Raw genomic sequence first — 144,179 nt, 5'->3', positions numbered from 1 at the left:
AGCAACTGCTGTAGTGGAAAGGATTTGTAATTCAGAAGATGGTATTTCAGGCTTTAAGAAGGATAAAGAATAACATAAGAAGGAATATATTTTATCTCTTTGAGAATCACCACAGAAGATCAAATACAAAAATAATTGGCCTTCCGGAGTGTGCTGAAAGGTCTGACTTTATAAAATGCATTCCCTTTTTTTTAAAGATCTGTCTGCAAGACACAATTCATATTTTTCTAGTTACAAAGAAAGCTCACCAACCCTGAAAATGGTAAGAAAGTGAGATGCCTTCATGAAAAATGCTTCAGTTATTGAGATGGGATATATGGATTAAAACCAGCATATCAGTGAAGAGAAATTCTACAAGGAAAAATAGGGAGACAAGCCTAAAAATCATCTGTTGAATTATCTAGAGGGTAAAGAAATTTCAGGTCCATAAAAGCTGAGTGCTTTGATATATCTGGTAACTCTTGCCTACATTGCAAATGGACTATGAAGGTCTGGTCTGAAAAAAGGGCTTTTTTCATTTACCAGAAATACAAAAGAACTCAAGGCTAACTAAGGAACTCTTACTCAAGACTGATTTGGACCCCTTTTAAAATCTGGAAAGACTGTGAATATGAAAACATGATCCCCTGGGGGAGTTCGTGCTAGAGTTTCTTTATACTTATTTTTCAGAACAGGTAATACAATTTTCTCTTGTATTAAGACAATAATACCTTTTCCCTAACTTTATCTAACCTTTATAGAGATGAGTAGTCACTGAACTGTTTGACCAGTGTCGTAGGAAACAAAGGTAGTAGGTTTTTTGTATTGCAAAGGTCATGAAGGGAGGAGTCTTGAATTTTCAAATTAATGAAAAATAAACTCCATTCTTATCCTGCACAGCAGGTAGTGCAGGGGGTCCATGTAACAAAGAGCACAGCCAGAGTTCTCATAAGTGAGTATGAAATTTTGCATGAGCATAATGTCCTCATTAGCATTTGGACCATCTAGCATACAGATGCTAATCCTAAAATATCTTTCACAGTGTTTGCCATTTGTGAGTTCTGGTAAACAGCAAATCCAGTGAAATCATTGTGTTTATACAGTAGAGGTTTTTAGATTCAGTGTATCCAATTACCAAAGAGAATGTTGGGAAAACATTTTACCAAGAAAATAAAAGGCTATTTATTATGTTATTTCATATTTTGCCACCATCTGTAATATCACAGGATTCCATGCAAAGAAACCCTTCTCCAATCACATCAGTATTTTGGCTTATCCATGTCTCAGTGCTCAGAAAGCCAAGAACCAAGAATGTCTCTGATGAATCTGCCTTATGTCTAATTAATTGTGGATAAAAAAAATTAGTTTCTAATATTGACATTTCTACACAAGCTTGAGGGAAAATTAGCAAGAGTGTTCAGATTATCTCAACAGAAAAAAAATAAATAATAGGCAGAACAAGATGCTCACTTAGCCAGCAAGTAGCCAAACTGGAAGGCTGTGTGATAAATGACATTTTGAAATACATCCAGAAAGAAAAAATGGAAGAGGATTGTGTGGGTAAGAGATATATGATCTTTGCAAAAGATGCGATTTGGAAAACATATGTCTACATTGCCTTTTCAGCTGAAAAACTTCACTTTTTTTTTCCTAGGGGTTAATTTTAGGTAGCAGGATGCAGCTAACTGGGAGAGATTTTTAGTCAGATCTGATAATGTTCTTGCAATAAGACCGTTCTCCAACAACAACAATTCTCATCATCTATCTCAAAGGGAAAAATTATTTTTGCTATAATTGTCACTTGGAATAAAAGAGCAGAGGCCAAATATGGAAGCAGACATACACAGGAATTGAAGACTCCTCCTCTAGTTGTTTGTACTAGAACATTTGTAGTGTTTCTTCTTTTAGGTAAGAGTTTTACAGCTAATTACAAAGGTATGAGAAATATTGTGTTCTTAAGGAAACATTGTGTGATGGGGGGACTCTTGTACCTGGAGGACTCAGGGCTTATCAGAGGATGTTGTACCAATTGAAATAAAAAATTAGCTATTTTTTAAATAAAGATTAAGCAGCTGCAGCCAGTGAATGACAGCAGCATGGTTTTGCAGCCATGCTCAGCTATGTGACTGGATGGACACAGGCCATCAACCTGTTACTACCTCAACTCTGTTACTCCCTTTCCTGGAAGCAGGAGAGAGCAGGGGATGGCAAACAGGGAGTTCTCACCTCTGCAGTCTGGGTAGGAAGAGAAAGAGCTCAGCATCTGGATCTCCTTGGACCCTTTCCATAAATCTATCTCTGAATGTTGATTATTTATATCTCTAAATATCTACCTGGGAAAAGAAGAAAGTACTTATTGCTGGTGTGCAGTCTGGTTTTATTCAGGCAGGAGAGCCTGGCTTCTACTTTTTGGTGAATTAGGGGTACTTCAGGCAAAGGAAAAACTACCTTTTTTTTTTTTTTCTTCAACTTGCCGTATAAATGCTCAGCACTTTAGACTCAAGACAAAACTTTGGTAGTGCTAAAACAATGAAATTCTGACTGTCATAAGACTCATTATCTCATGCAGATTCTGCATTAGATGTTTATTATTTCTATGGGCCGAACAAATTAAATATAACTGGGAAGTGTATAAGATATCTCTACCTTGCAATTTCTGGAAGATACATAAAATGGTTTATTTGGGGTTTAGCAAAAAAAGGACAGAAGGTCATGTTGGAAATAGAGATAATTTATGATGTAGGCTTTTCTTGCATAATCATCATGTAATCAGGTGATTGCTGCAAAAAAAAAAAGACAGCTTTCAACTTTATCTGTGAGATTAAAAAGTTCTTTCTCTTTTTATCATTTATAGTTTTATTTTGTTTTATGTAGAATGCAGTGACTTTCAAATCACAGTACCTTTCTGTGGTGCTTTTATGAAACTGGAATGCTGCATTGTTCTTTGTTGTGGCAGGTAATATTTCAAGTAATAAATTGTTGTTCTCTTTCAGCTGAGGTGCCATTCTCTCATGTGATCTCACACAATGACTAATTTAGTAAGGGAGTATTTAAAGGGTTTCTTATCTGGAAACTGATAGTCAGAAAATAAATTTCTTGTTTGTTTTCTCCCCTGTTGATAATTCTGTAGGATACTTCCATTCTGTAGCAACTGTTATTCCACTTTGATTATTTTAAAATTATACAAATAATTTCGGCTTGAATTGAATTAAACAGGTTGCAAATGCAGTTTATATTTCACTCACTTATTTATATTCACAAAGTAATCTTCTACTCCTTGCATAATTCTGCACAGTCAGTAAGATAACAATCCAGATCAGGAAGTTTATTGGATTGTAGTTTAAATGTATCAAATAGATTAATTAAATTTGAAATTTTAGAAAAATTGTTCTCTTACAGTATGTAAATAGTGTATTATAATTTCTAAGCATAAATAAATACAATTTTTCTTCTTTTTTTTTTTCCCATTGTAAAACTATTGGCAGGCTTTGGTTGGAGTAAAGGTAATTATTTCTGCAGGAACTGGTGTGTGGCTGTGGTTTAGATTAGTGCTGGAAACAATGTTAAAAGCACAGGGATGTTTTTCTTGTTTCTGAGCAGTTTTCACCCAGAGCCAAGGCCTTCCCTGCTCCTCACCCACCCCAGCAGCAAGAGGCTCCACGAGGAGCTGGGAGGGGACACAGCCAGCACAGAGACCCCAGCTGACCCAGGGCATGTCCCATAATGTGGCACCATGCCCAGCACAGAAATCTGGGGAGCAGGAGGAAGGGGGGACCTTTGGAGTGCTGGTGTTTGCCTTCCCAAGTCACTGTCACAGGGGATGGAGCCCTGCTGCCCTGGGCATGGCTGAGCACCTGCCTGCCATGGAAAGAGGCAATGAGTCCCTTGGTTTGCCTCACCTATTAAACTGCCTTTATCCAACCCACTCAGTTTTCTCACTTTTCCCCCAGTGCAGGGGAACTAACAGGTGGCTGTGTGGGGCTGAGCTGCTAGCTGGGGTTAAACTGCCACAGATCCACATTCATTTCCAAATACTAATATTTTGTCATTTATGAGGCAATATTTTTGATGCATTCTGTTTTTTCAGGTATTATGCGACAGCTACTGTTCCGATGTTAAAAATTTCTGCAGGGTTATTTTTCTTTATCATAGAAAAAATTCAAGAAATAGTAAACCTGCAGTGGAGAAAGACCTTGGAACAGCTCAGGGAGACCACTTCCAGGTGAAGAATTGGGAAGAAAGTAGGGAAAGACAGGTGGGCAGTCCTGATAACATGTGGAAGAGTCACCAGAGGGGGAAGGGAAGAAGAGATACTGTTTCACTACAAAGATAACATATCTAGGAGATCAAACCTCTAGGACAGCTCCTTTATTATGAAAACCAGGCTTATAATTACAAAGAAAAAAAAAAATGTAGGAGGGGAAAGTGCTGAAAGAAGACCCATTACAGCTCATTAGAAAATGTTGTCTGGGCATTTCCAGTCTTTTTAGTGCCTTTACTGAACACAACGTTTCCTGAATTATAAAAATCTGAATAATTAGATAAAAGCATTAATGCATTCATGTGGAAGTCTTGAATTTTAAAGATGAAAATGAGGCTCAGGAAAATCTGTTTCTAAAACTTTACTCATGAAAGTACGCCTACTTCTGTGAAGGAATTCCATCAGGCTTTACACACTGTCAGGTCTGGAGGAATGACCTCAGTCCTTCCCGTATAAACTCCTTACAACAGATTTTTCAGTGAAGTGCATTCTGTCATGAAAGCAAGGAAGGGTTTGGAGGGCATTAAAAAAGTGTTCTGCAGTGTGTACATGATTGCTGAGGCAGGTACAAAACTGTCTCCTATCCCACCTATCATCACTTGGCAGCATGGGAGAGATTGTGGTGTTTATTGGGGCATTTTTCAGCAGTATTTGCCACATTTCTAGGATAGTAAGTCCATGGCTGTGATTCTTGTGTGTGTTCATGTTCACAGAAGAAATCAATCCCTAAGAACTGTAAGAACCAGGAAATCTGTTTGTGCCTTGGGAAGCTGAGTGTTTGTGGTAGGGGTGAACACTGGGGACAGTATTCCTCTTTTGCTTCCCTCTGGCAAGCTGAAGCATGAGCATGGTTAGCTGTGATGGACTAGAGACTGGGCCAGAGGCAAAAATCAGAGCACTAACTTTGCTAAATAAGCCATAGGAGGGCTGGAATAAGGAGCCACAATTCAGGAGGTGACTAATGTGTTTTTCTTCTGAATGTGACAGGATTGACTGTTCTGCCCTCTTGCTGTTTTGGTCTTTTTAAAAATTAACAACTATGAATAGAAATGGATGAAATACTGTAGCAAGCAGTATTCTGGTCTTAAACTGGCAGATTCATGGGTACATTTTTATTTCTCAGAAGCTGAGGAAATACTGTAGATTCCCTTTAGACATAAAGTTCTTTAAGTTGTATTTATGGGCCAAAAGGGGGCTTTTATTTATATTTAGTTTCCCAGATAATGTTTACTCTGTGTATGGGTCTGAAAATAAATTTTGTGAAAAATCAAGGCCGTGGGGATCAGTACCTGGTTTTATTTGATCACTGAATGACAGATGACCTGGCAAACATGGAGAAGAAGGGTCTAGAGGAGCTCATGGAGACATAAAAATGCTGTGCAAATAAGATATTCTGGAGATTTGTTGTAATATCAGGACCATGTTTTCTGCCTTCTCTACAACTGGTACAGTGGTCAAGGCCAGATAAGTATTTGGCCATGGAAATAGGGATAGTAAAGAGAAAGTCTTGTCAGATCAGAGATGATGCCTCCTCTCCTCATTCCAGAAATGTTCTGAAAGGGACAGCAGCTGTAGAATTTCACAGCTTCTTAGTGAGATGGGACACAAGAATACAAAAATACACCTAAAGATCAGATGAACACACTGGTGCAGTTCTTCTGCTTTGCCAGATGTTTCTCAGTTTTGCCGTTTAAAAGACTTTAAATGCTTTATGAAGATCCTGGAGGTCTTTCATTACATTCTTTTATATAGTAATAATCAATAACTTAGATCCAAATTGGATCCTGAGAAAGCTATTTCACTTCTTTTATGTCCTATAAAGGCTGTGAGGAGAAAGATAGTTATCTAAATCTTTACTGTTTCATGCACTTTCAGGCTTTTCCCTGTCAAAACATGTTGCTTTTTAAGTGTTTGTTCCCCCACAAAGGAAATTTTTCAGATCCTGGAGGTCTTTCATTACATTCTTTTATATAGTAATAATCAATAACTTAGATCCAAATTGGATCCTGAGAAAGCTATTTCACTTCTTTTATGTCCTTTAAAGGCTGTGAGGAGAAAGTTATCTAAATCTTTACTGGTTTATGCACTATCTTTCAGGTTTTTCCTGTCAAAACACACTGCTTTTTAAGTGCTTGTTGCCCCACAAAGGACATTATTCTTTGTATTATGATATGAACATAGTTAAAATACCCATGCCATTTGATAGTATTTCTAACACACAAATCAGGGTTCCTTTGGAGAATGAAGACAGAAGTGTTTGTTTCCTCTTTATGTTTGCATATAAAGGCTTTATTGACAGAGTTTGATTTTTTTCTTTAATTCAAATGTTTGTATTCAGCAGCTTGCTTTCTGGGTCTCTGTAATGATGCAGTGGGAATTGTAATGAAGGAATTGCTAAACTGAATAAATCTTTGGGTCACAAGTACAAAAGTAATGACCTTTTGAGGTCACTACATCCACTGTTTGAGCCGGGGAATAAGAGTTAATTTGAGTGAGAAAGCAAATATTCCTGTCTTTTGAGCCCTCACCTTGGGTTCCTCAGCCAACTGGGCTGGTAGAGACCCAGACCATGACCATGGCATTATTTAAATCTGACCCAAATTCAGTCCTGTCTTCCAATTGCCATGGCTACAGCATCTCCCTGGCTCTGTTGTGCTCACAGCAGCACTTGTGCAGCCACTGGGTGAGAGGAACCAGTCCTCTCATGGAACAGGAGGCTGCTCTGCATGTCTGGATGGATGCTCCTCTCCAGCAGCATCCTGGGCTAATGCCAGATTAAAGTGGATATGTAACCATGGCTTCATGTTCTTAGGGCCAAGAATCTGTAAGTCAATTACCAAATAAGACATTTCACAGTTAATTTTACTGTGTTCATTTGCAAACAGAGGAAAAAATCTTCAGCCAAGGGGAATTTCCTGTTTTAGTCAGCTTTCCATGCAGCTGTACTCTTGAATGAATCTCTGTAGTAAGTAGATTGGAACACCAAAACCAGCTATAGTGACCATGGTAAAGCTGTGAAAAATGCCATTTACTGTTGGAATATATTTTTTTCCAGATATTTGTAAATATTACTTAAATTTAGTTGGTGGGCAAGAGGATAAAAAAAAATAAATTTGACAGCTCAGCTGTTCTACTCCAGTTCCTCTCTTTGTCCTGGAAAGTTATTTAAATTATTCATACCTTGATATATCTGAAAATCAGAAGGGATCCTTGTAACCTCATAGTCTGACCCTTTGCATAACACAGGCCAGCAGTTCCAATATTGACCCTATAACTCATACTGTGTAGGAAGATACTTTGATTTCGTTTGCTCCTGTATTTTCAGTATTTGAAGGGCATGTCTAAAGTCAAACTGTGCTGGATAAATTATTTCCTTCCTCATCCTTTTGAACTGCAGGCACAACATGTCTGTAACTGTATTAATTGTGTTTGGTTTTCATTTGTTGTTATTGTCATACACCTTATCTTTAAATGTTAAGGACAGATGAACATGATTTTAGGTTTCTTGTTTCTATCAAATTTGAAGATTGGTGTCTACATTATACATTTGTAGGTCTGACCCTACTTATATCATCTCTCAGAAACATAGAGTTGCTAAATTATTTCTTAGTGTTTAGTCTATGCTCAGTCTTACCTCTGACTTTGAGTGCCAGGTTGACACCACAGATTTCTATTCCAAGGGTGACTCAAGGGAAGAAACTACAGTCTCAGCTATTATCTCAGGAGTCAATAACTGCCCTGTAACTTAATTTCCTCAGTGGTTACAAAGAAACATGGACTTTTAGATAATGTAGTTGCATCTGAGTGTCTTGGTTTGCAAGGGCTGTAGGAAACACACATTGCTTTTACTGGTGATTTAAATAATTTAAATCTGATTTTTAGAAAAAAAAATAAAGCTGTTTTTTATGGAACTAAAATAATTTAGATAGATGTGGTTTGGTCTTTTTTAAATGAAAAATCATAACTTGCGCTGTTAACACTTCTTGGTGTATATATGTGCTAGAAATGGGGCAGGGATTTAGTGGGAGAATAGAAAACACAATTTTATTTATGTAGATCATGTCATAGCCTGGAAGCCTTCAAAGCCATTCAGTGGCATTGAAACTGGCATAGAAATTAAATGTCTTATCCTCAAACTGGATTATAATTCATTGGAGACAAAAATTCAGAGTCTTGCCATCAGCCAGGCACGGGGCAGAGCAGCCATCAGTAACTCTGGGAGGGCTGCCTGGCCCAGGCCGAGCAGAGGCGCTGCAGTGGGGTAACTTCTGTGCTGAGCCTGAAAGGAACCGCGAGGACACAGCACAAGAGGGAATAAATCCACACATGAAATGTTTTAGAGGGTGACAATTAAGATAAAAACTGCAACTGGAATAAATCTTTGGTATATTGTGACCTTGGGACTGTAACAGGAAGTCATGAAGAAGAATTTAAAACTGATGTAGTTTTCTGCTAGGTGTATCTTCCTTGCAAGGATATGTGGTGATTATAGTTTTGTGATTGTTTATGTTCAAATCTCATTTAATTGTTTTCCTTTTATTATTTCCCCCACTCCCACCCCCGCCTTTCATATACATCAGATCTTTAAATATGGGGTATTTTATTTTATCTTATTTTAATTTTTTAAATGTTTTATTTTATTTTTAAATTATTTCTATTTTTTATTTTTTAATTTTTATTTTTTTCTTTTTCTTTATTATTTAGTTTTATTTTTTATTTTATTTATTTTATGTTTTGTTTTATTTTTCATTTTATTTTTAATATTTTATTTTATCTAAATATTTCATTATTTTTAGTTTCTAATTTTTTATTATTTTCTAATTTTTAATTTTAACTTATTTATTTTATTATTTTTTATTTTATTTTTCTATTTTAAACTTTTAATTTTTAAATTTTTTAGTTATTGACTTTTAATTTTTAAATTTTTGAGTTATTGTTTTATTTTACTTTTTTGAAATGTATTTTATAATTTTTATTTTATTTTTTATTTTAAAAATTTATTTTATTTTATATTTTTTCTGGTTTTAAGATTTTAAATTTTTAAAATTTTATTTTTAGTTTTTAAATATTTTTTATTTTTAATTTTTTAAAATTTATTTATTTTTATTTATTGTAAATTTTATTTTAATTTCTGAATGTGAGTCCAGCCTCTTTGTTGCTGAAGTAGAAAATGGATTCAGTAGTGCAGAACACAAGTATTGGTGCCAGTGATGAATCAGGCAATTAAAATTCTAAGTAGTATGAAACATAATTTCAACCTATTAACCTGGATTAGTGTGTGAGAGGGAATTTAAATCTCATTTACTAGAAAGGTTATAGGTAATGGAATTACTAGTGAAACTTTTGAAGGATTTTTCATGAGGTGAAAACTGTCCAGTATTTTCTTTGGGGAACTGTAGCACAAAGTATGGAGTATTAAAGGTGCAGTGAGCACAAAGTTGGAAGTCATGTGTAGAGGAAGAATTCTTGTTTTGTAAACTCCTGAACAACTTTGAAGGATGGAGTGATGAATGATACTAAAATTCAGTAATGTATCAGCATCATATTACATGGAAAGTCATGCTATTTCTTCTGGAGGTTATCAGTGGTTGAGAAGAGCAAAGAGCAAATTTTGATGACAGAATGGCCACAGTTGTCAGTATGGTTTAGCTGTTGGAACACTACATGCAATTTTGTCATAGGCTAAGGAAGGTGTTTCCAGGTGAAATGGGAAAGGATCAATGTTGGATCTTAAAGGAACTGCTCATGTTTTAATATTCAGCCTTCAAAAAAGAACTTGGGAGTGGGCTCAGAGTAGAGATAGAAGAGAAGGGAGGTGGAGACTGAAAGAGAACTTCCAGAGGGCTCATCTGTTCTGCATGAGATGATTGAAGTTCTGTATAGGGGCTTCTTGGTTTTGGGATTAGATAGATGTCCAGAAAAACCAGGGACACGTGGCGTCAACATGTCTAGGTAAAATTTGTCACTCATTCAATAGAAATCTGCTGTGTTTTGATCCACCTGTGTGAAATGAGGGTCTGCTGATTTGGACTGTTCAGCAAATTTACATACACTGAGTGAAATTCTAGACAGAAATGTGACAATCTTGCTTTTCCCCAAAGCAACCTCAGCTGATCTTACCAGTGGAGTTGCTTCTGGCTTTGGGTTTTTTTTTCCTCCCCCTTTCTATCTATTTGCCTACAAACTGTGTGCAAGAATAAATTATACCTTGGTATTACTTCCAATAAAAAAATATGAAAAAATGTAACAAAAAAAGGAAATCTGATATGAAAGAAAAGGAAACTTTTCAAGAGAACCTTAGAATTTCAGGGTTATCTTTCTGTATCATCAAAGTGAAAAACAGTCTTTCTTGTTCTATTTTCTTTAACAGTAGAATACCAAATTATAGATCTCTTTGAAAATATATAATATCAGAGCATCTGATTTCAACAAGCTTTAAAACTTATACTCTTCTTTTTTCTGATAGAGGTTAATGCCTCAGCATTTCCTTAGTAAATATGTCCTTTTGTTATAAATTACTGTGCAGTCCCTGACACATTTGGTCTGCTGACAATAATTACATTTTTTTGTGATACTGTATGTTCACTGTATAACCCATACCTCCAGTAGCCTGTATCTCAGAAATTGGTTTGTGTGCAGATTTGTAGGTACTTATTCATGAGGATCATTGTTCTTTCATAGGTGAAAGTTATGTCTCATATCTTTGAAGCTGTTCTCTTACAGGAACTCAGTTAAGAGGAAAGAGTTCTGGCTTGTATTTTAATTAATATTGTGCAAAACATTTTACTGAAAACATCTGTATAATGTGCAGAAAACAAGATGTGTCTTAAGAATAACACTGCTCAAATTTACACTTCTACATAATCTGTTATTTATAAGCATTTAAAACAGTAATTTTAGTAAGCAAATATTAAATTTAATAGTAATTCTGAAGCAGTTTGGATATGATATTTATCTCACTTTAATGCAATTTTCATTGGTGATTCACTTGCTAAACTTAGAAATATTTCCATTAATATGATTTTGCATAATCTGGTGATTAATAGTAGATTTTCTATTTTAATATGGGAAAATTCTTTACAGTCTACGTTAGTGTCAGAATTTATAGAGGCTAAACCAAATGCTTTTTACAACAGTGACTTGAGTTAATGCAATAAGCCCACAGAGGCAGTGCAGCATTAGGGCACAAGACGCTCCTGAGAAGGCTTTTCATGAAAAAAAAAAAAATTATGACAGCCTTTCATGACTAAGTTTCATGAATATTTTTTACTTCAGATACATCTAAAATATTTGACTGTGTAATGAAGTAACATTTATAGGATATCTGTTACATTCTTACTTCTCTGTAAAATGCACCACTACAACAGGCTGCTGAAATTTATCTCCTCTTGTAAAGGATGAAACATTAAATTTGGTACATAATCTGAAAAGTTGATGAATTGATGTACTATATGTAGTATAGTGTGTATATATCTATATATATATATAGTATGTTTTATTTGTCCTATTTATGTGTTTCTTCCCAGTTGAAGATGACTATTGCAGATTTCTTTAGGTGTTGTTTTTTAACATCCAGCTGAGTAGATTTCTGTGCTATGGTAGATCTCACTTAGGAATTAACCATGATTTAGGCTTTGATAGCTCTTATCTTAATTAATTTGGTTTTGAGGGCTAAAAGTAAAATTTTACTTGTTCCGTTTTCAATTGTAATGCCAAAGTCAGTGCCTTTATATGTCCTCCCACGATGTATTTCATGTGAAACTTGCTTGTTGAGAATTGTGTATCTTCATTTACCCAGTCATTTTTCTTGATGGTAACTGTACTGCTCCTTCTCACTGTGCCTGTACTGAAGACTGTAATTTACTTGTTAAGTGCTGTTCCTACTGCTTCCTTCCCTCCCTAGTGAAACTGGGATGGCAACACTACCCTACAGAGCCTGCACATGATTTCTCATTATGTCTCCTGTGACCTTTATTCTTCCTGCCTCCACCAGTGGACCTGCATCTGTCAGAGCAAAACAGAATCTTCTATTTTAAATGAAGCCTTGTTTTTTTGGTTAAAGGAGTAAGAGATGCTAGTGTCGAAAACCAATATCATTAAGCAAGTAAAGCTAGTGACAGAGAACATAAGGAAGTTATTTTTTTAACAAGCTAATGGGTGAGTGTTTATCCCCAATTCAATTCCTATTTATGTCCCACTGTCCTTGACTTTGGGCATTTTGCCTAACCTGCCTTTGCTGCAGTTTCTGGTGTGTGACAAGGGTACCACACTGTACTGCCAGACCTGATGTTTCTGTCTGCTCTTCCTGGGCATGCACAAGCCTTCTACCCAATTAGGTCACAACTGGAGTTAGGACTGGGAGAGCCACTGAATTCAGGCTATTCAGATATTTCCAGAAACAGCTTTACACTATCCCAGTACCTCCAAACAGATCAAACCCAGCTGGTTTTTGTTTTCAACTACCTTAAGAGCTTCCTCACTGCTAAGTTAACAAGCTATTATTTGGTATATGCTCACATGTACTGAGGTCAGTGGTGTTTTTACACATTCACACACACACTCACACTCACTCATGCACTCCCCAGCCAAGGAAAGCACAGATGTTCTGTCAGAGCATTGACACAGAGTGAAAGCAGCTTTGTGTCTCACACATCTTACATCCTGAGTGGCAGAAACTCTAAGTCCATAGCCTAGATGCTCTGGATCATTCCTCCAGTGAGCATTTAGGAATTCTGTCTCCCAGGCACCAAAATTAACAGCCAGAATTAACCCTTCCCTTCCCATGTCTTGATTTGTAATTGTGCTGAGCTTTACAGAACTATTTTTTAAAAAATCATATTTGGAATGTAAATGCATTACTGGATACCTAAATTAAGAGGAAATTGCCCATATTTAAATTCATTCATCAAGCAGAGACTGAATCATTACATCTCCAGAGATTCCCATGAAAAGACTCTTTTGGGTCAGGAATATAACTGAGAATTAAATGTTTTTGATGGGCATTAGTCATTATATACCTGCTTCTGTTAGTGCCTGGTGTCTCTCTTTGCTTTCTGCTGTACTCCTGCTGTCCTGCCTTGGGGATACTCTTTAACATAATCTGGCAGTTCCAGTTTTCTTCCTGTTCTGTGAGCAATTTCTTTTAATTCTTCAACAGTCTCAATATACTCAGTATTTTTAGTTCAAGAGGATGAGCAATTTCTAGGGCATTAGTAAATGCCTCTTTTTTTTCTTTTCTTTTTTATTAGTCATCTTCCAGATGCATTGAATAATCTTCAAAACAAGGCTTGTCTCCACTTAACAAAGTTAAATTCATTGAAGCACTTCCTGTTACTAGGAGAAATAGAATTACTGAAACTGAGCTAAATGCCTGACATCATTGTTTCCAGGGGTAAAATCCTTGTTGTAAATACTTTTTACCCAGGATATAACATTTTTTTTTTGTCCTTCAAAAGTTACTGTTTTTTTTTCTAAATATCACCATATCTGTTTTTATTATTATTGATAATAATAATAACTACTACAGTTGCAGACCTGAAGTGCCTTTTTTTTAATAAAAGTAAAGGCAAAGTTCAAGGAAGGTGCTATTTATTGCAAAAAAAGATTATAACAATTGAGCAAAAATGTTGCTGACTGAATTTCCCTGTATGGGTTCTTTATCTCACAGACTTGGTATGTTGTAAGGCTAATATTTCTATTATTTTTAAAAATGTGTCTTCTACCCATAGCCCAGTACTATTTTCTCTCTCTTAGGGATCTTTTGAAAGTTTCAACAGCTTGATGATGCTTTTCCTGGACTATTTAACTACTGTCACAAAATTTTAACTTTTACTTGGAACCTTTTTTGGGAAGAAAAACTTAAATAACAAAGTAAAAATGTTATTTGTTCCAAAAATCTGTCTCTCAAAGGGAGAAAAATGCAATTAGACTGGTTTTGGCTCTGGAGTTAGTTGGAGGTCTCTATAGTGTACCCCAGCATCTGGGGAGCTCTGCCCTTTTAAGGAGGGCTATGTTTGGGTTTATATCTACACTGTCTTTTCCAGCCTGTGCCATTTACAACTGGACTCAATAATCTCAAGTTTTTTTCCAACCTAAATAAATCTCTGGTTTTATGGCCTAGTGAGGCTAATTAAAATTGCTGGGTCTCGTTTTAATAAGTGTGGTGTATCTATGGCAAAAGGAAATATGTGTGTTTCCCCAAAGAAAAGGAGGGAGACAGACTGAACTGCCCTTCTCTGTGTGCAGTTTCAGGAGCAGAGGAGGGCGGTGGAGGAATTGATGTGTAAATCCTTGGTTCTGCCCTGTCAGTTCAGTGCATAAGCCACAACTGCCAAAGAAGAGAGGCACATGTGGAGATCAGACCATGGAAGTGCTGTCATAGAATGACAATTCATCAGAGAGCTTTAGTTAGTTATCTTAGCCCATCAAAATGGGGATTCTTCCACTCTTGGATAGCATTGACATAGGGAAATTATGTGGTTAATGCCAGAATGCTGAGCAAGTTTTTGTGGTTTAGTCCCTTTTTAAAAATCACAATTATTTCTAAATGGAACGTGTCAGTTGGACATCTGAATGGGTGTAGTCAGAAACTCAAAGTTGTTACACAGTTAAAGGATACAAAACTGCACTCGTCATCACTTTTGACCTGCAAATTACATCTACTAGGAGGGCAAATTACTTCTACTAGCTCTCTGAGTGAGAGCTAGAGATCAAATCCAATCTGATCATTGGAACAATCGTTTCCGTTTGTTGGGTTAAGATGGTGGGAATAATAATATGTCTTCATAAGGCAATTGTCCACAACTCTCATTGTTGAAAACCGAGGATCTAACTAGAGGAAGGAAGGAGTAATGGATGGCTGTCTCATCTTCTGTGTGTGCTCTGCAGCGATACAAGACTGACTGTGTCTCTGACATGACAGCAGAGTTACTGAAGCTAATGTACAGTATTTTCAAACCAGTAAAGTTTCAAATATATGTTGGGAATTTACACTATTCTCCTTCTGTAAAGGGCTGCATTTACAGCAATTAGGATACAAATTTGTATACAAATGTTCAGATATTCTGGATTGAATGATTGATGGTTTTGAATGACTCCTGGCTGCTTCCTTCATTTGGCTTTCAGCCTCTCAGGTTATGTTTCAAGGCTGCTTTGTCAGTGAACACTTATGCCAGGCATTGTTTCAAGAATAGGAAGGTGAAAGATCTGAGAGCGTTTCGTGGGCCCTATGTTGCCAGTGATGGATCATTTTGTGAAAAATAACAAACAGTACAATGTCTGTGGAGAAGTTGTACATAGCACAGGCTTGTATAGCAGAGTTTGGTGCTGGGTGAAGAGTCAAACCTTACATCTGGAGGGCTGGTACTTCTACCTGGCACAGAGGGGTGTCCAACAGGGGACCAGCAGCTGCAGGCAGATTTCCTATGCTGGCTGTGCTAATTAGCACCCCACTCCTGCCTTTACCCTGCAGCAAACAGGGCTTGAGTGTTCATAGCTGGCTCAGACCTCTCTGTGCCAGCCTGTACTGCATTGTAGATGTGTGAGGATAACTGCAGGTCCTAAGTTAAAAGTAGAGACAAAGCAAATATCTTTTCTGAGAGTAGCACATATGCCTTCAGGATCTGGTTGTCACTGGACTCGGTACGTGGAAAGTCAGTTTGGTACAATTTGTTTCTTCCCACTTCTGTTTTCATCCCCTTCGTGTTCATGATGTAATTTTATGCTCTCTGTAGACTTACATTTTGAAAACTAACTTCTCTGCAATATTGCTAAGCCACGCAGTTTTCCTTGGTGCATTTTCTTAAAGATTGCTGGTAATATTCCAGGCTTCGTGCATCTGATTCACTAGAAATGCCTAGAAAGAGTAGGTGTATTCTGCTATTGCTAACTACATGTGGCTTGACTCAATTAGTCTGGAGTTAAAATTATGTTAATAGATGGGCTTGCACAAACAGAAAAACCTGTGGGTGAAGACTCGGGGTTTTGAATAGGCTAGAGGCTTAATTTGATTTTTGTTCTCTGAAAAATGACTTGAGATTTGTCCACATATTCTGTAACAATATGAAAATGTTTTCAGAGATATGGAGGGACTATTGAAATGTAAATATCTAGTTTATGATGAAAAATTATATAGAGAGTGTAAATTTCTATAAAAACCAAATGAACATTGTATGTTATTGCTACCTTTGTTCTCTATTTAAAAGTGTGCTGTGGCTCCATGTTCTGTCCCTTTCATCTTGCTGTAAACGCAATCTTTCAGCAATATAAATACTATTTTTCCCTCTTCAGATGTGCCAGTAAAGGACTGAAAATGAATTTCATGCTAGACTCACTTAATCTTCAATTTCTTTGTTATCTTTAACTCTTTCCTCCTACTCTCCGCTAATCCTTGACTTCATTTATTTTTTTATTTATTTGGGGGAGGATGGGGAGGTAGATTTGCCCTGCTTTACACAGCTGTGGTTGTCACATAATGTTTCCTTTCATCTGTAAGTTTCAAGGTATTCTGCTTCTTTCTGAGGTCTGGTGAAAGCTTTACAATGTGGCCAAATATTACTTGTCTATGTAAATGCTGACTCTGCCAAACAGAGGATAAACCCACACAGATTTCATAACTCAGCAGTCAGCTCCCTTTTGAGTGTGACATCCTTGTTGAGAAGGTGAATCTGTACAAGCAGCCAAGGCAGGCTGTGAGAACCAGCACTGGGAGAAAAGAAGAGATCAGTGTGACACTTCTGCAGAAATGAAATTCAGTTGGTGTAAGAATAATAATGAGGAAGTATAAACAGAGAAGTTGCCACCTCAGTCCTGCTGAATTGCCTCTTGTGGAGTGTGCTTTTTGCTCCCCTCTGCTGAAGTGCCATGTGTTCAGAGGAGGACATGAGGATGGGGACAAAAAGGTTAAGAGCTGAACACAGAGAAGTATCTGCATTTTGCTTAAACTCCCTGCCTTGATCTCCCCAGAAACATAAGAGTGCTTACCTACACAGATGAAAAGCAGAAAATTTCTTGAAAAGGTTAACAGTTGTTTTGTAGTAATCTAGGCAGTATCAGATGTGATGGTTAAAGAGGTATGAAATGGTCTTTACTGTGGTAAAGTTTTGTGTTATCTGTTACTCTTGACATGGGAGGAAAAATTCTTTTGTAAAATTACCTTTGATATGAGAGGGGAATTAGCAGTTACTGGAAACAGGATTGGGTGAAATGTAATTTTTCTATGTTGTATCTTTCTTGCATTACTAATAGTTGCCAAGGAAACCAGCAGAACTCTAAAGTCTTCTGCTAGAAAGGCAGCTATGGTTATAAACAAGGTCATTTCCAACTGTGCCTGCAGATTATAAATGTGCTAGTGGGGACCTGCCATGGGTTCTGTTCTGCATACTGGTGCCTGTTACATGTTAAATTTCAATTAGATAAAAAATATTTATCCTGTATTATGTTTATAATAGTAAGTGGGTTTTGTTTGGGTTTTTTGGTTGGTTGGTTATGGGGTGTGGTGGTTTTGTTTGTTTGGATTCTTTTACAGTAAGCAAAACCTCCAAATTATTCTTATTTACCTCAAGAGAAATTATTGTACACTGACTGTGAAGGTTGTCTGTCTAGATTGTCACATTGCTCCACAGGTTTTTGTTAGAATACAGGATTGCTCAATCTGCAGTGCTTTCTTTTCCTGGGGAAAGTGGATACCATTCAGTAGTTTTACCAACCTTTTAATATGATAATAAAACAAATTGTAGCTGTCTTTGTACATGAGCTGTAATTATTTTCCGAGAGTTTAAGCCTGGCTCTTTGCCTTTCATCTAAAAGGGCACTGTTCCTTATGTTTTATGTTGTCCACTCCTGCAAACATAGCTACAAACCTTGGCACATCCATCATCAGGCTTTCAGGGAAAAAAACATTTGTAATAAATCTTTTTAAGGAACAAATACTTATGAACTTTCTCTCCAGCTGAATTTACAGGTCTGACGTTTATAAACTCACTGATTTCAGCTAAAGCTTAAGGAGGAAATTGATTTAGGATGAAAACAGGTAATAATGGCTTGATTAGAATAATTTTCATCTTCATAGGACCCTCATGTCCTTCTGCATAAAATAATGATCATAAAATCAATTTGTGTATCTCTGATTCCTTTTTTGCCTTTTCTGAAGGTGATGTTCTTTGCAAAAGACACATTAGTCATGGTGTTTTACTGCTTTGAATAGCACTTCCATTTTTGATTTGCTTAAATGTTTTCGTTTCCAAGCTCTAATACATTCGGGTTGTTAAGACAATCAGAAGTGATTGACAACTATGAACGCTTCTTCCTGCAAGTGCTACAAACAATACACTAATTTTTGGTCCTTAAACAAGCTGTTTCTGGCTGTCACCAATCCCACACACTTTACAATTTACTCCTGGGTTTACTTTTTTGTGTTTTTTGTGATAGAGAGGACAAATCTGATGCTTAGAGGGGTAGGAGTTGCAAGCTCTCTGTGACTGCTCGTGTTGTTCAGTGTGGCCAAAGTGAGTGCAGAGGTCTTGCTACCTCACTGTGGGTTCTCCCAAGTATTGTTGACAGCATCTCCTGGCATTTAGGAAACTCTGTTGAACTCACAGTCCTTCAAGCCTCTGATACAATTTGCTTAAAAAGCTTGCTGTCTAGAAAAAAAGGTGATGTTGACACAGTCTGTGTGTCACTTTTGTAATTCTCAGCAGAGAGAAGAACTTCATGCAGGCAGTCATAGGTTCTATATTTTGAATGAAATTATTTGATTTGATATTTGCATATTTATTAGTACAATAAAAATAATTTTGAACTGTATTTGTTGATGACACTCATCAGTGTTATATTTCAATGTTTTCCACTTGGGAAATATCTTCAAAAGGCAGGTAGTGCTGTTACTTATTACAGGATGGTGAAAAGAAGACTCTGGCATGACAAAAAACTTTGGGGAAAAGGTAGAAGGGACAAGCTACAGTTCTCTGGTTCCCCAGTGTGAGTATTTTACTTTCTCCACCAGTGAAACATTAGAAATTATTTCAGAGGAGAATAGTTGCTGGAAGAGGAAAAACTTTTCACACATCCGAAAGCAAACCACTCTGTCACAACAAGTTCAAATGTTCAAAAGTTCAGTTCTTGTGGAGCATAATATGACTTTCTCTGGACTTCTGATACTTTAATTTTGATCTATTTAATATTTAAAGTAATGCACTCTTACGCTTTTGCCATTGTGTTTTGATTCTCAGGTGCATGTTCCTGTGAATGAACTAGTGCAATTTTTTTCATATGCATTTGGCAGTGCAGGCAGATTACAGACTACAAGTTACTGATTGTGATTACGTGATTTTACGTCTCAATATTGTTCTTATCAATCAGTTTTCTTTTCAGCATCAGATATTCACATATGTAGTAATTTTCTTTGGCATTGTTATTCTTTGATTATAAGTGCCCCATGACTAAGGCATTATATTAAGGAAGTACAGTTTATTTTGAGGACTGAATTTTTTTTTTCTCAACTTAGATTTTTTGTAATGTCTGAGTTTTCTTTATCAATAGTTATGGCTAGAAGAGGACTACTGTAATAGCCCAGTAGCTAAGACCTATCTTAATTTGCATGTTAATTTATTATTAAAGTTTACAAATCTAAGCATAGACTCTCCTGGGAAACATAGTAACTAATAATATACAAAAAATATACTCCTAGTTTTGGACCTCAGTGTCTCAACAGAACTATACAAATAACAGATATTTGTCTACCAAGGATGTCTAAATGTCATGTAATTTGATGAGGAACCAAGACCAAAGGGTTTCACCTAAAATCTAATTTTCCTTGCTATTTGAAAAGCAAAACCATGAGGGGACAACTTAACTGAAAAGGAAGGCTATTTTCAAAATGAAAAGACATTTTGACATTTTGGATTAAGAAATCAATATATTTAATTCTAGTAGAATCTCAATTTTCTTTCTGAGTGCAGAAAACAGTCACAAAACACAGAGTGGTTCTTGCACTCTTTCCTAGCACTGAGAAGTGGTTTGTGATAAATCTTGATAGATCCAAAAGATCTTTAAAAAAATACATATATTGCTTTTTTGGTCAAAACAACCATGTTTTTCCACCTTGCCTATGATATAGGATTTTGTTAGGAGGAGAAGCCGGTGTCTTGGGCTGTCACTATAACAGAACATAGGTGATTTCTGCTATCTGCCCTTTTGAGTACCAAATATCTACATTGTTAACTTTTTTTTTTCTTTTTTGTCTGTTGGTGTTGCAAATTTGTGGAATTGTAATTCAAAATGCTTTTCCCAGTTGTCAAGGCTGCCAGATTTTAAAGGGTATATTTATACCCAGCTCTGATATGCTGTGTTCCACTGGACACAATAAAACAAAGTAAAAGAAATAGAAAAACATAAACGGGAGTCCTCAAATTGAAAAATAATCATGAATCCCTTTAAAGACAAAACTTTGATCTCAACCTTTTTGTAGGTTTATCTGATCCATATTCTAGCACTTTGTCATCAAAAAGGGCTTGTTTCCAGCCATTGCCCCTGGAGACACGGTGACCAAGCAGTACCTGAGGTCACCTGAGGACCACCAATGCTCCTTCCCATCAGGGCTCTGTAATATCCAGATTTTTGTGGTGTCCTCACTACAGGTGCCATATTGTAGTGCAGGATGTCACAACCACAGTGTGACAGATCTGCAGGTTGTATTTTAGTTAGATCTGTATTTAAGAAGCATGAGAGAGAGGAAGGAAGCAGAGGGCTTGGGGGATGCTACTCATCTGTTTTAAAGGTGTAATTCTATCTCCAATATTTTTTTTTTTTAGCTCCACATGCAATCAGCTGCTCAGACATACAATGATCATGCCTACACATTGTCACTGCCATGCTCTTCTCTAGACAGGCCTTACTGTCAGCTCTCACAGCTGTTTGGCCCTTTGGCCTGACACTGCACAGCAGTTCTTATTATAACACCAAGATTACTTTAATCTCATGTATAATTCAACTTCATGTCTGATTTAATTGTGTTGTTTGTCCTGTGACCTTTTGTGACTACCACATGTGCCAGGCTTGATTCTTTTCAAGGGTCCAGTTCCATCTCTTTTTGCATGTATGGAAGCATCCCCAGCTGGCTAAGTCTTTCTGTGAAGGGTTGCTCAGTGTGCGCTGTCAGGAATTGATCAGGGATAATTTGTTGAGACTGTTTTGCCTGGATCTTGATTCTTTCCAGTACAGATAAGTTTCAAGATTTAGTATGTACCTAGTGTTATTTTTAAAACTGCTGAGAACTGAAGAGGAACAGGATTAAATCCTTTACATTCTGGAGTGAGTGGGGTTTTTTGTTTGTTTGTTTGTTGGTTTTTTTTGTTTTTTTGTTTTTTTTTTTGGTTGCTAGCTTGATTTCTTTCTTTCTTGAGGAAAAATGGGAGAATTTAAGTACTTTGGATATCAGGATCATTCTAGCTGGAACACTCCTTATCATTTTATTTGTTCCACTATTTTCTTACAAAGCAACCATTAACTGATTTACTAGAAGCTTTTGGAGGTTAAAAATGATGATGCTGTATTTAGGCATAATGAGAGAAATGTTTCCCTTTTCTCAATCAGATGTGTCTTAACACATTGTATTCTTTCTTACAAACTAGAAAGCCAGACTCTCTAAGGAGAACACTATGCTTTTATCATGATGTCAATTCTGTCACTAACAGCTCTCAAAATGCAGTGTACTCATATGTCAAAAAGCATTATAATTATATAGTCTGCATCACAGTCCTTATTTTTCCTTCTTGCAAGTATACACCAACATTTTTCTTAACTTAATGTCCAGAAATGTAAGAAAAATTGTCCTTTGCATAAGCAGATAAATCTGTACCTTCTTTATTCACAGCCTGGCAGTACTTGCATTTCTGGTTTTTTTTTTTTTTTTTTTAGCTTATAATAATTAGTCTTCATAATGGTCAGATTTTGTCATTAAAAGTAGACCCTTGATCAGTCCCTAGGCACATGGTTTTACCCAAATATTTGATCCTTGGAAGTCTGCCAGTACTTTCAGACTAAAAGATTACTTGAAGTTTCTTTTACATAATGCATGCCAAATTGTTCTTCTCCTGGAATACTTACAGAACTATTTCTGCTATTCCCAGAGCACCACTGAGTAATTCCTTACTGAATTTCTTATTGTACTGAATATTCATGAAAACTTATGAAATATGATGATGTTTCTTCTAGTGGTGTTTTTTACAGTGTCTTATCCATAGAATTTTACTTTCTTATGGCTGGTTTGTTCCAACTGCTACTTTTTCTTTCTTATGGTTGGATGATTCTTCCAAAGGATAAAATAAGACTGAAGAGCCACAATCATTGTAAAGTCTAGTCTTTTCCTAGCACAGATGAGAATATCTAATCCTTTTCCTAGTTTAGCAGACCTTAGCTTAAGCTATTTAGATGCCTTTATTTGATATTCTTTTTAAAATATTGTCTCTGGACAGCATCATTATGACATAAGAATTTTCAAACTAATTTTGCCAATGCCCAGTTCACACCTGGCTCTCTTGGTACACTAGGGCAAAGAATTGAATGCCAGAGTATCATCAGACATGGAGTGACCACTTCCATTTCAGTATCCCAAATTAGCTCCAAACTTATTCTACATTTTATTGAGAAGTATCTAAACTAAGGGTTTTTTCTTTTCAATGATTTGCTTTATATTTTTTAATCACAGTTTTATAATTTTAGTATCTTGATCAGTCTCATGAACTAGTCTTGTGACCCAGGCTCCTCTAAGAACTCCCCTGGTGAGGTGGAAATCAGGTGAGAAGGAATGAGCAATCAAATGCTGTTCCGTACTTATTTCTGTTTTTACCAATAGTGCTTAATTAGAAAATTTCAAGTAAGTGTGGAGCATATACCTCAAACACTCATTTTAGTGATAATGCATGAGAGAGACTCCTGCAGAAGAAGCCAGAATCACAGAGGACAATGCTTGCTCTTTGATTTATATCTGTTTCATTTTCTCCAAGCTTCAGAATGGCTCAGTATCAATCTGTTTCTCTTATCTCTTTGACTAGCTAGAGTTAGATCAAAGAACTTTGTATTTTCAGAGAATCTATCTAATAGTTATAAATGCACTGAGAAATTCCTATCTTGGTGATAGCTTCTGCCTTCCTGGAAAAATACTAAAATGATTTTGAAAATAAGCAATATTGAAAATAAATGGAAGAAAAAATAACAAAAAGAGTAGCAAGTGGCCCAAACACCATACTCTTACAGAGGATACCTGTACAGGTGTCTTGACCTCCACACTACCAGGTCAAACATCTGACCAAGAGTCTAAAATAGCACTGAAGGAGTATCAGAGTTAAGGAGCTCCTCTGGAGAGCACCCTATAAAAGGCTCTCATTTTGTAAAATGCTTGGAATAGTTTTTGAGATTCTGTCCTCTTTAAAGCTCAAGCCAGAACTCAGGCTGCTTATGGGTTTAAGAGGAAAGTAGGACATGTACATGTCCAAAAATGACAGGAATATATTTTGGTGTGATTCTGCAGGCATCTGACAGAGCAATGCTGTTTTGTGCTTAAAATTGCTCAGTCATTTGCTTTTCTCAACCAGTAGCATTTTTCCAGTTCCTGTGTGCTTCCTGTAAGTAATCAGACAGACTCTGGTGTGCCATGAAAATTAGCTCAGTGCAGAGATGTTCAGGCCAGGTGAGATCCAGCCTTATAAAATCACATAAAACAGTGCTGCATGGTGTTTTCTGACCAGCACCAGATAAAATAAAGCCAAATGAACTTGGTAGCCAGCCTAAATTAAGAAGCTTTGATTCTTGTCAAATGATTATTACCTTTGGGACCATTCCAAATATTTGTGACTGGACTCTCTCTGGATCTAAGATTAGATGCATGTAGCCAGCATTTCTATCGCAACTTGTCCCTTTCCAATTTCAGGACTAACATGAGTAAAATGAGGTGCTTCAGCATCTGTCAGTATAAAACTTCTAGTGGCTTCCTCGTGAAATTCATAAGCATGTGTTCTGTTTGCTGCCACAGATCTACAAAACAGAAGTGATTCAGCATTTCCAACCTCATGATAAAAAATAACTAAAATATCCGAGAGTTGTTCTGGTTTCCTCAATTTCCCTTTTCTCGACAGAAAATAATTTTTTGGTGATGGAGGAGGAAGAGTTAATTTCAACTACAGTTTTTGGATAATCACAGGAATTTAAAAACTCCATCTAACGTGCTATTTGACAGCAGTGAAAACAGATCAAGGTTATTTATCCCTCTAACCATTGACCTCTAGATTCGATAAACATATAGCTGAAAAATCACCACATCAAGGAATTTGTCCAACTTGGCCAGAGAGCATGAATTTTAAGAAATAACTTGTAAAAATTTCTGAAAAATTACTTTGTAAAAATGGCATTTCTTTACTGAAAAGCAATCTGCTTTTATGTATTCAGACATGTTTCTTAGAAATGAAGTATTGTTTTAGGATTTGTTTTTGTTTAACCAATGAGGAAAAAAAGCTGTTGGCTTGGTTTTGGGCTTTTTAATTTTTTTGACTTTTGTGTATTGAACAAGAGTAGTTTATATGAGACACATCTGCCAGTGATGGGGCTTCCATAGGTAGCAGAGGGATATAGCTTGTAGATATATAGATCCTAGCCTGATGAAAATTCAGCGATGCCTTAAGCAATGAAGGTAGGAAAACAAAAGAGAAGGGATGATAATTGTCCTCTCACCTGAAATCAAATGGCTTGTTCAGGCCCTGTTTTTCCACATCTCTAGTGTGTTTCATGCATATCTGAGGAAGACTTTCTTGCCAATCCTTCAGATTCATTGAGCTTTTGGCCTCTTAGAACATGAAAGTCAAACATGTTCTATTACTGGTTTTGTAGATATGGGTCTATTAGCATGCGTATAAGAAAGTGTGTCTATTTTGTTCTTTTTTTAATTTAGTTTTTACATGAATCAGCAAACAATCACTGGTTTGCAGGTCACTGTTTATAGGCGCCCATGACAGCAGGCTTCAGTCACAGTAATTTTCCATCTTGCGCTCAGTTTGGGTTGACAACTTTCCTTGGAAGTTCAATCACAAAAATGTTGGTCACTGTGGGTTGCTCCTTGGGGAAGGAAGATCAGCCTCCAAGGCTGCTGATTAAAGGCCAGGGGCTCGTTAGGCGGCAGGAGCTGCTGGGAGCAGCAGCGTTTGTGAGGGTGTCCAGCCCGGCCGCTGCCCCTCAAGGCCGGGGCCTAATGAGGCCTGTGGGGGCCTAATGAGGCCTGTGGGGGCCTAACGAGGCCTAACAAGACCTTCTGAGGTGTTCAGGGGGCTGCTGCCTGTGGGGGCCTAATGAGGCCTAACGAGGCCTGTGGGGGCCTAATGAGGCCTAACAAGACCTTCCGAGGTGTTCAGGGGGCTGCTGCTACCCCCTCACTTTAGAGTTGGCTGGATAAAATTGTATTTATCGCCAAGTTTGAAAGCAAAGATACTTTGTTTCCCTGACTGGGTTTGGAAAAGACAAAAGTCCAAAATGAGAGCTTTTGTGGTCAAAATGGAGACATCTGGAGCTTCTGTCTAATTAAAAACTTTTCCTGAGGTGTTTGTATGAAATTTGTTTCTGTCCACTCGTTATCTTTCATTGAGTCCCTTCTTAAGAATGGTTATGGCAGATGGTAGAAAAAGAAGGAAATAAGCAGTATACCCAAAGAAAACTGAGTTAAAGCACAGCAAAAAATAGTTAACTCAAATTACTATGATGTGTTATTTTTTTCAAAATTTGGGAAATATTTGCAAATGCACAAATACATTTGATTAAAATATAACAGTACTAAATTATGAAAAATTTAATAATAAAGGAACTGAACAAAAAAATATTATTTTTAATTAATAGTTCTGTACTGATGTATCTCTTTAATGGCTCCCTATGCTAACTCGTCCCTTCCCTAATTGATTTTTAATACATTTTCTTCTCTAGAAAGAAATTGAACCAACTTTGCATATATATCATGCCTTTTTTATGCATCTTTAATAAATCAAATCACATTTATTAAGGTCTGCAATTATGTATGTCAGAAATGTTGACTAGATGTAAATAAAATCTCTTGTTTGAATGTTGCTCTTAATTATGTGCTTTTGATTTTCATGACATGCATTTTCGAAAACTAAAAAAATGTAATTGCTAATGAATGTCTGTGCTAGAGTTTGATTATAGTTCAGTGTCTCTTATACAACCATTTGAATCTGAATATAAACATTTTCCTGTTGCTCTTGCTTGAGCACTGGTACTAAAATTCCTAAGTGATGCTAATGTGGAGTTTTAGTTTGTGTCTGAAGTGTGTTGGCACTGAAATGAATTACACCCGGAGAAAGACTTGACATAGTGCTATAAAGGTTGAAAGGCAGAACTCCTTGTTTGGAGGTAGTTTTAATTTTCCTTTCAAGCCCATCAAATCTGATCAAATCCTACTGACACTGAATGTTTGGCAACGGTGAGGTCTTAGGCACAGTGTTGTTAATCTTGTCCTGTGCATTCACTTCTGCAGAGAGCACATGGAACTAAAATGTATGAGAGCAAACACCGAAAGGTGCATTTTCAGTTTCCAGTGCCTGGGCCACAGACACACACACATCACTGTGGTGAAACCAGAGTGAGTTATACTGCTGGCTGGCTGTCCACAGAGAGCTGAAGTCAAAGAAATTCTCCAGTACATCATTAGCCAGAAGAGGCAGACTCCATATTAATCCTGCTTGCTCTTTAATTTTGGGAAGTCAGTTCTGAGCCTTATGGATATGTTCAGACAGGAGCTCTGTGTGATCTCAGAGTAGCTGAAGGGCATCAGATGCCCTATTTCTGCCACTGAGATGTGCCTCAGCATCCAAGTAATAGATTATAAATCTCTGAAAGCATTTTTCAGTCATGCATTTTTACCATGTCCCTTAACCAACCACAAGATTTCAAAGAGCATAAAAATCACTTGCACCAGAGGATTTTGCAGCATAGGTAATATTGTAGAAACTCACTGTACTGTCATTTTGACACAAATAATTGGGCATGGAGCTGCACATACACAGAAAAGAAGGAAAAAAAACTTTATCTCATGCAACCACACAGGATGTGTACTGTAGGCTTACAATTGTAATAATCCATCACTGTCTGTCTGTATTGAAATGGAAAACAAAAAATATGGTGTTTGGACTGAAAAAGAAAATAAAATTGAATACCTGTGGTACAGTTACATTATTTGGTCATATTGTAGCTGATATGTCTACAAAATTGGACTCTTCTATTGCACTTCAAATTTATGGCTGAGTAAATTAAAAGTCACTTTATGAAGATGAAGACCTACCATTTTGTGGATAAAATGTTGTTTTATCTGGAACAAATTTGGTGGATATTTATAATTCCCTACAATGTTACTTCTTACAAAACATAGGTGTCTTCTTTGCCTTGTTTAGTTTGCTTTTCACAAAGGGATAGCTGCATTGCTGATAGCTAGCAAAGAAATTGTCTTTAGTATTTGTACACTGGGGTTTGCCCATTTATGCAATGGAGGCTGAGTTTTGGAGGCCAGTGTGCGGATTAGGGATATGTGTGTGTTCCCACAGTTCCAGACCATTCCTAAATGGGCTGCAGCCAGAGGAGAGCAGGGTGAGACTGTCAGCTGTGACTTGTTGAAAGGGCACCTCAGTGGAGAAGAGTTTGCTGTAGGCACAGGCAGTGGTACCTCACAGGGGAAGCAGCTCCTCTTTGAGGGACAGAAAGGAAGTTTTGCTGCTGCTGACATCAAGACCTGATGGAGTTTCAGCTTTACCCCCAGTGATCAGTGTTACACTCTTGTCATAGCCTGATGAGGGCACTGGGTCATAAAGAGTCAATAAAAGGTCATAAAGGCAAATTGTCCCAAGATATTAACAAACAATGTATGGCCACTTTCTCTATATTGGCACTTTTTGCTTCAGCAACTGAAAGTTGGAAAACTTGACTTGCTTTCTGATGAAGAGCAGTGATCATGTGCTTTGCATAGGTTTGTTAAAAAATTAAATGAATGGGGAAAAAAAGAAGTGACTGATTACTGCAATAACTTTCCCAAGAAAAGAGAGTTATCTAAACCAGTAACCACACATTAATCAGATATATAACAGTTCCCATTATTCTCTTCTATAACTTTGTTTAGCTTTTCAGTGCTTCCTAGGAAACTTGCTGCAGTGTTGGCAGTTTTTTGCTGTTGAAAGAGTAGTGCAGTATTAGTTCAATAGATTACTAAATGTTCTTAATTTATTTCTTCTGCTGCTTCATCCTGAGTCCCTGGCATTGCTAAGAGCATAACATTAGCGAAATCTTTGTGTTAGTGATGCATCTTTTCCTCTTTGCTGCCTGATGTGGCTGCAAAATGATGAGCTGAAGAAGCAACATGCTTTAGTGCTTTTGGGAAGTCCTTTAAGTCTTTCACAAACACCATTTATTTTCCTCAGAATTTAAAATCTTGAACACCATTAGTCTGTTGAACCACTTGACAGATTCTACTCCATCTACTTTTGAGTGTAGAGTGCCCATTACCCTGGTAGGTACCTGTTTGCAAAATTCCTGTTGTAGTAGCATATTTTACTAATCTGATGGGACAGACTACTTTAGAATATTTCAGATACCCTTGGGCACAGATTTTGGCTTGGTAAGGAATTTAGTTATGTATCTCAAGAGTTCAGAGATGTGGGTCTCAGAAACAAAACAGTAATAATTTTTGTTGATGTTTGGATGTTTGTTAGTGGTTTGGGATGACATTGAGCTAAGATTTTGGTGTGACTTTTTGTGGTTTTTTTGTTGGTTGGTTAGGGGGTGTACCCTTTTTTTCACTTGCTTATTTTCTCATTGCAATATAAATTTTCTTATATTATTTTTTGTCATGTCCCATTTTACTAGGCACTTTATAGTGGACTTTTTGTTGGAAGGAAATACAACCACAGAACCTGTTTTATCTATTGTAGTTTTACTTCCCAAATCCCAGCCACAACAAAACACACAGTGTGGGCCCTGCCTAAAATGCTGTCTTGTTTCATCTGGAGGTAGCTGCAGTCTGCAGTCTCTGCCAGAGGAGCAGGAATGTGGCAGATGTGGAAGGAAAGTCAGGAATGTTCTGTCTGTACTGAAAATATTACAGCATGTTGCCTTGATCTGCTGTCAACTCAGACCTTGCCTGGCCCAGAGGAGCCAAAATATTAAGGGTTTTGAGCTATCTAAAGTTTCAAACAGAAGAGGCAGAAGTCAATAAGCAAACCAGACACTTTTAAAGAAAAATGCAAATTTCACAAAGATTTTACTTGAAGTAAGAAATTGGGAAGTAAATCCTTATACACACTCCACTTTCCCCAAACCATTTATTGAAAATTTCTGTTCCATGTCTGTGGCAAGGGACCAGATTCCATTAAAATATGACTTTGAACATCCAGTGTCCACTGGAGATCTGGGAGGAAATTTTGAATGTTCATCAAACGGCAGTTGTAGGTGTTCATTGAAATGCCTGAGTCATGCCACAGAGCAATACATCTCTTCCTCTACCCTTGTAAAACCTCAAATTATGTTTGGGTAAACAGGCACATAAATATGATATGTTTATTTTTTGATCTTTTAAAAGATAAATAGTGTTCCTCCCAGAAAATGTCAAATGCATTTGTGTCATTAAAAATATTTTCTTCCAAGCAAATAAGTCACTCTTTAACACCTAACCAGATACTTTTATTTTCAGATTGATTCTGCTGCAGACCTGGAGGAGTACTTCAGATCACTAATGCAGGTATGTTGTTAATTCTCACTGAAAGCTCTTCAAAACTTGGCTAAGTGTGAAGATTTTGTTTTCTTTTTGCATGAACCAGCATCCCAGTAACAGTACCTTTGCCGTGTTAGGACCAAAGTATGTGTTTTCTTGAGACTTTACATACTATAATAGGTGAAATCAGTTTGAAATGCATGTTTTGACCCGAGGTTGGCCACTTGTTGGTGCTGTAGCTTTCCCTCTCACAGATGACAAGACCATGCAGAAAAAACTCCCTATATTGAATCATTATTGAGATGGTTCTCAATAACATTGTGAAAACTTGTAGCTGGAATATATTACATTACCATGTTAAAAGCTTTGGGATATTAAACAGCACAGCCTCCACAAGGATATCCTTGGGCTGATCAGGATGACAGCAGCAGCAGAGCAGAACAGACCAATTCAGCCACTATCACGATGCAAACTCTGCAGCCCATCTCTGAGTTCTCAGGGCTGATTTGCAAATCAGGCAGCAGCTCTTTTAGGAAACATCATGCTGGCATGTGCTGGAGCTCTGCTGCTTTTAATCAAAACAGCTAAAGGTTGCTCATATAAACATATTTTCCTGAAGGAGTGATAAGAAAAAGAAACAGGTCTGATCCTGTACTGGTTGACAGAGTGTATCAAAAGTAAGGTTTTCCTAGTACTGAAACTCACCCTGGTAATGAAGCAAAAGTGCTGCATTAGAGATATGACCATAGGGCTGCACTGAACCTTCTGCAGCTTGATGCACTGAAAGATGCAAGAAAAATAGCATGGACATTTGTGGTGTATAGGTGGTGAAAGATGCAAGAAAAATAGCATGGACATTTATGGTGTATAGGTGGTGAAAGATGCAAGAAAAATAGCATGGGCATTTATGGTGTATAGGAGGCTGCTGGGAAATTATTAGGATGTTTCTGTTGGTTTTCTGGATTGTAAGGAAACCACTCAAAAGAGAACTGTAGAATATATGTGAAGGTGAAGTAGCTACAGGTGGAGGTTCTAAGGATAAGCAGCTGAGTAGGCAGGTCTGAAAGCCCAAAGCAACAGAGGGAGATGGACGAATCTGGAGATCTGTGAAGAGGTGAGGAAGAACTTGAAATTGTCCTGAAGTGATTCCAGTTTCTTCTCTAAATTTCAGTGTTATTCTTTTAATCATTTTGCTGTTTCTTCACTATCCATTCTGTTCTCTTGCTTGGAATGAACAGGCTCTGGTTAAACAAGGTTTTTCTTCTGGTATTTGATGTAATTATCAGAGGAATGGAGTTCTGGCTCTCTGGGTTGGCTTACTCTTATGATTTATGTTTCATATGTTCATTGTACTCTCTCCAACAAGTTCTTGGAAAGTATGGGAAATTGTTTTCTTGTGGGGAGGAGTTTTATAACTTTTATAAAGCTAGCTTCAAGGAGGTGGTCTACTGAAACACCAGCTCCCTATCTCTGATGATTTGTTTTTTTTTGCACAATGCTGTGCCAATAATACAAAGAACGAATCCTTACTGATTCATAGAGGAATCAGAAATGTGCTTTCTCTTTGCCTTTTCTCCCCACAAAAATTCAGCAGGCCTTGAAGTGTCTTTCCATAAAAAGCCCAGAGAACCAGCCAATTAATTGTTAAAAACATAATGCCGTATTTGCCAAGTATTGTACCTGATGGAAGAGAAGGATATATTTAATTCTAATAACACAGTTAAAACAGTTTATTTTTTAACAAAATTTCTTCCCTTGATTGTGTCAGAGATCACAGTGCTTATGCTTGGTAGTGTCTCACAGCAACATAAAATTTTGTTAGATTTAATTATTAAATATACAGCAAAGCTGGCAGAAATGTTGAAGAGTGAACTGAGCTGGGGTATTTTTTTGCCTTGTTTTGATTTGCTTTCATTCCAGTGTTGTGCTGGTGCTCACCACACCTGTAGCTGTCGAGCACAGCAGCAGAGGTTTATCATCCCTATGCGTGGGCTCCTCTCATGCCTGCTGTTAATGAGCAAACAAGATGCAGGATGAACCTTGTGGAAAAATGCCCCAGGGTAAACAGACATGTCTGAAGACAGAAAAATTTGAAAAATGCAACTAAAACAAAAAAAATCCCTCCCAACAAGATATTTCTGCAGTTATAGGGAAATGTATTAGCTAGGCTCGTTCACATGGAGAACTGAATATAATTTCATTTTACTTTTTTTCCCCACTCTCTCTCTTAGTGGGATATTTATAATCAACACAATTTATGCTTGGAGATAAGGATTTTTGTAAGATAAATGAAATTAATTTTTATTTCACTATTTAGAGAGAGCTGCATCAGGGAGTGATTATTATAGGAAAATATATCGGAAAGATGTTATAGAAATTATCATTATAGGAAAGCTTAAAAATTGGTTTATTTAGATCAAAGTTCTTAACAGGTTTTATGAAATAATGGATTTTATTAAGGCTAGTCACCATTTTGTCCAGCATTCCTCGATGCAGTGAAAATGCCTTTTCGGCAGTTATTGGAAACTCAAACTGGACACACAGAGAAGAAATTTTTATGTTATTCTGAAGCCTTACAGAAAGGTGTTCTGCAGGTGCAGCAGTGCCATGGAGCTGTGCCACATTCTCACTGCACATTGCAGAAAGGCTGTCAGGATGCTGCTGCTGGGGCATCCTGTGAGATAAATCTCAAAGGTCTCACAAGTGCCTTCAGTTTGCACTTATCACCCTGAGCTGTTTTTCATCACGTAACGTATGATGTGCATAGTAAGATTCCATTTGTGAAGAATAAACGTAGCAATTTATGACTAAAATGTAAATTTTATTTACAGTCATGTATATGCCTCCGTAAGTGCTAAAAAGAAATGTTCCAAATTGTCAAGTGCTAAATGTTTATTTCCATATTTTCAATAACTATGGTTGAGTTAATTCAGATGTGTGATTTGTATTTATCAGAAAAACAGGGTTCTTACTTAAGTGTTAAGGGATGCTGGGATCAGAGATGAGCAAAATAATCAGCTTTAGACAGCAGTAAGAAACAAAATGAGGATAGAAAGACTAAACAGTACACAATCAGCAAAGAGTAATTTCAGCTTCAATGTCAGAACTTCAAAATTCATATGAAAAAACTTTTAAGTTTTATGACTAAATGTTTGGGTTGTTTTTTTTGACACTGGAAACCTGACAGTGCATGACAGAAGGCAAATTTCTTAGAAATATCCTTGACTGGAGTATTTCATTTTATTAGTTGAACACCTGTTGTTATATCTGTAAGAAGCTGAAAAATAATTGTCACTTTCTCCCAGTCTCACAAAAGTAACCGGGACACCTGTAATGACATAACACCATACAATAAATTTTAATAGCTATCACAGGTGGTTATCTTTTAAAAGGTCTGCCTGTGCCCATTCTGTAATGCCATTTTGTGTGTGTGCATTCTCTGTGCCGATTAATGAGAATATGCAACCTATATGTGAGCCCTTAGTAATTACCTTGCCAAGAAATGTTCAAAGGCCACAAGTTTGTGCTGCTGCTTTTTCTTTAGAAATAAGAAGCCAACTGGGTTAGCTGGAACTAGCCCTGGGCTTTTTGATGTCATCATGGTTTAGGTCTTCAGAAGCAATTTGTGATTGCATCGCTCTTTGTTTGTTGGTAGTTTAGAGGATGCACATTGGTATTGCTGGTGCAGGCACTTGCTAACACCCACTCCTGTGTTTGAGCCCTTAGAATAAAATGAGTTGAATGTAGAGAAAGTTCAAAGTAAATAAAACCCCACATTTTTACCTTAAAGATAGTAAACATATTAAGGAAAGAGTTTTCAATGGTCAGTATATAGTCTGATGAATCAGACTGTATGAAGTTGAGAGATGAGCTATTTAGGAAAACAAGACTATAATCACCATGAGATTCTGTCATCCAGCACCTCAGGCATCTTCCAGAAGATGTTAAATACAGGAAAAGAAAATTCCATCTATGACTTCTCCCTCGCTACTTTTAGCATACTTTAGGATCTTTACTAAATTGAGAGGACATTTTTTAAGTACACTTAGTTAAGAGGAAGCAGTGAGGGCTTTGAGATGCTGCAATCAAGAAAAAATAATTTCAGTCTTGTTAAGGATTTTTTTGTTGCTGTGTGGCAGTCAGCAGTTTGAGTTTGACAACTTCTCAAGAGAAAAATGATCTGTGTCAAGAAAAACAAGAAATAAGAGATGCTTGATATTTCTATATGTCAAAAGTGTCTATTATAGAAACCTAAATTTTCAAAAACTGGTGCTGGTGAAGAAGCTTGGCTTTTCACCTAGGGCAAATCATTATCTCTCAAGAGTTTAGCAGCGTCTTTTACACTGATTATGCTTTAAAAAACAGCTTTGAAAATAAGTGATACAGACTGCCTTTCAAAACTTGATTTTTATGTTGAAGCTAGATTAGCAACGATGGAGTGGAATTATTACATGTAAAGCCTTTATTTTGTGCCTGATTTTTGAGATGTCTGAAGGTCTCACCTTATCTCTTTGTTACCTCATGCAGAAGCTCCCAGAACACACAAATTACCAGTAGCACCCCATGCTCTAAGATAGAGCTCTGGTAATGATTAGAGATATTCTGGTCAAGAGCAGAGTTCAGAGCTTCCCTTCCCCTCTTGGGTGCTGGGTAGTTTGCACTCCCCTTGTCTCAGCCTGACTGCTCCCTTGGTTGCCTGAGGCTTTAAAAGTTGCCTGCAGGCCCTTCTTCCTAAAGTAGCTCTCAGCTCCTTCATTCCTGTTTAGACAGTAAACTCCTAGGACATGGGATTTCTCTTTCCTTGTGTATGTACAGCCAGAGATAACTTTGTGGAACAGAAATCAGTAGCAAGGCCAGAGGCCTCGAGCCAAGGGAAAGAGACCTGCTGGACCATTAGGCAGGGAATGCATAATTCATACTGTGTTTGGGAGGGAGGAACAGCAGCCCAGGTTCTACCAGCAGCCCTCTGTAGCTGAACTGTTGTCAAAATAAAAACTAAAGTCAACCAAATTGCCTTATGCTGACTTGCTTTACATGGTGCTGCAATGATTAATGAAGGTGCAAATGGAATGATTGTATCAACTACAAAATTGGTTTGAGAGATCAGGAGAGTCCCTGAAACTGCTCCTCTAGCCTGTGTTCAAGGTAAATAAAATCAACTAAATCTAGGGAGAGAAGGGAATTATGCATTAAAAGAACAAAATAAAGATAAAAGAAAGGCAGCTTTAGGAGAGGTCGGACATAGTGATTTTTAATTGAGAAGTGGGGTGTGGACACTCTTCCTTTCAGAGGCAGTAATTTAATGTCACATGCCAACTTCCCTGTGCATGCTACCATAAAAAATACAAACCCACAGCATCTATTCTCTTTGTCTGGGTTTGGAAAAATCCCACCACCAGAAAAACTGCTCTTCAGTCCCCTAAACGAAGTCCAAGGTGTCACACTCCTAACTGGATTTTTTAGACATGTCTTAGGTTGGAGCAGTCATTACCCATCAAAACCTTGTAAAGTGCATAAGCACCATTATTGATATTTCACACACTCCTATAATTATCATTTTTCCTCTCTCGGGACCATTCCCAGACCTGATTCATGTATTTGTTTAACTTCTGTTGTAGATGGCTTTACTTTTTTAAATGAAAACACAAGAATGACTGCTGTAGACCAATTAAAGCTCAAGAGGATAACACACATTTTAAAATCACATGTTTCAAGTCACCTGCAATACCTCTGTGATGCATTTTTAGTAATGTAAGAAGCAACTCCAATCACTAAAATAAACTCATCAATGTCCTCGCTTCTGCTGGAACCAGGAATTTGGGCCACCATTCCCAGCATGTAGGTGTAAAAATCTGTCATTCAATCTGGGAGCTGTAGGAATGCATTCCTTCTCTCCATATGAATCCCCATTCTGGTTTATGCTTGTCCAAAGTGGGGACAACTTCCTTTAACGAGGATAGAGAGAACAGTCAGTCTCATTCACAGTCTCAAAAAGTCACAAGGTTTACAACACTGCCTTACTGTGGCATACTTGGCACTCTGAAGGACATTGCTGTCTAGGTGGTACTTCAGTCCTCAGCTCCTTCTCTTAGGCTTTTCATTAAGAAATTCTCCAGAGATTTATATCTATGATTTTAAATTTCCTTGATGCCTAAAGCAGAAATGCTAAAGTCCTATCAATGCTTTTGTAAGGAGTATAGAATTGACAGCTTCACAGTAAACATGAAACTTGGTTAGTGGTTGAAAGGATTCAGAAATTGCATAGCTGACAATAATCAGATGGGGGTAAATAAACTGTGTAACCCTCATGAACTTGTTCTCCACAGGCATGCTGAGAAGTGTATTCTGTAGAAAAAAGGTGACTGAAGTGGCAAAAGTTGTAACTGTTGATTTGTTAAAAGGCAAAGTAAATGATCAGCTTGAGAAAACCATTCTGGAATATTTCATATGCAATGTTCAGCACCAGGGAGCAAAGTCAGGGTTTTTTCATATCTATAATAGTATAGAAGTGATGAGGAAATATTCTTAGGTAAAAGGAGAGGGACTAAAACCAAAGTCCTGAAACAAAGTTTTAATTGATTGTAAAATATCTGAAACTTAAATGAGTGGTTTTCATTTCCTCTGCAAGTTCTGTTCTAACCCTGAATCATTCACAGAAAATGCAATGAAATATAAAGGATTTTCTTATAAATGTTCATGCCAAGAAATGGCAAGATGAAAGTAGATATTTCTTATTATTTACAAAAACCTTTCTGCATAATTACTTCTGCCACCATTTCATTGCTTTAGTGTCCCCTTGAAAGATTGCCTTTCAAAGTGTGTTTTATAGCAGTCCTTAAAGCAAGGTTGTATCTGCTTCTTTAAGTGAAAAGAAATTGTAAATGCAATCTCCCATTTCTCTTTTCAACTGACCCGAGTGTGCATTCAGTGCCTTTGAGGATGTTTCAATGTTTATGTAATATATTCTGTAACGGTTTTAATTTCAGCAGGATGCATATTCCAGAAGGTCACCAAAAGATTGGGATGTACCAGTTAGCAAATATTATAATGATCTCATGGCCTCAATCTGAAACTTTACTTGAAACTTCATGTGGATTTTTGAATACAAGCTGTGCTTCTAAAATTGCCTTTAGGAGCTCACGTTTTAGTTTCTGCTTTCTCATTGTATCCCCAGCAGTAATGGATCTTGGTTTTCCAGGACCCAATTACATTGCATGGGGCTATCTGGAGGACATGGATACAGGCTAGTAAACTGCATATTTGAATTAACTTTCCATATAGAGTTGTTTGACCTCTGAGTCTCCTTCCACTTGCATGAAACACTCAATTCTGTGTCACTGTCTGTGTGCTGCTGAAAGCCAAGGCTGGCTCAGCCCTGACTGAGCAGTTACATGAGTCTGCACAGGCCCTACCAGGGGCAGCAAAACAAGGTTTCCTGTCACCCATGTTCCTTGAGGACTCCAGTCTCTCACAGTGTAGGAGGAGCCTTTGGAGGGTTTGCTGTCTTGCAGGTTCCACTGCTTTCTTCCAAGACTGGCTGGCAGAAGAGCCAAGAGTTGTCACTTCCTTACAGTCTGGTGATCAGAGCATTCTCTGGAGTGTAGAATAGCCATCTGTGTCTTCTACAGTAACCAAACTAGTCAAGCTTCCTTTTCAGCAACAACCCTGCTGTTTAGAAGGTGCTTGGGAATTCATTCTCAGGTAGCTCTTCAGTGGAGCACAAGAAAGTTTCTAGTTTCTGGTCCTTAAAATCAAGGGTGATTTTTTTCTCCCATATCGTACTATTAAGGAGCTGTTAAACAGAAATATCAATAAATAATTAAATTAATAAATTCCAAACTCAACAACTCCCCCACCTGTCCTGGTAAAGAGAAAAACCTTTAAACACCTTCCCATGAGCCTGTCCTGTGGAAACTCCTTCTTCCTTCTTAACCTCATGGAAATCCTCAGTTCAGAAACAGTTTGATCTCTACTTTTCATTCACTTGAATGACTATAGGAATGAAATAAGGATTCATTGTAGTGTGCTAAATAGTTGCGTGTTGGTTTCAAGAAAAGCCAATATTAGAATTACAGTTTCAGTGAGAGTCTTGACAGCAGAATACCTTTCCACTTGAGTACCATCTTCTTGTGGAAATTAATTCAAACCTCAATCTATGGCCTTCAGTTTATGTAAAGTTTTGTGGAGGTGGTTTCTGAGCTGCAAAATTTTGATTCATATTTTCCTATCCACATCTGATTGCATATGACATCTGGAGCATGGGATCAAGTTTTTCCAGTTTTAAACAAAATGTACTCTAAGAGGAAGCGAGAAAGGAAGGAAGGGAAGAAGAGAGAAAATTCCTCTCTTGTCAGTGCAGACCTAAGGAACTGCATAGTTCTCTTTCACCCTATCAGTTTCTGTGAAAGGTATGTGTAGCTGGACAACTTGTTTGATCTCTACATGGTTCTGATTTCTTGAGCACATTCTGTCTGTACAGAGCATTATTCATTGTGCTGGACATTTTAAGGTATAATTTGTTTTGAAGATACCACCAATTAAATTTTCTCAGTAGAAAAGATAATTTCTGTATAAATTTTAACTGGATGGAGGGACATTTTTTCTAGCTGAAGCATAGAGGCAATGGTAACTGTCAGAGCTCGTGCCTATGCACATTTTCTGTGAACCAACCAAAAATAAAATAAATTCAGTATATTCTGAAAATTGATGCCTGTCCATTTTCAGGAGCAGCTGAAAGTTAATCTAAAAGGAAAAAAAAGTCAGAGTTTACTGCACTCACGATTTTTAGCTTAACTCTGCAGTAATTGGAGACTAAGAACTTTCTGTGTGCTCTTGGGGAAATGTCAATGTCTTCTATTTTGTTATGACATTTGAAAGCTGTGGCAAATGAATAAGAAATGTGTAACCCACTCACTAGCAGTCATTATGCCTGTGCTTCCCATTTTGCCCACTCTGTTGTACATGGGAAATTGCTTTGGTTCTTGGTTATAGGTACTGTCTCTTCAGTTCAGACCATAATGGTTCATGCAGTAATTTTGATCACTGTCAACAAGGATCAGTTGTGACAGTACCTGAAGCTGCTTTCAATTACAGTGCTGTGAATTTTGGAGCCAGCATAGAGGAACTTCAGGGCTGCTGGAGTGTGGTGAGCAGGAACTCCCACACAGGGGGGTTTGATGCCAAGTTTTGCCACTTGTTCATGTTATTGCTTGCCTGCAGAAGCACTGTGGCAGTAGCTAATGCAGCTGTGACTGAAGTCAGACTGTCTACACAGTGGCAGTCACTGCCAGGTGGATGGCCTGTGATGTGTTGTCTTATCTGGAACATTCCCCTATGCTTTTGTGCAAAGTCATGCTCGTGTGATTACCCTCTACTTTGGCTTTTTATTGTGATATGAACAGGCCTTTTTTAACAGTCCTTGAAGAAGCAAATTCTTCACATATTCCCAGTGCTCACAGTGGGCATTCATTAACTAATAGTAGGATTGATTAGGAGAGATGTGCTTCCACACTGGAGAGAACGGCCGATCGCTCTCGTCTGCCTTTCCTCTGCTTCTTTCAAAAATTTCACTCCTTCATCCTTGGGTTATTTGTGGATTAGATATGGATGAGATGTAAGTTATGAGTTTTGTGCAGGGAGTGAAGCATGCCCTAGGACAGCTCCAGGCAGGGATGCAGCTGGAGCACAGACCTAGAGAATCTGATTGCAAGGGCTGGTTCAGCAGTGTGTGCAGTCCTTGCCAGGTGCATCCAGCCCCCATGCTCGGCCTGTGCTAGCAACTGAAGGCCTATACTCTTAAAGGCAGTAGGAACAGGAATGTGTAGGGCTTAGTTCCAGACTTGACCAAGTCCATGTCATACAGTGACCAGAGACAAGTAACTGCATCTTGTGTCACAAGTAATCATCTCGTTACTGGGCAGGAAATACTTTGGTTAGTGGAAGGCACAGACTAAAGACCAAACCATGATACCATGTTCTTGACCAGATCTGAGTGGACTAGAGTAGCTTCTGGTCTGCAGAGGGTAGAGGGTGGAATGTTAGCACACTGGGTCTTCATGTTTACTCACCTACTGAAAATCCAGAGCCCAGTTCCTGTGTAGAATGCAAATGAGGATGAGATCTTAGCAGGAATGGTCTGTGGTTCCTCCTGATTTCCCTACATTATTACCTGCAATTTAATGAAGTTATTGGTGCTTGGCTAAAAGGCTCTGTCCAAGTTTTAATTTTCTCTGTCCCTGACACATTGCTATTTGCAGAGAGGTTATGCAGAAGTTAAACCAGAGAAAGATTAAAATCAGGGTAATGAAAGTTGTATGCTGACATCTGAGAGAAAAATTTAACCTTCTTAATTTTGAAGAAGCTGCAAAGAGCCTGGATGTACAGTACATATGTCAGAGAGGTAAAGAAAAGCCTGTCAGATTTTGGCTTGGAGCCATTAGACATGATTTGCAGTATCCTTGCAGAGAGGAAGACGAGGCAGCTGTGTGATGAGCATGGAACAGACAGACATTTCAAATATCCACATACAAATTCATTCTTTCTCTTCAGTTCAGGAACTACCAACGTATCACATCCACAATGCCCCAAAGCATCCTCCCAGCCAGTTGGCTCTTAGCAAGAATAGAACCAATTTCTTAATCCTTACTACCACCTCCTGCCAACACACTATGGAAATAGAAGATGTATCTGCTTCAAAAAGCATTTGTCTGCTTTTCTGGCCAGGCATATGCTTCAGAGGTGACAGCTGGTGCAGGAAAGAAACATTTATTTATACATACATATATTTAGAAATGTATCTATTTATATAAATATATACACACAAAGATATATATATATGCCTACAGAAAATGCTTTATGTGCTCATGTGGGTATATGAAAAGGAAGAAACCAAGGAAACTGATGAGATGCCAGTTTTCCAGTTCAATTAAAAAACTTAGTACTTTAGAAGAGTAGGGACAATGTCTGTATCCCTAATGAGCAGCAGACAGAGTAGACCTTATCTTGGGATGATTTCTAGGCCGAGCAAAGTACATTTTTTGAAAATTCTTAATTTGACATCAAATAAATTCTTAAATATGCAGAAGACCAACTGTCTCATTTCTCCTCTTCATAAAAGATAATCCTGCACTCACCATTTACTGAGAGTGACTCAGTAAATTCTCAGTAATGACATCTCTAGTGAAGTATCAAGAGCAAGCTAAGGAAGGCAGTTGAATTTAAAGTTGTTAAAGGCCTCAAAGAAAAAAGTAACTCATAATCTTCCTGAAAGAGAACTCACCATGTTGCCATACTAGTAGCAGAGTTAAGAGACACTACATGCCATAGGCTGAGTTCTACGCAAATGAAAACTGAAATAAAAAGCATTTTAAGGATATGGGTTTCTTTTTCCCAGAGGAAAAAACCCTTTTCTTGCTATATTTTCTCAAATTCATACTAAACAACATGCTTGCCTTGGCACTGAATAGATGCAAAATTGTCAATCTAAAAATTTGGTTCATCTGTAAGAGAACAAGCCTACATTGGATGCCAAGTGTGGGTTTGAAATTCATTTATTCATTCCCGATTTAGCACCTACTCGTAGCATAAAATGCAGTGAGATATAAAGGATACAGAAAAACACTGCTCTCCCCCTCCCCAGTTTTAATAACACATACTTATCACCATTCTTATGTTAATGAAGTGTTTATACAGCTGCCACAGTGGGCACAGGAAGATTAAAATCTGCCTTCACTCTGTTTAAAGAACCTAAGGGAGATCAGCACATCTGGTCTGGGGGGAAGATAAGTATGTCAAAACCATTATTTCACATCTTTTGCAGCAGCTTACAACAAGGGTGCCAAGGAGAGAAGGAAATTTATTAACTTTAGGGCAGCCATGTGTCTGTAGTTTTATCCTATCTGACAACTGATCAGTTTGTTCAATAATCAGTACCCTTGACGCCCACATGTCATCTTCAGTATCCTGATAACTTCCACTCTTAACTGCTCTCTTTTGCTGGGTTGGTTACAGCTCAGGTATTGGAAACCAAACAAGGTTCTGGTGAGTATTTCCCAGACCAAACTCCAGTGGTGATGCTACAGAAAATGTGGCTGTTTCTATGGGTCGGTTGTTGTTTCCTAGATAAAATATTAGCTATCATAAAAACACATTTTAGAAGAAGCATGCATGGATGTGATGGAGAAAGAAATTTTAATGGTGATGCTGAAGAACTGTAGCTTTAGTCACATTGTCATTTGTGAAGCCAGTGTTCTTGTTTTAGCCCACAGCTTCTCCACAGAACAGTGACATTTCTCTTAGAGTTTTAGTCTCAATTAATGCAAGAAATATTATGAAAGGCAGATATGTTTTGTCTGTTCTTGTTACTTGCTGAGAATAATGATTGGTGGTGTTTGGTTTGGTATGAGCTGAAAGGGCAGATGGAGAAGGAAAGGTGTTTTTTGAAGCAGTTAGAACTATTTTAATCTACTTTGTTACAGTGACATTGCCTCTAATCCTTTCCTTATATATTATTGATAAACTTTTCACAATGTACATCATAGTAGGATTCATCAGACTTGACAGTTTATCCTCCCAGTGCATTTGGGAAGCTCAGAAGTCTTCTATTCCCATTTTACATTTACATTTATTTCTCATTTTCATGACATTGAGAGAGAAGAGAGTGTAAGGCAAATTGTTTGAACTTCAGTTTCTGCAGTTAGGCAAGAAATGCTCATCTTGTTAAAAATCAGGCCAAAGATTTTGGTCTCTAAATATAGATTTAAAGATCTATTATTAGATACCTCATATGGGAGAGTCTGACCTCTGTGACTGACCAGAACTGTGCAAAGGCTGTACAGGGAATCTCAGGGATAGATTTTTTGATCTCCTAAAGCTTCATTGCCAAAAAATTGCTTTTCCAAGAATTTTTATGCAAATAAGTCTTTAAATACATCTCAACAATGAGACATAAGTTGTCTAAAGGTGTTGGAATAATGGAATTCCATTCAGAAACTGAACCAAAAATAAAGACAAAATAAGTTTTTGGTCAGTTCAAATAAAAAATAATATCTGCTTGATTGGGGCTTTTCTTTTGAAACAACAAATTTTAGGAAAAAAAAGTTCTGGTGAGGCATGAAATGTTTTAACTGAGTAGAAAAACAATCAATTTCTTTTTTTGTGCTTGTGTATCTCTTTTATTGCTAAAAAACAAATTGAGTCTTGATTTTCCAGATGAACTAATTTAAGATTTTTAAAAGATTATAAAATTTTAAATTTAAAATTTTTTTCCTCACGCCTTATTGTAAAGTACTGCTTCTGTTTAGGTTTTGGATTTTTTGTATAATGTTATGTTCCTAGATTAAGAATAAATAATCAATGTTTCACCATCTGTTCACCCTAAAACTCTTCTTCAGTAAGGCCTTTCATTACTTCTGGGGGCACATGTGGAAGGTCTGTGTGATCCCATCAGAAACACAGCCCAAAGCCTTGCTGTTGACTCTTGTGCCTTTGAGAAGAAAGAGTTTGTCAAGCTTGATCAGGCCCACTGTTAGCAGCATCACTTTAGATTTACTCCAGAGTCCTCTTCAAAATACACTCTGCGCATCCAAGTCTGCCTTGATTTATGTTCAGTGATTTCCTTGGATCTTGACTGTAGATCTGTTTCAAAACAGAGTTTGAAACATTCATCTTTGCCAACATAACTGTTTTGAAGGAAATAGCTACAGTACTTTAAAAATTTTCGTATCAAGTCCAAGAAATTATTAAAATTATATGATCTTCTGTATTTAAGCATTAATTTGGTCATTCAAACAAAGAAAAAAACCCTAAACCCCACAGATTCCTTCAAATGCTAAATGTTGATTTTCCACTGTTTTGCATAGACCAGATATAATTCTTAGCATAAAGTGAATTTTTTGCTTGCTTTTGAAAATTACTTGCTCCAGTTACTGAGCAGTTGGTGATATGTTGAGGGTTTAGGAAAGCAGGGTGGAAAGCTTGTAGATTTTGTGGTTGGTGCATCTTGCAGTTTGAGACAGTCCTGTCTCTTCTCTCTTTCAGTGGAATTCAACCCTTCTACCCCAAATTGCTCTGAGCAGTATTGGTTCTTGTGTGAGACAAGGGGGAATGCAGCCCAAGTGGAACAAAAATCAGGAAAATCCTACACCAGGCCAGGAAATCCAAAAGAGACAAACCACCACATTCTACTGACAGAGTGTCAGCTACAGCATCACCACTAATACCATGTAATCCTACCTTTACAGATCTTGGTTATCAAAAGGGATGGATTAGTTGGGTCAAACCTGAGCAGAGATGCATATTTTAAAAGATGCATATTTTAAAAGATACATATTTGAAAGTCAGATTCTGGCTGCTTCAGTTCTTGATCAATTTTGTCAGTTTGTTCTGCAAAGACTGATCCCAGATGTTTCCTAACAGGCTGTATGAAAAGGGGTATTTATTTCATTTTAATATGGAAGATGTGTTGAAAGGCTTTTTTTAAAATAATCTGTCTTTCCTATTTTCTAGATTTCAATGTGAATGACATGATGGTCCTCATTTTTTTCCCCAAAAACCACATGGAAACGTGCAGTGGTTAGTCAGGCGTCTGTCTATCTCCAGATAATATGTAGTCCATTGCTAACTTTAGCACAACACATTGTATATCTTAAATATCTCTTTGTCTCTGTCATAAACTTAGGCCAGTACAGAAACTATAATCTAGTTTATTAAATAAGCTGATTAGTGTTTATTTAATTGGGTAAATGAGAAGGTAATAGCACACAAAGCTGAAGAACCTTAGTAGTGGAGTCTGACAGGAAAAACAGATATAAAAACCACTAGCATGGGGAATCAGGTCTCATTTAAAAATTAAATTGTATAAATTTATTCAATTACCTTGAATTAATTCCTGAGTGTACACATGCACACATTGTGAAATATCATTAAGATCCATCACAGTCATATTGATTTGAATTATTTCTCTGCAATAACAGAGATTCATATTCTACTTTGTAAACTGAATCAGCTTTTCAAGATTTCTGAACTCCAACAATTCAACAAAGAAAAGCAAGGAAGACCAAGAAACTATCCAAAATCAAACCTGTGACTATTGTGGGATACAACTAGCTTAGGCATCCTGAATCTCACCCCAGCAGCACCAAGTTTACCACAGACTGCATAAACCTGGCCAAAAGCAGCTGGTCAAGTCTTCCTTCCTTCCTTCCTTCCTTCCTTCCTTCCTTCCGCCACTTCCTTCCGCCACTTCCTTCCGCCACTTCCTTCCGCCACTTCCTTCCGCCACTTCCTTCCTTCCTTCCGCCACTTCCTTCCGCCACTTCCTTCCGCCACTTCCTTCCTTCCTTCCTTCCTTCCTTCCTTCCTTCCTCTGTGATTTGTTTAACCCACACAGTAGATACCCTCAGAATGACTTCACACATCTCTCTTATGAAATCTTCTAATATTACAGGGATACAATGCTCTTTGTGACTTGGAAAGGGTGTTGTGTGTTTGTGTTAAAAGGCAGTTTTTCCTTTTGAATATGCTAGCACAGAGCATAATTTCCATTCCTAAGAATGACCTGATGCTATTTGTTGTCAAACTCTGATGCCTTAGACATATATGGTATAACAATTTTTTCCTTGTAAGGGCAGAAAACTCAGAATTTTTGGCTCCATCTGTTCAAGGCCTTTATTCCTTTGGTTCAGGACATCACTTTGTCATTGCAGGCTCTGTGTAGCAAAACCAAAGCCCACTCTTGCTGTGATTGGAAAAGTCCATATAACATATTTTTCCTCCAAAATTATAAAGACACCTTTCAGATAAATTTCAATACCAGTAAGTTTAGTGAAAGAAAACTGCACACGCTCAGTGTCATGGCTCTTTTTGACTAAATATCCTCATTGCTGGGCTGTTGCTCTCTGATCTGGTGCGATTATGGAGAATGCTGTGGATTTAATGATCCATCTCTATCAACTAAAGCAGTGCTGCACCTCAGTGTTGTGGTTACCTTTGAGAGTGCCATGGAGATGTTACCACTGACTTTTGGAGGTCTTTTAAGAGATGTGTTATTCAGAGTATATTGCTCTAATCACATGGGCTCACCAATTTAAAACTGCTCTGTTCAAGGCAAGGGACTGCACTAAGTTTTATTATTTCAAAGTGAATATGTTTATATTTAGAATATATTCACTGCTTACAAGTCGAGTCTATAAAATCAGGGGGAAATCTGGTAGACTGAGTGGATTTTTTTCTTAAAGGAAACTTCAAAGGTATATGTCTTTACTGTATAATATTGGAAATTCAGCCTTGTCACTGTAAAACACAGATCTCTAAATGTTTCCATCCTCAACATTTTTTTCAAATGGCAAGATCCAAATTAACATGGGTGAATTCTTATCTATGTGAATATGAAGGGGAGAAAGCTCTTTACATATATTTAAGCAAATAAAGATCACTAGTCTATACAAAAATAATTTATTGAAATTTTTCAGAATGTATTGAAAAGGATAATGTCACAGTATTAGGAGAACTTGCAATTAGATTCAGGAAGGCTGTTAAATTGGCTTATTAAATTCAATCTGCAATCTGAATAGCACTGAAGGTTTGGAAGAAAAAATTGTGTCAGCTAGTTATGTCCACTGTTGCTGTGACAACAGGATTGGAGAACAGTATGTTTAAAACAAAACAACCTTTCCCAAAAATAACCACCAAACCCAACAGAAGAACATTCTGCTGGCCCCACTAAACCCTAATAACCAGACAATAACAACATGATGCCATTCCAACTTAATGAAAATGAATCATGTAAGTATTGAAATTGTGCCTGCTGCTGTTGTCTAGAATAATAGTAAACTCAGATATGGATAAGTCAAATTAAAGTCAGTGTTGTTGAGCATTTTCTAATTTAGATAAACTGTTATGTATAAACCTCAGTGTGTTTTTACTGAATTTTTGAAGGAGCGTGTTTGACCTCCTGTTCCATGATGCATGGGGGTCCTGCAGAGGGAGCATTAGATGCTTGCAGACAAGCTTTGTGTTTTTAGCCACGGCTTGTGCTGAGCTCTGTTACAGGCTGAGCACTTCTGAAAAATCTCTTCTCCGGGGGTCCTGCAGAGGGAGCATTAGATGCTTGCAGACAAGCTTTGTGTTTTTCGCCACGGCTTGTGCTGAGCACTTCTGAAAAATCTCTTCTCTCTTTGGGAGTCCAAATGGAAATGGACTCCCATATCTTACCCATAGCTGCTACTTGAGTTGCTGTTATTTGTGCTTTTCATATAAGGTTTTGTCTCTAGTTTGTGGACAAAACTAGATAATTTGCTTGTTGTTCTGTTGCGGTCACCTCCCTACCTTTATCTCTGTACTTGTAGCTGGATATTTCCAGTGCACAGAAACTGTTATTTCGAACTGCAGGGTCACAGGCCACAGCATGGTAACAGTGCCAGGCAAGGATAATTGTTCTCTTAAAATTAAGAGAACAATGTTCTTTTAAATTTTAAGAGAATGTTGTTCTCTTAAAATTAATTCCATTTGGTTAGGACAAATTACAGTAGGTATCCTCAAGTTGTAAAGATAAGGGCAGAGATGGACAATTATCCTGATTTGAACTGAATGAATTTGCTGATTGAGGAAGGTCTGCACAGGCCACAGCATGGTAACAGTGCCAGGCAAGGGTAATTGTTCTCTTAAAATTAAGAGAAAAATTCCATTTGGTTAGGACAAATTACAGTAGGTATCCTCAAGTTGTAAAGATAAGGGCAGAGATGGACAATTATCCTGATTTGAACTGAATGAATTTGCTGATTGAGGAAGGTCTGGTTGTTGGAGGCATAGACAAAAAGGAGAGATAGAAAAGGCTAAATTTTATATCTGCCACCTAAAATATGTCTGCTGAGCTATAATTCAACTAAGTAACAGCAAGTAAATCTAATTAATCTCTAATTAAGCCCATGAGTCTTAGCTAAGAGAGGGTTTGGTTTCTTAAAAATAATAATAAAAAAATTCCCTTCACCACCAAAGACTGTGTTTTCAGACTTTTCTAGCCTTAATTGCAGTCCCAAACACCTTAAGCAATTTTCTGGGCCAATTAAATCAGGGCAGGGGCTAGATTAACATATTGCAGTGCATTTGGTGTGCTTGCTTGCACATTTGGTGTGCTTGCTTGCTGGAGTTAAATGGTTTGAAAAGTGAAGAACAGCCTGGCCCCCAGACCTAGATCTTGCAGCTGGCATTGCTCTGCAATTACTATGGCCACTTCAGATCTTTATGGGTAATATTTTTTCTTCTGATGCCTAAGGAGACTTAGAAGTAGGAGAAGCAGCAAAATAAAGAAAATAATAAAAAAAAAGAGAACAAAAGCTGGCGCAAAAAAAATTGTGCCTTTTTTATTACCAGGAATTTTATGTGGTGAGAAAAGATTCCAGTGAACAAGAGTCCTTCTTTGTGTGCTCTGCAGTATATTCAGCATTGTTTATGTTGTCTATACAAAGGAATGAAGTTTTGCAGTGACAGTTTTTAATATACATCTAACTTAATGCTACTTTGGAGGATGATTCACTGTATGGGAACAGGCATCAATATTTAACACGAGGTGACATTTTCCCTGTGTTTTTGGAAGAATTTATACAACCTAAAAGACAGTGAAATTTGATAATGCTTTTCCCAGTACTGCCATGGAGGATCTGTAGAGAGTCCTCTTTCTGTGACCTGCATCTGCTGAGTATGAGCTTTATGTGATGCATTTGTCTATTTTCTAAAGGGTTCATTAAGAAGAGACACTGGAATAAGCTAAATATGCTGTTTATGTGAGCTGCTCCATTTCATCCAGCCTTGAAAAATATTGTTTCACTGCCTGGTTCTCTGTTGACCTTAGATTACTCATTTGCTACTGCATTTATATTTCATGCAATGGAAATTGAATGAAACAAGTTTCAATCTGCAAATATAAAGGAAGAGGACACAGTAACATCAAACATGAGAGATGAGAAACAAATTTGAGAAAATCTGGATGAAAATTATATTTATTATATTTTTGAAATTGGAGAGTACCTTTTACAGCAGTAGGGTGAAATGGAGCTCATAGCAGCACACAAGTTCACGTAGGGGAGGGACCTTGCCAATTCTAGAGCACAGATAGGTCACACAGATGTGATGAAGGGCACAAGCCCTTTTTTGCTCAAAGTTGTATCTCAGAGGGTCTATACACCTGTAAAACCTTCTAGGTGCCTACATTTGTGCAGAAGCGTAATTTTAGGGATCCTAGGTTTTGGCAGCTTAGCATCTCTACCTTATCCATATGACCTGGTGAGGATTCACAGGCTGGATGTTTCCATGCATCCTTCACAGAGTAAATATGGCCTTGCATGTGTGCTCACACCTTCAGGATTTTTTTAATGAAAGCTGAAAAATTTTAAGTAATTTTTTAAGATGGAACGCTTGGTGATATTACAAATGATTCTTTAGCATTTTAAAGTAATATGGATTTTTTTTTTTTAAGCAATTGTTCTAACTGGAAGAAACTGAGGTAATTTAAAAAGCAGAAAGAACCTGACTGATGACATTTGCCAAGATGGGAAACTGGCACTCCAATGTTAAACTATTTTAAATAAGGAATATCTGTGGAAGCATGAGCCAGCAGAGGCTTATCTGTCTTTCTAGTATTATTAATGCAAATTCCTTTTGAGCTGCAAGATTATAAAGTTTGTGTCACTAAGTCAAACAATTATATATGAAAGGTGTGAAATATAGACCATGCCAGAGTAGTGTGACCCTTTTGGATAGTGGCAGATTTTAAATGCTTGATTTCCTACCTTTTTTCTCCTAAGTAAGTCTGGATTTCCTTGTCAGTTAATAAGCATTTAAGCAAATTGTGTATTCTTATCAAAGTTTGTGGCAGTGAACTGTAGCAGCATTATAAAATGGCATTTTGAGGAAGAGTATCTTTTCATGGCTGTCCTGATGAAAAGGACTGTCAGATCCATCTGGTATTATCTCAATTTTTTTTCTGCTGTTGTTGCCAATATTGAAAAGAACAAACTGGCTGTAACAGGGCCTGCAGTGCTTCTTTCTGTGACTTCTGCTGGTTGATTTCCTTGACCAGGAGAGTCACTGACGTCCTAGGAGAGGGTGCTTTGCAATGATTCATCTGTGACTTAAGGCACAGGACAAACAATACTGCTGGGTGCATGTGGGTGGCTGCCTTAGGGAAGGCAAAACGTGTCAGAGTCCGCTGGAGAGCTGGGAAGGCTGATTGTAGTTGTAGTCACATCTGAGCACAGCTTGTTCCAGCTTTAAAAGAAATTCATGTTTGTTTGCGATTTTCATACTTTGAATGTGTATCTTAGTCTTTTTTACATGAACTGCTAATAATACCAGTGTAGTATGCAAGCTGTTCAGGTATTGGGCTATGTTAGAAATGCACAATCAGTTGATTTGATTGCAGTAAGAAAGGTCTTCATCAGATTCTAGCTCTGTAAAAACTTTACTGATCTTAGCAGAACAGAACGTTCCATTCTGGGGTGTCCTGAAATATGTTATCCCTGACTGGTTTGAGTTTAGGTGAACTTTAAGATGAGCTGGCACCAAGTTCTACTTGATTAAAGGGGTCAAAAAAAAATCAGATCTCTTGTACTGCAAGTTCCTATTTCTAATTTTTTCTGATTTGATATAAATAGTGGCATAAGTATTCCTAACATCAGACTGACTATTGTGTGTGGAATGAAGCCTGAGGCTGGTAGAAATTTCGATGAGCTTGTGTTGGAAGCATTTCCAACCCAGAAAGGGCTTAGTGTAGCAAATCTAGAGTCAGACAGTAGCTCAGAGCTGCATACCAGATGAGGTATGTAAAGAATAGAAATTATTTATTCTAAATGGGCATGAAGAAACACAATCTGGAAAGTAAAAGAATAAAGTTTTTGCTCAAACATTTGGCACCACCAACAAAAACCAAATTAGATTCATGTCCATGCTCTGCTCTGGCCTTGCAACGTCCTTAGCAAATTCCATAAAATATCCATCTGTGTGAAAGGCAAAGTGCTGCAAAGGAAAATTGAGCATGATGGCAAAGCACAAAAGAACAATGCACATGAGGTACTTGCTCAGAATCTGCTCTGCTCCACAACGCTGCCTCTGCAAAAGGAGTTTGCCTTTGATGGTTTTTCATCCTTTGCTGAATGTTAGGTGCTTGAACAATGCCTCACTTTGAGCCAATGCAATCAGTCTACAGAAACATGTAGCCATAATCCCTCAGTTCAGCACAGCCTTGTGTTTTTTCCCAGTTAATAGGATACCTCATATTTCCAGTAGAATAAAACAATCACTTGAAAAACTGGTAGGAATAAAATTTAAAAAAAATATAATGTTCTTTCCTATGCAATTTTAATTAAAGTCTTGAGTTTTAAATATGGATAATTTAATTTGGGGTGATGCTCTGGCTTAACAACCAGGATATTTTTAAAAACTTGTAACTATTACACTGATGATTAAGTGTTTAAAGTTTGAATTTTGAGATAAATCACATTGGCTCTGTGTGTGTGAAGATTCAAAACTAAAAAGTACCATAATGCATTTTACATTTACACAGAAATGAATCTCCTTCACATAGTTTGATTTTTTTTATTTTTTCTGTTTTGACCTCCTGGGAATTTTGGATCGCAACTCAAAACTTGACTGCTGGTATTTCATATCCAAGCTTCTGGTTCTTGGACATGGTAATGCCTTTTGCCATGTTTTATTCATCTGCTTTCCATCCAGATCCATCATAAATCATTAGGCCAGTAATTTTAAGGAGCAGTTCTGAGAAATGGTTTAGTTCTCTTTCAGTAGTCCTAGTCCAACTAATTTTCACATCTGTTTAATATATTTTCATAGAAGTACTGAAGTTATACTGTCTCCTTCCTAATGCTGTCTTCTCATCCAAAATTACCCACTAAGAACATTGAGTTTTGGTGAGGTGAATGATTCTAATCTCTGGTAATAATGTGGAGAGCTCCTGGCACACAAAAATGAATGTTAGGATCTGAACACTCTATACAGATATACATAAAATATTATCATGCCTGTTTAAATCTGAAAAACAAAAAGGACAAAGAAGCTTTTATAGAGCTTGAGTGTTTCCTAGGGCAAAGTAGCAGGCCACATTCAGAATTTGGCTTCTACTTGGCTCCTACATGGCTCTTTAACTACTCATTAATCTGCTCTTCCTTTCTAAAACTCATTGTAGAAATGAGATGTTTTTCAAAGTCTTTTCTTCAGCTACTTTTGCCATGTTAAGAGGAAAAAAACCTTTAAGTCTTGAGCTATACTATATTTAAACTATTAAACTATACTGTGACATTAGAATGGCAAGAATATGATTTTCCTCAGGAAAGGCTGTAGAAAATAAGCAGTAAATCTGTTATGACAAGTGAAAAGTGCATAAATGTTATAATCTTCACTGACAAAATCATATCTTGGTTTAGGCAAGATTAGACTTCAAAGCATGGTTGTTCTTTGTGCTACGCTAAATTCTGCATCTTTGCTTCGAAGGTGAATTTAATTATGGAACAGAAATTCACGGAACATCAACGTCATGTAGGTCAGCTACAAGGATTGTGTGACGGTTCATGATTTGCAGTGGAACCTCAAAATCAATAATTCACCTCAGGGAGTAGGGCGATGGCTGAGTGCACTGCTCATGCTGAGCTTTTAGCACCTGGTTTGGAGAGTAAAAGAGCTCCAGACATGTTGGTGTTTGTGTTCTCAGCTGAGACTAATGCACATTTTGGAAAGAAAGGTCTGCTTTAAAGATTTCTTTTAAATATAGGTGTCCTGCAGTTTTACACCATCTGGAGCTTTGGCCCAAAGTGTTTGATCTGTCTTTGATGAGGTGAGGGCAAGATTTCTGTGCCTGAGTGATGGCAGGAATGCTATGTAGGTTAGAACCCTTGGGCAGAGCTGCACTTGAAAGGTTCTAATGAGTGACAAGGTAAGCCCTTTAAAAATGCAATGACAAAAAAAAAAAATAAACCAACCCAGCACACCCTTTGAATAGTACTTACAAGAGGAAAAAATAGATATAGAATATGAAATAGTGTAAAATAAGTGGATTCATGCAAATTGATATCTCTTGTTCTCAGCTGGGTCAATGGGTGTATTGTGTTATTTAAGAAAAGAAGCATGATACGATTGATAAATATCAAGTAATTTTTAGGATGGTTTTAATGAGTGTTAACAAGTGGAGTCCTGTTGTTTAAAAAAAACAAATTAACAAAAAAAAATTCCTCAAGTCCCAGAAGGTATCTATAGCAATAGTTTAAAAATTTCAATCTAAAATGGACACTCATTTGTCTCAGTGCAAAATCCTCAGTAATTTTTATGGGAAACTTGAAATGCCTGGTCCCTTCAAATGCTGGAACTGTACAATTCTACATCAAGATTCCTCTTTGCCTACTGCCCACATTAATTTTCTTCAGCTTGAAAAAAAATGAAGACATTGTAATTAACAATAAACCAACTCCCTGTCACAGATTCAGTGTTGGGAGCAGAACCTGCCCAGTTTGAAGGGGTGTGAAGACTTTGTTGGCTTACAGGGACTGAGAGCACTGCAGAGATGACACATTTGATTTCTGCAGGGAAGGGGAAAACTGACTGCTCTAACTGATGACATTCCCTGTTGGCCAGAGGGAGTGGAGGGAAAATGGCAAGGCTGATACTGCAGTAGGAAATGTGATGGCAATAAAATTGAGATAAAGAAAATACTGTCGCGAAGAGCACTTCTCTCCTTAAGGTTTTACCTTTTTAGACTTTGAGAAGTTCCAAACAACCAAGAAAGCGCATCTGAGTGATGGATGCTACAAGAAAGAAGTTAAACAAACAAATTTATGGAGAGGGGTTCCTAATATAAACTCCTAACAATAGGTTAGTTCACTTTCTGCTGAAGCAGGTCTGAGCTTTATAGCTATAGTTAAGTCAAAACTATCTGTTGTGCTCAGCACTTTTGCAAATTGCATCACTCAGTGATGTGTCTGAGCAAGAACTAATTTGTTCTTAAAGCACCTGGTTTTTAGGGTTGTTAACCTGATTTAACAGATTTTTACAGATAGATAGATACATCTATTAATCAAGCCAGTAAGAATCAGGCCTTTCAATTTTACTGCAATATTAGCATCAAACCTTAAAGCTGTGTGGTTTTTGACACAGTGGTGAAAGCTAAATGTGTTGCTTCTTACAGTTGATGTCTGCCTGGAGCTCAGCAGTGGTGGTCTATCTAATTATTTGAATTCAACAGATTTGGGAGTGAAATGATGCTCATTTTTCAGAATGGTTCAAATAAAGGTGTGAAATTTCACAACATGCACCACAGACAATATGTCATAAGAAAACATCAGAAACTGCTGTTTGGAATAATTATTCTGCCACATGGGTGCTCGTGTAGACACAGAACATTTCCTCCACACTGTGATACAAACCAGAGGGGAGACTGAGAATAGCTGGGTCACAGGAAAAAAACATAAAATATACTCAAAACCCCTGGGAGAATTGAAACTACTTTGAATTAGACTTTATGGCTGCTGTATGTGTTGCTTGCACATCTGCTGCAGAAGGAGAGACAAAGTTAAAGGTGACAGGTTGATTCCTGAAGTAGCATCTGCTTCTACCTCTGCTATTAGTGCTGAGCAGAAAGCTGATCCTCTTTCTGTCCTTCCCTTAATTTTCCTTACTTTTAAATTGTGAGGACAAAGTAAGTGAAGTGGACAGTAAACAAAGAAGCAGATCAGGAAACCTTTTATTGTTGCTATACTACCTGTTTCTGTGTTTTGATTGAATAATTAACTTTATGCAGTTGAGTCCATGAATTGGCTTGTTGAAGTGGTTTGTTTTTTATAAGTCCTTGAGGATTTTTCTGCCTGGTCTGAGATTCTCTTCTCAGCTGTTCCCATTCCTTGTATTTTCATCTCATTTCTCCATTTTTATTTGCACTGCTGCATATATTAAAAGACAAAGAGATTTGATTTTACTAATCTGCTTGTGCCTATGTGTGTAGTGTACCAAATGTGGGATGAAGAATAATTAAAGTATCTTTATAAAGGATAACAGAGTGAAGGACATACAGCTTGACTTTGCTGTTAAACCTCTACAAGCATATGAGGACAGAGCTGATTACTAGGATGTCAAGTAACTCAATTGTTATTCCTTGGAAAATACCTGAAGTATTTTTTAGAGTGTATTTTTTTTTCTGAGAAGGTTGAAGTTTTATGATATTGTTTCCTGTTTTTTATTTGTTTGTGTATATTTTTTCATATATATCCTTTGTGTTTAGTGGTTCAGTGAGGAATGTCCAAGGTCTCCCCAAGTTGCTCTTGATGGAAAATGAACATGAAAATGCATTTAAATTCAGTAGTGTCTCCTAGTTTGGATGAAACCTAGATTTGTGTTTATTGAAGAATAATTAAAGTATCTTTATAAAGGATAACAGAGTGAAGGACATACAGCTTGACTTTGCTGTTAAACCTCTACAAGCATATGAGGACAGAGCTGATTACTAGGATGTCAAGTAACTCAATTGTTATTCCTTGGAAAATACCTGAAGTATTTTTTAGAGTGTATTTTTTTTCTGAGAAGGTTGAAGTTTTATTATATTGTTTCCTGGTTTTTATTTGTTTGTGTATATTTATTCGTATATATCCTTTGTGTTTAGTGGTTCAGTGAGGAATGTCCAAGGTCTCCCCAAGTTGCTCTTGATGGAAAATGAACATGAAAATGCATTTAAATTCAGTAGTGTCTCCTAGTTTGGATGAAACCTAGATTTGTGTTTATTTTTTTTACTGATGGGAGGAAGAGGGACAGACTCCACTTTTGAAACCTTCCAAAGCAATTGTGAGCTTAATTGGTGTAACTCTTTGGGGTGGAACAAGGCAGCAGACTGTGTATTGCTCATTCTTCTTGCCTCAGATCATGTGCAGGACTTTAGAGAGGCATTACACAGCTGCTCTGTGTCAGGAATTGTGAGAACTCCTCGTACTGTAAATGCCAAGAAAGTCCAGAAGGTATTTAGGAGCACAAAATAATTGGTTCTGTTCTGGACAGTTTGTGGTGTGTTGGGTGAACTGAGGAAAGCCATTGTCCTTGGGAGTTTTTTTGTTTGATTTATTTAGATTACCAAAAGGCACATGTGGCCTCTGTGGGCCAAGTGGCAACTTACAGCAAGTATTATAACCTGATAATTATATATTATATGTTATTATGTAATATATTATATTATATATCTGATATAAATATCACCTGTCAAAAGTAGCTGGTGCTGGGCATTTGTCCTCCAGCAGTAAAGATGATGTTCCTAAGGACTCAGAACTACTCTGGAGGTGTTAAAACTGGAAACATGCAGTGCTCATAAATTATTTCATTATAGGCACACAAACAGATCCATAAAAAGGATTGTTTCTTGTTATATGTTGGCCTCATACCAAATGAAAACCCTGCTCTGACTTGCAAACCTTTGGAAAAGTTTCACTCCTGAGAAAGGACTCACCACAACACTATGAACATCGAAGTGATTAGAATTCAGCAGAAGAGATTTAAAATAGATTTAACTGTTCCATTTTGGATAAATTGGCAATAAGAAGGAGAAAACTTCCTTAGGAGAAAATAGTGAGAATGAGTGCACTGTGAGGCAAATTTTTAAGAGGCTGCTGGTGATGGCTTATGATGCCAATAGCAGTATTGTCTCTTCTTGTGTATAATCATGGGACCTGGGAGCAGTATGGGACTGAGGATCAGGAAAAAGTGTGCTATCCAAATATACATGTGGTTTTATGCATTCTTCCAATGCATCTAGAGTCATTCTACCTCCCTTTTTTTCCCCTTTAGAGGTCACTACATAGGCATTATAGTAAAAGTCATGTGGGGTTTTTTTCCTCTATAGATATGTAATGAATTCAGTTAACATAATTTTTTGCACAGTTGAAGATAATAGTTGTTCATTACCATTAACGCTAATAGGTTTTCATTACAATTTCCACTGATGTCAGCATTTTAGTGTCATATATTTTTATTTACTTTTTCAGCACACAAATACACCCAGCTTTTCTGTGTACCATCTGTTGCAATGGTGTGAGCTGGAGGGTTGATGGTGTGATCACACACTTGGAATCTGCTGTTGTTGGAGAAGGGGCAGCAAGCTCTGCAGCCATAGGCTCCAGTGTAACACAAATATCAGGAGTGGCAAAGAAGGGAAATCACAGAGTCATCACAGCATGTCCTGTGGGGGTTTTTTGGTACAAAGGACAACCTGAGTTTCCCAATTAGGTTTCTGCATGTGCTTTGTGCTCCCTAACGCCTCCTGTTGACTGAGAGCACTGAACTCTGTGCCCTGATGTTCCAAAACTCTGTGAAACCTGGCGTTCCAAAGCTGTGGGGAAATTAAATGAGCAATTTCCACGCTGTGTCGATGGATATAAATAGAACAAAAATGTTCTTAGTAAAGTACTGTTCTGTAAGTGGCTCCAATGTCTGTTATACAAAGGTCAATTTGAAGAAATCTGGTTAAACCTGTAATAGCAACTGTGGAAATCTAAGTAGATATTTCAAACATCATCCAATTTTTCCGTCTACAAAGTCTGCAAAGTCTAATCCAGTGATCCTGCACACTGCAAAAAAGGAGCAATAGGGTACCTGATGTACCTGATATGGGGGGGAAAAAAGGCAGCTTTTTATTTATATTTATAGATGAAAAAGGATGCAAAATTTAATTAGGAGAAATTATCTTTTCTTATGTGCTTGGAACACATGAATTCCTTCCTATAGTTAGATCTTTGAAAATCTGGTGAATATTTTACAATATATCACCTACAAAAAGAATCTGAGTTTCATATTGCTACAAGAATTTTTGAGTTTAGCAAACTATTTAAAGAAACTTCCCTTAAGGCCTGTTAATCACTGAAATTGCTATAAGTACAGTTTTAATGAATCAAGAACATATTTAATATCTTTATTTTTTTCTTTAAAAATTTGTATACAAAAGGCTAAAAAAGCAGTTATGAAATCTAAATTAATTGCAACTCTTGAAAATACAAAACCAGACTATCAGATATACATTTACAATTTAAAATCAGGATGGCTTTTGGGAAGATCAAGCTTGTTTTCTGCTTTTGAAAGAAGATAGGGAGAATTGCAATCCTTTGATTGCATAGCCCTGATTGCAGACAGTGATATGCTAACAATGATTGCTGGAATTTTCAGAAACTTCACAGTGATGATTCGTTTACAGTTGGACTTTTGACTGCATATTCCATGTCTTTTCAACAATGCCTTTTCTGTGGGTACAAATCCTTAGCTTCTCTGTCTTCAACAGAAGAAACTAAGCTGGGTTCTTAGGAAGAAACTGTCCAAAAGTCCAACAGAAATTATTTAGAAACTTTAATGCCATCCCTGTATTATCAAACATCTGTGAAGCTGTTGTCATGGCACCAGTTTCTTCCATTCTTCACTTTTTGTTCTTTATACAGTCACACCATTTCCTTAGTTTTTTTTTTTTCTTTTTCTCTTATTTCTTCAGCAGAAGTTCGTGACACCAAGTTGGGTGACTTGGCCATTTGTACTGCACATAGGCAGGTCCTGGGCTCTGCTTCCAGGCTGCATAGCAGGCAAATGCAGCAGATATATCAAACAATAAAAAACCCCCAAAAACATTAAAAGATGACTTGGCTTCTTTCCAAACAAATTGGGATAGTTCAGCCTGGAAAAGGAAAGGCTTTGGGGTAACCTTTCAGTACCTTAGTGGGATCCTACAAGAAAGACAGCGACAATTTGTAAGGACAGGTAGTGACAGGACAAGGGGGAATGGGTTCAGATTGAAAGAGAATAGGTTTGGCTCAGATATTATGAAGGAATTCTTCCCCTGTGAGGATGGGAGGCCCTGACACAGGGTGCCCAGAGAAGCTGTGGCTGCCCCATCCTGGAAGTGTCCAAGGCCAGGTTGGACAGGGCTTGGAGAAACCCAGGGTAGTGGAAGTGTCCCTGCTCATGGCACAGTGTTGGAACAAGATGATTTTTAAGATTCTTTCCATTCCAGGCCATTCTGTGATTCTGTGATCCCCTGAGTGGAATACTTTGTTAAGTGTTTAACAGAAGGTTGTGTGCATTCCTGCACTGCATTTTTTTTTTTTTTTGAGGTAGAACGCTGTGGTTTGCTTATTTTTTAATTTTTTTTTTTTATGTTTTTAATAGAGGTTTTTGTGGATTCCTGCCCTTCTTTTTTTTTTTTTTTTGAGGTAGAACGCTGTGTTTTGCTTATTTTTTAAATTTTTTTTTTTTTTAAATTGGCAGTTTAGGTAAGAGGCATGAAACTGTAAGGAATTTGGGGTCAAAACTTCCCCACTGTATGTATTTGAAGAGCATTCAGCACCCATTGCCTTGAATAATACTATGATAAATATAGCATAGAAATGCAACAGCAGTGATGATCCTGCTTAGATCAGGGATATTTCACACAGACATCTTTTTTTTTCTTTTTACTCACATGACAGAAGCTAATTTTAAACACAATTCCAGGTGAATAAATACATTGAAAAATGTTGGTATTATTTTCTGGTACTACTAAGCAGTATCAAATAGTAAGTATCAGCTGGAATGAATCTCAGTAGAAGTTGTTTTTAAAAGTGCAATAAAATTCTAATATCCTCTGAAAGGTTATTATCCAAGTAAAGAAAGCATTTATGTATAAAGCTATGCCAATTTGTCTCGTCAAGATGGGGCTTTTCATGACACCAAATGTGAACTAATTCTTTTTTCACTTACCTTGTAAGTAGCTTTATTCTAATACTGCTGAAGTCAATGACAGAGTTGCCATTAAATTCTTTTCATATAATAGCACGGAACTAATGGTAAAAAGGCCATGAGGTGGCAATTCCAGCTGGCAGCATTTACAAAGGAAACTTTATGAGGAAGTTGGATAAATTCAAAGCCAAAGTGCAGTAGAAGGTGACAAATTCTCAATCACCAAACTGGATTTACAAAAAAAAGAGATTGTAACAAATTAAAGAACTGACAGAAGTTTGTATTAGTGCTGTTACATTTAATTGTTGGAATGTAGCAGAATTATGGAGTTATGAGCTGGTAAAGAGGTTTATAGAAACCAATTAAAGTATAAACATTAAGAATGGCTGTTTGAGTGGCTGGAAACAATTGCTAGGCATTTCCTGAGGTTGTGTTCTTCACAGAGATGTTTTAATTGCTAAGGATAATGCTCTGAAAAGCAAATAGCTCATTTTATCACTTTCTGTTATTTCTGTAGCTACCCACTTATCTCTCTAGGTTTGGTTATGTTTCCATTTCTGAAGTTATTCAGAGTTATTTAATTTCCTTGTATATTCTTTTAATGGAGAATATGGACATTCACCTGTCACCAGAAATTCCCTTGTCCTACTGTGGCAAGCTCCTAAGGAAGTAGAATCATCCACAGAAGATGCTTGTAGAGCAGTTCTGGATCAACCTGCTCCCAGGAACCAGAGATATGCAGCTGAAGAAAAGATGAAGCTGGTGATTGGCTTAGTACCCAGAAAATCCAGCATTTCTGTCACTGAGTGAAGTGCCATATTACATCACAGTAGGGAGGTTGGAACTGGGTGATCTTTAAGGTCCCTTCTAACCCAAACCATTCTATGATTCTATGAAATGAGTCTCTCCTGGGGATTCAAATATCTTTATACATGGACCTTGTACTTCAGTACATCCTTGTACTTCAGCTCCCAACTTGTAAATCCAGAATAATAAGAATGTTCCTCTTCACAAGGACGAAACTTGATCTCAAAACATATATAGAGAACATATATTTCAAAGTTGGGACTCATTTATATGACCCACATAACGTCTAGCTAGAGTGGGTAAATATTGTCAAAATTTATTTTCAGGCCTGAAGAGCCCAAGGAAGCAGCTCCTGTTCAGAACTTAGAATTCTGATTTCCTAGACTGCAAAAAAGGTGATGGAGACTCACAATAAATATATTTAACTGATACAATTCTAGAATTTAGGAAAGATGTAAAAAAGAAATAAAAAGCTATGCATAACCTCTTCAAATTAAAAATTTTACTCTTTCCTCCTTAAAATAATGATATCCAACAAAGAACTAGGCAAATTTGTCAAAGTTTCTCTATTTGTACTCATCTTTTCCTGTGTAGTTATTTCTTCCTGTGGTTTTATTTTATATATGTCACTTTAAGTTCCACCTCACAATCCTCATTATTCTGCCTGAATGTTGAAAAAATTTCCTGATCCTGCAACTTTGGCTCTGCTGGCATTTTCCTTCTTTATTCAAGTTTCTCCCTATTCTAGGGAGAAAGACCTATTCTAGGTCTTGCCTCCAGGTAAACAAGTCTTTTTTTTGCAGTCTCCCTATGCATGAGAATTTTCCCATGACCTTAATCAGATTTAACTAAGCCCTTAATTGCCTCATTCTATTTGGTCAGATTTTCTAATACGATCACTTAGATGACATAGAGTGGTCATAATCTGGCTGCAAATTCCCTGTGGCTTAGAGGGTAGAATCTGACAGCTTGGAGTTTTCCCTTCTTGCCAGAGTGGTTGATTTACTGGGAGGGAATGACAGAATCTGGTGGGGGTGCAGGAGACCAGCTGTGCTGCATCAGTCCAAGGCTGGGAAAGAGGGGGGCCCTGTGGGCTTCAGCCACTTGTAGGATGAAGTGTGGCATGAGTACCTCAGTGCTCGTGTTTCTTTGTGGCAGTGAATGCAGTAAAATCTGACCACAGAAGTTTGGGTAATAATTTATGTGTCTCAAGTGGGTGAGATATTTAAGTGTCACACTCTGCAAATCCCAATGGCTGTGCTATTTATGGCAAGTTCTGTTTTTATCAATAGATCATTTATGACATGTGACAAAAAAAAGAAAGAGAGCCTGAGGCAAGATAGATTTTAGTTAGGTCTGAATTAGATTTTATAGGTCGGCTACTCTCACTTAATTCAATACCATCTGATTGCTAAAAAGGTACTTAATGAGCCTTAATTAGAAGGGATGTCTTTTATTGTCATTTAATGCAGTTGCATTTACATGAGTTCAGGGTTTGGCAGTAGGTTTTTCTCAGCAATTCTTGGGTCTCAATCTAACAAAAGCCAATAAATGATCCCATCTGCTCCCAGGCTTCCTGTCTGATGCTTGTAGTGTAAGCAGCATAAGGACCAGCATAGAGAATGTGTGACCACTGCACAAAAAGGGCCTCAACCTTAAATTGCTTTTTAGCTTGATAAACAGAGAAATCAAGTAAGTAGTAAATGCCATAGTGAGTTGAAACTTGAATTTTGTGTTTCAAAGGAATAGGAATTTTATGGGAAATTTTACTTTTTTAAAGTTATTCCATGTATTCTGTCTCATTTTAATGATCAGTTAATGTCATAATGTGGCATAACAGGAGAAAAAATACTCTATTACTTTTCAAAAAATGTTTTAAGCATAATTGCCTCTTGGTATTGACTCTTTCCTCAAACATTTTGTAAAGACTTGTCCTGTTTATCATAACAAGGTTCATTATGTATCTTATTGTGCTGTAGTTCCTAAAAATGTTGTAGATATGAAAACAGAAATGGATTTTTTAAAAAAAGAAAAAGTAGATCAAGATGTAATATTTAAAGCAAAATCATAACATTTTAAATTAATTTTAAAGTATTTAAGATATATTAATCCCTGATAACTTGGAAAAAAGTTTTTTAGAACAAAGGCAATACCATCAAATGAAAAAAATTTAAAATATAATTTAAAAAATTCTCTAGCATTTTCAGTGTTTTTTAAAAAAGGACAAAGTGTTTGAAGCTTAGAGAATGTTTTCTACCGACCAGATGGAACAAGTTTTGTGATCAGACTCCTAAGAGGCTGCTGAATTTTCTCTGAGGTACAGCCAGTTTTGCACACCAACCTTCTGTGGTCTGTCAGGTGGTGTACACATAAAACCAGCCACTGTGCAAGCCTCAAATAACCAATGCACACAAATGTTTGGACCAAACTGATATTGGAAACACTGAGGGATAACAGATTTAACTGACAAAGAAAAAAAATAATGAAGATGTTGACATGACAATACATTAACTGGGCTTGAATTATAGTAAATGTGTCTTCATCAAGCTCACAGATGTGCTTCTCTCACAGTTGAATGATATTCACTTCTATACAACAGACTTGTTAAATTTAAATTAAATGCTAATTTAACACATCTAAAGGCATTATCACATTTTGTCCTGAACTGTGTTTCTAATGACTTCAAATCATGTGTGGTGTATTTATGGCAAACTTCTGTAGCTGTTGTGCTGGAGAATTTGTGGCGTTTTATTAAATAAGTTAAAGAATAAAGTCACGAGAATCAGTGAAGCACAAGCTGAAGGCACAAGCCAGGAAGTGGCTCATACAAAATACATGAAAATCTAACGACCAGATGAGCGGGAGATAAGGTAGTAATGTGGAAGATGCAATTAAGAGGAGAAATTCCAAGTTACACTTTCAGCTGTCAAAATCCTACCAATTGAAATGCTGGATGGCTCCTGTTGTACTCATAGATTATTTAGAAAGAAAGGTGCCTTTCTAGTTTAATGAAATTAGTATATCTTTCTTTCCAATACACCATGCTGCTTGAACAACTAACCTTTAACTAATGTGCTACTGCCACTTCCAATTGATGTACCTATTTAAAATGAACAATGCTAGTGACAGAATAATGAAAACAATTAAGCTGAACTTGTCAAAATTAATAGAAGAGATTGCATCTTCATTTTAGGCAGCAAAGGCTATTAGAATGAGATGTTTTCCATAAGAAGGTTTAGCACTGTTTGTGTGTGGTTTGATCTTATTCATTACCACCATCTCTTAAATCCCACTTTACTTGAAATCTTCTGCCTCACCCTTGCTCTGGACCTTTCTTATGGACATTCTTACATTATTCCATAAAATATGATCACTTGTGCAACTTGACAAATAAACCAGGCATCCAGGATTGTACCTACCAGCAGCATCTTCTCCCCATGTTTGTTTCATTATTTTATGGCAGGAGAAAAACTGCCATGTAATTAGGGTCTTTTTTGCTTTTTTTAATAATAAAAATCTGGAGTTGTTATGCTAATATTTGCTGAAAAAAATTAGTATATATTTTCAGGGTGAGCCGAGTTGCTGTGTTTTGCAGAGAGCTTGCACAAACCTTCTGGATTTAGTCAATAACTTACCTACGCTTTGCTAAAAAACTTAGATTTGCTATGTCTCTCTCATACACTGAATTAAGGAGAAGATGGTAATCTGAGTAATTAATCTTGAGATCACCCTGTCTTCCATGTACTCTGCCTAAGCCTCTGCAGTATTAAAAGTAAGTCTTTGGAGTGCATTTTAGCAGTGATAGTATATTGCTATTATTTTTGGAACTATATTTGATGCTACATAATTACTGCTGTGAGCTCTGTGTTACCAGAAGCCTTCATTAATCACAAATATTTTGTTCCTCTAGTTATGGCTCTTCCTTCCCTTGTTCCACTGACTTCCGTCTTCTTTCTTATTTTATTTAAATCTCTGGCCCAGAGCAGCTATAAAGGGTAGACATTTATGGCAAAAACAAAGAACAGCAAATTCTGTGCTGGGCAATGTAGGCAGTCATTTGTTTGTTTGCATGCTGAGAAACCTGCCAAAAGTACCAGAACTTCTCTCCAGTGAATAATGTAATAAATTAGATTTCATCACCATATAATCACAGGTCCATGAGAACTGGGTATGAAAATCTTTCTTCAAATATTTCCTCAATGGAGCCCATCATGATATACACACAGGCTCTGTTTGGAAATGTGCTTCCTTGCTACAAGGCTGTGTTTGCTTTTCAAAGAAACCCAATCTATTCTACCTCAAAAACTGCATGGAGGCTCTGTGTGTTACTAGCTAATAAAAATGTGTAAAGAAGAGTTGACTGTAGAAGTAGGGAGTATTTGTAAGCATCTGCTACATTTATATTTTCTAAATATGTCCACTTGAGTAGGCAGATCCACAATTTAGCTGAAATAAAACAAGACCAAAAAAAGGACATTAGAAATATTCTGATTTTCTTTTGGAAAAAAATTAAGTTTTTGAGACATTAAAATGTAAATAAATAAATGAGGAAGAATGAAAATGTCCAAGAAGAGGCAATGAAGCTGATATGGTTGGTAAGCCTGACTTCTGCTGTGTTTATGGACATGATTTCATCTCTAAGTGCACAAACCAGCTGCTGGAGTGCCAGAGGTGTTGGGATGGGTCAGCTGCTTAAAGGACATGAGTCTAACACTGCTGAAGAGCCTGGGGAAGCCACTGCAAACAGAGTGTGGCCACCAGGTTTTGAACTGATCTCCTGATCTCAAGAGCTGTGTCAAAACTGTTTTGTAGGGTTTGGAAATGCTCAGCAAAGGAAGGTACCTGTGGATTCACTGGTGTCCTGCCCTTCTCCATGGAGACTTGGGGTGTTGGAGTGAGCTCTTCAAAGTGATAACTTGTAATGGTTTTCAATACACAACACTAGGTGCATATTTTATTTTGGTGGTAACAAAGAGCTGGCAGAAATACCAGAAAAATGGAAATGGGTGAAATCACAGGAGGGTGCCTGTAGACATCCTGTGCTAGAAAATGTTCTGTTTGGCAGGAGGCTCCCATACTGGAGCCTTTCCTTCTGTGGCATCAGCCAGCAAAAACTGCAGCCCCATGTTTACATCTCAGGGATCTAAGGACACTGTGGTTTCTTTGGTGAGATCCTTTAACATTCCAGAACTAGAGTTGGTTTGGTGTTTGGGGTTTTGTTTTTTGAATGGTGGTGTTCATTTTTATATTTAGACAGCCTGCTAAGCCTCAGAACCCTGCTTTATTGTTTTAAATATATCCTTATATCCTTAGCATTCTTTCCCCTCTTTAATTAAGTGATAACTACAGCTATGTGCTAAAGGCTTTCTACTTCTAATAGGGTCTTTTATTCACAGTTTAAAAGCAACATATTTTTTCCACTTCCTTGAATATAGTCTTTAAATTTTTTATATACTTACCATGAGCTTCACTATAATAGTGTCTCTTAATAGTCTTTCTATTATGAACAGCTTTTTAGCTATTCCTTTTTGTTTGCTCTCAGAAAGTTTCTTATTCACATAATTTTCTCCTTGGAACTGAGTATTACTTTGGTTGATTTGTGTGTGTGTGGCTTCCTCATACTTCCAAAGACACTGAAATCAATTTTGAATTGAAGAGCTGTTCTTATTTTGAAAATGGGTCCTCAGTAACGGCAGCTTCTGCTGTGTCTAATATACTGCTAAGGGAGTAATGAAGAATTACTTTTGCCCTTCTGCATTGTCCTTTCTATAAAAAAAAAATAAAGTGTCTGTTGAATTTCAGATGCTTCCTCTCTGCCCATCTCCCCAGCCTGTTGAGCTCCCCTCTGAAGGGCTGCAGAGCCCTCTGGGGTAGCAGCCTCTCCTCCCAGCTTGTGCCATCAGCACATTTGCTGAGGAAGCATCTGCCCCCTCACCCAAGTCATTGATGGATAAGTTAAACAATAATGGACTCAGTTTAATATTAAAAATCTGGTGGAGTAAAATCGAGTTAAATATTTTTCTTGACTGAAATTTTTGCCTCCAGTCTTTCATTTTATATAGTGAAGAACATGAAGAAAAATTCTCACTTTCATACAAGATGTACAAGTCACTAATAACACTGAAAATCTGTGTTTTCTTCAAAAAATAATACAGGGATTTCTTTTTAAATTAGGGAGTTAATATTTTATGTGATTAGAATTAACTTTGGGAACATTTATCTCATCATGTTTGAATATTCAAGTCCATGATGTATTTTGAGCTAATTTTGGGTAGGCTCATTAGGGAAAAAAGGTGTTGTTATTAATAGTAATTTGCAAGAACTTTTGTTGAAGATTAAGTTCCTTTCAGACTAGATTTCTTACAAGTCAGTGGCAAATATAGTAACAGGCTGAAATAGAGAAGGTGTAAAATCTCAGGCTTGACTTAGTAAGAAGTTGTATTAGCTTCTCATCTTCCAATATTCATTAACATTTTTATCCCAATAAAATCAGCTTTGATGACACTACTTTCCTTTTTAGTGTATTTTCAGAAGAGATCAGGTGAAAAGAAGGTTTTAGTATTAAATTAAAATATTCTGTACTCTCTTTCCAAGGTCTTCCTGGTCTAACACTGAACATCCAGCAGAATCCATTTTTGATAAACACTGATGTGGCTTTGATATCAGTGCAGAACACTTTTGGTTGGAAATAGGAGCTTTAGTTTTCCAGTCTTACTTTTGGGCTGTGCTAGAGCAGAGTTTTCAGTGAGGGAAATAGCTTGGCTTAGTCTCTTGTGCAGCTGAGTGCTTTTGTTTCACTGCAGTCATCTTTTTTACACTCTCTTGTGGAGAAATAGGAACTCAGTTTAAAATCTTCTCTTTTACCAAAGGACACCAGCTTTGACTAACATTTCATACATGTTTATGATGGAAATGATGAATATTTGAGAGCAGGTTGGGAATACTAAAAAAAAACAACTATGATTTTTCTTTTAAAATTGCTATGTTTTCAAAATTAATTTGAACATATTTTGCTTGGCATAGAATGTGATTATGTTTAGATTGTTCATTTTAGAAAGTATGACTTTCAGTTTAAAATAATGAGAATTACCATGTAATTTCTCTTTAGCTATTTCTGACAATTAATGCTGTTAATATTACCTTGTATACCATTCAACATTTTAGGATGAATGTTATTAACTGAAAAGGATTTTTTAAAACATAATACAATATAAATAAGAATTAATTAGTAATTTGCATAGTAAATACTAAAAAATAAGTGCATCCAAATTAACGAGATGTGAATCTGTACACATACTAAAGGAAATTACACTGTTTAAAGAAAAGGAGATGTGATGTACTCCATCCATTCTGTATGCAGAACTCCTTGGAGTTAGGTCTGATATTAAATTGAAAAACCTTGTCTTAAAATAGACTCAGCTGCTTTGATTAGACAAATGATGGTACAGTAAGAAGAGTTCAAAGCCTATAAAAAGCTTTTTTTTTTTTTTTCATCGCTGGTTATAAGTGCATTGTCTAATAAAGGGATGGCAAAGAAAACAGGTAAATGAGGACAGCTTAAGAGAAGCTCCATGCAGGTCATTATTTCAGCCATTTCTTTTGTCTTATTTTCATCATCAATTGCAAGATTTCATTTTTTAATTGAGGCATTGCATTTGAGTAAAGTATAATTGGTCTAATAGATAGCTAATTGGACTAATTGCCTACTGTAATTAGCTAGAAGTCTAGTACATCTTTATTTTAAATGTTGAAGGTCTCATTAAAATTCCTTCATGTGAATAGGGGAAGAAGAATGTACCATTAAACTAATTGTTTATGCAAAGTGAAAATGTTCTGCTCTTCGATGTGATATCAAAATTTGAGAACTTAGGGATGGAACTTGGGGACCCTTATCCATCTGGAAAAAATTGCCTTGGGATGTGTTATGAGGTTACCAAGTTTCTCCAAATCCTGTCCTTGAACACATCCAGGGATGGGGTAAAAAACTTCACTGGGCAACTTGTTCCAGGGCCTCAGCCCCCTGGCAGGAAAAAATTTCTTCCTAAAATGTAATCTGAGCATATCTTTTTTCAGCTTAAAGCAATTTCCCCTTGTCCTACACTCCATGCCCTTACAACACCCCCTCTCCAGCTGTGTTGTTACCCCTTCCCATCTCATAAGGAACTCTAAGCCCTGCCCAGAGCCTTCACTTTTCCACACTGAATAGCCCCAACTGGCAGCCTGATTTCCTAGGAGAGCTGTTCCAGCCCTCTGGGCACCGCTGTGGCCTCCAGCAGGGTCACATCTTATGCTGGCAGCCCAGAGCTGGATGCGGGCTCCAGGTGGGCTCTTGCCAGAGCACGGTAAAGAGAGAGAGATGTGGCCTCCAGCAGGGTCACATCTTATGCTGGCAGCCCAGAGCTGAATGCAGGGCTCCAGGTGGGCTCTTGCCAGAGCACAGTAAAGACAGAGAGAATTCCCTCCCTCAGAATTCTGGCCATGCTGCTCTGGGTGTAGGTCAGGCTATGATTGACTTTCTGGGCTGCAAGTGCACATTGCAGGGTCATGAAAAGCTTCACCAACACCCCCAAGTCCTTCTCTTCAGGGCTGCTCTCCATTTCTTACACTTTCTTTCCTTTAGAGGCTGGCAAATTGAGCTAATGCTCCCATGTAGGAGTCCTCATGTCCTTCTCAGGGGTAGATAGAGCCAGAATTTCATTAGAATAGTAATCACATCAGTCTTTACCGAAGAGAATATTGCCAGGCTTTATGGGGCTGATTAGAGAGAACAGCTTTGAAACACATCCTGCACATATTTAAGACTTTATGAACAATGAATATCATTTTGCATTGCACTCACAGCACAGTATCATTGCAGGATAGTGTTACAAAGTAGGGATTATCTTAAAAGTGAAGGTTTGATCATTTCTTTTTCATCATTTAAGAGATTTGACACGTAAACCAGCAGTGTGGCTGCTGGGACATATTGGGAATGTTGCTGCACAGCTGGCACATCATGCAGAGTTTCCCAGGAAGAAATAGGGACTTCATTTCCATCAGTTTTTGGCAGCAGAGTTTACAACTATCCTTTTCTTTAGGGGCCACTATAATTTTTATCATGAGCAGAAATAATTCCTGCATTGTAGCAGTGGAGAGGCACTGGCTGCAGGAGTCTCACTGTGAATGCTAATCCTCTCCTGAGGCTGGCTCCCACAGAACAACAAAGAAGAACAAGTATTTGCTGAAGTGCTCATAATTCAGCTGGGTGCTGTGAAAGCTCTCAGATTATTTCTGTTTTCTAATTTTGGTATTTCTAAATGCTCAGAAAGCAACAATCAGGGAAAGAAAGGCCAATTTAACCATGGTCCTGTTGCCTTAAGATGTCTTCATCCCAGAATAGACCAAGGGAAAGCTGGTATTTTTTCTCTAGGAAGTCGGGTGGTGCTTTTGTTTCCTGAAGCATCTCTGCCTTTAGTCTCTTCTGAGCAAAGCAAGATCTGGATTCAAACTGTCCACTAATCCACCAAGGTCCTGCATGGTATTTTGTTGAAGTGATTATTTGTTAGAAAAAAGGAATGATTCAGTCATTCAAAGATTGCTGTTGGGCAATGGAAAATGCATGTTCTCTCTCAGCTGTTTGATGACCACATGCAGATTGATTATTAAAACTCCTAAAAATACAGATTGTGAAAGTTACAATAAGTTGAGAATGTTGTTTTTTCAGTCATTTTTTAGATATACAGCTGGCTGATGTTTGCGTTGGCTTATGTGTATTTTGAATCTGAAAACTCATTTTATTGTAACCAAAATCTTTTAGAAAAGTATTTTTTAGGCTTGATGAGTTAATTAGGTTGATATAAAATTACTGGCTTGTATGTCATACCCTTGAAAATTTGTGTGCTTAATATATGTGTTTAAAAGGACAGTACTTGTATGGGTTTTCTTATAACTAAAAGATTGTTAGCTGAATCCTGGAATTTTAGTAACTCTCAGGTGGCAATTTAAGTATGGGCTAATGCATAATAGGGCAAAAATGAAACTATAAATGCCTATCTGACGTGAAAGTTTTATGCAGGAAAATTTTGTTTTGCTGACATTTTATGATTCCCTCTCGTCACAAGTATTTTAAATAAATAAGATCTGTTTGGAACAGGTTTAATTTGGGAGTTTTCATATTCTGCTTCAATACCTTGCAACTATAGTACAAAATTACACTGATCCATTCATTCTTTCTCTCTCATATGCAGTCTGACCTCAAGTAAACTGACGTAAACAGAGAAATTACTTGTGCCAGCAAACCTACTGTAATTTGAGGTTATTAAAATAGAGGTTAGAATCTGGCCATGAGTATAAATAGACCGTAATCTAATTTCTTGAGGTCTGCAGATTCAGTAACTTTTGATATTTATGAATTCAAACTCCAGCAATAGTTTATGCTGACATGTACCTGCTTGATGCAGCTTAAAAATGGCTGAAGCAAAATTTTTGAGGGGAATGTATGTCCTCTTTAAGACTGAGTCTGGAGCTAGGGCTATGAAAGTCAGTCCTTTGGTTTTAATACTCTCCATCCCATCCCTTGCATACCTACCCCTGCCCTATTTGTGTGCCTAGAGTCTAGATTTTTTTTTTTTTAATATCTTGAAAAGAAACTGTGAAATTTAACTTGTTAAAGAACATTTTTGCCTTTTGAAAAGGAACTAATCAAAACCATAATGTCCACGAATATTCTCCTCACCATTGATTTCCAGTGTATTGTCCTGCAGGAATGGCTTTAGTTAATTTTACAATGGCATTGGCTGAGATGTACATTTTTGCTTCCTCAGATTCCTCACTGCTGCAGCAATCACAAGGACATTTGGGTGGGGGAAAGCAGCCCAGGCCAGGTAGAACAGGGGTCTGTGATTTTCATCTCTTTGTCCCTGGATGTTATGACTTGGCTCTAAACACAGCAAGAGTCATGATGGACAGTCAGCATTAACATTTGCATCAAAACAGATTTCACTGGAGCTGAACTAATACAAATGTAATGGTGAGAGAGTGGAAGAAAGATAAAAGAGTCCATGGTTTGGACTTCAGGGTGTGAAACAGAGACTATGTCATCTGGTCACAGTAGTCCTTCCATCAAATCATTGGCATCTTGAAAGATCTTTGACTAGCCAAATGCCTTGCAGACATTTCTATTTGTTGAATAAGCCATGCAAAACACAAAAAATTAATCTGTTACAGACACTTAATTATAGGAAATTAGGCCACAACATCTGTGTTGTCAGTTAATGGTAATAGTGTTAAAAAAAGGGTGACTATTGCCATTGTATTCATGATTGCATTTTATGCCTTAACTTCATATTCAAAGGGAAATGAAAGTTTAATCTGTTTTATATATGTGTTGTTCTGTAAATTTTCTGCTGTGGTTGCATGCAGTCATCAGGTTTGTCATTGCAGGGCTGCATTGTGGTAGTTCTCATGCCAAATGAACAGAGCACAAATTGCTGACTTGAGCAATGCGGTGTTTCTGACGTTCGAAGTAAATCTCACTTGTGTAATTATCTTTCACCATAGTAGAAGCAAGTAAATCATGACTCTGCCATACTCAGATGATATGTGAGATAGCCTGATGGAGGGGAAAGACTAAAAGTTTCTCCAGTTTGTGCTGTGGAGCTCAGCTCTCTGTCTAGGTGTCATAACTCACACCCTTGAAGCCCAAAGCAAGCATGGAGAATGCACCCATTCACCACTCTGCAGAAATACTGGAATGCCTCTCTGGACACGACCTAAACTTTTTCAGTCCATAGTGGCTGAAACAGCAAATGAACCCCATCTGCTGACAGAAGGTAGCCTGGGTGAAACAACAAATATGGAACCAAGTACATTGGAGTTAACATCAGTTAACTTTCCACCATCAACTGAAACATGGTCAAAAAGACTGTCATTGCCTTTAATTAAGGATATGTGGGTGGGTTGAAGATGTGTCTATTGGGAGACTCTGCATGCAAAAAATAACTGGTGTTTCTAGGAGACAAGGTAGATGTATAAATTATGAGAAATAAATGCCATTACCATTTGTAGATGTGAACTGAGTTACAGAAAAATAGCTTGCATGAAAAAATAACACCATCTGAGGTTTGCAGAGAACCAGTAACAGCAGTTCTGAGTCCTGTGCTTGCCTTATGTCCATATTTAAATATTGGAATAAATGGATTGTGGAATTGATAGTTCTAAAGAATAAATTAATTAAATAGTTATAATTAATATGTGAATTAATTAGTTCATTCATTAGCTGTTAGTAATGGTTTGGGAGGCAATGATCACTTTGGATTAGAACAAGATTAGGACAACTTTTGACAGAACTGGCCCACCCAGTGGTGTCCTTGATTTCTGTTTAGTGATGGTACGTTTTATTAGATTGTGGACAGGTGAGTTGTGACTGAATCTGAATGCTTTCCACAGCAGAAAGAAATATCTCATTACTGAGTTCCAAGATTGCCTGATGAGTTCATTTTTCCTTTCATTTAAGTGGTTTCCTTTGGGGTATAAAAATATCATAGAGTTAATACTGTAATAAACAGAGGAGAACTACAGAACTGTTCAGTTAAAAATGGGGTCTCTTTTGGAAGATTTTCCTGCTTCACAGTGGAAACTTAAGGGCACAATTGATCTTAAGAGCATTGTAGTTGCTCTTAATATAGCCATATGAAGTCAAGTTGCACATGGGTTTCATACACATATTTCCTATATTTACAACATCTATTTACTTTTTCCTGAAGCGCTAGTGGTGGTTGAAGAAGAAGATGCTCTTCTCTCGTCCTGTTTTCATAAACAAAGATGGAATTTTGGATACAAGACAAATCATGCTTAGTGTCAGGCACTTGGAATTCAGAGGTAGCCATGTCTCTATGCCCAGAAAATAATATTTAATAACATGAAAAAAAATTAAACATAGGACTGAAACAGTCCTTTCTTTCACTTTCTATCCCCATGAGATAGACAGTTAGATAGTATTTTAATTAATTCCTTTAAATGCAAAAGAGTTTTAATTTTAATTTTAAGAGGGTGGTGCTGCTCCTCTCAGTCAATATCTGAGTCACGTTCTGCGTGATGAGGGAACAAAATCCAAAGTACCTAATATGTGAAAATAGAAACTGTGCCTTAAATTAGAGTCAAGGACTGAGATGGGAGTTGCTTTTTTGGAAGAATGTATTAATAGATAAAGCTGAGATGTATGACTACCACAAGCGTAGTGATAAAGTTACAGTTTAGATCTCTTTAGAAATTAAATGTGGCATTTATGCATGCATGAATCAGAAGACACATCTGAATGTGTCAAACTTCCATCAACTATCATTAGAGTTTTACAACTTCTTTTCCTTTTTTTTCCCCTCAAGTTTTCTGGCTTTTGTTCATATTTACTCAGCGTAGGAGCTGTGGGCCCTTAACAGCAAGTGTTGGCTTCATTTCTGCTCAGTTTTCAGCTTCCTGAGCAGGGAGCCTTTTATAGACTGTGACACAATTGTTAATTATGAGTGTTGCTCTGCTCATGCTTTGGAATACTAGTGGGAAGATTAAGGTATTCAGAGAGACATAAAATTGGCCCACCTTGCGTCAATGTGGCATAAAAAGATCCGATTTGGGAAGTCAAACTCTTGAACTTGGTGACATTTGGAGGAGTCCAAGTTTGTATTTCTGGCTCATGTATAATTAAGTAGCAAACACAAGCTTGATTTTGCAAGGTGCTTTTTGATATTCTGAGCTTTCTGACAAGTGGGATTTTGTTTCCACAAATTGTATTTCCATACCTCTCTCTCAGGAAAACCTTCCAGATTCACATTGGAAAAGGTTTGGTCAGTCTGTTCCCCAAGACCTCCCTGGGGATGGATTGTGATGAAATGACAAAGACACACGATGGCTGGAAATGAGAAGAGCCACCCAGATGATTCACCCAGAGCTGGTGAGAGGCACAGGGAAGAGCCCAAGAGCAGGAGGAGGAGCAGCATGGTCAGTGCAGCTCTGTATTCAGAGGTAACCAAGGTGCTGAGCACAATCCACACTTGTTGCTTAAAACACCCACACCCGGGGGAGAGCTGCATTGCTTAGTTCTTCATCACAGAACTGCCACACCCTAGGGGTGGTTGATGCCTTTAGAACAAAACCAGTTGCCCTGCCATTTTTTTTGTGCAATACATACTGAGAGGCACAAAACAAACACAAACAAATAAGTAGTTATCATTTGTTGTGTGTAGTGTAAGGAAAACAATCAGCACACTATTTTAGTCCAGTTCTGTCTTGGATTTCAGCTCCCAGATAAAAACAGCTTTGCATTCAAAGACAGTATTTAGCCCAGCTTGAAAAGTGGGCTTGTTTATTTTTAGTGTTTTGAAGGATCAGCTCTCAGACAAATCATTTTTCACATAAACCAACTCATAAATTCATAGGATGCTATCTCAGTCATCCAAAGTATGCCAAAGAAGTGAAGGTCACACGGTGTAAATTGAAGCTGTACAAGTTTGCCTACCAGTCTTTATGTTTGTATGCAATAGAAGGAAAAGAGCCATATATATTTTATTTTTAATGGTTTTTTTCTAATTTGCTTTTTCAGTCCACCTGCAACCCTTAAATCACTGAGGGAATACAGTTTCTTTAATGAATAACTGGTGTTGGTGGGTAATGCCAATTCACTTTCGGCTAGGAGGAGAGTCAGTTCCTTCTGGACAAAAATTTTGTAAGAAATGCAAAATGGGGGAAAAAAAAACCCAGACAACAAAACAAAACTACTCCTTGGTGTTCAGCTGTTTTACTTATGTTGGGAAAAAAAAAAAAAAAACCAAAATAAAAACCCAGACAACAAAACAAAACTACCCCTTGGTGTTCAGTTGTTTTACTTATGTTGGGAAATTTAAGGGGAAAAAAGCCAAAAAGAAACAACAACAAAACTCCAAACAAACCAACTAAAAAACAAACAAACAAACAAAAAGCAAACAACCAAAAAAACCACCTACAACCTTCCCAATTCAGTGACTAGTGACTGGAAATCCACAGTAGATTTGGGAAAATGACAATCTATATTTTATTTTTCTGATGAAAATGAGTCTATATCATTGTCAACCTGGGAAAAAAGCCAAAAAGAAACAACAACAACAAAACTCCAAACAAACAAAAAAACAAGTATAAACCCACAATCTTTCCAATTCAGTGACTGGAAAACCACAGTAGTTTTGGGAAAATGAAAATGTATATTTTATTTTTCTGATGAAAATTAGTCTATATTACTGCTAACCACAAATTCAGCAACTAATGACAGTTTTGGGTAGCTTATTCAAATTTCTAACCACTTTAAGTGATAAGAATGTCTTTTATTGTCTCTTTAAGACATCCAGTAACTATTAAAAGAGTTTATGTAATAAAGCACATCAGAAATTTCTTGCAATGAATTGACATACACCAAAATTAATTGACATCCTAAACTGCACACTTTCTAAGCAGTTAAACTGCAGACAGAATGAAAGTTTTTAATTTGGAAAGACTTCTCTTTGCTGAGTACTGGAGTGCTGTGCACGGCTGGGGGAGAGAGGGGAGCTGCTGCAGTCAGTGCACTGCGGGGCTCTGAGGGTGGTGAAGAGACTGGAGCATCTCCTGTGAGGAGAGGTGGCAGAGGTGGGGCTGCCAAGGCTGGAGAAGAGAAGGCTCAGGCAGGGAACTCATGAACATGGACAAATATCTGATGGGAGGTGTAGAGAAGACAGAGCCAGGTTCTTTTCAGTTTTGTCCAGTGAGAGACCAGAGTTAGAGGGTATAAACTGAAACACAGGATGCTGAAGTTTCACAGAGCTTATCAAGACTTTACTGCTTTGGAAGTAATGGACTATTACAAACAATAGTTTTTTTTGGTTGTTTAAAGATTTCTCAGTCTCTAAAATGACACCTTGATTTATGCCCCTAGATTCTTGTGGCTTACTGCAAAATATTTATCTAATCAATTGTGAGACTGTCACAGAGGAAAAGTCAAGTGCCTACTTAGAATGCAAATTGGTATAAACTAAAGGCTGTAGTGTTTCTGTGTCTGCTGCAGCATTCTGACCCCTTTTGTGTAACTAACATTTGATGATGCTGAATATTTAATTACATAGTGTGCTAAGAGACTGATTATAGTGGTTGAGACCTTTTCCTATTGCACATTAATAGTATGGGGTGAAATTCTAATGTTTGACCCCAGGTACATGCAGGACTCAATGATCTGAAGTTTAAAACTGATCCTATTATAATTGCAAGTGTGCAGGTTTGTTTGGTTTTGTTTTTGTTTCTTACTCTTTGAAGCATTTTGGGGGCAATTTAAAATGTAGGAACATATATTTGTATTAGGCAGTTACAAGTATGGCTTTCCAATATTTAAGCTCTTGCAGATAGAGAAAGTTGTGATTTCTTTTTTGATTACTTTAGTATTGTGATTTCTCTGTGATTGCTAGCTGTCCTGATTTTATAGCTGATAACCACAGCTATAAGTGAGTGGAATGCATCCCTTAAAATGTCTCGCTGAGAAAGCACCAGCCATTCTCTTCCAGTTCACAAAATTTTCAGTCATGAGGCAAGATTAGCACTTTTCAGAATCCCCAGGTCTGAAGACAACTGGAAGAATTCAGACGTATTTTTACATCCATAAACTGTACTTTAATGGAGATGAAAAAGTGAAGCCATAGGAAACACTTGTAGTCATTTTAAAACTGTTGTTTATATTGTTTTCCTCTGTAATTGCGCAGACTCTTTTTGTCAAGCATTGGGAGAAAAAAAAATCTGGCTTTTGCTATGGCAACACAGAAGACTTAGAAAATGATCTCTCAGCATGGAAGAATGATGATTCCTAAAATAGTGTAAGAGCACTGAAAAAGAGTGAGATTCTCTCTTGTGCCAAGGTCTTTTCAGCTCTGGAATGGGGGTTCTCCCACAGAGCTGGCTGTCACTCTCTCATCATTAAACTTATTTAAATGTACAGTAATTTAGAGCAACCTATACCCTGCTGTAATTTATGACTGTCTGGCTATTGTCTGCAAGGACCCCTGGATATATTGGGAGCTGTCAGAGTGCGACAACAACGCTTTCTCCAACTTTAATGCATCCCCAGCCTTGAAGTGAGGGGGAGGGAGGGATAAATAGCAGAGGATGAGGATCCTCTCACTTTACACTACTGGTTAGCTCCAAATAGCTGAGAAAAGTCTTATGCAAATTAATCTTTTCAGCCAGATTTAGGTACTTTACTTTTCAAAGAACTTTCTGTGCAGGTAGAAAATTGATCACGAACTGCTTTAGGAGGTGGCTGCTTTGCTTCATTAATCCAAGCAGCCAATAATTTGTGAACAAAACAATGTCACAAGTCTGTGAGGTGATGTTTAGTAATACAGCATTGGGGTTGCCACCTCTGAAGGTGAATAAATCTAGAGGAAAGAAGAGCTGGCAGTAAAGTTCTGCAAAGTTCAAGCTAATTACTTCAATGATTTTAAAACTGACTGCGAAAGAACTCTTAGTGATATTTCCAGTTAACGAGAATGAATAAAATCCTTGTGCCATATTTTTTTAATTTCTAACATGTATTCCTTCACCAAAAAGTTAGAATAAAAATAAATATCCAAAGAGTTTCTTTTAATGCAAAACACAAGTACATAGGAGGGTTTTGTTTTTTTTTTTTGTAAGGATTAGTGTTCTGTGTACCTTCTGGAGCATCATACAGGAATTTCAACATTTGGAACCAAAATCATGAAGCAGCCACTTGCAGGTCCCTGAAATAGTTGTTGCCTTCATTCTTCTGCACAGTATCTCTTGCACAACAAAATGGTCACACATGGGAGGCAATGAAAGCTAATATATTGAGAAAATAAAATCTATTTGATATGCTCCTTGAGGTCACTGGTTCTAACCTTGGCCTTCTGCAATCTCACGTTGGACAATACTACCTCAGAGCCTTCTCAGTCTGCTAGCCAAATGTAGAGTGCTCTTCACCAAAACTCACATCACTGGCTATCATGGGTTTAAAGGCAATGATTTCTGCTGCCATTCATGAATTTGTGTTTCTAGCCCAACATACCTAAGTGAAGAATGCCACAGAGCCAAATTCATTATAGGGGTACTGTGAGTGTTCCTTATTGGGAGAATTTCTTGTTATTTGTTTTTGAGATCAAAGACACATCAGCTGTCTGCCTAGAACCCCATGACTGCTGGAAATGAAAACCATTTGTGTGTCTTGTTTCTCAAAAAGCTGCTATCAGCCTCATAGGCAAATGCACATATTTAAAGGAGTCCACTGAGCCATTCATTTGCATGACACACTGAGGGTTTTGTGTTCACAGTGATGTTACTCTGATGTACATAGTAAACATCTTTTGCCTACAAGAAAGGCTAGCCAAGATGTTTTGGAGCTGCTAGGTTCTGCTCTGCCTTTGCTCTGTGCCTGTGCCAATATTATCTGAAGTTACTCAGACCTACACCTACTGTACATATACCTCACCTAACAGTTGACTTAACCCATAGAATTATCATTATTCAGACCCAGGGTCTCAATCAATGGTTTTCAGCCTCCATTTTTAAATGAATGAATGCTTCATTCTGTGGTAAGAGTCTCCCTCTGAACAAATCTCTCCAAATACACACATCCCATGTGGAGCTTACAAGCCCTTCTGTTCTTACACAGCTCAGCTAGATGAGCTTTTTGTGTTAACAGCTTTCTGTGCTCTGCAAACAATTATATTAATTGTACTTGAGAGGGTCAGGATGGGTCTACCAATTTTGTGCTTTGATGAGGGTTGTGATTAATTTTCTTCTTTACTGCTGTAATTTTGTTAGAACAGTTTCTTGAATGGTTGCAACTATTTTGCCATCAAAGGTAATTTATTTATTTTTGCCAGGATAATTTATTCACTTTTTAGTAAAGGTATATAATCTCTCCACACATAAATTCCGTTATGCTATTATCACTAAAATGCTCATATTGGGAGGGAATTTTGTTGTTCTATTTCACTGCATGTAAGAAGACAATTTTGTTTGTTTGCAAGATTGTGGCTATCAGTAAAAGTCAACATTTTGGAAAACTTCTTACCATTGGGAAGTGTGTGTATATTTCTTCTCCATCTCTTTAAAATTTGCCTGTCTATTTGTATTTTATAGTGTGTGGATATGAAATGCCTCCCTTGCTATGAGCGCAGGATCAGCTCCCTCTGCAGTCTCTCCTAAACCAGAATCTATTAATCCGTTTATCCTTTGTCTTTGGGGTGGTTCTTGCACTATCAGCCTTAACTGAAGCTCCAGTCTACCACAGGATTCTCTTTATATATATCAAAAATTTTTCCTTTCCCTGTCTTGTTCTCCTACACCTTCTTTTCATGTAAATGGGACACTTATGACCTCATACCCTTTGGAACTGGGATTAAATCTGCTTTATTTTATGTGCCAAAACTGCCTTTCCTTGTTGCTTATCACCAGCCACATTTTATTCTTGCACTGACATTGCTTATCCATGGGGAGGTAATTTATGGCATGCAAACTGCATTGTTGTGCAAACTTTTAATGGTGGCAGCTGTACTTAGCTCTGAGGACATTTCGAGATTCACATATAAATGGTAGACATGGGAATATTTACACCCTTGACACTCCAAGATCTTATCTCCATGCCTTGCATGCTGCAACCAGAATGTACAGGATTTTGAGCAAAAGACACAACACAAATCTTGTAACTAATTTGGTAAACTAAATGAAAGTCACCTGTGTAACTGACTGCAAACCAGAAATGCTCAGCAGTCCAAAGAGCTTACTAAGCATATTCCACAGGAGTGGAGTGCAATGACTCTGTTACATCAAGAGCTAATGGAAAACAGCACTTTACAGATATGAGTATCCAAAAGAGCAAGTATTTGAGCACTTATACTGTGGATAGTTCTTGTGTAGGTGGTTCTGTGAGAAAATTCTTCATGTGAAAGCATGGGCTATGGGGGAAAGGGAATATGTCAACATCTTGGAATGTAAATGTATTATTTTTATCTCAAAGAGATGGCTGCTCACACAGGTCCCTGCCCTCAGCCCTTCTCTCTGCATCTGAGGCTGTGATGCTTTTCTCCCGGTGCTAGATCCAAGAGCATTTCCATTCCTTTATGCTGAGGAATCAAGGTTGTAATTTACCACATCTCTTACGATGCTGATGGAGGTCCTCAAGTGGGGCCTTCATTAGGAACAAATTTCTTTAAAAAACAAAGGACAATTCAACCATGTCTGTGTAGAGTTTTATTGGGACTTTGTTGCCACAGAGGAGGGATAGTGAGGCTACAAGGGGTAGTCAGGAGTTCTGAGTTTTGTTGTGCTTAGATGCTGCCTTTCCTATTTCCAGCAGGGCTCTCAGTGTTATGGGATGTAATCATCCCTGGTTTGAGTGTCTGGGTTCTATGGGCACTGCTGTGGATTTTGGCTTCTTATATTAACCAATTACAGTGCCCTCCACACTATACATTTATTAAAACCTTTTTCCATGTGGGAAATGTGTAGCTGTTTTGAAAAAGAACTCCTCACTCTCACACTCAGGTCTTGGACATTTTATGTAGGAACTTTCTTTGATGTACTGTTAGCTCTGCTTGGTGACACGAGGCAATCTCAGCCTGTTATGGAAGCAGGAATCATCTCAGACTCCCACAGAGAAGAAGCTGAGTGAAGGTGCAAAAAACGAAGTGGGATCTTTCCAGCTTTGAATCCATCCTAAACCCAGAGATTTAAGGCTAATAAGATCTGCAAAGACTCAAAAGTTGTACCTCTCAGCTAGACTATTAGGAATATCTGCAATTAGGGAAAGAAATAGAATATGTATTTTTATTCATAAAAATGTCTATTATATAATTTTGAATAGGAATATGAGCACTAGAAATATGTTTCCTGTACAAGGAAAGAGCTCTGTCAGAAATCAAGGACTTGAACTTTAAACAAGTATCAAATGAATGTTTGACCACCATATGTGTTAACTACTTGAATTTTTATTCACAAAGATGTAATAAATTTCTTTCTGGTATAAAATAATTAAGAAATAAAGAAATGAGATATGCACATAATTCACTGCTGACAGGAGAGAAACAAAATAACACAATTGCATAAGCATATTTTCATTAGAAATTAAGTCTCATGTTCAGCTTTTAGAGCAAACTGTTGCTGGATGCTTTTATTGAAAACTTCACATTTTCTGTAATAGGTTTTGTGCCTTTATGACTAGATAGAGCACAACAGAAAACTGCTGTTTTTTTAGAGAAACCCTAAATCATTCCAGAGAATTAAGGGCTAACCATTCTTGATAGTTGGAGACCAGATTGTCTAATCCAAAATAGGTTAAGAAATATAGAATGATGACTCTAAATGTTGGAGTTTTCACATAGTGTGTGGCTACTTTTTCCCCATTCTGTAGGCACTTGTAAATTCTGACTTTTTGTATTGTTCTGTACTGAAGCTCATAAATGGCATTGTGATTTATGGAAGGTTGGTGGTATTGGTTTCTCCTGGCTCTTGGACCAAGTTTGTGGTTAGATCTTGAGAGATCAAGATAGTGAAATGGTAGCTAATTTTTACTGGATTTGTGGTTAGATCTTGAGAGATCAAGATAGTGAAATGGTAGCTAATTTTTACTGGATCAAGAAAATTTCTTTAAGCCCTCATCCCAGCTCTTGGAAGAATTTTTTTTTTTTTAAACTATTGAAATGTTATCATGTTTTTGAGCTTATGTTTCTGAAAAACATTTAGAAGGAGCTTGGTGGTACTTTGAGGAAGATTAGTTTCCTTGGTACATCCTCTGAATGTCAAATTCTTACATCCAGGAAAAGTACTGAGAAAGAAAGCACAAAGGCAATTTTTCTTTCTTTTTTTTTTTTTTTTTTCAGTGAGACATCAACACCTCAGAAGTGGAGAGAAGAGGAGAAAATTCTAAGTTACAGTTAAAAGTAGACTTGTCTCTTACCTGTTAACACTCAGTGTTTTTACTAGAAAAAAGTATAATGAAAGATAGGAAATGAGCTATGATTTGAAAAGTTCCTCATGCTATTAAAAAGAAAGGACAATGATATTTATATGATCCTTAAAAACTAAGTAATAATGACACATGAAAGGCTCCAATGAATGGAACAAAGGGTGATCTGCTGAAGTGTTTCATAGAAATCTTTTTCCCTAGAAGCATCACTAAATTGATTAACTTATTAGGAAAGCATATATTTTCACTGAAGGAGAGGATTTTTTTCATCCTTATTTCTGTCATCTATGTGTTCTGGTTGTTGTCAACACATTTTAATCAAAAGAAATTGTTTAATAGCTTGCCTACACAGAATAAAATATCTTGTTGCACTCCAGGTCAATTAACAAATACAAATTGGGCTGGCCCAATTTTTTTTTTTTTTAATTAGACTGGTTTGGGTTTTTAAATTTCTCCTTTTAGGCTGGAAGGAATCCATCCTTATAGTCAAAGTGCTCAGGGGAATAAAAAGAAATCTGAACCATGGAAATTTAAATAAAAATGAAAGAAGTGAAATGGGATGAGCACTGCCATTCCAAATAAAGTGCTAATAAAACACTCAGGTATTAGCTTTTGAAGAAGATTTTTATAGAAATCCCTTGAAGCGCTAGAAAGACTGGAATAATATTGTAATTGGCATCCCTGACCTGTTTTATGTATACTGCAAGAAGTTTTAGTCTCTGGCTAGAAAAGTTCATGATAAAACAAAGCTCCCAGAAGTCCCTGGTCTTTAGCTTTGAAGGTCTAAAGTATGGATTTTTTCATTATAGTACAGAGAAAAATAAACCGGTTTAGCCATGATACAGAGAGCATAATCATCAGGTGTTCTTTCCTGCACACTCTTGGATAATGTTTTTTGCAATAGCTTTGATGAGGATTCTACTTAGCAGACTGAGAAAATGTGACCTTCAAAGCTATGCTATGTTATAATCATGTGTACAGTGCCCTGTAACCAAATCTAAAGCTCAGGCATTGTGTGTTTGGGTGTCATTTTTCAGAACACTTTTATTGCTCATCTAGGCCTGGAAACTCTGTTAAAACCAAATCAAGCATTAATTCCTGCAAAAGAGGCAAAAATACAGTCATATTAGCTGTGACAAAATCAGCAGCAGCTCTGGTATGAGGGGGATTACCAAAGGCAAAACAAACAAAGAAAAGTATTCAGGAGCTGAAATATGTGATTGAGATATTGAAAGTGCTTTGCAATTATTAGGAATTCTTTGCAGGCTGGAATAATGCAGCATTCTCACATCTCCTAGTGTAATTACAGTGATGAGGAAAAGATTTTCAGGTTAGGTCCTTAATTTAGATAATTCTGTCTTAATATTCAAGGATAATACACCAAAAGATTAGCATTCTGAGTGCTGAAGGGATTCTTGTGCCTTGCAGTGTTTCACTGCAGCCAGCTTTATTGTGATATGTCTAATATCTTTCTTGCTTTGTAACACAGATTCTGCTCTGCAGAAATGGACCTAATATTTTGCTTATTTTCTTTCCTTCCTACCCATCACTCTCAAGGTGGCACCTCTGTCAGCTGCAAATCATTATTTCTGCACCCTGCATGGGTGGGGGCTCACAAGAGCTGAGCCATGATGTGGGCACAGTGTTCCAGCCATCCCTTTTCTGCAGGGAGCATCCCTTTCCTCCCCAGGGAGCTGCAAACATGTGCCCACCCATGTGCCACACTTGTGTTGACATTGCAAGTCTGTCCCATTGCAGGAGACAATACAGGTACAAAAATGGTAATGATTGAGACATTTCTGAACTTAAAATATACTTTCCTCTTTGTGAAATAACTGTTATTGAACAGTAAAAGCACAGGCTTTGCTATTCATCTAAATCTCTTCCCTTTTCCCAGAAATTTGCTCAGACTTGACAGAATGTATGGTTTTTTGAGTAACAGCCTGTATTAACAAACACAAAGGGTAATAGAATTTGAGCATCTTGAAATGTGATTTAATTTAGAAGACTGTAGTCTGTGAATATTAACTACTAACAAATTAAATTATTCAATGACAAATCACATCAGGCAGGCACCTATGTAATATTAATTGGTTTTGTCATTATAACAATTCTTCCAAACAGTAGGATGCAGGCAAATTCTGCATTAATGTTTTGGCTCAAGGTGTTCATTTGTAAATGAACAATTCATCATGTGAAGGAAAAGGGAAATAGCTCCAGGTTTGTGTCAGACTGCCCTGGTGTTAAGTGCTGCTCTTTGATGTGACATTGTCTAGACCTATAACCAGTGGGAGTAATAGAGGGGAAGAGTGGCTGTTCCATTGTTTTGGATAAATTAGACTATTGGCTGCCACTACCCAGCTATAATGTTTCTAGTGATCCATATCCATAACTTGCATTAATCAAAACATTGATATGTTAGGTTTTTGCTTCCAAACTTTAATAATATAGCCTTTAAATTCATATGCCATTTAAAATAAGTACCTAGGCAATAGCTTATATTTCTTCATTTTCTTTTTTTTTTCTATTTAAAATCAGAGACAGGGTCTGCTGGATCAACAGGAGTCATTCTTTAGTTGCTATTGACTTTATATTAGCTTTTATAAGAAGGCATTACTGAACTGCCATGAGGGATATAATTTATGCTGGCAACCACAGAATGAAATTAACAGTTGGAGGGTTATTCCATAGTGCACCATAAAGGAAATAGGTGCACCTTAGTCCCATATAATAGGATATACCAACATTTATGCAGAACGAAGCCAGAGAATACCAAGGCAGAAATTTGTACTCCAGCTCACAGAAATGTGGGCAACAGACTTCAGACTTGCCATTTCTGTTGTAAAGCACTAGATTTTAGTATACATTACTGTTTGTTTGAAGTATTTTGTAATTGATTCTTGAATAGAAGAAAACCTTATTATAAAATGTATTTTGTGTGTATATGGTTAGAGATTAGACATATTATGATTGTAAAGAACATTCAGTTTCTTCCCCAGAATACAATATGTATGCAGAATATGATGCTTTAACATCCAACAAAGTCAAAGACATAATTTGAATGTCTCTGAATTCAATCAATACTTTGAGTCTGTTAAAAATAGTATTTCTTAATGTTATTAAATTCATGTCTATTGCCAGGCTACATGCCAGGAAATATATTTTGCTCATTTTATTTTTAAAATAATGCTGTATACTTTTGAAACAAGGCACACAGCTGCTTTCCTTGACATTTTTATGCTTTTAATAAGCATTCTCTTCTCAGTCACTCTCTTCTGAGATACTTTATCCATTTTACAGATATTAGCAGTCTTGATACAAGAAAACAAAATCCAGCCAGAAACCTCTGCAAGGCCCTGAAGGTTTGTCTTGTCCATGTCATAAATTTAGGAGTAGTCTGTCTCAGATGAAAACACACAACACAGGCTGGTCCAGTTACAAGGCATCTCACAATAATATCTTCAGTGCTCTAAGAGAGTATTGATGTTCTGTGGAGCAGACATGCCAGGTTACCTTGACCTGCCAATATGGGATTACAGCTATATCAGTATATTGGACTTTGCCTCCCTCAAATGATCAAACAGACTTTTGTTTCTTCTCCCAAGAGGCATCTGCACAGCACAATAGACTATGGTTAAGCTTTCTTCACACTTATTGCTCAGTCCTTTGAGAACAGCAATTATTTGGTGCCATCATAAATAAGTCTTCTTCCTCCTTAGTGTTCATTGTCCTGTCTTATGCCTCTGTTTTCTGTTTTAGGTAGGTTAAACACATTTAGCTATTTTTTCAGTCTCCTTACTCTAGCCAGAACAATGTGGAAAGTCAGAGAAAAATTCAGCTTCTGCTTTCTCAGTTTTGTCAGTCATGTTGTTACTCAGTCTAAAGCAGAGTCGTGTCAATGAGAAACTCTTCATATTGTAGTCCTGTGACACAAACCTGGAGCTGTTTCCTTTCTGTCTCATAAGATGAATTGCTCATTTGTAAATGAGGACCTAGAGCCAAAATATGAGTCCTGACTTTGACTACATTGCAGTGTGCAGAAAACTTCTGTGCTTTCCAATTCACTGCAAACTTGAAAAATCCTGCAGCGTTTACAGGCAGGTTAATAAAGCCTTTCTAGTCAAAAAGGACATGCTTTACAGAACTGCACAGAATCACTGGGGAAACTGAAGCTTACCCTAACGCTCAGACAAAGGTAAATGAAATAATCCACCTGCCTTTTGTTTGAAGATGTGGGGTATTGCTTAGCACAAATGTAGGTCAAAACTTAATTTTTTTTTGGAAGTGTAAAGGCCTACAGTGTCTGTCAGTGGCCTGTAGAGAATATGGGTTGGCAGTGGGTACATAGGGATGGGAATTACCATCCCAGTGGACGTATCCAGAGTGATGCTTTCCTTCTTTCAGCAGTCACAAAGAGCTCAGGAGCAGAATGAGGCTCTCATTGATGATTACAGACCTCTGAATTTAATTTGTTCTTAAATACCGAGTAGAAACCTGTTGCTGTGACCTTCACCATACTGTGTGGCAGTGGAAGGTCTCTTCCAACCTAGTCATTCTGTGATTTCTGTGAAATCTTACATTTAAATCTGCTACCTGCTCATTTATGCATATAAACTACTACATAGGGACTACTTCTTGTAACATGCAAACTAAAAAGTCCACCTCTTTCAGGATTTCATTGTCATAATATGACATCTCTTTTCAAACCCTAAGTTATAGTGTGTTTATTCTTTCAAGGTAGAGCTGTTCCATACTTCTGATCATCTTTCTAATTATTTTTCTGTATCTTTCCTCATTCTGCTCTGTTTTTCTTCAAGTTGTTATTAGAATTTTATGCAAAAATCAAAACAGATGGAACACCAGGCACCTACTATGTTTTCTGATTTGTTCTCAGTTTTTTTCTCTAGTATTTAACATTGTTTGGTTTTCTGGACTTATAACAGGGATCTTCAGAGAAGTTCCTAAAATTACTTAATTTTTCCTCCGTGTAAAAAAATTAAAATCATTTATTTTTAAATGCTGAAGTTGTTATTTTTGATTGCAGCAATCAACATTGCATTTCATCTGATCTCACATAATTTGTATCACCTGGAAATGTTTTATCTCCCTGTTCACTCTCTTTTGCTGTTAATCCAAAAATATGTTGAATAACATGTGCTTACTAAATGGATGCCATTGGGCCTCTGTGACAACCAGCCTTGGCTGTGAATGCTGTCTCTTTATATTTGATTCTTAGTTTTCAATTTCTTACTGATCTGCAAGAAAACTGTTCTCTTTCATTGTGTGGAAGTTTTCCTTTTTCAAGAACACCATCACAAACTCTTTTAAAAATCCAAGGACAATGAATTGACCACACCACAGCTGACCAAATGCTTGTTGATTCCTTCAAAGAACTGTAAGAGGTTTTAAAGGAAATATCTTCCACCTCCAGAAGCTGCAGGAGTTTTCCCCTAAAGGTTATCCAAACATCTGCTGTTCTGGATTTGTTGAGATCTTTAGCTGTTTACCTGAAAGTCACAATTGCTCACCTGCAGTTCCTTGCCTGCCTGGAGGAGCCCCTCTCAAAGGCTGAGGCTGCATTTGGTGCTTTCCATTCCTCAGCTGCTGATAAGGGTTTGAGTGGCAGGTTTTATGACACCACAGTTAGTACATGTTTTGCTTCCTATTTACTTAGAGTCAACTTTTCTGTAAGGACTCGAGTGCACAGGAGAGTACAAACAGCTGTTTAAAAGCTGTGTTTTATTCACCTACTTCACTGAGATAAGAGACACTAATTTTTCATTACCGTGTAAATCAAATGCATTATTCAGCCAATGTGACCTTGCCAACAGATCCTGAATATCTTCCAGTCCTTGAGATTTTGTTTAGTACAAATGGATCATATTCAGTATTAGCTGGAAGAAGATCAAATATACATGCTGACTTACAAGTTAATAAAAAATGAACAATTTGTCAGATGTCAGTAGGGTATTTGCCTATCACTGTGTTCACAACAGATAACTAAAACCATAAAATAATTAATGCAAGGGGAAAGTCATATTTTATACTTTATTTTCATCTGATATCATCGAGAAAAGGATAAGAGGGCTTTATACTTCCATTAGCATTTTTTCAGAGTAAGCTTCTGTCCATAGGGGCCTGCACTTTTGCTTTGTAGCACACATCTTGTCAGAAAGAACAAGCAGCATGAATTTTACTAGAAGTACAATTCTCTTTATCAAAAATTTCTTGGAATAGTTCTCAGTTCATTTTAGGCTGCTCTCACATGACCCGTGTTAGCTCAGTGATTTGAAGCCCAGAGGAATTTCAGACCATTTATTTACTCCTTCTAAGTTACAACTGTTTGCCTTTTAAATTTTATGAACATTGGTGATTGTTAGATAGTTTTATTTGCACCACACTGTACTGACCCATCCATTAAAAATCCACTGCAAGAGATTAGGAGATTTTTTTCCCTTTTTTTTTTTTAATCAGCCAGGTCAAATTGCTGTTGAAATGACTCAACCATTTTCCTGAAGAGAAATAAGGCTATGCTAAAATGAGTTCTACTTTCAGTGGAATGTCTCATGGAGCCAGAACCACAACACAGGAGGCAGCAGGAAAACTCAGCCTGAGCTTTCTTGTCTCTGTAGCTGGATACTAACACTTTTCAGTAAAAACTTCACACCACCAGTTATTTGACATCTTGCATTATTTCTTTTACCAAGGAACTAGCTAAGTGTTGTGCATTTATTTCCAGCAAGGCAGAGCTCATGAGGAAACAGAACAAATCTTATACTTGGTGTCACTTGCCTATGTCTTTTGCTGGAAAGAAAACACTATTTAAATTCTGTTAAATTACACTTAATTTAAGAGAAATCAGATTAACCTGCCTCTAAAACTGCCTGCTGCCAGGAACTATTTTTGATGTCAGTATTAATATACACAATAGACAGTAGTTTTAGAAAATATCTACTGTATTGTTTAACATCACTGTGAAGTTGCCAAATTGGGAAATCTTCAAATTGTTCTGGATTATATTCTCAGCTTTTGGAAAATATCTCAGACTTTACAATCCACACATTTCACTCCTTCAATATTCTAGAAATAGGTTTCAGTGCATTCCTGCAGGAAACCTGCATGGATGATCAAGGAGCTTCTGGCAAAACTCAAACTGAAGAACAAAGTTTACAGAATGTGGAAAAAAAGGGGAGGCCACTTAGAAGGAATGTAGGAACGTTTTCAGAGTATGCAGGGATGTGCTGAGGAAGGCTAAGGTCCACTTGGAATTAAATCTGGCAAGAGATTTCATGGACAGGAAGAAGGGTTTCTTCAAGCATACCAGTAGCAAAGGGAAGATTAAGGAAAGTGAGTTCCATGCTGACTGCGGTGGATGTCCTGGAGGATACAGAGAGGGAAGAGCTACTGAATGTCCTCTTTGCTTCACTCTCTAGTGATAAAGCCAGCTCTCAGGAATCCTAGGCCATGCAGGCAAGAGAGAAAATCTGGAGAAGGGATTGGGTTAGAGATCAAACAGCAGTGTAGAGAGGAACTGTTAAACCTTCACTCAGAAAGCAAATGTAAGCAAAGCCATTCCCTGGAAAAGCATCTCTGTGTAAGCACAGGAGAGGAAAGCTGTTGCAGTTTACTGGTGTGAATACTCAGACAACACTGAGTACAGCTGACAGCAACTGAGAGGAGCTGATCCTTGATTCTGGAGACAGCAATGGAAACAGAAACCCTGTTCCTTATGGATGGTGTGAAATTGGAAGCTCTGAAAACTAACATTGGATCTTCAGGGGATTCTTCTCTCAGACATTTTTGTTTGTTTATCATGCTCCAATTAATAAAAGAAAACTTAAGGTGTGATAATTAAAAATTCATCTATAAGGTTTTCCTATAAAGCTATATGCATCAGTTTGGTGCCAGAGCTGTATGCATGATGACTGCCAGGTCTTGTCCACATGTACAAAGGTTATAAAATGATGGGAAAATGCAGCACCTCTGGCCCTTTGCAGGGGTGTTTGAATACGTGTTGGTTTACACACTTAGGACACTAATTAGTAGTTATTAGCATTCATGTAATATGAATATCATGGCTTTGTGCTGCATGGCACCTCCCCAGCACATTTAGCTGCTGTTTCCAACCTGACTTCTGCCATTTTTGCACACTGACATTGACTGTTTTGTTGTGCTTAAATAACATTGCTTGTTAGTCTGTGATTCCCTTTGCTCGTTCCTGCTGACCTCAATGTTTCAGTTGATATTACTGCCTGTAGCATTCTGGCACAACCTACTGGAGTCAGTGATTTTTTGTTTCTATTTTCTACAACCTACTCCTCAACAAATCCACTGCCATTACATTTCTATTAATGACCCTCAGTTAAATCATGAGGGTGTCTTGCTCCCTATTTCTTATCAGACCAAGTTCTGGAAGTCATCACCTTTCTTTATTTGTGGCTTAGGAAGGATCTGTGATATGAATTTTTGGAGGCTGAGCAAATATTCTGAGGAAGAATCACACTGTTGACTTGTTCATATGATTCTTTAGATATCTGTTTGTGGCATTTGAGGGACAGGGTGAAAAGATATTTGTTCTGATAAGGCCATTTTATATTTTCAGCTAGTGGTGCTTATTACTTTTAGGCAGATACTGCAGAGATACATAGCCTTCATGCTTACCAATATTTTTTTTTTCTCCATGAATTCCTTCAATTCTTGTTAATGAAAGTATTCAGTCTGTGCCTGTGCCATTCAAGAGGAATAGCAACATCCCCTTGAATTCCCCAGATATCAAATGGTAAGGTATGTCAACTAAATGTGGTTGAGGTTTGTTGTACTACAGTCAGCTTGAGTGGTTCTTTTTAACTTATATTTATTTTTTAAACGTATCAGCTAGCATGAAGGGAAAATAAGTGAATAATGCAGCTCTTAACTGGCTGTAAATAGATAGAAATATGTGTTAACATATGGTGACTGTTAATGGTGGTTTACTTTGTATAAAATAATTTTATCATCTGTCTGTCCAAATGATCTCACCATGGAAGCATGGAAGCATTTAGTGTAGTACATGTTTCCCTGAGTGTTTTTTACATGATAGCTAGAGTTGAACGTTAACCAATTTTATTTTCTGTGGCTTGGCAGCAAATGTGATCTTTGATCATGTATCTCATTTATATCACACTTTTCTTTTCTTTTAATAACTTAGTGTATTTTAGTTTAAATGTGCCAAATAAACATGGTTTGCTGGCTACTAAAACAAAATAAATATATTTTTCCCACTTAATAACCTTCACATTTGCAGTTAGCTTTGTGCATAACAAAACAGAGACTGTGGAGCATATGTGAGGACTCAGCATTACTGGCAGAAGGAAAGCTTTTTAAATGTGAAGGACACCCACTGGGCAGTTCAGAATCTAGGGCAAAAATTGCTATTTCACTCGCTCATTCCCCATATTTACAAATCTTTCATATAAAAACCAGCAGCATTTATTCAAAAGCAATTTTGTAGCTTGCTGGTTTTGGCAGGTAGGCAAAGTGTTTTAAAATTTTCAACCTTACGAAAACAATTGACACTTGATAATGGATAGTAGCATAATGGTGCAGTACAAATAGGGAAAGCTGTGAATGGTCACTTGCCTCCAAAGGATTAATTAATTTACTTACAGGTGGTTTGAATTTTTGCTGTTCCTCTCCACCACTCTGAATTTTGCAGACTGAAGAAAATCTTACACCTCAACAAAATCAGGTGTACACAAGCAGAGTTTTACAGATTTTAATTTATTAACAAAGACATTTTGCTTTACAAATGTTCCATAAATCTCCTTTGTCAGCTTATATAATGCTTATTTGAATTATAATCCTAGTAAAAATGAGGGAAGGTTATAGCATTTATATGTTATTTTATGTGCAAGCACCACCACTGTTCCTTGGAGTGCATCTGAACCAGACCTACCTGGAGGTCAGGGAAGAGTGAAGGCATTTTAAACAACACACTAGGAAGGTTCATTTTTAAAAAAAATCTCTGAAAAATCATGTTCAGCTGTAAACCACCTGTGATCCAAGCAGGGCCTGGTGGTGCCCCTGTCAATAACTCTGAGCAGCTCCTTTGGGAGAGGCCTCTTGAGCCCCAGGTAGACACTGCTCAAGATGTGAGTACTGCAGGATGGGAGGAGGTTCTGGGGCACAGCTTAGCCCTGGGCATTTGGTCACTGGAAAGCATATCTTAATATTAAAGAAAAAAAAAATGGTTTTTAGTGTTCTCAGAGCTCTGCTGATTATTCACATCTCATGAACTCAACAAGCTGTAAATAGCAGGCAATCATGCATTATTTGTGAATGGTCTCTCTGCAGTTCTGCTTAGTCCTACAATGCACACAGTTAATATGGAAACCTGTGAATGATTCCCAGGGAAGTATCATCATGCTCTGTAGACACCTGAAAAGAAAATGATTAAACCTTTTCTTACATGCTTTTACAGATGCATTCTTTACTTTTTAATGTAAACCAGATAAGAAATCTTCATCAAATACTATAAATTGTTTAAATCTCTAAATTGAATAAATTTTATTTCCTGGGTTGTCAAATACAGGAAGGGAAATCTTATCTTTTTGTGGTTTATTTTTTACTATAAAAATATTGGTGTTCCTGTTCCAAATGCCATTCCGTCTGTGGGAGTTGCATGCAGAAGCTGTAGGAAGTTTCCTAGTTTCTATGTGCATGTTTAGTGAGATGCTAGAGTTTTGATATATTGTGAAGGTTTCCAGACCTCTCACCAGATTTTAAACTCAATTTACTGAAGTTTTCTACTATTTCTCTCATGTTTGAGGTAGCCTGGCTGATTCCTCTCCCCATTTCCGTGATGCATTTGTCTTCTCCTTGTAGCAATGTTGGTCAAGGGATGTTGGAGGCTGTAAGGGTCAGGAACAACCACTTTATTATCTTCTGTAATGCAGGAAGGGCCTAGAAGTTTATTTGCCCTTCTCTGCTAGATTCTGGTTATGATGGCCAAAAGGGCCTTAATAATTAAAGTTCATATCTGAAGATTACATTTTATCTTTACTACCTGTAGCAACAATTTAACCTTGGGGGTTTTTTTTCCCTCTAAAGATGGAAAAAAATAAAACCAGTGGAAAATTAAATTTAGAGCAAAGTGAACCAATGATTTCTCAGAACCTGGGTACTGCACTCTAACCTCTGCTGTCTATTTCTAAAGCACTTAAATTGTTCCATACTGCATCTCAGTGCATTTTAATACCTTAGTCTAAAATTATTCTTTATAAGAACATATTCTGTTATTGGGGAAAAAAAGGAAAAAAATAATAAATTCATAATGAATACTGATTCATATTTTATGGGAATCAAGAAATAAAAATTATAAAAATTATAAAACTCATTTTCCTTGACTTTTATTGTATTTATATTTTCGCAAAGTGTCTTCCAGGTGATATAAATATTAATCTGGGGATTTTATATGTAAGGAGACAGAAAATAAAGACTTTTTTTCCTGACAAGTAAAATATAAAACCAAGAATTTAACTTGGTGTATTAGGTGGTACAAAATTTCTTAATACACTTAAATAATTCCTGGAGAAAAATGATGAATAAGAAGGCAGAAACATTTCTGAGAGCACAGGTACATGGGTCAGTTATCACAAAGGAAGACTGATTTATGTGTGAGGGATGGAAAGGTGTTCACACTGGTGTTCTGGTGTACACATCAATTATGTGGTGAAGAGCTTCCAGCCTCAGTGGCCCCGCGGTCCCATTCGATACCGTGGGCTGATGGATGAGCTCCACCAGGACCAGGACAGCAAACCAGACTCACCATCAGCCCAGGCAAAGCATAAAACATCCATAAAAGTGCAAAGGATTTAGAATGAATTATTCAGTCCAGGAAAGAGATTTGGATGTTGTTACAGACAGCTTAATGAAGACTTTACTGATGGCCAGAAGTCCAAAAAGACATTAGGAACCATAAGGAATAGGATGGGGAACAACATGTAAAACGCTATAATTAGACCTGATAGGGAAATGTTCCCCCAGCAATGAGTAATTTCAGAACTCTGAACAAAACCCACAACTTTATTTGTAAAAAGACCCCAGCCACTCTGACCAAAAATTTGATTACATTCAAATGGAGTCTGGTCAATTAATAATGAATAAAAATAAAAAGGATGTTCAAAATTGTTTTTGAAAGAGGTAATAAGCTGTGTGTTTCATTTCCATGCTTATCCCAGTAAGGAAATAGTGGGGAAGACTGGGTACAGCACAGATTTTAAAGAACTGTTGTGCTAGCCACTGATAGGAAATGAGAAAGGATTACAAGGTTAAGTGAACCACAGGATTAAGCCAGTGTAGTGTTCCTATATTCTTGCCCTTTTCCTATGCTCCCTCAAAATTAATCCATGGTAGTATTTCAACATCAGCTCTTTGTTGGAGCTGTGGTCTGGACAATGTGCATTAAAAGGTGTCTCATAGATCAAAGCAAAATGATACCAAAATTTAAGAAAAACACAAGCAAGAGTATTATTCAACTACAGGAAATTTGCTCTTAAATGAAAGACATTAATGTTTTTGGAAGTTAGTGTAAAAAGCAAAGGTACATTGAAGTTAATTATTAGCGTGAAGCAATATAGAACCTGATTCACATAACTGCAGTCCATTTGTCTCAGCACAGACAATATTTTCACTTCAATGAAGTTATGTCACTTTTAATTGTAATAGTTCTATCAGGTATCTGCTTTAGGCTGTACTTAAACAGAGTCCTAATTTCCCACTGGTGTAAATTACTGCAGTTCCATAGGGATCTTAATAATTTTAGCAGTAATGATCTGATCCAGGATAGCCTGAACATAAAATTTTCCTTAGACCTTGTGACAATTTTAAAATTAATTTTATAAGGAAAGTAAATACAACTGAGCAAAGAGTAGATTCTACCTCATTTGTAGCAGCATTTTCCACAGAAGCAGGAGCAGGAAGATCACAACCTCTGTCAATAAGTAAAGGATACTGTAAAATGCTTAAATGGAATGGAATTAATCACTACTTAGCTAGCAGGGCAAAATCTATGCATTGATGTTTGTCTTATCCTCCAGCTAGAGACAACTAAATACTCAGTACTTTGTCTTCCCTCTGCTCAGTAAATTCTCATTTTTTTTCTTGTTAATCAGGAATGTTTGTTTTCCCCTACCATCTTCTGGCATCCTCATTATTTAATTTTCTTTTAAATCCTAGCAATGCTTATTCTTTACAGATCTTATGCCCCATCTCCAGACACTTTTTATTTCCTTTGTCTTTATTTTAGGCTTTTCTTCACTTTTTCCCTCCCTTATCTTTTTGTTCCTTCTCTCTTCAGAAAGTTCAGTGTGCAAGTTAATCTAACAGCATGAATCTCACTGATATGATCAAGACTTGTGAAATAGAAACTAAGCCCTGACTGATTTTAGAGCCTTCTGGTGGCAAATCTCACATGAACAAATTGGTTCTTGACATTTGATCAGGTCTGCTTGCTTCTTAAAATATGCTTTAAAATTTACCTGGAGGCCTGATTCTCCTTTTATTCTGGAAATATTGTACAATTGTTTCACAAAGCTTCCTTGTCTGTAGAGTAAGTCTTGATTTGGTAAGTATAATCCAAATCAGTTGTAGGAAATTCACACTTGCCTTGTTTCATTATAATCCCTTTTAGTCTCCATCTATAAGATTCAACTTCACAGACAAAATAATAACTCTTTTACATTGCTCACACTGTAGAGAGAATATTAACCACATCATAGATATCTATACAATATTCATATGGAATCACAGAATGGCTTGGTTTGGAAGGACCCTTAAAGACCATCTAGTTCCACCCCCTTGCCATGGGCAGGGATAACTTCCACTTAGGCCACTTTGTCCAGGGCCCCATCCATGCTGGCCTTGAAGTGGTCAGAGGTCTGAACACCTCCAGCCCTTCCACAGCTTCTCTGGGCAACCTGTGCCAGGGCCTCACCACCCTCACAGTGAATATTTTTTCCTAATATCTATATATAAATATGTAAGCCTTCTTTCTTTCAGTTTAAAGTCATTACTCCTTGTCCTATTTAATGAAGCCACTGCTGCTGCAGTGCCACTTTCATTTTCACTTTCTTTATGTCTTTGGACTAAGACAACCCAACTCTTCTGCCATGCTGATGACCCTGAAAAGCCCTGTTAACCAGTTGTATGGAAGAATTCATTAAATAACTGTCGCCCCTTTAAGGACATAAAATAGCCGTTATCAAATGCATCATAATAATTAGGTTCTTACTGTAAAGAACTAATTATATCAAAAGTTATCCTATTGAGAAACGGATGCAGCAAAAAAAGGAAGATCAGGCTAAGCTAACCTCTGTAACCCATTTCAGGACACAGGATTACAGCTCATGCATCCATGTCTGATCCTGACATATCCAGCATCCTGCTTAGTCCTCTTCTAGGCATCAGATATGACACAGAGAGACTTTTCTCAGTGACTTGGCTCAACATTTATATTCTCTCTTTTAAGCAGAGGTTCAGAAACAGCAGCCAGGTCCAAAGTCCATTCCAATCAATGTACAGCTATCAGGAAAGCTGGATAAGGCCCTTAAATGAGAAGAAGCTTTCACACTCCTCCAAGGAGGCTGGGGGCTGCCACTCCAGCTGTGTCACAGTGTGTTAAAGTGGCTCTGGCTGGGCAGCTGCACTGCCCTGCTCTGTGAGAGGCACTGGGCAGCACCAGCGCTGCGAGCACAGGGAGGTTGGAAGGCTGGGTTTTCACCACAGCTGACTGGGATTCTGAATTATCCATGGTTTATACTTAACTAACAAGTGGTTTCTGCCCTTTCCTCTCTTACTCAGAGAATGCTATGAACTGTGTGTATTTCAAATGACTGCAGCAATCTTACTGAATTTACCCAGAGTTTCAAATATATGTAGGGTATCATAACCATAATGCCCTCATTCTGTCATATTTGCTTGAAATGTGTGTATTTGTGTATTAGGTAGCTTTATCCTGCCTAGAAAAAAATACAAAATGCAGGATAAACTGTTTTTCTGTCTTCAAACATCTTCATTCTATCAGTAATATTAAAAAATAGAAATATTTGCTTAGAGATCAGAGATAATTATCTCAGGGGCCTGTTGATATTGTTTTCCTTATTTTGTTTAATACAACTTTTGTTGTATTGGCTCAGTAGCAGTTCTTAAACCTTCTAGTCTAATGGAAATCTTGTAGGAAGTGTAATAACTTTAAAAGATTAAATAAATGGGAAATAACTGAATAGACTTGCTAGATACAAAACATCAAATACCTATTTTGCCATAATAAAGTCAGTCAGTGATGAAAAGGGTTTGTCTCTTTTTCAGGAATACAAACTGAAGATATTAAATTGGTGCCAAAAACACCAAAAGGCAGATTCTTCACTAGCCATGGCATAAAATGGGATGGTTATGGCTTCCATTTCAGAGGGAAATTATTCAAGAACACAAACTAGTGACTTGGAACATGCTGCATGTTTAAAATTCTCTTTTCAGCAACAAACTCAGTGTTTCCTTACAAACTGTTTTGTTGCTGGGAGGATTTTCAGTTAAATGAAAACTTCCTATAATAAACCACTGCTGTTCAAATAAAGTCCTTGCTCCTGCTCCTACTGAATTTACATGGTGAATTTGCATTTAGTGATACAGGATGCAACTGGCTTATACTAACTTTGGTGGGTGCATTTAATCCTTTTGAAATAAGAAAGAAAAAAAAAAGTAGATAATGGGCTGCTTTTTAGAAGAGTTGTCCCTACAGCCTGACTTTTCCTTCATACTTAGCATGCCTTAGAGTGGAAAATGAAAGGTGTCAGTTAGCCATGAGCAACTATAACAACACATATTTTACCCTTCAGTAGCTCTCTCTACCTGGGACTCTTAGAACTCTAAATACTACTGATAAAATCTAATTGAGAGTTTCACCCCCTTTTAGCAAAGAAAGAAATGATTCTGTAATTAATATGATTCTGTAGGAATGTCAAAGAACTGGTTTAAGTTGGTTTCTCAGTTTTTGAATCTTGCTACAGAAGGAAGAGAATGATGTGCATTGCTGTGCATTTGCCACATTTACATTCTACTTGTGTATAACATTCCCATGGGGAAATCCTTATCTTCCTTACAGTTCTTCTGGATAAAACTCACAATTATGCAATTATTGCATGGATGAACTGCCCCATTTGATCAGTTGATATCTGAAAGTGTTCTGTTAGTGGAGCCAATGTAAATGAAGAAGAGAGCTAGTTATTGCTGGTTTGTTTATTTTAGAAAGGAGAAAAGTGTGGATGTTTATGAAGCAGGAGACAATAAGGGCTCACCTAAAGCAAGAATACAGGCTGCAGTGTCTTTCTGCCTGTCTTCAGGCTGTCTGCTTAGCACAAAACAGAAGAGTAAAATATGCATCTTTGTTATTGCAGAGAGTAAATAATGAAAAAGAATGATTATTTACTTGCTATAGAAAATATACCCATTGCTCTCTAAATATAAACTAATGGTATTTGTGTGATTAAGATCACAGTCCATCCAGGAAAACCCTTGTTTTATGCATTGTATTACACATTCTGTCAGCACCAGTCACAAAGGGTGGATGGAGGAAGGTCTGTGTGGGGAGGGGGTCTAGACATCCCCAGCTGGTTGATCATTGATCTTGACTTCTGCAAGAGGGATGAGAAGTAGTACAAAGTAGGATGGCTGCAAAGGCTCCTTTTCCCTAATGTGGGCACATTGGAAATCCTGCTAGTACTGACTCTGCTACCCAGACTTGGGTTCATTTTGGGACCAGGGACAGAGGCCCCAGGGGATGAGGAGGATGGTCTTTCCTCCTGGAACAGAGTGTTCCTTAACTGACTGAGGCACTGCTGTCTGGACAAATAGGATTGGTGTCAAAATACTGACAAGGGAGATAAATCCCCAAAGTTTGTAAACTCACACGACTTGTCTAGGTAACAATAGCCCTTCATGTCTGTGCTTCTAAATTGATCATTTAGGCACCTTCTAGAACTGCTCAGAACTTCAAAAATAAATGAACATTGGCTGCTCAAAAATACGTTTATTTATTTTATGATCAGATGTTAAGGAGATAATTTATGGTGTGGTTCAACACTTACACTAGTAAGCTTTTTGAAAATGCCACCTTTTGCTCCAGGGCATTTTTATTTATAAAAGGACATGTAGAAAAGATGGAGTGATTTGTCTCGGTGAGTAAGAGCAAAGTGAGGTCACTCTCTGTAAGCACCAACGGTTATGATAAACAGCACATCATAAAGCCATGGTTGGCTAAGCAGAATAATTTTAAATACTTTGCTGGATACTCACAACAACTGCACATGGCTGGTGCTGCCTCAGAGTGATCAGCACAGACACTCAGCACTTGGTGGAATCTCTTCCTTGCCCACCATTCAGTACAAACCCACTCTGAGTCCCCTCATAGGAGGAACCTCTCAGCATCTTCCAAATCTTTCTCTCTCCTGTACTTCTCTTAAGTTGAATACATGAGATGCGCAAGCATCTTTTCTACTCTGAAGATTGCTGGATATTTCTCTCTGTGTAGATATATCTAAATGAGGCCTTTAATAGCTGCAGAGGATGTGATTTTTCTGCTGGTATGATGTGGGGTGCCACTGATGATTAGTCTGCTGCAAAATCTCATTTGTGGCACCTCTGTTTTAACTGCGACTACAAATCTCAAGACACATCTGAAAAAGCCCAATTGCTTGAAAGGGGGTAAAAAAGGATATGAAGATCTATATCTTAGGAATCTAAGAATGTGGGATCCCAGGATTAGCTAAGTCTTGCTAAAATTATAGTTTTCAAAGGAGAAATCTGGACATAAACAGAAAATTTGCTACAGTATTATATGAGCTGAGTATCTTCAAGCATAGAGGTGGGTGGAGGAGATTTAAGGCTCAGGAAACAGAATTTGTGGCAGTAGACATAAAGGAAAGAGGTGTAGAGGGCTGCATACCAGTAAAAATATGCCCTTCTCATAAAAAAAAAAAAAAATCAGAACCTTTTTTCTTCTTTACCTTGATTGTTTTTTTCTCTTGACAAGAGTTTCACTTTGGCATTAAAGCATAGGGAATTCATGTGTTTCTACAAGAAACTAGAAGATCCATATCAATGTAACTCAAAAAAAAGAAAAACCTGCTTTAGTGTTTTCATCTATTTCCTGTTCAGTAGGACTTTTTGGTATTAATTTGCCTTGGGGACTAGTCTAACTCACAAAGGCATACACAGTGTGCAGACAATGGCAATTTGCTGAGGTGGGTGAGATGAATCAACTCATGATGGGACCAATTTCTTCTGCTAACTATAAAAAGTACACTGATAATTAAAGTAGGAAAGATACCTCATTCTTAGGTAGCTACTGTTAAATGACATGAATCCCACATAAATGACAAAGTCAAGCAGCAAAAAAAGCAACCTTTATTATAGAGAATCATCTGTAGAGGCATCAATGCTTACAGATCATCTCTCAAAGGACCCTCTCCTTTTGTCACTGGAATTTAAATATCTTCCTGCACTGGACTAAAGAGCACAGTACTGCTGTGTTTGGTAAAGTGATAATAATTCCTCTGCATTAAAAGAGAAGAGCAGTGCACAATTTTTAAGAACAATCACTGATTCTAAGGGAGTAACTTTTGTTGAAAAATTGATGGTGGTGCTATGTGACCCACTTTTTTCTCAGGGCAGAGAGAGCCCAGTGCTTTTTCTGCCATCTGTGCTATCAAAAAGCTCTTGGAGTCAGGGTCAGTTAATAAGGAAGACAGGGCTCATTTGTTCTTTCACTTTTGAGATCATCAGGAAGTCTCATCTCCCTTTCTCCTTTTCAGGACAGTCCTGTTCATATATTTGGAAGAGTTTTACTCTTCATCTCAGTCTAGAAATGTAAGGCTTTTACTAAACCCCCCAAACTCACACCCATCCCCCATTTAAAAGCAGATTGATTTCTAAACATTGCTAGTTATAGAGGAGGCAAAATTAATACAGTACCATGTGCTGGAATATTAACAGAGTAGAGCTAAATTATTTAAAGTAATTGTCCCCCACATTTTCCATGCCATGGGAAACAATACTTAGCTAACAACATGGTATTAGGAACATGGGACTGTGGAGACTACAGAACATTTGTTCATCCAGTAGAGCTTCACCATTTCTGTAAATCTGGGAAAACTTCAATTAAGGATGAGTAACGATGTAAGGAACCCAACCTTTGGAAACTGTGGGAGACCTCTGCTCTGTGCTTTTCTGGCAGCAGCAGTGTCGGTGTCACAGACAGAGCAGCAGCAGTACTCAGGGATTCCAGTCCCTATTCCAGCAGCTCCACCACAGGAGCCCTCTTTGACCTCCAACACCAAATACTTCCTCTTATATAACCATTTTAATATTTATCTTCCTCTGTGCCCTTGTTGAGACATCTTACTTATCTTTTCTTTAATGATTGTGACATCTTATTGAGTGCAATGAGATGAGGAGTGTCAGGCAAGCTCCCAGGACTCTCTCGAGGAAAGCTGATTGTGCTCTTCCCATTTTCCCAGTCAGCTGAAGCACAGAGCTCTCCAGACCCAATTCCCAAGCCCTTAGAATGAGATTTCTATCAGAACATTTGATTTCTCACCGTATTAGCCAAGTTTAAGAGAGGGCAGACAGCTTTGGATGGATAGACATCAACCCAGTGCAACTGCCCTGCAAGCATGTCCTGCAGGGGCAGCAGACAGGCTGAATGCCCACTGTCTGATTTACTTATGCTGAAATCCACCAAAACCTGACCGTGGAATGTGAGATGGAATGTCATGCTGGAGGAACCTGTCTCTATGTGTGAGTGTGAGGGAACACTGCTGGGAGGGCAGAGCTCTCATATTTTATGGCCTCAACACCTCTTCAAGACTTTGCTTCTGTGTCTGTCCTCTGCTCCTTCTTGTGTCCCCACAGCTCCTCTTCTGTCCCTTCCTTCCCCTTTGCAGAAGCAGCCTTGCAGTTACTTGGCCTGACTACTCAGCCCAGAGGCAGCAAAATTCAATTTATCAGTTCAATTAATTCAGTTAATAAGCAAAATTCAACAGATCAGAGAACTGGCATTGCAATCAACATCACAATCCATGTTGCTAAGTGGTGTTCCTTTGGTGAAGGGGACATGCCATTGTTATTTCCATGCTCATATTTTATTAATATGGAAGAGACTGTTAAGGGTATTATTAAATTGGAATCTCATATAATGGGAAGTGTTCTGGAAAGATGCTGGCAAGGCTTACAAAGTTTTGCTCGTTTCCCTCAAAGCTTTCACAGCTCTCAGTGTGGTTTTTTCACAAAGCTAAACTTAGAGGATTAACGCCGCTCTCCTCATGGTACTGTTTACCAAGGGAACTTTGGTCAAAGGGAGAAAAGTGGACAACTTCAGACTTTTCATGTCAATGCTACTTACAGAACAAATATCCATTGGCAGGGTAAGAGCCAGAAGAAGAAGAAAAGCAGCTTTCTACCTATTGTGCAATAAATCAAAAGGTTCCAGTGAATTTCTTTGAGCGTTAGCAAAATTGCTTAATCGAGGATTTCAAAGGGTGATCAAAACTGTTTTCAGTTATTCCTGACTTGCAGTTGTATCATTCCAGACTGAGCTGAGTCTTTTCCCCTAGTACATTCCTTTATTTAAAGGCAATAGAAAGAACAGAAAGCAGTGAATTTCAATTATCAGAATCTTAATGTGTGGGAAATATGACTTCAATTCTTCCTCTGGAGCATCTGAATAAGAGCAAATAATTGCAAGTTCTTCACTAATAAAAAGAAGAGGAAAAAAGAAACAATAAGAGAACATTTTCAGAAATTGGATTTTCATTATCTGCAGTAACACAGGAAGCTTATCTATGGCAAAGAAAGCCAGTCTGATTCTAATGTGGCATAAATATTTGCATGATAATAAGGTAATGTATTTTAGATTAAGTCAATGTATTGCTCACAAAGAAAAAGAAACAGCTGTGGCCATCCTTGGGAAAACATCCTTTGGATGTGACTTTGTGCATCTCAGGACTCTGCTGATGGCTTTCTTTGAAAGGACATTTACTCTTACAGTGCAGTTACAATTGGCTACAGACTCACATCCGAACTCCGAGGGTGGCAGAATAGGGATGCAAAAGCTGCTAAAAAGCTTTGATCTTTAGGAATAAGTGAGAAGTCCCAAAAGGAGAACACAAAATATGCCTGGCTGCCTCACTGTGTTGTATTACGAACTCTTAAGACCTGACAATTAAAAGGGTTTGTGAAGCACCAAGTGTATAAATGTGTCAACCAAAGAGTTTTAGTATGGAAATTATTCATTTACATCTCAAAATGAATTAGGTAGTAAACTTTCAAAGACCTTTTTCTTTTCAAATGTAACTAAAAATTCCAAGGCAGTATTGGTTCCATAAAAATTCCAATTGTATTGGTTCTACAGCAGTGGAATCAAAGTGAACAACATAGTGCACTGACAGCACCGACCCATTATTGGAATAAATGCTGAAGGGGTTTACAAAACAAAACAGCTGCATCCTCAGCTACTGTAAACCAGTTCTGTGACGTTTATGGAAGTAAACACCATTTACAGCAGGTGAGGATCTGGATATCCTTCCTTAAATAATAAACTGTTTTCTAAGGAGAGAAAAATTACCCCCTGAAGTCCTGAAGAGGAACATGTTAAAAGGATCACTGAATATTTACTTTGCTTGATTCAGAGTTCTCTGAGAATTTAAGAATAACAAGTATTTTTAAAGACTACTTTGAACGACCTCTTTAGATGTACTTCTTCTGGTCCAGGACAGATGGTTTACCTTGCACAGCCAGAAAGAATGTGGGTGTACCATGTATCTTATGTTCTATATAAATAGCCTCTAAACAATTGCCAATAATCTGTGTCTATATCTAAGTATGAAATTGTCCATGGGATCAGAGCACCTACCCCGTCCAGCCAAAAAACCGCATGTCACTTGCAGTCTAGAAACCAGGAATAATTGTTCACCTCCCATTTCATGAATCAGCAAGAAAATGAAAGCATCAATCTTAGCAGCCTCAAAATTTAGATGGGCATAATATCCAAACATAAAGCAGAACAAAAGACCTAGCCAGTGAATGAATTTTAGTAGGTTAATCTAAAGCAAATTTAAAAGTGGAGGGGAAGTTATATCTCAGTTGCATTGAATGGATGAGGTGCCACAGATTCTTCAGTCCTACATCTAGAAATCAGCTCTCTTTCATGGAAGCATCAGATTTCTAGGCATGCCATGGAAGATTGTCTGTGGGAAATGGTGGGCTTTCCCACACATAGCTGGATTTTACAGTATGTGCTTGGGCTGTATATGGAAAAATATGCCCACAGTCTGCATTCAATGGACAAGAGAATTATTATGGTAACTATAGAGTAGAAAGAAAGAAGTTAAAGTGGAAGGGAAGAGGCTGACAAGGAAAGTTGAATGAATTTCTTTCTCTCCCCAGAGTGCCAGGCTCTTATTTCAGCAGCTGTCTGCCACTCAGAGCCTCTCTTGGCTTGCTTGCCAGCATAAAAACTGTCAGCAATAGCCCAACTGACTTCACACAGAAAAAGGTGAATAAAAAAATGACTGCTATGCTGAGAACTATTTTTGAAGGGATTCTATAGGGCAGAAACAGACAAGGTGATTCAACTCAGCCAGAGAGGGAAAACTGAGGAGATGGGGTATTATGTATTTTCAAAGGTTTAAAAACAAACTTTGGCTTTTGTCTCCCCATTTTATTCCATATATCTCATATCCTTTTACAAGGAGACAGTAACTTTTCCCTGTACAAGGTAATCTTCATGGTCTGTTTTTAACTGCAAAGACAGAAAACAAAACTAAATCTGACATGTTGACACCACATTCTTAGATCAGAAAAACATATGCCAGGGAAAAAAAAGCAGTACACTGTTGCTGCATTTGGATGAAGCTATAAAGGCTTTGAAAAACAATTATACTTAACATTTCTCATCAGTAAATCCCACCAGACTAAGGGAGAAAGTATCATCCTCCTTATTTAATGATGCAGAAATTAAATCATGGCGACACAGGTATGCCTTGTGCAAGGTCACTGGCAGAACTAAAAAGAGAACATTATTTTTAAGTTCCCAGCAAATGAGCTTTTAACTAGGCCCACTGCTTCACAATCTACAAAACCAAACCAAACAAAACAAAAAAAATAAAACATAAATAAAGTCCTTGGTAGTTCAATTTTAGGCATTCACTATGAAATATCCATTAGGAATCTACTGCTAGGAATTATCCTCATGCATTATTTGGAGAGCAAAAAGAAGCCATGGCAAACCTAAGCCACCATCAAACAAATTTATAAATATTGCATTATGGAAAGGAAGGCCACATCAATAAATATAAGAATTATCTACTCAGCTCTAGTAAGTAGCTTATGAGTTGGATGTGATGGCAAAAATGGTTACAGAAAACACAGGCTACAAACTGTACCACTAATTAAGGAGTGAACTGCAGCATGAAGCATTTTCCCCACTTCCATTATCTTTTCACATGAGCCATGCTTATATCTGAATGACAGTAAATCTGCTCTGACTTTAAGGCTGGGATTTCTCAGCTCTCCAAGGGAGTCTGTCCAGTTCCCTCAGCCTTTAGGAAAGCAGCCTGTGTACATCCCTTTAGATGTTCCACAGAAAAGTAGGCATTTTTGTAAGCTCTTTGAGTCATAAACTCTGAATTCCTTTGTTTTCTGGTAGTCTCCTTTTAACATCTTGACAGTTAAGACAACTATAATCTACCTTTCACTCCCTCTTTCCCTCACCTCCACTATCTTGCACAAAAAACACACAGACACACAAAAAATAAAACCCTACACAACAGTTTTTGGAATTGCTTTTGATTCCCTAGTAATCATAATAAATCCCTCTGAAACCCTCAGAAAAAAAACACCAGAAATTTGAGAGGCTTTTCCCAACCTCTAACTCCTTCTCTTTTTTCTATTATAAGCTGAATATTATAACATTTTACACAGATACTTATTAGTGTGTATGTGTTTCAAATTGGAATTCATCTGAATAAAATCAGCAGCTGAGCAGAACACAGCAGATGTACTGGGAGCAGTAAGGCTTTGGAAAGCCTTGCTCACTTGAGTGGATCACTGAGTTTCTGAAACTTCTGACTTGTCCAAGTCTCAGCTGCCTGATACAAGAGGAACTTGGCTACTTGTGAAATAAGATGAAGAAAAACCAAATATTTAGCTCATTCCATTAAACCTCCATAGCAAGAACACAGTCAGGAATAATTAAGAATTAAAATTTAGAAGAGATAGAATAAACCCAAGATTCCAAGCAAAACCTCACCCAGGAATAAGAGATGTGATAGCCAAAAGGTTGCATCAGTCAAACCTTACTGAAAATCTGATATTTAAGTATGAACTTGGAGTATGCTGACTTCAGATTTATGGGAATGAGTATTTAGTCTGGAAAACTCCCAAATGGCATTTTAAGTGATAGTAAGAAGGACATAAGCATTTTTCTCTCCCCTCTGCCACTCACAGGCAGGGAGTTCAATGGGATTGTTCTCATTTAGTGAGGTTCCTGCCACTCGTGCCAATCCCAGGGCCTCCCACAGAAGGCACCCAGGTGTAAAACTAACAAAGGCACTCTGCACCTACACCTGAATTCCTCAGATTTGACTGTACCCTGGAATTTTTAGAAGCCTTTTTGACAACTTTGCTTCCTCATCATGTTACATGTTCTTCTGTGATTAGAAGAAAATTTATGTAGTCATTACATTTTCACAGTTCTCAAAAAAATTTGTGTTCATTTCAGCTATCTGCCTAAGATGCTGGCATGCATCAAATCTGTAACAAATCCCTGGGGAAAAGGACAAAACTTTATAGCATGGGAAAAAAATGCCTTAACTCCAACTCCTTTGCCTCTCAGATGAGAGGCTTTCAGAACTAAAATCGAGATGTTTTAAAATAGATTCTGTCACATTATCAGCAATCTCAAGGGGATTTTTTTTCACAGCTTTTGTATGGAAATATGTCTTATCTCAAGAGGAGATAACTGTGGCAGGTCTATATACATTAGCTGTGCTTTTTCCAATGCAGAGTGCATTTTTAAAAAGGCTGTTCTGCCTCCTTCTCAGAAGATAACTGGTGATTAACGGTTCTGGCTCTGGAGAGTGCTGCACAAGCAGGGCAAGAAGACACAAGGAACCTGTATTTTCAAGACACAAATCTACACTTGCTCTGCCACCACAAAGAATCCTGATGTCATTATATTGCATAACTTTGTAATGCTGTTGTAATTTGTTATACTACAAATATCTATTTACATCACCTTGACTGCTTCCTTGAGATTAGCTGCAATGTTTTGTGTTGCTCATTTTGTAAGTAGCTACATTCACTGATCTGAACAGTTTGCTGAGAACTTAGTTTGTATAAAGGACCTTAGAATTTAAAAGTCTATGGCATTAAATGCACAATGGTTAATTAATTTTATTTTAAAGGACATAAATAAGAAACATTCAGAAATATTGCAAATAGCTCTGCTCCTCCAAACTTCACCTTGTTACTTTCTCAAACTGAATGCATAAGCAGTGCTAATATAGGTGTGTGCACACAGGGTAGCAGCAGAACAAATCCTGAGCACTTCAGTCTATCTTCAAGGATAATGGAGGTGCATCTGGTCTCTGATTTCACCCCTCCAAATGGTTAACAGCATGTAACAAAATCTGCTGCTGTATTCACAGCGGTGTCCTCTGTGTTTATGATCTCAGGAAGAAAGCCACTTTTATGACATCCTGTTTTTCAAACTTCACTCACACTCTTGAGCCTATTTGGTCTTGAGAATGACTGCATCTCTGACTGCCACTCCAACATTTCTTTCATTCAAAACGATCTATTCATCTGTATTCATAAACATGTCAATCTACTGGTTCAAAAAATCCAACCAACCCTTCAAGAACAAAAGAACAACGACAAAAACCTTCTCCTTAATCCACCTCCCTCATTAGCTAGGATTAAAAACCTTAGTTAAAATGATTGGCCTTGTGCCCAGAAAAGCTATGAGATCAATAATCCAAACAGACTTAATGATCCTCTTAGAAAAGAATAACTTTTGTACTTCTATGGAACGCTTTGAAAAAGTGATGGGAAATACACAAGAAGTGTCACATCATCTGCATAAGTTAATTTATGTTATTTTGAAGTTCTATAGTTGTAGGAGGTCTTTGGGAAATAGGGGTTTTTTTCTTCTTCTCTGTTAAATGACGTTTATTGTCTGCAAAAACAGTAATATGAAAAATCACAAACTGTATCAGTGATTAGCCTGTAAGAGCCTAAGAAGTTTCATTAACATTTCCAGTATCTCATTTCATTCATGAGCAGTTCAAAATTATTGTATTCCTATACAAGCTCAGTATTCTATAAGACTTTTTTTTAGGCAATTTAACTTGTTGGTATCCTTATTTTGACATTACTAATTACAGCTTCAAACTTTTAAAAAGTGTGACTTTTATTTTACAAACTCAAGTGTTGGTGGGAGGAAAAAGAAACCCAAACTAAGCTCTACTGTAGAGCACAAGGTGGTATAAAAAGTCAGTGCATTTGACCAAAGAACGGTTTAAACTCCACAGGGAATGCTTTTCTTATGGGCAGAAAAAAAATATCTCGGAGTAGAGACTGGCAGATAGTCAGCAGAGCATGGATGTTGTATGTGGGTGTGCTAGCTGCAGTCAGCCCAGCCTGACCATTTTCTATGTGGGAATTAGCTGCTATCAGCACTCATTATTCATCCTCTCTACACTTCCTGGAAGAAAGCAGGCATATCTGTAGCCCAATTCTCACCTTGTGTTGTGAGCAGGAATAAATCCACTTCAAATGGCCTGGTATCTTTGCTATTTATTCTAAAGACACCACACAACCAGTTTTGAGTTTAAAATTTTAGTAGCTAATTTTGGCAAGATTAACTCATGCTGAAGACAACTCACCACAATTACAGCAAAGAGGGATGTGATGGCAGTGCTTTCAGCAAGCTCATCCATTTGCTCTTGCTCAGAAGAGCTGCTTGTATAGACAAAGGTTTTGCCACCTGCCCCAGGCTGGCACACGGGGAATCCTGCATGGAAGCTGAAATGCTCTGTGATTTTAGGTTTCTATTCTCTGTTCAATGAGGGGAAGAGGAAACAGGTAAGCAGCCTTTCCTCCATCACGGCTCCCAGGAAAAACACTGGGATCAGGTGTCTCGTTTGACACAGGGCTACTCAGCAATGGCAGGGCAGGAGGTGAGGAGTGAGCTCAGGGTGGAGCAGGGACACCAGCTCCCTTCAGAGCTGAAACAGGAGCTGCAGAGCTTGCTAGGGAAGGAATGAAGAGCCTATAGGGACAGAGGCAATTGGAAAGATTGGGGCATGATGAGGGCTTTGCAAGCAGGTAATAGAGGTGAGGTAGGAGCTGATAATGCTGGAGCCCAGAAAGGTGAAACCTGATGGAAGACAGAGACTGCAGAAAGGAGGAGCACCACTGGGCATGTGGAGTGGCTCTGCAGCAGGCTTGAGGACACAAGGAACACTTTTTCCAAAAGTTGACTTTTTTTTCTGTCACTGGGGAGAGATAGGGAAGTATTTTGATAAACTTTATCTAATACTTACCCAGAAAGGTCTCAAAAAAAAAAAAAGTATTCATGCTTTGGAAGCGTAGCACTCCTCATTTTCACTAGAAACAACTGCAAAGTTTAGACAGTGCTTCAGTCTGCACTGTTACTGTTTCTCTGAAGGTCATTAAGTTCACTTTCATAACAGAAAACTTACGAAGAAAGAAAACTATTTGCACCCCATTTTCCTGAGGGAATAAAACCAACTTTGCTAACCTGGTTACATAATTTTCACAGTTCAACTTTTCAAACTGTGAAAGAAATTTTTTTTCAGACTCATTATCAAGCCACGACTCAGGCAAGCAGGTCTCCCCTAACAAGCAGCAGCTTCCAGGGCAGTACAGCAGAAGAAATGTGGAGACCTTCTATACAGCAGCTGCCGACACACTTTCCCTGTTAAACAAATCTCTTTAAGTGTAACTGAAAAAAATCTTCTCTTTCACCTAGACACCCTATGAAAAGAATTGCCTAAAAGATGTCAGCTGAAGGGTATAAAAACAAATCTAAAATATCTACAGCAATAATAATTTTTAAGCAGGTACTGGTGATGCAAAATAAAATCTAGTCATTAAATAAATTCCACTGGGAAACCTAAGGAAATGTAAGGCAACAGCAACCTCTGTAAAGTATGGCTGCGCCACCAAAGCAAACATCAAAGTACTGAGACTGAAGCACTAAACCCAAACAATGTAATGTTACTAAAAGAATCAATTCCCTATCTCTGTTGTTTGCAAACACTAGGACACTGAAAACATTTCTGTTGGAAAAATGAGCTTTTTTTTCTGAGGGAAAAAAACTTTTCTAATTAGCTCTAGTGCACTGGAGAATAATAAATAATAATATCCTAGCTGCTGCCAGATGTAACATGATACTTATTCTGCAGGCAATACTAAAATCATACCTGGAAAGAGTTAATAACTTTACTTTAAAATAATACTTATGCTTTTCTCAGTGTTTCAGTAATAAATGCTTTTAATTACCCAGGGGAAGGAGCCATAATTAGACAATCAGTACTGGAAGCTTTCAAGCAAGTACCTTGCTCAAAGATGGATGCAATTCCAGTCAAATGTTCCAAGTTCAACTAAAGTGATACCATTTCACCTCCTCCTTGATGTGAGACCATTTTGAAGACTGATTCTTCAGTAGTTCATTGTAGCACTTCAATTTTAAACCTGATCTATTGAACAGCCATAGATGCTATGGATTCTAAACATAAAGAATTGACATGTTAGCATATTAATGTACTCAGATGTCACATAAATCATTAGAAGACATTTTACTAAGTGACTCAGATATCTGGCAATACACATGCAAAGCCTCTTTAGCTCTTAAATATAAAGCAACTTCATTTTGGCAAAGTCCTGATTAGAACAACATTGATTGTAGTTATTTATAGCTTAAATGCTATTGCTGACAATTTCTCAAGTTATAGATACTGTATTATTAACTATAGTAAAGCTCTAAAAATCAGTCAGCAGAGGCCACTTCAATCTCTGCATGATAATAAAGGATTATTATGTGCAGTAACCTATTTATGAAAAGGAAACAGTGTGCTTCTTTCAGACCCCATCAATTGCTTTAATAAGGAATTGAAAAGCCTGGCCTACTTTATATGCAGATCACCATCCCAGTTGCATAAGGATTTAGAACAGACAAAACAAAACTGTTTTTGTTGTAAATAAGGGCTGTTTGTTTAAATTGCACAATAATGTTTGCATCTAAAAATTATTTAGAAGCTAATAAGGTTTAATAAAGTTTGACTGCATACTTGTTAATAAAAATGGTTTCAATATTCTCCATGAAGGAAAAGTAAATTGAAGGTGATAACATAAAGCTTGAAGCAAAACAGGCCTGAGTTAATGGGAAAGGAGAAGACTCACTGGATTTGTTCACTGATGGGCTTAAGAAAACCAGTGTTGAGAATGGAATTCAGTTAACTTAAAACATTTTATAAAATTTAAGACAGTGAACTTAAAGGTAGTTTTCTGTAACGGGTTAGAAATATTGCAGTATTGCTTTTGCTCTAGAGACAAAAAGCACAGACATAGACACAGTTCAGACTACCAAAAGTTAGTGGGATGCACATACTGATTTCAGTTGGAGGACTCTGGAGTCCTGGGTTCAAATTTTACCTTTGGCATTGGTTCATTTGCCTGTATGTTAATAAATTTAATGAGGTGTGGGATGACCCCTGCTGGTGTCCCTGCTTATGAAAAAAATATGTATCTGGCAAGAAGAGGACATGTTAATTTCAGTCCAAAAAGTTAGAAATATAAACTCTGTCCCAAAATGTATAAAAATACCTAATCCAATGCATAAAATATTATGAGTAATGTTCTGTTAAGTATGAAAATAATCTTAAGCCATTGAACATTACTGTGTTAGAGCTGCAATGCAATGTATTAAGAAGGACATTAATTGTTCAGTTCACTATGACATTGTGTTAAACATCTTTTATTAATGAGCTGTTATTCCCAGCTGAGGCATTTGATAACCTCTAGTCCATTGCTAAATCCTCTCAGTTGATTTCTGTGAGTCACTCTAAACAAACCTAGAGGGAAAAAACACCCCAATAATTTACATTTGAGTCTGTAAGGTCCTAGAACTAGAGTCATTTAAGGAAGGGCAGCTTTCCTATAAATCAAACCTTCTGATTTAATGCAGCTGACATATAGATCTATTTTACAATTTTTTTTTTAATTTCAAAAATACAACACATTAAAATAGGTTCAATTTATCAAAGCTAAGAGCAACAATTAAGTAATAATGTACTTAAAGTGCAAAGGCACTTTAACACAAAAAAGTGACGCCCAGTGGCTATAGTTGGTAATTGAAACAGCAGTACTGTATATTATTATTTACAAAAGAAAGTCATAGTCCAGGAAAAAAAAAAGATCTTTGGAGATCTTCTACACAATACATTAAGTTTCCATTTTGAAATGAAAAGGAAAAAAAAACCAACAAAAAACAACAGAAACCCCAGAGACCCCTTCTTCATTTCCTTCAAAATCAAAAAGAATTATGCAAGATCGATTACAGAAAGATACATTTGCAATGACAGTTCCTAGAGAAGGGTCAAAAGGAGAGAGATATAGAAATAACTTAGAGGGAACGTTGCAAAAGCAACACCACATCCCTGCTATGCTGCAAGGGTTCTTTTTCTCTCTCACTCCTTCTCTGATTTAAAAAAGTGGAAATGTTGGGAATGTGACAGATGACATCAGTACTGAGTTCAGACTCAGTGAAATATGATTCTGAGCTCATTAAAAAAATTTCCTTTGTCTCCCACCTCCCCCCTCACAGCTGACTGATTGCAGTTTGTTTTTCCAGAACTTCGAGGTAGTCTGGTTCTGTTTGTAGCTTTCCTTGGAGTAAAGGATGCTCAGGTTTAGACTGTTCTGCAAAATATTTCCTGGGAGTTCCATATAAAACAGTTTTATTTATCCTGTCCTGGTTTTGGCGTCTGGATTCATATGAAGGGGCAAACTGCCTTTTGGGTAAGGTACAAAAGTTATAATGAACTAATCCTCCGGTGGGGAGTTCCTTGACCCTTTCTGCAATATTTTGATACAGGAGCTCTGGTTCCCTCGGTGAGGACTGCTTTTCCAGCAATTCAGCTGCACTGATGGTAAATGCAAGACTGGTGGGGTCTTCTTTTTTGTGGTCAAGACTGCTATAGCTAAACTCATGGAGATTCCTGTAATAGGCAACTGGATCCCCTTCCTTTTGCATGTAGATTGGGTTTTGGCACATCTGTCCAACAGGAGGGGGAATGTAGTTATAAACATGTCCTTCAGTTTTATCGTGGGTCTCAGTGTTGTAAGACCCATACTGGAGCTGAAATGAACTTATATCTACGTTGTTGGCACTGCTGGGCATGCTCTGCACCCCCTTCCGGCGCTTAAGGACAAAGACAAACAGACCTGCCCCAAAACAAACAGACAAAATAAACACAACCAGCAAGCCTAAAATTAGGACAGACAGCGGAACTTCGGTGTGTAATTCTGGGTAGGAGCTGGGTGAGACACCGAGATGGGGGGTATCGGTGTTCTGGTTCATGGAGAGGACAGAAGAATCTGACAAGTTGGGGTTCTCTGGGCAGATGGCTTCTTTGCTCAGGAATTTCAGATGTTCTCCAGAGTGCTTGGTGGGAGACTCGCAGATTACTTCATTGATAACTACAGGGGGATTTGACTGCTGGTTGTTCTGGTCAGTGACTTTCTCTATCCAGTTCCTCAGCCCCAGGATGTCACACGTGCAGTCCCAAGGGTTCTCTTGGAGGTCTATCTGAATCAGAGCCGAGAGCTGGTCCAAGACTCCTCTCACAGGCAAGTACGAGAAATGGTTGTTCCTAAGGTTGAGCCTGGTGAGGGAAGTGCCTCCAAAGACATTATCAGGCAAGGATCTGAGCAGGTTGTTATTGAGAAACAACAGATGAAGATTACTCAGAGCATCAAATGTGCGTGGCAGGATCTCCTTAATGACATTGTACTCTAGGTAGAGATATTGCAGGCTGTGCAGCCCTTCAAACATGGATTGGTACAGAACCTCAAGGTAGTTGCCATTAAGGTAAAGTCTGCGTAAACTTGTGAGGTTTGTAAAGGCACCTTCTTGTATCACTGCAATTCTGTTATTTCCTAGATGCAGCAAATCCAGCGAGCTGTACTCTGTGAGATCGGTTTTATAAATGACTTGCAGATAGTTACTGGTAAGGTAAAGTTTCTTTGGACTGGTCGGCCTGGGGTGGAGATCAGAGATGTTACTTATCTTTTTCTCTTGGCAATTAACATTTAGGCCATTGTCTGAGCTCTGGGACGTACAGATGCAGCCAGCTGGGCAGGTGATGGGCACAGGAGACTTTGTCTGGTAAACCATGATAGGTCCAAATATTTGTCTGTCTTTTGACACAGAGACACGGGGGGTGGGGCGGTTCCTGGTTTTGGGTGGCCGGCTGGCTTTTGGGGCCCTGGTAGGATTGATGGCAGAGTTGGCTGTGGGCGATAGCCTCGAGATGTGTGGGTCTGAGAGGACAGGGTGTTTTTCCCTCTGGTTTGAATCGCTGGAGCTTTTCCTAGGGCAGAGATCTTGCCTGGTGAGCTGGGTCACATCTTTCCCATGAAGCCTGAAGGGGGTTTCACAGACAATCTCACCCACAAACACGGTGATGGTGTCTAGCCAGGCCTTGAGTGGCAGCAAGTCGCAGGTGCAGTTCCAAGGGTTTTCCTCCAGCTGGATTTCCATGATGCCTCCAATGTGCTCCAGCACACCAGCAAAAGGCATCATCTTCAGCCGGTTCCCCCGTAGGTCCAGGTGAGTGAGGAGCACAAAGCGGAAGACATTGCTGGGCAGGGACAGCAGGAGGTTGTCATTGAGGATCAGCACCTTGAGCTTGTTCAGCTTGCTGAATGCCCCCGCTTCAATGGCACTGATGTAATTGTAATCAGCCTGCAGGTACTCCAGACTCTCCAAGCCCAGGAAGGTGTCTTCCTTCAGCACTTCCAGCTTGTTGTTGTTGAGGTGCAGCCTCTTGAGGGTGCGGAGGCCGCTGAAGGCCCCCGTGCGGATCTCCTGCATGTCGTTGTTGCCCAGGTGCAGGGTCACGGCGTTGGAATAGTTGACGAACTCATTGGGGAACAGGCGAGTCAGTGCGTTCCCATTGAGAAACAGCTGGTAGATCTTGGACGGGGGCGGCAGGAGGAGGCTGACGGTTGTAAATCCCTTGTTTTCACAATTAATGTTCAGCACGTTCTCCTTCTCCTCGCAAGGGCAGCGGCTCTTGCTGCAAATGTCTTTGGCAGGTTTGCGACTCTCTGTCCACGAGATCCCAGCCACTGTTAACAAACTGAGCAACCAAACACCCTTCAGCATCTTTATGCGCCGTCGATCCCCGCTTTGGTACCTACAGTCAAACCTTTTGAGACAGGTAAGGAGAGAAAGAAGAAATCCCCAGTGAACACGGCCGGGAGCAGAGGCTGCACGGGGAGAGCGAAAGCAGGTCGGAAGGCTGGGGGGGAAGGGGAGCTGCAAGGCAGCGACTTCCAAACTCCTCTGGAATCCCCCCTCCTCCTCCCTTCTTTTCCTCTCGGAAAGCGCCTGCGGAGCTGCTGTGAGGGAAGCCCCGTCGGGGAGCTCCCCGAAACCCGGGTCCCTAGCGCTGGGCTCTCCGCCCGATCCTCCGCCCGTCGCGGCCGCCGCCTCCGCCCCGGCGCTGCCGGCAGCAGCACGATCCCGTCCCCGCTGCCCGTCCCACGGCCACGGCGCACCCGGCTGCCCGGCTCCCGGTGCCTGCCAGCATCTTAAACCGGGGGACGCGCGGACTGACAGCACACCCTCCCCGCCGCGGCGGCGCCCCCAGCCCGCGCTCCCCGCGCGTCCCCCGCGCTCGTACCTGCTCTCGGGGCGCCCGAGGGGGCACTGGGGGCAGTGGCCGCCGCCGAGAGCCGCCGCGCCCCGGGAGCCAGGCGCCCGGCGGCGAGCGGCATCGCCCGCTCACGCCTCGCGGCGCTGAGCGCGGGCAGTGCGCGGGGCGCGGCGCGGCGCGGCGCTTTTGCCGGGTGCCCCGCGCGGAGCCGCGCTGACGTCAGCCGGGGGCGGGGGGGACACGTTTTTCCCAGCCCCCCTGTCCCAGTCCCCGTCCCCCCCTTCCCTTGGTGGCTCTCGCAGCCGGCTCCGCTCCCGGCTCGGCTGCTCTTCGCGGGAGCGCTCTGACAGCACCTGCAGGACAGCGCGGGCACTCGGAGCCGGGAAGGGGAATAAGGTAACAAGCGGATTTACCTGGGTCCGGAGAATTTTTGGCCCCGAGTCCCCGAATCCGCGCCCTCAAAACAGAGAGCAAGTGAAGCAGCTCCTTTGGCAGAAGCCAGCCGGCAGGCGCGCACGCACCGCACACACACGCACACCGCACAGAGACACACGCACAGCCCGCACACATCCTCCGCACACGCCGCACAGACGCACACATCACACATCACACACATGCACAATCTGGCTCTCCGAGCAGCGGTGCTGCAAATCCTGATCTGGCATCAGCACCGATCCCCCGCTCCGGCTGGAGCAGCCAGCCCCCTTCCCAAACTGCCGTGCCGAGCTCTGCCCATCACACTGGTGTTCTACACGTTCAGGGAAGTTCAACACCTTCCACCAAACCGGCTGCCAGGCAGCGGCAGTCCCAAGCCTGAATCCCTGCACTCTCTGGAACGCTCCCCCGACTACCGAGCAGCCAGATTTAACCACATCTAACACCATCATTCCCACTGGCTGGATTTGTCCCACTGCCCCATTGAAATGTTGTGGTGTAGCGTTTGGCTGCCTTTAAAAAGAGCAAGATGTTGCATCTGGGTTATTGTGACTTTGCTTAAGCTCCATGCCCTGGGCACAGATCTGTGTGATGGGAAAGGATGGCTGCCCTTGGTCTCTATCTAAAGGTAAAACTTTGGGTTCACACCAGGGGGAGGGGACAAAAAGGCACTCTACAGGGAGTTTTTAAAGTGCTAGCAGGGCAGGGTGCATTATTGCCAGATTCTTATAGGGTATTATATGCACTTAGTCTCTAGAGTGTAAAGGTTTGCTGCCAAAAGAGTTCTGGAATTGGCAAAAGTGGTACTGTCATCTTGTGGTATTCTTTAGCCATTATGTATCAGAGCCCACATTTTAGGAGCAGCAGAAATGTACTGTCTATTTTTATCTCTCTTCTTGAGGCTGGGAAAGGTAACATCCTGCAGCAGCCAGCACAGATGCCTTTGCAGTGCTCCTGGACAGGAATAGTGCTGGAGTTTGTGTTTGGGATTGAAGCAGTTGCAGCTTCCCTATCTAAAATTTGGAGTGGTTGTGACAAGAGCAGGAGCATCCCACACTGGAGCATGCTTTTGGTGTGGTGCTGTGTGAATTTCAACAGGAGTGGGATTCTGAAACGCACTCAGAGCTGCTCCATTCTGACTCTATCCAGCTGAATTCAGGAGCAAAATTTGCTAAGATCAGGAAAGATCTGTGTGGCAGATCTGCTGTTTTACAACACTAATACACCAGCAGCCAGATTATTATTCTGTGAGATTTTTAGCTTGTTTTCTGCTCTGAACATGAGGATATGGTGTTTGGGGAGCAAAATTGGACTAGTTACAGGCTGTAGCAAATCCTGTTTTCAGCTCTTTCTAACATAGTCTGGGGGCATCAGCCTAAAAAGAGAAGGTAAAAGGAAACCCAGGTTGATTTATTTTTTGTTTTATTATTTTCCGAAGGGAGCATTTTCATACACACCTGGCCCACACAGGGACACGTAGAGGCTCCTTTAACCTCCCTCCATCACATCTCACCTGAGCTGCCCAGCACAGCACTGTCTGCTCTCATAGGGCTCCCTCCAACACTGCAAAAATGAAGGCACAAGTAACTCCAGTGAATTTTCCCTTGTCTCAGAGTGTGCATGTGTTTTATGTCCATGAGTTTCAGCCAGGTGCATCTTTCTGGTGAGCAAGGACCATGTCCTGGAATTGGCTTATGAGGCAACATGCACTGTGCCACTTGCTGGTGTTTACTAATTCGTGGGAAATGTGTTTGTGGCACTGCTGATGCTGCCTTGGAAGGGAGAGCGTACGCATGGCATGCCTCAGCAGTAATTACCAGATTCATGTGGGATGGAAGGAACAGCATGTTAGGGGATTGCAACAGTAATAAGACACAGAGATGATACTGATTCTATTACACTGCAAATGCATGCATATAATAACCATGGTTGTAGGAGGAGGAACAAGGATTAAAAAAAAAAAATAATAGCTTCAGCTTTTTATTTAGGAACAAAGTCCCGATTTCTCAGCATGCCTGAAGTGTTTTATAATCCCTTCAATTAAAAACAGAGTATAAAAGAACAGCTTTTTTCCTCCACCTGTTTTGAGGCCTTTTTATTTTATATGTTGAATGGAGGAACTTTTCCAGTTTGTGACTATCTGGGAGCCTCCAGGGATGAAAGGCCAGGAGGCAGGTTTACACAGCAGCCCGTGAAGGCCTGGGGAAACTCAAGGTTATGCCTGATTTGTAAGCATTGTGCAGGTCCCAAATATTTAGCTGTGTTCCCTCAATGCTCCTTTTTGTGCAGAGTCATGAAGACTCAGTACAGTTGCATAGATTATGAGACTTAATAGAACCATTGTGGCTTTTGAATCTTGCATAACCCAAGCCATCAGTTAAATTTGAATTAATTCTTCTTCAAACTAGATCATACTTCATAGGAAAAAGAAAGAAAATGAAACCCAATAACATAGCCAGGCATATTTTAGCAATTGCCTATGGTGAAAATCTGCCATCGTGTTCAGTAAATTGTTCCAATAGGTTTCATCCCCCACAGGTAAAAGACTGGGCTTTCTCTACAACTCTGCATCTAACTGTCTTCAGTTTGAAATGTTTATCCTTGTAATATCCTTGTCTGCTGGCTTAAGAGCCCTTAATTATCCCCTACCTGTTTCCCATGGGGACACTCCCAGACAGCTGCAGAGCAAGAATGAACTGAATACTTGCCTGGTGCCAGCCTTAACCTGCTTCAAACAGTCTGTTAGTCCTGTGCTCTTCCATACACCAGTGCAGCTCTTGGCTTCTGCACAGTCCTGAAGCCACCACTTTATCTGTCTGCTGGCAGGGGAAGAAAAAGCCAGATCACAGCATGAAGCATAAGCACATAAAATTTGGCACAGATCATTACCCTTCCTGCCTAGTGCACATCATGCTGTTGTCCTTCTGGGAGAGTAAATATCAAGGAGAAGAAAAAGTCTGGAAAAATGTGGAGATAATTTTCTTTCTTCACATTGTATCTGCAGGTGGATACTAAACACTACTTACACATCTTTACCTATCATTTTTTCTGGGTTTGCTTCTCTGTATATAAGTGAAGGAACAAACATATTCACCAAGTCTTGTGGAATAAAAAAATGAAGGCAGCAAGAAACAAAGCAAAAACTCTGTGAGTTGGATGGAGGGCAGGATATAAGTTTTACTAATCATTAAAATCTATTAAGGTAGCCTGAATGCTGTTGGCAAGTAAAGAAGTGTTTATTCATATGGTATAAGTAGAAGCCAGTATTGATTTCTGTGAACACATCATGATGGGTGATGCAGTAAAACAATGCGAATTTGTAAATGTAGGTATTTGCTGATCTCCTAAGTTCCTCATCCTCTAATCCTGAACTGCATATGAGATGCCTACTCCATGTAAGCTTTTAGGATTCTGAGATAATCATCATTGCTCTCCAACAAGTACCTTGTATTCTTGCTTTCTCTGTGTACATGTGTGTCTCTTTGTAGCTGGAGATAGTCTGCTTCCATGACTATGTACATTTCTGGGGTCTTTCCAATACTGTAAAGTGGATTTTTGAGCCTCACTTAAAAGGAATTCTTAAGGAAGTAAACAGATTCCAGATTTAGCAGTGAACAGTATGCAAAATACTTGTTACTTGTAATCCACAGTTTTATCTCATCCAGCAGCACTGGGGAGTGCTGTAAAGGACAGGATGAAAAAAGAGTCTCTGGCTTCAACTTCCTTTAGGCGAGGAATGAGCAGGGGATGGTGAAGGAGGGTGAGCATGAGAGGCAGGGAGGAAGGAGAGGCAGGGAGAGCAGCCTGTGCCCTCCCTGGCCCTGTGTCCATCCTGGGCTGCCCAACAGCAGCTGGCTAGAGCCCAAGAGAGGCAGAAGAGGGAAACCTTTGGGATGAAGCCTCGGTGGAAGGAGAGCTGCTGGATGAGCCAGTGTGAGGGCAGAGGGGCACTCCAGACTGGGTGGTGTCTGCTGAGTTGCCTTTTGCTGGCAATCAGTGATTGCCTGTGCCATCAACTGTAAGGAATTTCTCTGGTTTCCAGATGTGCTTTTTAGCTCCATTTCTCTCAACCATGCAAACATATGGAGAGCTGGCCTACTTCACAGAGTACTGACATTTCATGACTACCTATTGTATAAATGAAAGGATTTAATTAACTATGACTTAAAATTAGTGTGCTTTCTAACTCTTCCCTCAGTTTTTGCTTCCTGCAAGGACTCAGACCCTGGCCAAGGTTGCACATTTTTGAGACCCGTTATCTAACTGCAACATGATTTTTATTGCAAGGAGACTACATCATGATTGGTTTCAATATATCTGGGGTAATCTGTTTTATAACAGCACAGTGTGATTCTACCCTGGTGGTACAAACTGCAGCAGCAGAACTACCAGTTTCTGATTTTTTGTATCATTAATCCTGACTGTCTTAAGAGAATTTAGTGTGTTATAACAGCAGCAATATTGGTTTCAGCAGGAAATGTGGTAGAGAAGCTGTCTTTCAGAAGGCATCCCTGATAGCCTGTGCTTTGGGGATACTGACAGACCTGCCACTGTGCAATTAAGAATTGATCATTAGTTTAGATTTAGCCCAGTTTTTTTCCTTCTCAACAAGAAAAACAAATATCTACTCCCCTACTACCCTCACACCTTTTATCATAGCAAAGCACTGTGAGACAATTAATATTTATGGATGTCTTCATCCTATTCAGGAAAGTGGTGTGTCTGATCCAAAGCCCTTTGGTGTCAGTGGAAGGACTCCGACTGATTTCAGTGGGATTTGGATCAGATCTTTGAACAAATGCTCAGCTTCAAAGTCGGCACTTAGGTTTTATTGAGTGCTTTAAATATTTTTGGAAGTGCTTTGTTTCATCACGTCAATGGGTCTTTTTCTCTGATAGGAACAACGAGATGAATCTTCCTGATGATAGATATTCTGTGCTGGCATTGCTGAGCAACAAGAACAAAAAAAAAAAAAAAAAAAAAAAAAAAAGAAAAACAAAGAGAAGTGTGGGGTTTTATTTCCCCATCCTTAAAACAACAATGAATCTATTATTTATTGTGTTTCAAATATGTGTCTACAGTAATTTCTACAACTACCATTTACAAGTACATTTTTTTAGCTTTCCTCAGAGTCATAATTTATGTGTTACATGCTATGAATGTTTTTAACTGGAAATGTCCCATCATGGAAGCACAAGTGCACACAAGTGGTTTTAGTGTCTTGTTTAAATTATTGTGTCTTCTTGCCTTACTTCAGTGGACAGGGTGTTCATATTTGCATAATGCTGTTGATGTATGGGTATGATAAACATTCACTGCTGAAAGTCTGGTGAGCTGATGTGAGAAGTTTTTTCCCTTTAGATTTTAGTAGTAAAAAGAACAGAAAGAAATCTCTTCATATCATCATTTTTATGGGAATGAAGTTGAAAGAATACAGATTCCACTGTGCTAATGACATATCTAGAAATATGTGAGGAGCAGGAGCAATGGGTGAAATTCAGTCCTGGGCAGAGGGCCAGCCTAGAGTGATTCATCATGAAAGACCCCAATTAAGACCTCAAAACAGGGCTTAAGTGAGACTTCAGTGCCCTATGCCTTGAGCTGGCTTTCTGCAATAGTGGAAGAAAGTTCCTCCAAATGAATTATTCATCATAAATAATGCATTCTATTAGTTTAGCCTATTTTTCTTGATTCCTTGAATTTATTTAATTGAAATTACTCACCAAATAATTTCTATGAATAATCATGGCCTGAGGATTATTTTTGAGCAGTTCATGGTGAGCATTTCATATTCCACATTCAGAATGAGAGCTGTGTCATTGAGTTGTCATTATGCACAGAGGTCACATAGTTCTGGTTTCGCTTCAGAAAAAAATGAGATGAGTAGAAAAGAAACGACATTTTTTCAGACTCCATGTGCTCCCAAAAGTTCCTTCCATTAAGTTAATTCTATGAGATGTTTGTGACTAGTTGCCCACTGAAGAAATAATTGGGCAATCATTGGCTTTTGTTTTTCACCTGGTTTCTGAGAGGAATGTAATTCTGCATGTGCACAGGGTGTGTGCACACCTGGCTATCAGTCAAGGTCCCCTCCTTCCATCAAAGAAATGTGCACAGGGTGTGTGCACACCTGGCTATCAGTCCCCCCCTCCCTTCAAAGAAGTTTTGAACCAAATCTGCTGAAAGGTGATGCTCTGAGCAGTTTTAGTTTCCCACTCCTCCAGTGGAGAAGTGACTGAGGATTGCCCCAGGAGGGTGGGAGATTTCAGCCTGGCCTCGCTGAGCCAGGTCTGGCTGAGCTGGGGCTCATTTCCCCTGCAGCCCCACAGTGCTGGGCTGGGCACTGGCAGCCACAGGGGGTGGATAATTCACCAGAGGTTTGGCTGCTGCTGAGCAGAGCTCCCACAGCCTTGGGGCTGTCTCTCCAGCATTCTGCCCTCTCTGGTGGGCTGGGGAGGAGGAGGGTCCTGGGGAGAGCACTCAGCCAGGGCAGCTGGTCCCAGCTGGCCAAAGGCGTATTCCACACCACGTGGTGTCTGCTCAGCACTAAAAGTTAAAAGAAGGAGGAGATGACATTTGTTACAAGGGTGTTTATTTTCTGGAGCAGCCAGTAATGAAGACCTACATCCCAGGAAGTGGCTGGACAGCACCTGCTGAGAATAATTTATTTTCCTTTGCTTCCACATGTCACTTTGCTTTAGTAAACCACTTTTGCTTTTATCTTGACCCACAAGTTTTTCCAATGATCAAAAATTTAACTGTCTGGGAATTAAATACTTCAATTTTTGAGTAAACAAAAACATTCCCTTTTCAACATCCCTCTAGCCAGACACTTCACTGTCTCTGAGCAGTAATAATTTACCTGAAAAATACCCTATAATATTTGTCTTGTGGAGGCTGGTTGCACACATGCTGACTTTGAAGCATGATGTATAACTGCAAGTGGCATGAAAAGAAATTGATGAGACAATTAGAACTTGTGAGAATGGTGGCTGCATTAATTTGTCGGAGAGAATCACTTATAAAGTATTTCAAATTCCACAGAAACCTTAAAATTTATTTGGCATCTGAAGTAGCTCCCTGAGTTGTTATTTCACAAAGCACAAAATAAACATACATAAAATCCTGACCTAGACTTCAGCCAGAGACAAATCTCCCTTTGGCTTCATGGGCCAGGATTGCAGCTGGCTTCCACCCTGGGGACTTACACACAGACACACAAATCTTGAGTATCTACTCTGATGTTTTATGGTGAGAGGTAGGTGCTTGGCTAGGAAATAGGCATACTCAGAATCTCCTCTGCTACTGACAGTGGTCAAACTCAAACAGTGCTTAAAACTGTTTGATGTCTTTGCTTTGTTTACCTGGCCTTGGATTTGCTTTCCTGGCTGTCTTCAGAACCATCTCTGGCTTGATGGATTCATTCCAAAGCAAATCAGAAATATGCCAAACGTGCACATGAACAGAAAGGACAATAGGAAGGGAAGGAGTTAGTTAGAATAATACCTCTGCTTTATTGCAGTCATTGGGGTCTGGATGCTGAAGATATTTAGTCATCCACTTTCCAGCCTAAATGCCAGGGGATGGTGGGAGACACCTGAATCTGTGGAATAGTCCGTGGATGAGTGTGTGTCCAAATGCTGCACAGCATGGACCTTGTTCTTTGTGTGGTGCCTTTCCAGCCCCTGAGATTCGGTGTGAAGTGGAACAGCTTTGGCCTCAATATGAAGAGTGTGTATGCATTCCCTACCTCTTGTGGCATTTCTTTCCATTCCAAAGCATATAATTTTTGAACAACTGCCCACCCTTTATATGACCTCTTTTTTATCATCTATTAGTCTTTTTCCTGTAAAGCAATAAAATCCTTTGCACAGCAGGAGATTTTTATGTCCACTGTGTGCCTGAGTAGCAAGTAAAGCTGGGAGGGGAAGAGGATAGCACAGTTAGCCTTGGTAATCAACTGCGCCTTGGAATCTGGAAAATCCATTTGCACACATATTTGCTCAGAGTGTTTTTGCTTTACAACTGCTACACTAGGTAGCATTTGAGCTTTCTGATTAGAAATATTGTTGCTTTGGCACACAGAAGTGTTTGGCTCTATTATTTCTAGCTGGTGTTACTGATGCACTTAGAATTCTATAGAGCTGAGGTCCCTCCTTTGTATATATTTACTTATGACCTGTCCAGTGGTTCAGATCATCTCAAGTATAAGCACTTCAATACCTTCCTTTTTAGAGATGTGTCTTTCAAAAGCCTCTCTTGTCTTATGACAACTACCTTTGTCTTTTGACAATTTTTTTGTACTAATACAAATATCTTAAATATCTTTTCTTTTGGCAGAATACTTAAACATCAACAGCTAACAGGTGTCATTTGGCAAATCACAGCTTACATGATACCTGTAGCAGAATTGGGCTCATGGCAGATGCATTGCACCTACGAGTTTCTCACCCCAAAAATTCTAGTTGTTATTTTTTATCCTTTCTGGCATTAAAATTTGTATTCAGCATTAGTATTTTGATACCGCAGGAACATCTGATAACATGAGTCATGAACCAGCCCTCATTGTTGTATTGTTAGCTGTTGTGCTTATCTCTTTCTTTCTCCTCTAGAGTGCAAGTATAACTGTGAGGAGGGGGTCATATCATTTTTGTTCCATACCTTAAGAGCTTTTGTAACATGAAGGCTTAGATCTAGAATTATAATTGTGTGGGATGCTGTATGCACAAGCAGAATGACAGCGCTTGCCAGGTAGCTTACAATGATGTAGTGAGAATTTCGCTCTTTTTTAAACTGAATGTGGACATAAAAGATGCACCTATCTCTGAAAGATAGGTACAATTAGATTGACAACTTGTATGTCAGGCTTCTTGTTGGTGTCATTTAAAATTGCTGAAACGCCGTGTTGCCACTCCCTCCCTTCTTCCATTCCCTGAAATGAGGCTTATACTGGAAATGCTGACAAGACCCTTATCATTTGAGATGGCACCATGCACAGCTTTAAATACTGGTTATAAATGTTAATGCGTTATCTGAATGATATTTTTTCCACATGTAGGCAGCTCAGGATAGAGTCTCAGTAATAAATTTAACGAGTTCAGGGGGAAGACGCAGTATGCTTATGTGAGTATTGTAATGATTGGCATTTTTGCAAACAGCATATGATAAGTGGTGCAATTTTATTTTCAAAGTTTAATCAATAGAGAGCTCTTTGATATTGCCATGTACTTTGCAAATAGATGCTTCCTTGAGATGACAACAAAACAACTTCTGTTTCATGGTGTGTTTACGCTTAGGGTTTAATCAATCTGCTTTAGTGATTGTCATAAATTTTGATATTCCAAAAATTAAATAAGGGCTATAAAATAATTATGCTTCATGGTGGCGTCCTTTTGCTGTTAGCCTGGGTCATCTGGCTTCACAAATGTCGAAAAGGACTCAAAGTCCATCACTGTGCCAATTACAAGAGCATGGGCTATGTACCAGTTTATTCTCATTTATTGTAAACCCACACCAGCTGTTGTAGAGGAAATTGAGGTGGATCTTCAAGAGCTTAAGAAGGACTTTATGAATGTCTTGTGTTAGCTTTCGGGAATGAATTTCCTGTCAGATAAGAGGAGGCAGAAATGACCCCTACGTTTCTCTGCAGCCTCCCCCATAATTTTGATCCACATGGGTCACAGGAGTGGCTGCAGCTCCTTCTGTGTGAGCACAGTAGTGCAAACCCCCCAGAGCAGCTCCTTCAGTGAGCCCCAGCACCAGCACTGGTGCTCCCCAGGGAGGCTGAGAGGAGCAGAGCATCCCTGGCCTTTCTTTGGGACATTTCAAACCAGCAGAGAGGACTTTGGGGGATTCCCACTGCTCTGGGTGAGCTTTGTTCTTGCTGAGCAGAGCCCCACGGGCTGTGTCTCTTTAGTTCTTGGAAACAACAGTAGCACTGGAAAGCGGAAGCTGGAAGATGATTTCGCAAGCATTTGAAGGCTGACCATGTCCACACGGAGCTGTGGTGCCAGCCCAGCTTGTCCTCCCTGTTGCAGCAGATACTCCTGCTGGCCCCACAGGAGCAGTCCCAGGGAAGCCTGCCTGGAACACTGTAAACGATTGATTGGATGTGGCAGCAGAAGGACACACTCCATGAACTCGGAGATAACCTTTGGCAGGGAATTCTCTCTGTCACTCTCAGCCTCTCTGATAAAAATACAGTAACTGGTAGGCTTTTGGGAAACGAGGAAGCTGGAGCCTTTCAGGTGATTTAACCTGAATGTAGCAGAGTGCCACGAGCACTGAGGCAGAACCTCCAGAGATGGCAGCAGGAGATCTGTGCCAGGCACCACTGCAGGGAATGACCCTGTGGGATCCTGATCTCAGCACAGAAATTCCTCCAGAGCCATGAGGGGTTTTGGCAGGCTGACAACAGTGTAAGATCAGGGTGTATGTGTGCTGTGCATACCTGATGAGTTGTTGTAGATGCCTGTGAAAAAAAAATTGGTCTTTGAACATTTGTTTTTAACAGTTTTTACTTGCAGCAAGAAGACACTGTTTCAACATCAAGATACTGCAGCTTCAGCTGGAGTTCCACTTATGTTCGTACAAAGATTCAAAACAATGTCATAGAGAGAGCAAAGTGGTTTTACTCCTTTTTATACCATTTTGTTTTGTAATATGTGTATGTGTGTGAGCTTTGTATGTGCAAATATATACATGTAAGTACGTACATCTGCTTGTTTAAATAACTGGAGTTGTGCTTTGCAGTCCCTTAACCAACATCAGTTGCTGTGCTGCCTTTGTAAATATGCTGTAATGGCTGATTCTTTTGCATTCTTTGTGCTGGCCTTGCTTATGCTGAATAGCAGCTGACACTTTAATTGGGATGGCTGAGCTCAGTGCATTTGCCTTTGGAATTGGACACTTTTCAGTGCAAAGAGAGTGTACCACAGACTGACTCTTCTGCCTTTATCCTCAATCAAAACTCCATTAAATCAGACCTATAGTTTGTGGCATTCTCCCTGGGACATTCTCCCTTGCATTGAAATCCATGGGAAAGGCTAGAGACATCGTTTTTAAGGTTAATTAGGTCCTGAAAAGAATTAACTGGATTTGTTTTCTCTATATTTTTTCTCCTATTTTTAAGAAATTTTTTAATTACCTTCATCTTTGTTGGTATATTCAGATACACTTTTCCCTTTATAGGAAAAAATTTACATACTTTTGTGTTTATTAAAAGCCATTTTGATAGACAGATTCTAATTCTCATTTTAAACAAAAATTAGTATAGTTCTTGACATTGTGTTAAAATTTAGGCATCAGATATTAACATATATTAATGTGAGTTGTACAGTTAATCTTTATTTTTGTTTGACTGACTGCTAACATTATTCACTGCTTAAGCACTAAATGTGAATTTGATTTCCAGTTGGCTACACTGTGGAAAATAAAGGAACAAATAGTTTAGGGTATGACAATTCAAAAATTCTTTGGTGGAGGTGGCAGTCTCAGAAACCAATTTTTTTTTTTCAATATTGTTTTCAGGTTCCCATAATGAATCTGCTGTGGACCCTACTGTTGATTAAGAAAGGTAAATACTCTCCTTTGGCTTTTGGCTGCATGAAAACATTTCTGTATCAATATGATAACAATAGTTTAGTGACTGGCCTGTGGGCCAGGAAAAACAACCCCTCTGTGTCCCTAAAGAGGGTTCCCAAAGCCTGCCTAACACTGCCAGCAGAGGCAGTCTCCTTGTAGAAGACCATGCAAGGTTTGAGGCAGGAGAAAATTGTTGGCTGGAGTCAGACTCATAACTTTCTTCTTTTTGTTACTGAAAATAGAGCTATTTATCATGCTTACCCTTCAATGTCAATATACATGAAGAATAGAATGTGTTGTAGGAGGGAGGAGGGAGATATCAACTTGTTCTTTTACTCAATTTTAGATGAATTGATTTTGCAGGGGAGTAAATTTGTATTTGTAGTCCTCCTCCCCATTCCAGGTTTCCTTGTGTTGCATTCACTTCCAGCCCTTTCTCCCACATCTCTTCAGAAATAACTGGCTTCTTAGTTATTTTCAGTAAAATTCAATTCTCTTAACCCTTAGCAACAATCCAGGCAGGAGAGGGTTTGAGCAAGTTCAAGAAAGACCCTACAATGTCAGAATAATAACATGGTTCTTCTCATTCTAATGGCATTCCTTGCTCCTTGTTAGATTAAAGAAGTTTTCTGTGACTTTTTTCCTCTTGCTCTACAGCACACTTCAGTCCAAAAATGGCAACGTTCTCCATGGACTGCAGGATTTTCTTCTTGATTCTTTTCTTCTGTTGTTATGATCTCTTTTTTCTCATCTTAGCTCTGGCTTTTGGTTTTACATCTGTTGTGCTGAATGTAAAATGTTTGGAAAGAGCAAGAATTAACAGAGACTGACAAGGTATATTTCAGATCAATCATGTCACACAAAAAAATATTAATAAAATAATAGTCAGACTATAAGAGGCACAGAAGAGGGAGTTGTGGGAATGCTGAAGAAAAGTGGGGCAAACTCCAGTTATAGAGCGTGGCTTGGAGATCCTGCTCTTCTGTCATGTCTGATATCCACAAACTCTCCCTCAAAGCCACAGTGTGGTGGTTCCCAACAGGGCAAAGGCAGGCAAGCAGAAGCTACTGTAAGAACACAGGTCCTTGCATTTTTCTTGGTGTTTCAGTGCTTTATTTGCATGAGCACCCACTGGGTTCAGCGCCAATGACCCACTGGAGGTGCTGAATTAATGAAGCCATAGAGTCAGTCAAGCTTGGCTTCAGAAATTATTGGGACCATTACTAGATCTTGGAGTTTTACTTGTTCATCCCAGCTGTATTTCACTCTTATGAAATACACTGAAGCCTTTCACACCTGCTGCCACCTCAGAGTTCTTCAATACAGCCTCATTTGATGCTGCTTCAGGCATCCAAGAGCATCAGGAGAGTCACTGATTTCAGCCAGCCTCCAGAACATCCTCAAATCCTGGCATTCCTGCTCTCATAGCTTTGGGGTGCTGCAGGAATCAGTTGACACAAACAAACACAAACAGATTAACTGGAGGTACAAAGCACTGAGGTATGATTGTTCACAATTATTTAGTGAATTTTAATGGCAGCTGAGTCATGGATTCCCCCTGTGGCTTTGAAATTGCCAGAAAAATAAAGTGGTGGGTTTATTTGACATTCAATGCAGAACTACATTTGGTATCTGTGCTCAGGAACCTTGACAGTGGCTCAGAAGCCCCTTGCTCTGAGCAGGGGCAAACACAGAATAGGGTGGTCATTGATCCAGGTGTAACTGCGAGTGAAAGTTTCCTTGATGACATTGGTAGCAGAACACAAAAGCACAAACCCAATCTGTTAGATAATTTCTTTTGCAGAAGTTGCAAAACAAGTTGGTTGGTTGTTGTTTGGATTCCATACAAGGGAGTGTCTGATAAGGAGTTGTTTTTATGCTAAGTCAAGATATTTTATGTGATTGCTTAGACTCAGAAGAAAGCTGTATTAACAGACCTTAGCAAGTTGTGGAACTAAAGCCATCCTTTTCTGGCACCTCCCAAAAGCAGTGTTTTACCTTGCTAACTGGCAAAATGCCATCTGAGCAGGGCAGCTGAGGCAGAAGACAAATACTGTGGCTGGGTTCATCTAATGTGTTTGTTGAGGTCAAATCTCCTGGAAGGCAGTGGAACAGAGGTGCCGTGTCCTGAGTTTCTGAGACTTCACCTGCTAATTGGATAGACTGTCTCTGCCTTAGTGCTGATCAGAGTTAATGCCCAAGATCAAAAGATAGCTCAATGAAGATAAATTTGCAGCATGAGAGAATTTGCCATGTATTTAAGTTACTGAAATACAGAATAAGCGGGGCACTGGTATTATGTAGGTGTGTGTAAGAGTGTTGTTAGGTAAGATCCTGAGGCACTCGTGGAATCTGAACAGTTGGACATAGGGTTTAAGGAAAATTAAGTGTCCTAATTTGTGTTTGAAGTTATAAGCTCTTCCCAATACATTAAAATTCCTCCTTCAAATTCTCTAGAAATGATCCCACATCCCTAGAACATATCATAGGACTTTCTGATTGCTGTGGAATTTTTCCACCACCATAAGACATTGTAAAACTGAGACAAAACTGGTTCTGCAGGCCATATTTTGTGATACAGGGAATTCTGACTGCAAAAAAATCAGAGGAACTCCTGCCACACAGGTGTAGGAATGAGGAAGCACAGTGTTTGGGATAGTATCCCTCCTTTTACAGTAGTCAGCAAAGTTTTCTCAAACCCCTTTTCTTGCTATTCAGACACTTTAGGATATATGGCAGGTGAAGGCTTTTGAAATAGAGTGAAATCTAGCTTGGAATCATGGGGGAGCTTTATTTAAACCAGGTTATGTACACACACAATTCCTATACCAACAACATACTTTTTGCCCATAGGAAAAGAAAAGTTTTCTCTAAATTTGCAGCCAATACACTCTGTTTGCATGTGTTACACTTTCAGGGCATCAAGCAGTGATCAGCAGGCTAAGGCTGGAGGGGACTGACACTTTCTTTGTGCTGCAGAACCTTCTTATGAGGTGTAAGACTACAAGGAGACACGGAGATTGCTGAGGAGGTCTGTACAGGTAGTGCTCACCATCCTCTGAAGGGAAGAAGAATGGTTATGCAGAGCATGAGAGCCACTGTTCAAGGTAGCTAGAGCCAAGCTAGGGTCCAGCAGGAGCCTATTGTGGTGTGTGTGTGTTCTGCTGCCTCATTAACAGCTCTCATTGTGCCTCCAGTGCCCTGACCCTTGATGTCCTGTGAGCATGAGGATGCTTTCAGGTTTTTGCCTCATCTACTTCTTCCTGGTCAGGTGGCCTGTAGCAAACACTGACCAAATGTCACCCACCAAGGGCTGCCCTCTGGTCCTGACCTCCTGTCAGGTGGCTCATCACCTGCCCCAAGGTACAGACAGCTCCTTGTGCCCCAGTTGTTCTCTCACATCAAGGGATCTCTTCAGCTTTAATGTCCTGTCCTGTACTTCCTGAAGATCCATCCCTGGCAGCCCTCCATGGCAGCTGACCACTCCCCTCCCTTTCTTACAGCCTCTTGCACTGCATTGCTGCGGTGCCAGCGAGATCACAGCTCATCCCAGAACCTTTGTGGCTCCTGTTTGTCCCCTGTAGTGTACAGGCACTTACTGGGGATCATTGTGAACCACAATGAACCAGTACCAGGCGTTGCACCCTGCCCAGACACGTGTCCAGCAGCAGGGCAGCTGCAACAGAGGCCAGCCAGCCCCAGAAGGACTTCTTGACCTGCACAGCTCCACTGAAGCAGTTGACATTGAGGGGCAGACACTTTCTCAGTGGCTCAGACACCTGCTCCAACACTTTGGTTGTGCTGCCCTGCACTCGGGCAGGTGTGTGAGCCCTGCTGCCTGTTGGTGTGGTGTTTCCAGGTGTACCAAGAGCATAGGATTTACCAAAACCATGACCTGAGCCCTCAGTGCAGCACTCATTAGCAGCAGGCTCAGCCCTTGGCTCTCCCTGGTGCATACTAAAGACTTGTTTTCTTCCTTCCATGGGAATTGTCCCCACACGCTGCATCCTCAGCCACTCCTCCTGTGGGGTGCCCAGGGCACTGAGCAGCACCCAGGGCACCTCAGAGGTTTTAGTGGGTTACAGATGATCCCATGTACAAGGGGAAAAAAGGAAACTCACTTGTTCAGAAGACTGTGCACAGGATTTATGATAAGTAAGATTTTGCTCTTTTTTCCTCTTAGTGTGCAGGCCCTTTTTCATAAGTTCTCTGCTGCCTCGGGTTGAGACAGGATGCCCTTTATGCTGGCAATATGATGCTATGGAGCTGGCAGCCTTCCTTTTTCACAGCCCCACACTAAATGCAGGGCAAGCAGGCAGGGGAAAATAAATCTGAAAAGGGAGAAGGTTGTGCTGTTCTAGTTTCCCTTCCCCTCTTTTCTGCCTGCTCTTTTCCTCAGGTCTTTTGCCCTGCTATAAATGCAGGTAAAAGCCTCCAGTCACAATGAGCAAAATGAAGAGAGCCACGGGCTCAGGCAGTATGTATCTACTCTAATTTCTCTTTTCTTTCTTCTAGTAATCCAGACAAGACTTGCATGTTTTCTGCTCCATTCTTTGGGTCAAGAACACACTGGTTAATAGCCAATTATTTCATACCCTAAGGAAATTTTGGCAAAGAAGTTCCTGGGAAGAGTCAACTTGTTTTGGGAAATGAGACTAATATTCTGTAAGTGAGATATTTCCATTTGCTCTCTTTTGCGGTAGTGTCCCATCTCAGCACAAGGCTGAATTTATTGCTGTAATAGCTGTGATTCAGACAAAGCATAATCTTTTCCCAGAGTTGGTTTTTAGTTTTTTTTTGTTTTTCACAAAAAGTGAAGTTTTAGCCAGGATACTATAGCAAAAATTTCAGTTAGGTAATTAAATTCTACTTATTAAAAATTTCCCTTTTAAAATTGATCCCAAACCACTGGTTGCTTTTCCTTTGAGCACTTTTAAAAGGTTAATTCACTTTAAATTCACAGCTTTCCAAAGTCTGAAGCCTGCTGAAATTTTTCTGGACTGCTTAAACCAGAATGTGCAGTCCCAGCTAAGATATCTAAAGGTACATTTTTGCATGTTTAATTGTTGTTGTTTGTATTCTTGATTAGACACAACTCATGTAGACTCAACCTATGACTAGCAGAAGTAAACAGAGTTATTTGCATAGGAAAAACAAGCATTATTTAAAACTATTTTTTAGTATGAGTAGCAGAGACCATGAATAAATTCAATTTGTATATCAAGGGCTGTTTTACATGTACTAAAATCCAATAGTGAAAAAATAGGCTGAAAGATAATCTGAGGCAAACAGTCTGGAACAGCAACCCAGAACAGATGATCCACAGTATAAATTACTGCAATTTATTTTTTTAATTTACTTGTGCTACTTTATTATTGTTTATTCATTTGATAGATGGCATTTAATTTCAGTTTGAGAGCTTCAGGATGAGTGTTTGATGCTAGTGGTTGGAATTTACTCCTGGGCACAAAGCCAGTGTGCCACGGCCATGTTCCAGTGATGCCCTCCAAGCTGTGTTTTAGTGGCCTTTTGTTGCCCTTGGGGTATGTTTTACACAGGAAGCTTAAAACCTAATGCAGGCCTGCAGCTCACTTGCTGGAGCAAGAGAAAGATGATTTTCTCTCTTTCCTGGTCTCTGCAGCAAGAAAATCAAATTATTGGATTACTGGCCCTTCGATTGTGCTCAGCGCAAATAGTTCAAAAGCCCATTGTACTGGAGACCTTTGAGATGAAATGTAAATGGATAAAGAAAACAAATGCATTAAATTGCTCTAATATGTCAATAGTGTGCTATTACCTGATTAAGTGAAATGGCTATGACTGTTCTTCTAAACAGCCTGATCTATGTAAGACATCTGCTGCTAGACTGGCCACGTGAAAAAACAAACAAAAAACCAACAAACCAATAAACCCAAAAAGGCACCCACAGGAGCCTACTAAGGCATAAATTAATGCAGATTTTCTTTCCTTGCTTATTTTTATTTCTGGAAAAGAAAATCAAAGCAAGCAGATCAATTTTGTGCAGGGTTAAAATTGCAATTACCCAGGGATCTGTGCAGTACATGAAATATTTGGGCTGATAGATTAGAACCTGATGCTGTGTTCTACATATACCTTTGTATACATTGGCTTGAACTTTAAATTTCCTGCTTTCTGCCACTTTTTTTACTTGCACATGTGTTTTATGTATTTATTTAGGGCTATTTCCTATTTGTTACAGTGTATTTTTAAGACATTATATCAGCTAAGAGTGGGAGACGCATCTAATAGATTTTAAAGTAGGTTATTGTTGTAATTTTTGTGCATATTCACACATACATATCATTATTCAAATGTCACTCCATTGTGCAGAATAAATAGGTCCACAGGAAAGTGTAGGTAAGATAAATTCATGTACTTTACAAAGTGGAGAAAACTTCTTTAACAACCAAGGATTCAATTCTTCCATTTCATATTAGGCTGGTGGGTTTCTCTACAAGTTTCTTGTTAAAATTGTTATCTTACTGTCCTTTTTGTATTTATGTGTCCACAGAGCCATAAATAGCTATTGAAACACAGTTTTTACTGTCACTGTCACTGTGTTTGCATTTCTTTCACTCCACAGTTTTGATGAAATCAGGGTAGCACTTGTGTGCAAGTGCCAAATATGTGAGCACATATTCTAATGACTTGGGTTTCAAATGGAGCCTCCAAAACTGACTGATAAAATGCACATTAAACTAGAGGCTGAGATACATTTTTGTAGCTTGTTGATATTCTAGCACATACTGGTATTCATAAGATAATAAATGTGAAATGGATTTGATGCTTACCCACCTGAACATTCTGAGTTAAAAAAAAATAAAAGAGATTGATAGACAATGCCTTCTGTCTTTTACAACTAATAAGCTTCTAGTTCATTAAGTTATTACATGCCATTTCTCATCTGAAAAATATAATCCATAATTCAGTTTTTCCCAGAGTTTCACATTCTTTAATTCTACAGAGTAAATCACCAGAGCACATTTTGTCAATAAAGCTTCTGTTTGGTAGGGGAAGGAGGGGGCAGTTAAGTAAAGTAATATGAAATGCAATCTGTTCTTTTTGTCAGAGGTCATTTATTTGCTTCAATGTTGCTTTTATTCTATTTATACATTCACTAAATTATGATTATTGTGGAAAGTCCATGGTTATTTACTTCATTATATTTAAAATGTTTTACATTTTGTTGCAGGCTCTTACACTTGGGAATCTTTAGCATTATCTTCAGAAGTAAACTGTGCTTTTGCAATGAATCCTTGACAATGTATTAGTTCAGCTCTGCATTTACTGAGGGATAAAAGCTTTCTTCTGTGAGCAGTGGGAAAGCCACAGAGGCAAACAAAAAACCAGCCATGTTCTGCAGCCCTGAACCAAAAGACTTGTCACTTCCTGAGCCAGAACTGCCCAGCACAGATGCAGGCAGCCAGTGACACCTTCAGCATGGAAAGTTATATGGGACTAATTTGTGTCCTAGACCAAGGTTCCAGCACTGCTCTTCTCACCAGGGCTTGAGGAGGGATTGCTGTGCTCTGTGTTGAGTATAATATATGGTATCTATTTGCAGAAAATACAACCTGGTGATAAAATGCTTGCCTAGGGAGTGGGATAGAGTGGTCCAGGCTCTTCACAGCTTGCAGCTATTTAAACCCATTTTTGCTGTCCAGAGAAACAGGCAATCATGACAGGGGGAGAAAAAAGCAGTGTGCCCTGCCCTCCCAGCCCTGGCATTTGGGTGGATGCTGTGCCAAGGTTGTAGCTGATGAGAGCAGTGAGAAAGCACTCCCTAAGGAGGGGCTGAGGCTGAGAGCTGGCAGGGGGAGCAGGGCAAAGAGGCTGCCCTGCAGTTTAGTTCTGTTTTGGGGTGGGGTAACCATTGCATTACCTTCCTTGGGGAGGTGTTGCTCTAACCCTGGGCTGGCTCAGAACCTGATTTCTTCCCTTGTCTGCCCATATTCTGATTACAGCCTGCCTTTTTCCTTGCAGTGGAAATTAGCAGTTGTGAGCAGTTGTCATTTTCAGCAGAGGGAGAAGCAGCCATTCCCTGCCCCAAAGTGTCCCCTGGGTGTATGGTTCAGTTTCTGCAGGCATCCAGGAATTAGTGTCACCTCTACAGGTGAACGAAAGTCAGAGTCAGTCTGAGTAAGGAGGGAAATGAAGGAGGGTAGCACTGAGCAGGAATATTCAAGCCTGCACACTGCTGGGAGGAGGTGTTGTGTAACATTTTAACCAGTCCAGATTGGTCCAAAATGCTCTGACGCTGTATTATTGTACTTTCCTATGGGCTGGTACTTCTCATTATATTTTTAGTTAACAAATACAAAGGTGATTGTTGCAACTGAAGGATAATGGTGCCTTTGGAAAGCACTATTTTAAAATAAAATGTTGTAACATGGTGCTAAGACAACAATCTAATGGGGTTACTGCTCATGACAATTGCTGACTGTGAATTATAAATGAGAGAAAAATGGGAAACATTATTTCAATGGGAAATGTAATAAATGAAAATAAGCCAAAAGTCTTTAATTGATCCTTTCCCCAGAGATCACTCAGAAGTATTCTCATGCTGAAAAATCCATCTTTGAAGAAGATGCAGTTCCTGTGTGTTCAGTCTCTGCAGTGGTCCCTGACAGCTACAGCAGAGCAGGCACTTCTAGACCCACACTGGTGCTCACTCTTGGGCTTGAAAACCCTGTTCAGGATATATCCTGTCTTCCCAAAATGGGAATTATGCTGCTGGGGCTGTGTTAGTGCCCTTAGCTAACCTCTGAAAGGAAGAGTCCCTAGACCATCATGGAAATGAATGAATCAACAATGCTTTTGCCTTATCAAAGCAGTTGTAAAATCTGATTTTTCTAGATAGCTAGGTAATGAAATATTCAGTATTCTGATGGAGTTTTTTAACCCACTGTCACTCTTGTCCATGACTGTAGCCTATATAAATTGATTAGCAGTTTATTACTTTTGTACTTAATATATAAAAATTAGCAATGAGCTGGAAACACTGAAAATATTTTCAAGAACCAGAGAAGCAGACTGGTAGCTGTGAGTCTTCTGTGACTACTGACACCTCCTGAGAGACCCTTACACTGAATTTATCCAGGACTTTTGAGCTTGTGTTTTATGTTCAAATAAATAAATAAATAAATTTATTATCTTTCAGCTTGTTGCTTTTTTATCGGGGAAAATTTTAATGAGAAAGTTTAGCTCATCAGTGTTAAGTTTTCTATTAATTAGGTGAAAGTGATTTTCTTCTGCATGCAGTTTCTGTTATCTGGCACTCCTGAGCTAGTGGGTAGCATCCACAAATAGTGCTGTCCTGCTTTAATCTTTTCAAAAAACAAAAAAAAAGAAGGTCTAAGAAGTTATTGACTACTATAGAATTTACATTCTGTGGGAACAAGTAAAATGACATTTAAGAGCTGCATGTTGTTTCTGTAATTCCAGAACTGGAATAGATATGCTCAGCCTTTCTGCTGTAGTATATACTCTTTCAGTAACCAGACAATTTATGATGCAAAATAATACATTTGACAGCATAAATGAGTGATCTGGTCACATCCACTAACTTAAGCATGTGGTTTTGCTCATTGTTATAAAAAACAAACCAAACCAAATTTCCATTCCTAGCCAAACCAACACTCATTCCTGGCCCACTAGTTATTTTTTCATGGTGGTTGTTTTTTATTTTACAGGCCTATAAAGTGCTGCTATGGAAGTCACTTTTTTTTCCCTACTGAGTGAATAAATTACAAGTCCTGGAGCAGTGCTCAGTGTGCTGTAATTCTTGGCTATAACATCTATGAGATATGTTTAAACTGAATGATCCACTGCTCAGAGGAGTGATGGCTTCTTTTATAGCCCTCTTGTTCCTGCAGACAGTAAACCACTCAAATAGACCATGAAGACAAGGGCAAGCTCAACATATTCTCATCTTTCCTGGAGTTGCATGTACTTTTGGCTGTGCTGTGGGACACCTTACACCTCACACTTTCAGGACTAAGTAGTCTTGGCATTAGTGGTGGTTTTGGTTTTTTTTTTCTCCAGTATCTATTTTGAATTATAAAACTCTGATGATTTCTAGAAAAGTTTATACCTCTCTCTGAAGCAGATACAAGCTTCAAACTCATATGTAACCTATATGTATAAAAACCACTTTGAAAGATGTTATTGTTCCTTCCAGTGTTTTTTTCTCCATCTGCACAGAAAATGTTTTTCCACTCCCAGGCAGACTCTTCTGTTCCTACCTCTTATATACTCAGTCACTTGTAAATGCAGAGCATTATTGTACAGAAGAAGCTTTTTCACAGACTCCATGACTTTGACAATTACACTTATTGTAATTTTTTCATCTCTCCTGTCCTTCCTGACAGATCCTGCAAGATTATTTTATCCATTATGTGACCTTCTTACTTGACATTCCTTTGTCATTGCTCTGAATCCAGGCACAAAGGGCTGAAGAAGGTTGGGGTGTGGAGGAAGGGAGAGGCCAGGATTGTTACCCACAGCTCCCAAAGCAGGTGTGCCTGGGCAGGGCTGGGCTCTCACACTGCAGCTAAGGTAATTGCATTGCATATCTATTTAAATGCTAAAGAATAACACATGTGCTCACACCCTCCTCATGGGTTAAACTGTCTTTCATTCATAGGAGCAAGGTGACATATAACCCTTTCTTATACTCAGGCTGGAAGTTGTGATTGAAAATCCCCACTCTCAATACCTCTTGCCCAGACTTTACTGGGTTTCTACTAGTGAGTAGTATGCTTTATAATTTTACTGTTTTCATGTATTTAAATATAATGTCTCTTTAGCTACTAACTTTATTTTCCTGTTTAATTTATTCTCCAGATTCTCTGGCCTTCAGTCAATGCACTGAGTGATTAAATTATTATCCCAGTAATGAGATTTGACACAATCTATGCCAGTTACCTGTGTGACCTGCTAAGTAGGTTAATTGGCAACCCTGAATAATTATCACCCACCTCATCTTGCTGACTGAGAGTCTGACAAATAAATGAAACATAAAAATGCTGAAAATGACACATCATTTTTAATTTCAACTTCTGAATTGTTTCAAAGAAGCCTTTTACTTAGTAGCTTATTAATAAAAGTAAGCAATTGAAAAAATACCTTGTGAACATACTGGTTTGATTAATATGTAGATGTTTGCTCTTGTGCATCAGCAAAGCTTCCTAGAGGAAAAAGAACTCTGTGGCATATTAGAGGAACAGGTCCCTCTATTCTGCAAATTGCTTATATAAGTCAATTGTTGCATCCTCAGAGACACTGCTCAAAAGTGAGGAAAATTCAAGAAGTCAGTGATATTTGTGGTGACATTGCAAGAATTGTGTTTTAATGCTTTTCTGTGAAATCTTGAGAACTAAAAATTAACTTTATTGTTTAATGAAAGCTGTGATCCTTCTATTCCCATTTCTCAGGAAAGAGAGTTAAGAAAAATAAATATGGTACTTGGTGATGCTGACTTGTGTTGTGTATCTAATCTTTTCTACTTTGCTCACTTCTGAAAAGCCAGGATGGTATTTCTTTCTGTCCTAGAAAATGTAAGATTGGGGCTTAGAGAGGAAAAATAATGGACTCCTACAGATGAGAAGATGAGTTAAAAATTTAAACTTGTGGTCTTTTCACAAGATAATCAGCTCAAATTAATGGTTCAGAACCACAGATTTAGTCAGACTAAAAAATTTAAACTTGTGGTCTTTTCACAAGATAATCAGCTCAAATTAACCACAGATTTAGTCAGACTGCTTCCAAAATGTTTCCTCTGCCCTGGCCAGAAATCTCACCAAAACTTTGAGTAGAAAGATCAAAGAATTCATTTATTGTTATCAGCAGTTAATGACTGCAACATAATGTGTCTTCGGAGAGGCACTTTGGAGAGGGGGAGCTGCTCTGCCCTGTCCTCAGGAACTCCTGTGGCACAGCTGGTGGTCCTGAGCTGGTCCTTTTGCACTGGGACCCTGCAGCCTGCAAGCACAGGCACCACTGATGGAACCACACAAACAAGCATTAAAGAGAGGGTTATTTTGGCCCAGTTACATCAGCTTATCACGTGCCATGTCTCACAATTTCAGCATGGTTTTCCATTAAATAAAAGCTTGCAACATCCCAGTGTCCTATCCCCTCTGGCTGCCATTTAAATTCCTCTTTTTCAGCCCCTCTATTTGCAAAAATAGGTTTCCTTTTCTAAGCTCATTCCATTATGGAAAGCAGAGTATGCAGCTTGCTGTGTCCAGAATGGATTTTTCAGGTAGATAACACATCCAAAGCCATTCCATCTTTCAGTTTGCTGTTTCACAGGCTTTCAAGTGGGGTGATACAATTCAAGAGAGGATACTGATGAAATCACACTCAAACCAGAGTCTGAACAAGACAGCAGAGCTCAGCTTTTGGGAGTGAGTCATGTTAAAACCAAGCATATGCTCAAGTGTTTTGCTGGATCATGGCCATATTGAACTATAATGACCTAAATGGATTTACTCCCCAGATAAATTTACCCTTTGCTTTCCTCCTGCCCACACATACATTTGCACCTCAATCAATCACTTACATCTCCTTCTATTTCCTACATCCTACTTTTATGAAAAATTTTATGACTTGTTTAATCTCTTCTAAGCATGGCTTTATTTCCTCTATTGGTTTCCTTGATAATTTATCATCAGGGCTTTTTTGCCCCTACCTAGAGGTTTTCAATTTTAGTGTAGAAATTTAATAAAAACAAATTTGTAAAGGCTTGTTAAAGGAGCTGTACTGTCTCTTTGTTCTCCTTCATCTAAATCCCCATAAAAAGACAAAGGTGTTGAAGAGGCACATCAGGTAAACTACTGCCTACAAATGGCAAAAATAACATCTTGAAGCTTTCTTTCTGTGAATTTTTTTTCTGACATGTGGTCTTTATGTCTAAAATTATAGGCATTTAGATGTCAGGTAGCAGGAGAGAGAAAAAAATAAAACAGGTATTGTAGCAAAATATCAAAGAACAGATGCATTGGTGGTAGTTATAAGGTGTTTTATCTCTCAAGAATTGCCCAACTTTATAAAGCTTTTATCATACCTGATAGAAAATTAAGGGCTGCTGATATTTTGCAATTCATTGCCCATTGCTTGTTGATTACATAATTGTTATTGAATGAAGGAGCACTGTGAGGTCCTGTGAGAAGCTAAGCTGACATGACTTCTGTCTTTCCTTTTTATTACGATAGTCAATAGCTTAGTTGTAAGGAACAGAATTGCTCTTTGTGACTGTATTAGACATTCTTCTGGGAGAGCTAGCTAAAATTTGAGAGCAGAAAAGCATTTCTGGAAAAAAAAAGAAACAAAAAAAACCAACCCAGCATGCCAGACAAATCAATAAGTGGATGGAGCCGAGTCTGAGACTTTGGGGTTGGGTTAGAACCTAAATCAAGACACTATTGACTCTGCAAAGCCTGTATTTTTAGGGGTGCCTATATGAAAATCAATATTGCCTTCCTGCTTTATTTGATAACTTCTATGCCTTTGTGCAAAAAATCCATTTTACAGTTGTATTTCTTCTCTTGAGCTAAAGTCTTCTCTTTGGTATGTGTGACCTGTGTACTGTGGCTCTGTGTAAATTAACAATAGGTGGATTGTGTGTGATATCTGTCACCACTGTTCTCCAATGATGACATTTGTCAAGGAAATGAAATATCTCTGTAAATTCTTTGCTGCATAATTTATGCACAACTCCTATATGTGAGTTCTCTACAAGCTGCTCACCATTACCTCAGGAATAACTATTTTATTTTCTGGAGAAAGGATATAAGCATACATTGATCTTCAGAATGTGAGAGCATAAGCAGTGGGCTTTAACAGTGGGCTTTAATGATCTAATGCTTTGCATTTTTGCAGTTTCCCATCCAAGATCTTATTGCATCCAATATCACATTATTTAAATGCATCCCAGCTTTGTGAAAGGTAGATTTTGTAGTCCTGTTTTGTTAGATAAAGCTGCAAGGACAACTGAAATTTTACCTGTCTGTGCTTTAAGTTAGGCAAGAATCTTTTGCTTGTGCACTTGGCTAAAGTGTTTGGACTGGTCCTGACTGTTCAGTAAGCTCAGCCAGGCTTAATATTTTAAGAAAAGTTATATTGTTCATGAATGATTTGTGATCTTGAATGATTCTTCTGGGCCATTTTTCAGAACTAGTTTGTGCTGGCCATGTCAAAGTAGACCCAGTGAAAGCCTGCCTCTTTGTGCACCTGCCTATATAGACTTGTCCTAAATACATCTGAAAAAGAGACTTATGTATCTTTGAACATTTAGAGTGGAGTTGATGCAGTATTAGGTTGCTATAAAGCCACTGAAAATTCTGAACCTAGTCTCTGAAGTTAAACCATCAATCACACCATATCCAGGCCCCCTGCATTCTGCAGGTTTTGGAATTAAAAAGCATTGCTGAAATTTTACTTAACTGGTTTTTGAGGCACTCCTCCTGCATTCCCAGTGAGCTCCTTGTGGTAGAAAAATGCATCTGTCACAGGTAACATTTCCTCTGATTTTTGCTTGTGCTACTAGCCTTATCTACCTCATAAGTACTCTGTGTGTGGCGTTTATGAAATATTATCCAGGTATGGTATTTAATCTCTTTACAAGAGAGAAAAAAACACAATGCACTTACTCAGCAATTCCATCTGAATTATGCTTTTGTGATCCGATTTTCTGCCTCTTGATACCACCAAATTATTACTTCAGCAAAACTGTCTGCAGTGCCAACACACACACAGATGAAGTCATAATAGCAGTTCATTTTACACATGCATATGCACAATCCTCCAAATGGCGTTCCTAAGAATAGAGTTTTGAAAAGCTCCTTGATAACGTGAGTGTGAAAAGGGTTTTTGTACAATCAATACTCACATTCTGCTTGCTGCTTGGTATTGATTGCATCTGCTTTTGCAGGATATAATGTATATTTAACTGTATGAAATAATTATATTAATTACTGGACCTGTGCGTCAAATAAAATGAAAATTCTGAATTAATAGCTGTATTTTCTTTTCCTTTCCTTTCCTTTTTTTGATACGTTTGATATCTCAGAGTTAACATCAACTATTTAACTGCATGAAATAATTATATTAATTACTGGACCTGTGCGTCAAATAAAATGAAAATTCTGAATTAATAACTGTATTTTCCTTTCCTTTCCTTTCCTTTTTTGATACGTTTGATATTTCAGAGTTAACATCAAAATTCTTCCTGAGTTAGAAGAAATAAATTCAGTCTTCTGGGTAAAACAATCCCTATAGGACTGGTGAAATTCAAGCTTTAAAATTGTATGCACTGTAAAATATGGTTCACTGCAGAATGATGAAATGCTTAAGAAAGGATAGGTACAATATAAATGAAAATTCTGAATTAATAACTGTATTTTCCTTTCCTTTCCTTTCCTTTTTTGATACGTTTGATATTTCAGAGTTAACATCAAAATTCTTCCTGAGTTAGAAGAAATAAATTCAGTCTTCTGGGTAAAACAATCCCTATAGGACTGGTGAAATTCAAGCTTTAAAATTGTATGCACTGTAAAATATGGTTCACTGATGAAATGATGAAATGCTTAAGAAAGGATAAGTACAATACAAGAGTATATGAGGGACTGGACATTGCCTAAAAATATGTGTTTGTAATTGTGGTTGAGGTAA

At 38.4% G+C, this 144,179-nt stretch overlaps 1 protein-coding gene and 1 long non-coding RNA gene across 8 annotated transcripts; one reads left to right on the top strand and one right to left on the bottom strand.

Moving 5' to 3' along the window:
* The first annotated feature begins 46,698 nt into the window (after positions 1-46,698).
* Positions 46,699-140,185, top strand: LOC120506226. Of its 6 annotated transcripts, none has more exons than XR_005628452.1 (7): positions 46,699-46,766; positions 128,430-128,475; positions 131,401-131,524; positions 132,999-133,148; positions 138,875-139,061; positions 139,150-139,252; positions 139,350-140,185. It is a non-coding gene; the product is annotated as an uncharacterized LOC120506226 (long non-coding RNA). The 6 variants fall into 6 exon arrangements; XR_005628449.1 differs by lacking the exons at positions 46,699-46,766; positions 131,401-131,524 and adding exons at positions 116,728-116,861; positions 133,447-133,526; XR_005628453.1 differs by lacking the exon at positions 46,699-46,766 and adding an exon at positions 116,728-116,861 and having other exon boundaries at positions 131,401-131,514.
* SLITRK2 (SLIT and NTRK like family member 2) lies at positions 112,775-117,232 on the bottom strand. 2 transcript variants are annotated; one of them, XM_039717560.1, is made up of 2 exons: positions 116,879-117,232; positions 112,775-116,015 (listed from the first exon to the last, which is right to left on the bottom strand). In XM_039717560.1, the coding sequence occupies exons 1-2, from the start codon at positions 117,079-117,081 to the stop codon at positions 113,402-113,404; spliced, it is 2,817 nt and encodes a 938-aa protein (XP_039573494.1). In that variant the 5' UTR covers positions 117,082-117,232; the 3' UTR covers positions 112,775-113,401. The 2 variants fall into 2 exon arrangements, with proteins under 2 accessions (XP_039573494.1, XP_039573495.1); XM_039717561.1 differs by lacking the exon at positions 116,879-117,232 and adding an exon at positions 116,493-116,602.
* Positions 140,186-144,179: the final 3,994 nt, after the last annotated feature.

Source organism: Passer montanus, unplaced genomic scaffold (genome assembly GCF_014805655.1).
Source record: "Passer montanus isolate IOZ18808 unplaced genomic scaffold, ASM1480565v1 scaffold38, whole genome shotgun sequence".
Classification (NCBI taxonomy): domain Eukaryota; kingdom Metazoa; phylum Chordata; class Aves; order Passeriformes; family Passeridae; genus Passer; species Passer montanus.
This window is presented reverse-complemented; position numbering and strand designations above follow the sequence as displayed.

Bases quoted from the DNA above. Each gene is read 5' to 3' on its own strand.
- SLITRK2 (XM_039717560.1), bottom strand. From the start codon at position 117,081: ATGTGTGTGATGTGTGATGTGTGCGTCTGTGCGGCGTGTGCGGAGGAT. The intron at 116,016-116,878 runs GTAAATCCGCTT...CTGTCTCAAAAG, and splicing joins CAAAAATTCTCCGGACCCAG to GTTTGACTGTAGGTACCAAA.